At 34.7% G+C, this 144179-nt stretch overlaps 6 protein-coding genes across 7 annotated transcripts in view; 2 read left to right on the top strand and 4 right to left on the bottom strand.

The window, feature by feature from the left end:
• Nucleotides 1-31806: 31806 nt before the first annotated feature.
• Nucleotides 31807-48196, bottom strand: LOC117338262 (putative sodium-coupled neutral amino acid transporter 7). Its single transcript, XM_033899534.1, has 9 exons — nucleotides 47964-48196; nucleotides 43791-43912; nucleotides 42496-42694; nucleotides 41410-41551; nucleotides 39492-39584; nucleotides 38492-38549; nucleotides 37267-37526; nucleotides 34408-34607; nucleotides 31807-33024 (listed from the first exon to the last, which is right to left on the bottom strand). The coding sequence occupies exons 1-9, from the start codon at nucleotides 48070-48072 to the stop codon at nucleotides 32822-32824; spliced, it is 1386 nt and encodes a 461-aa protein (XP_033755425.1). The 5' UTR covers nucleotides 48073-48196; the 3' UTR covers nucleotides 31807-32821.
• A 698-nt stretch (nucleotides 48197-48894) lies between these two features.
• Nucleotides 48895-82428, top strand: LOC117338133 (E3 ubiquitin-protein ligase ZNRF2-like). The gene is made up of 4 exons (XM_033899346.1): nucleotides 48895-49369; nucleotides 70731-70826; nucleotides 74880-74985; nucleotides 76083-82428. Exons 1-4 carry the CDS (start codon nucleotides 49066-49068, stop codon nucleotides 76138-76140), a joined length of 564 nt encoding a protein of 187 aa, XP_033755237.1. The 5' UTR covers nucleotides 48895-49065; the 3' UTR covers nucleotides 76141-82428.
• Nucleotides 82429-82601: 173 nt separating this feature from the next.
• LOC117338132 (docking protein 5-like) lies at nucleotides 82602-96715 on the bottom strand. Its single transcript, XM_033899345.1, has 7 exons — nucleotides 96585-96715; nucleotides 92104-92268; nucleotides 90832-91048; nucleotides 90009-90086; nucleotides 89512-89707; nucleotides 88106-88218; nucleotides 82602-87331 (listed from the first exon to the last, which is right to left on the bottom strand). Exons 2-6 carry the CDS (start codon nucleotides 92197-92199, stop codon nucleotides 88113-88115), a joined length of 693 nt encoding a protein of 230 aa, XP_033755236.1. The 5' UTR covers nucleotides 92200-92268; nucleotides 96585-96715; the 3' UTR covers nucleotides 82602-87331; nucleotides 88106-88112.
• A 14742-nt stretch (nucleotides 96716-111457) lies between these two features.
• On the bottom strand, nucleotides 111458-121631 carry LOC117337961 (coiled-coil domain-containing protein 102A-like). 2 transcript variants are annotated; one of them, XM_033899119.1, is made up of 8 exons: nucleotides 120717-121631; nucleotides 120014-120122; nucleotides 118565-118681; nucleotides 116650-116859; nucleotides 115983-116153; nucleotides 115054-115157; nucleotides 114581-114628; nucleotides 111458-113048 (listed from the first exon to the last, which is right to left on the bottom strand). In XM_033899119.1, exons 1-8 carry the CDS (start codon nucleotides 121448-121450, stop codon nucleotides 112919-112921), a joined length of 1623 nt encoding a protein of 540 aa, XP_033755010.1. In that variant the 5' UTR covers nucleotides 121451-121631; the 3' UTR covers nucleotides 111458-112918. The 2 variants fall into 2 exon arrangements, with proteins under 2 accessions (XP_033755010.1, XP_033755011.1); XM_033899120.1 differs by lacking the exon at nucleotides 114581-114628 and having other exon boundaries at nucleotides 120717-121629.
• Nucleotides 121632-134879: 13248 nt separating this feature from the next.
• Nucleotides 134880-141217, top strand: LOC117337433 (adenine phosphoribosyltransferase-like). Its single transcript, XM_033898416.1, has 4 exons — nucleotides 134880-135000; nucleotides 136296-136533; nucleotides 138235-138313; nucleotides 138588-141217. The coding sequence occupies exons 1-4, from the start codon at nucleotides 134921-134923 to the stop codon at nucleotides 138725-138727; spliced, it is 537 nt and encodes a 178-aa protein (XP_033754307.1). The 5' UTR covers nucleotides 134880-134920; the 3' UTR covers nucleotides 138728-141217.
• A 730-nt stretch (nucleotides 141218-141947) lies between these two features.
• Nucleotides 141948-144179, bottom strand: part of LOC117337434 (NEDD8) — a 5013-nt gene continuing 2781 nt past the window's right edge. The window contains exon 5 of the mRNA XM_033898417.1: nucleotides 141948-143002. Coding sequence (XP_033754308.1) covers nucleotides 142918-143002 — 85 coding nt within the window. The 3' untranslated portion in view covers nucleotides 141948-142917. The remainder of the gene's footprint in view (nucleotides 143003-144179) is intronic.

The following is a 144179-nucleotide window of genomic DNA, read 5'->3' as shown; positions in this document are numbered from 1 at the left end:
AAATAGTGAAATACGAATCTATACAGTAAACACTACTCTATAAATATATGTTTACAGGTTTTCAAACACTGCATACTTCGATGGTCGTTTGTAAACAATGCTTCACGGAGAAAGCCAAATGGAGTCGAATAGGAGCCCACGTAGTCACGAATCTCTACGACATTACTTTAACAATATATAAATGGATTACAAGGTAGGTGTAAACAAAGACACTTGTGAAATATGACACTCGCTGTCCCTCCTTTCTTTGTATCTAAAAGGAGAATATTATTGCATTCTTTGTAAACAATATCGGGTTTTACAATGTAACATACCATTGAGTTATAAACATGTACTTGAACCAGACGTAACACAGCTACATAGCGTCAACTGACGATAACAGTGGTGGGGCCCAAAAGGGATAATTTTCTTCTGATGCACAGTGTTCAGCTTACGAGTGTTAATATACCTTGGGTATGTACTGTGGCAGGACGCACCAAAATGTAACGTCTTCGTTTTGGATTGATTTAGATACTTGCAAAACATGGCTGCGGGCACTTGAAATTTGTTTACTGTAAACGTGTTTTTTTTTCGCGGGTGGTTAATTTCGCGATTTCGATAGGTAAACTATACGCTTGGGGGTTATTTCCCGATCGACCCACCTTCGTTTCGAGTATACTCAAATTAATATCAAAATAATACACGTTGGGGAAATATTCGCGATCAAAAGGGAACCGCGTTATTAGCGTAAATTTCCCCCTTGCGCAAATTTCCACGTTTACAGTAGACAAAGGGATATGACCATAGTTGCATGTAGGACGTTAAACATTACAAAGCCAATCCGAAAATGAATGGAACCATAACAAAAAGCCATAGAAACTATTTAGTTCGAAAATATTTTATTGTTAAGCATCGTTCCTTTATTGTAATACAGTACATTATTGTTTTCACACCGCATACATAATTAATGGCAAAATCTTCACTTATGCAGCCACATATAGACCATTCTTTATCATAAAAAAATTCAAGAACGATATCCACGCAGAGCCCGAGTTGTGGAGTGTAGTACCATATCCAAACGCAGATATTTAAGAATTCTATTCTAGCCGAACTTGAGTATCTTTACAACAGTTTTCTTGTTCAATTTGGTCTTACATTATCATTATAATTTAGATTGTGACTTCTTGTTGATACCATAAATACAACGTAATATATTTCAATATAATCTATTTCTAAATGATATGCATATTTATTTAAGGTTTTTGTCAACTACCATTCCACCATCAAACAACAGGACAAAGCATCCTTGACAACTTTGGTATTATAACAGCGGTGATAGATAAACAGATATCTTTTAGATGCTTAGGGTCATAATATTGGACTAGTGGCATGATGGGGTGTAAGACCTTGACCTCCCGTCAGTGCCACGTGTTTCAAATGTGTTCAAATCTTCCCAACGACCCAAGAGGCCTAGGCTAATAGTATTAGGCCGATGGGATACTATGGTAGAGGGCTAAGATGTTCGTTCAAATGAGCAAAACTAGATTTGCTTTCATGGTAAAAGGATGTGATGTATAAAGCAAACAACCATATATCGGTATACATATCACAACTCAGGTAACCCATAATACCCATGGACCTATTGTTTTAGCGAATCGCTCATTGAATGGACCCTTTTTGTTAATCACTAAATAATGAAATAAAATCTACAAAAGTCTATATTTGCACACTCATGACTTTAAAGAACAATATCAAACCATCATATATCTAAAAATTGAAAACATAATCAATTAATTTGCAGTAAGTTGATACAATATAGAATTTGATTACAATATTCATGACCCTATTATATATATAGTTTATCAATCAAATTAAATGCTTATAAAATTCATATATATGAAACAATTGGTATCAAACCAAAAAAGAGGCGCAGAAATTTCTCTCAAGGGATTATAAACACTACGAAGACTTTGAATATGGATTTTAGAACGGACAAAATATCTATTTTAAGGTTTGAATCTGGTAGATCCTATACCTTTAAAACCTTTCAGGTTTTGTGCATATGATTGATAAAACTATTGTGCATAAAACGATGAATACAGTCATTTTACTTGATAACATCAGTAATAAAGTCTGATCTCCAAAAGGTTATAAGCAGGATAATTAGCTTAAGTGAGGAATGTTCCTCCATAGACAGGAATATCAAATTTATGATGTCACAAATTACATTCAAATGACGACACGTACACGAATGTCATATTATATGTGACTGGAAATTCTAAAAAACATTAATGTGTTGAATGCACTCCTTAGATAGAAGGCTGTGGTCCCAAAGTGATGATGGAAGATATGTTTTCCTTTCAGAACAATCGAATGACGTCATAGCAACAATGCAATTACGTCATACCACAATTTAATCACATTCCGTCCACAGTGTCCTGCCAAGATGTAGCGTATACATATTATTAGATACACAACAAGGAAGGCAAGAGGGTAAGAGAAAAATAGCCATTCATCCCTTTCAGAGTGAGACAGGTAGTTTCTTACCCTGGAGTGGGATACCAGCTACACGTGATCTTTACACGTTCTCAACATTTGTATGACGTCACGGCAACAATACAATGACGTCACACCGACAATTCAATCAGGCCACCTCAGTATTATGTTGCATTGATGTAACTTCAATATCAGATGCATAAGAGGATGAACAGGATTGCTAGCTTTGTGTTTGTCAACCTGAGAATATCCCATCACGATTTGAGCTGTCCCTGTTTCGTCCCAAAGAGGATGAACTGTTCCATTAATTTATAATTTATAAATGATGAGGTAAGGAAAATATACAATCTGATTAAATAAAATCGTGAAACACTAAATAAAAAATAAGTACACAATATAAACATCTCCTAAACGTCAATCTGGTTAATATATTTACCAACAAAGTTCTCATCCGCGATTTTGACATGTATAGTAGTCATTAATTGCTACTGCCGCCAGTGATTCAAGAAATCATTACACTCAATTTTCTGTTTTGTCCATCACGTTTGATTTGATGTAGTGGCCAAGTACTATTGCAAATAATATCATTAATTTATTTGAATAGCACTTATTGTAAAGAAAATCGTTGGCGTTTAGATTCTGCAAATCAAGCATACATTGTAAATACATGCAGTTGTTTCTTCACTAATTATCAAGTCGAGATCGCCGCAATAATGATGACTTCTGATTGGTTAAAATCGATTTTTTTTTTTATAAAATTTGGTATGTAGGTGTAGTATGGCACTTCAACACCATGGTGACATTTATTTCTGGAAAACACAAAATGGCATCTGATTGGTCGAAATCTTAATAATGTCCGATTTTGATGAAATTTTGTATGCAGGTACACTATGGGACACGTAACCTCGTAACCCCAGTTTCACATTTTAACAAAAATGGCGGACATTTTCTGGCCTCTGATTGGTCGAAATTTAGATATTGTTATATTTCTATAAAAAATGGTACATAAGGGTTTTAGGGGACTGCAACCGCACGGGTTTTGTTGCGATACGAACCACATTTGCATCTTCGGGATGGGGTGGGTGCGATCTATGAACTTTTGTTTCCCTTTGCAATTAGTTAGTCCTTGTTATTTTGACCTAACATTTTGTATTCGATTATGATGAGGTTCTAACATATGTTTCTGTTTTTAGATTATGATTTCCTTCTATATTTTTTCATTCCTTTTCAAAAGAAATAGTTCTCACTTTATTCTTTAAGCTTTATCGGGGCTACTGTACTGAATCATAATGTCCTTTTCAAGAAACCGATCATTCTGAATTACTTCACATTGCCATGTACGTACGATTCTAGCTTCTCATTGATTGCTTTGAGCAAATGTGCATTTTTTCGAATAATTTCTGACGTCGACGTTTTGTTCCCCTTGTTCAGGTTGTAAGCGGCATATGCAATGATTGCAGCGTCTATGAAAAGAGAAAGACCCCCTACAACGCTTCCGACAATTATGGAGGATACTTGGGCTGTGGCCCTAGCAATAATGATAGGAACAATATGAAAACTGCCCATTAATCTCCCGACAGCCGGCGACATACCCAGCCCGATACCAGAGGTATTTTCTCCAAGGTCGCCCACATCCCCTTCTACAAAGGACGCCATTTCGGATACAAGCTTTAAAAATGTATCGTTTGATTGAGCGGCGTCCTTCGATAAAGTATCCAAAAGTTCATGGATAACTATTAAAGCACGGAGTTGATATTTGGTGAGTGCGCCCTCGACTACCCTAGAACCTATCACACCAGCACTACCAACGACAGAAATAACCCCGCCGGCCACAGTCAGGCCCAATGTTGATCCCATAGTTACAGGTGCCAAGGCGATACCTAATATGAGCAGCACAGTACCAACGGTTGATGTGGAGCTACCTGCTATAGAGGCTATATTGATATTGCGTCGTCGACCTTCAAACAATGCGACGATAACGTCATACATCAGCAGTTGTGTAGATACCAGTTTCTTCATCTGTCTTAGGTTCTGTAGGTTTTTGCCCAGTGCGTTATCCAGCTCCCGGAATTTTTGTGTGATTTCAGCATCTGCAACTACCAAACAAAAGTCGATTATGCTCTACGCTTATCTTGAGACAATTGTATAAAAATTGTGAATCAATTTTTGGAACTTATTTTAATTACTCTTGAGTGTCCAGATGGAAGCACGCGACGGGCCTTAATGATGAAGGATACCTTAGTAAGAGAGAAAGCTCATGTGGTCGAACACGTGATATGCGTACTTTTTCCCGTTCGATCGAGAATCGTCTAGATGAAAGGGTCACGATACATTCTAAGCAGATGATGTTTAATGATAATAATAATTTTTTATTGATGATCTTTTTATAGAATTTATGGATACGCTGAATATGTGTTTATTGCAATTGAAACATAAGCATTTGGTAAAAAATATTTAGTGATTTAAATTTCTGCGCAATAAACTTACCTTCCCAATCAAGTTGGCGTTGTGAAGCAATCGATTTTGAAAGAATTTTCTCTGGCAATAGAGGAAATGAAACATATTCTTCTGGTACATTGGGCTCTTTTAACTGACAGTTGCATACCTTTCCTCCATTTGGTATGATTCGGAAGAAATTCCCGTATGGATCCTGGAGAAGCGTTACGTAATAACTGTCAGAATTCCCGTCTTGTCGGCATTTGCTTTGTATAGAAGGCATATTTCTTGGTGCGTTCTTTCTTCTGACCTGTGTAAATGAGCACCAACTACTCTTCCAGCCTTTCTCCTCAGTAGGTTCAACTTTCAACACGTAGATAGGCGTTTGAAATACTGTCGCTGCGGCAAGCAATGGTAAATGACCAAAGAGAAGGAGGAAAGGCACCAGGGTTTTGTCAACTTCCTGCTGCAAAGTCGTTGTACTGTGTTTCAAACGGGATTTCACATCGAGTAAGCTGACGTATATCCCAGCATTCTCTAGCATTTCTTTGGTAACTAGCTCTTCAATTTTTGCAGCTTGTTCTTCATTCCCAAATATCTCCATGCTGATACATGTGAACAAGGTATGTGTACCATGCCCTTCATCTACTTCACGAAATTTCATATCTGGTCGACGATATGCTTCACATATTTGCCAACCTCCCTCCGTCGGCAAGATTTTTTGTTTTTCATCGCTGAAGCAGTTATTGACACCATCGTCCAAAAAGAATTCCACGAGAGGATTATGTCTGTCTTCTTTCCGAATGAACCGTTTTTCATCTATTAATAAAAATTAAATTATTACTGTTTATCTATTTCCTACCAATATGATTTTTACATTTTGAAGGTACATTTGTCTTCACATTCATTAACCGGCATTTTTATAGTACATGTATATACGCCGCTTACGTTATCGTGTATATGGATCAAGTGAGGAGGTAAATTAAAGCGACTATGACTGTAATCATCACTGTTGGAAAACATTATGAGGCATTCTATCATTTAAAATATCACAAAACTAAAACTTTCTCTTAGTTACGAAAATCAAAAGTGTCTGCATTCCTGTTTTGTAGATCCATGAACCTAAATAATCGCAAAACAATAATATTTCAATTCCGTTTCAGGTCGCATCACTCTATAATTACAACGATTTATGTATGCATAATTTTAGCGGTATTGATGTTGCTGGGTCGTTAAGAATGTAAAAATGACATTAACAATAGCATCTAATTAAATTGCATAAGTACAGATCTTACCTGAATTGCTTTTATCAAACGTTGGTGGCCTCAATGCACAATTGCAGCCCTCTAAGGGAGTGATGATGTCGTATCTGTCAGCACAGTGGTCGTAGAAAAGGGTAATGTAATACCGGCATTTCTTCCTTTCTCCAGTCAAATATTTCTCGATGTCTGAACCTTCGTCGGGATTGTAGACCTCCCATGAACTAGACAATGAAGAATAAACGAAAATGCTTTTCTGGAGCCATTGTGCTATACACTCTAGGTAGTTTTTATCGGGAGCTTCTTCCCGTACCTCAAAGTCTTCAGAAACTTCATCGGTTCCGTATATCAGTTTGTGGAGACAATGTTGGAAGGTAGCACTTTCTCCGGATACTTTGTCCAATGTCCTTCCATCTATACCCGGGACGTCTGGTGAAGGCATATGCCTGTCTTGTGGGCGTTGTATCTTCGTCGTCGTTTGGCAGAAGGCGTCCAGGTGTCTGTGTCTACCATGTCTCCCTTCTCCAGGACAACATACCTGCTCCCTTGTCTTCACTACAAATAAAAGCGAATATTTGTATTCTTACTTAATTACGCCTAAATAGTATCTGATGATTGGCAAAAAAAGATAATTATCTTTGTTCTAGCTTTGTATGTGGTCTTCTCCTTTTTGCAGAATTCGTCCAAATGATTGTGATGTCCGGCGTGTCTCGTCGTTGTTGGACAACATATCGAGCCACTTTTGTTCACTGAAAATCCACGATAACGATGTAATCACTATACATATTACAAATATAGGTAGCAGTGTACAGTAGAAATGCCCAATTCTGAAAAATATGGCACATGTTTTAGATATGTAAACATTGCCAGGTAACCCTACATATAACCTCTAATAAAGTATATATATTTGTAATCTGTACAACATTTGCAACTTTAATACAGCTCTGAAGGATAAGTAAACCGATATTTTCTGTGATTTTTAGAGCTGTGAATACCATGGTAACAGCTTAAAAAATGCTCAAAAATTGCAAAATATTATGATATTTGACCCAAAATAACACCATTCTCTACACAATTTTTTTTTCTAAAACCTATCTAAAATTAAATATCTCTATTCCAAAGATAGAATTAATCTTGTTTTGACATATGTTGTAAATTGAGTTTTTCCGCTATCTAAACACACTTTCGGAAAATCCGGAAATTTAAAAGCCGGAACCAATTTATTAATTTTTGTTTTAACAAATGTGAAGCCTGTATGTACTACTTCATACAGAATATACCAATTATAGTGTACATTTATTTTTTCATTTTTATGCATATCATAATATATTTGCTTAACAAAAAAATTGCCCATGGCCAGGCTGTCCTACTGTAGTGTGCTACCATATATAATCAAATAATGCAAAAGATGTTATGTTCGCAATTTTGAGGTCTGATAGCTTTCCATGAGGGACAAAATGTAGTGTTAATATCCCTATGCAGAAACAGAAAACTAACAATCTTGGAAATGTTATAATCACGATTATTATAAAACTTAGTTGTGAGCAGTCACGTGTGTTACCTGCAGGAACAGTCGAGGTTAAGCAGCTGATGTCAAACAGTTTAAGTGTCCTTAATTTCATATCTACATGATGTACCTGATCGACATGGTTAATATACGTTTTGTATACATTTGCGCCCATGGGTGAATTTGAAGGACTTTGCAAGATCTCAGTTAACTCATCTGACACACTTTTCAATATAATCAGCCTTGCGTGAAAGCAGATTTTTCCAAAAGTTATCAAAAAGGTGAAGATGCGATTGTGCGCTCCATTGTTCTTTAGTGTAATTATGTTAAAAATATATTATTGTACATTGTTGTTCATTGTTGCAATATGTTCATTACGATGACGTCGCATAGCTTACAAGTGCATGGTGTCTTCACAATCAGAAAACGAAGTTGTAAGCATACAGTTTATGAATAATCGAATACGTTCTCCATCATATCTATATATTTTTTTTATTTTTGGACGAATGTATGACATCTCTTTCTAATTTCTAACTATATTGAAAAGAGGAGGTGTTTTTTCCACACTAAAGTCTCGTGCTGGTCACATGACTACTTGGGTAAGCTGGAACTAGTGGAAAGATTCTTATAGTGCCCTTAGGGCACCATAAAAGCGCATCTATCTATAAAAGGAGTAGAACTAACAAAATGTAGTATCATACACCTATTCAATTATAAATCTGTTTAGGTTTTTTTCAACAACGCGTGCAACATAAACCTTCATACGCGTGACACTCCAACGGGGCCAATAGAAGAGATGAGTACGAAAATGAACATAAAAATCTTATCCTTCAAATGATCAAAGAGATTTTATCAAACTTTGATCCGAAGTATGTCCAGATATAAAAGATATAAACATGGATAACATTCCGGATATCACCACAGCCGATATCAACAAAAAATGCTGCATTACAACAAGGCAAAACCAGAACATTTTGTTTAAAACGAAGCCCCTTAAGCATTACTGATGGAGCGAAAACGCTTACCAACAAACTTTGTAGCCAACGACATCAGTCTTTCTCTGCTGATACTATCGAGGTATTCAACTGGCGGTTCTCTCAGTAAACAGTTGCATTCTCTTTCTCTTGAAACAAGTAGTTTGTGGAATTTTTCCAAGGTAATATAAGATCGTTGACGTGTGTTTTCTGGCACGCAAAGAGGGAAGTAAGCGTCCCAGTAATCTTGACTAGGTCTTTGCACGAAAACCCGTGTTCTGAAAATGAACGCGGCTGCATAGAGTTCTGTCCTCCCAGCATCTACGGATTCTTTTTGTAAACTCGATATATATTCTTCGCGTTCCGTTTTCTTTTTGGTGACTTTTTGCTTTTCTGTTAAGGTTTGTTTTTCCTTATCAGCCTCTTCGTCCTTGCTTTCAAAGAAAACCTCAGCCAAAGTCTCCTCTCGCAAAAATTTTACTATGAGTTCGCGTACGTACCAATGGTAACCCTGTGTTCCATAAAATGCTTTACTCAACGAACAGAAGAGGAAATTCCTCTTACTCTTTTCCACGCTTTTGTCAACTTCCCAACTCCCCTCGCTAAGTTCTGTGTTTGTTTCTCTAGTAGCGTGAGGTCGATGACTAAATGATCTGCGGAACGTCATTCCGTGACACTGACTGTGTTTAGCAATATCTATAACAGCAGCATCTTCCATTTTTGTTAACTGTATGAACGCAGTTTTGTTTTCTTGACTGACTGATAGAATATATATGATATCGTCTGCACCGTGTGATGAAAAGGGTGGATTGAAGACTTCTTTTTGAACATCGTTGGGGTGCCAATAGATCATATGTATGGTTTTTTGAAGAAATTCGGCTGCTGCATATATGTCACGACGCGTGGGGATGGCCCTCGCAGCTTTGCTCGTGTTCAAGTCATTTTTCAAATTTTCTTTAAGATCGATGGCTTCAGTGATACTTGTATCACATTTTGGTTCAAATGCCAGGAAGAATAACAGATGGTCTTTGTCCGTTTGTACCTTCTCTATTTCACTTCTTGCAGCCTTCGGATGTCCGAAACTCTGCCATTTTTCAGAACTAACAATACGATAGAAGCTATCATCATCCCAAGCTTCTGGCTTATATTTAACTTTGTAGCCTCGTTCCACTAAGGAATTTAATGGTAAGTCCAGTTCCGTGGTAATTTGGTCCGGCATGACGTATACTGTATCTGGTGCATTCACACCAATGTTGTTAAAGCCTTCTGCGGTTATCAGTTATTTACTCGGTTTAAATAACATAGCCTGACCGACAAAAGGCTTAACAGTTGTCCTACATATTTATCAGCTATTACCAAGAATGCCTGAACCTTGTATAAATATGTACAGATGTATGATGATAAAGTACTTCTTCATCCATTGATTTGCAAATATCTAAAAAGGAGGATCATTTCTTTTGTTTTGTCCTTTCGCAGTATGGTACAATAGATAGTAAATTATTTTTATTGTTTTCATTGTAAAATGTGACAGAAAGATTTCATGAGATATACAGTGTAAGGTTTTTCTACCCCGTCCTATCTGTCTGAGAGTTTTACCTTTGCCTTGTTGTGAAGTCAAGTTATAATCAAAATGACGGCATATCCATGTGACTGATTAATCATTTTGAAAATCACAATAGTTCATAATTCTGTACAATTTTTATACAAAAGATTAATAAAAAAACAACATATAAATCGTATATATGCGACTTGTGTTATTCTTCCGTGTTAAGATAATAGTCTATGGGGTTTTGTAAACAATAAAATGACTCATTCAAATCATGTAGACGATCAATACGTCTCTTCAGCAATACCTTGCATTGATTTAACGTCAATGTAACATAAGTAGACAAACAGATTCAGAGATTATATCATTTATTACATTTTTACCAGTGAAATATAAAAAATTATTCATTCTATAAAAGTGATATTTTTCACTAGTGAAAAATATCACTTTTGCTGATTTGACCAATCAAATTAATGATTAGAAAATACGAAAATAATTGACCAATCAGAAAGCCTGACATATATGTCAGCACCTGGACAGGGGGAACTACTTTTCTTGTATGCAAACTTTCGCTGTAGGCCTAGTTAGCATACGGGGTAGGTTTTTCGTTGATAAAAAAATGTAATAAACAGAATAACAAGTGCTTCGCACTCGTGAAAAATATCAAAATATTAGCCCCACTCGTGAAATATATTTGGTATTACTGAAGACACTGTTAGATATCCTCTATTTATCCGTTCAAAACACTCCTCTTATTGGTTAGCTTACTATATTCCACTGCATGTCTTATCCCCAAATTAGTTAAAGATTGTGTAAACACCTCTAGGATTTAAGTGTGGGGATTTTCCATTCACAACTATTCACTGAACATTATGATTACGTCACGTCAGTCGAATATTCTATTATGTCACGCGACGACAGGAATGTTGTGTTTTAATGTAACGGCAATAAAACGCATAAGATTGTCAACATTTTAAGTTTTTTTTGGTAAATTTTTGAAATTGTCCACATTCTAATTAGGAATTCCCCTTTGGTTGAGATACATTTTACACTTACCCTGGGCACATTTATATCTTTATTTTATTATCCAAACATTTACTTGTGTGAAATTTCCATCTATCCGATAACTATGCTTGTTTCACAAGTGATATGACACATGATAAAATTCGTAACAATGTGTTATTGTTTTTGTTGACACACTACGGTGTTTAGCAACTTTCAAAGCCTCCGATTGGTCATTTCTGACCCCAAAAAATTGTTTAACCTCTGGTCTTTGACCAAGGACTACATTTACTACTCTGTGTCATTCGAAACATCAACCTGGACGCGTTTCGTGGATTTACCAGGGGTTAACTTTGGAATAACTGGGTGAGAGGGGTATCCTTATGGAAAGGTCGGTTAATCTGGGGTTTGAGTAGTAATAAATATAATTTAATGTAAAACAGAATACACGATGTGTCATATCGCATTGATCACGGCGAACCAAAACTGACACTTGTGTGTAAACACTATAAACAATGATAGCATACCTACCAAGTCCAGGAAGTTACCGATAATTGAATTGACAGTGATTAGTCTAATATTTAGCTCGTCTTCGCAGTGTCGTCTTTAAATATTTTCTCGGAGTCATTCAACAAGTGTCCTATTAATAAAGATGCAAACGCAGTGATAGTCATACTAATATTTCACATTGTAAAATTACATATCTTACGAATATACTATCATAAACATTAGTCGTTCCTCTAAAATAGATGAAAAACTTTCCTTCTTAACGAACTACAAATGTATATTTTGTCGCGAAGTGATTCGGCTCACAGGAGAGCTGATATAATGGGAGAATTTGATCTCGGTACTAAGGTGAAGACGTTATGGAATAAACATGTTCCCCAACGATTGACGGTTGTTAAATGTTAATAATGTTTATCTAACTCGAACTAGTTAATTTGTGAATCAACATATGTCCCTGATAACATTTACAATTTAAAAGAAGAGTTTGTTAATAATGGAGGCTGGCGAAATTGTTTTACTAGTCTGATTTTGAAAGAAGAGAGGGTGTATGCTAGCTAGGTATATGTATAGGATATGTGAAATGAAATATATAATGTATTAGATTGAAGTCACCTTTAGCTGTGCGGTAAATCCTATAATTCAACAATCGATTTCGGTTATGTAGTATTGTGAAACAGACTATAGATTTATTTTTCAACTAACAAATCGATCGAGATTCTTGATAGTGGTCTTGTGACAAGGAAAAACACCGGCCATGTGACATATTAAATATCTCAGTATCATACGGACGGTTCACCTATACAGACCTACAGATATTGGGTCAACTTCTGATACCATCGTCAGGTAAGATAATGGCAAACTAGGCCAAGGCTAATATGATATTGTATATTTTATGTGTGTATAATACCCTACCGATTGTGTGACGGCCTGTGTACTAAAATCAGGGCAGGATTACTGTACATACAGCATACTTTATACGGCATATATGGTAAGTAAAGAGCTTTACCGGAGAGGGAGAACCCGACAGTGATTCTATTTTTAACCTATCACGCCTAATAATCTATAACACCGGCTTTGTGTTATCATCTTCCGTGTACGGTATAGGTGTTAAAGTCGACAGCAAACGCTATGGTATCAAAGAGATAATTTCTATGACAACATATTATCTTAATATACTGTAGTACAGTACTTATACATTATGGTTACTGACCCGAATGGTCAGGCTGATCTATATTCATTGTACGCGTCATGCACGTGCTTCGTCCGTCGTCTTACGCCGTGGGTCGTCTCACGTGCGCCGTTCGTAAACTTTTCACACTTCTTTTCAAGTTCTACCAGTTGTTTTCAGCTCTAACTTTCCAGAAATGATCATGAAGGTCCTCAATAAGTGATGTTATTTTCCATGTCAGTCCGAAATCCATGGCGGCCATATCAACAAAAAACAAAGAAAAAACAACAACAAATATCGGCCTCTTAAAACATTGATATGACAGCCATGACAGCCATTTTGTTACATGATTGCGCAATCATTGTTTTCCTGAGCAACGCCTATTTCAAACTTCTTCTGACGTTCCACTTTAGTGTGATTCATCTCAAACGTGCTTATAATGTCTGTTATGATCCTGAGATGGTCCTGGCCAAGTATTGTTAATTTTCGTGTTGGTCAGAAATCCAAGATGGTCACTATAGCCAACGGTACCACTATCTTTGCTATTAAGTATATATAATGCAATAGTAGAATATGGGTCTTCAGAGTAAGTACTCCAACAATGTTAGAGGTTTTACACGGCGAGGTACTTTTGACAGGCAAAATCATATATCCGATAGAAAAAGAGCCGACCAGCGGCCTCTTATGTTATAATGTTCAGTGTCAATAGGCCGTTAAGAATGTAATAATAATAATAGTCATCAACAAAGTTTTCCCTATTCGCCATATTCCGTTTATTTTTTCTTAAATCATAATTACAAAAGTGTCTTCCATATTTACCTTCATATCTTAATTTCATTATTATTGCTTACGATTACAACGCATAGTGCTATATTATCTTTGTGCCAGGCGGAAATAGTTTCATATATAAACCACACTATCAACAGCATAGCGTAACATGGCTATGAAGACATTCGGCCTCCGTCAATATTTTGTCATAAAGTTTCATCTATTTCAAAATATCAGCCCATGATGTTCATTTTAGTGATCTGCACGCGGCTATGATGATACGCTCTAGCTGTGACAGTTCGGTGATGTAACACTTAAAATAACCTCCATTGTGTCCAACTATTGACACATTCATCATACGATCTCTAAAAATAAGTTTGTCTCCGTATCTATTTGTAGATGATGATTTGAGATGATAGCTTGGTAATGGCGAACTCTGATTCTGACGATGAGAGGCGGCCAATCAGGTACTCTGTAAGTATTTTTGTGTTGAACCTAGGTCTGTTTAAATAATAAAAATGAAATCTACAGCTGTACGAAGTCGAACCATAATCAGACAATCATAAACATCTGTATGTATGAGTATTATATATACATGTACGTAACGTTGTCAGATTTCATCAGCTTTGCTTTGTGTTTGGTCATACTCCAGGGTATAACTACAGGGGTATGTCTAGTCTTATAATAAAAAATAGCCAGAAATACCTATATATATTGACATATATAGGTATTTCTGGCTATTTTTTAATTTAAGACTAGACATGTCCCTGTGGTATAAGCATATCAAATACTTTGTCCGTCGCTAACATTTTCACACTTTAATCTTCTTTCCGAGTTTCAACGATGTGAATTAGTTAGAAATTCCGGGAATAATCCTAGATGGTCTTGGCCAAATGTCACAATGAATGTAGTTAATTTTGGTTCGGTTCAATACCTATCCTGAAAAATGTTGATTTTAGACATCTCCTGAAATGTTTTAATACACTTCTGCCTATCTATTTATGTTTGTGGAAACGTTTTAATTCCAGGTCTAACATTACAACGCTGATGAAATCAGGAATTCATATACTACAAAGTGGCCTGGCTCTATATATTCATATTACCTTAAACGCCAGATTGTTACATAATAGCAATGCCATTAATATAGATATATTCATTGTGTTCTTATAGTATGTGTACGTACTCAATTGTTGAACAACACGAAATTATGTCACCATTGTGTTAAATTATAATTATACAGTGATACTGTAACACATAATTCTTCCGGATGTGAGTTAAGAAATAATTAACGATGATTCGTGTATTATTGCAGGATATACAACGAGGACGAGGATATTTTGCAATTAAATTAATAACGAAGGCCGCAGGCCTGAGTTATTAATTAAAATTGCAAAATATCCGAGTCCGAGTTGTATATCCTGCAACAATACACGAGTCAAAGTTGAATATTTCTATTCAACCATGTACTGTTTAGTTCTGAGATCGACCTCTTTCTAATAGAAAAACAGCAAAGAAACCCGGGAAAACCTTGTAATTTATTTCTTGAGTATTGCATTATTTGTTGATGAAATATATAGGCAATACAGTACTACGATCAAGAGCATCTATCATATGGCATTGATTTTGAAAATTAAATAAAAGGATAAAAAAATTCGAACTCGCGTCGTGATAAAAATATATTGAAAGACTAACCCATTAGCCCACTCGGCTATAGTAGCCTTTTATGAAACGGGTGAATATTAGATATTTAAAATTGTAACAGCCGTGACTCACGAGCGTGTATTATTGGCACGAGCGTGGGTTATTGGAAAATAATACATGGTTTTTAACCAATCAAAACTGGCGTTACATAGCAAACATGGTAGAATAGGCGATATACATGTCTGAGTAGGCCTAGGGTTACCAGTATATTGTTTAACCTAGAATCACAACATTAATATAGGATGCTTTGCTTCTCAACCAGCATTCAAACTGCAGATGTTGAGACGACTGTGGTGCCATTTAATCAGAAATATGAGTATACATTTCTTTATGTATCTACGGGATTCACTAGACTTTGGTTAGCTAATACTTTGTTGGGAAGAAAGGAATTAATATGAGCCCTAAGCCTGTTTTCCCATCTCATGAAAATATTTGTACATGTATTGACTATTTTGAGTAATGAATAAATAATGTTTGTTTAAACTAAGTACCTTTAATTATGAATTGTCAAACGAAGATATTGAATATTTCAGACTCATAAATTTAAGATTTTTGTATGAAATGTTTAAAATTTATGAACCACTTAATTATCAATAATAATCCAATTCCATATATATTTACATTTATATGACCCTCGTCTGAATGTTTGTACTTTGAATATCTTGTTTATGAAATCTGCATTATTTGGAGAAAATAAAGAGAATAGTCATAATACTTATGGAAACGTCTAAGAAAGAAATCTGTTGGCGAGGAGAGGAAAGAATAAATAAAGATATGATGCCAGTCAGGTTATTTACATAGAGAGGGCATTGATAATGTTTGTGAAACTTGTGCCCAATCCTTTTGCTATTTATGGTAATAAAATCTGTTTAAACTAAGGTTATTTACAATGTCATTAACAGGAAACAATTCGGTGATATTTCAAGGTATTTCTTCCCCGTTTTGTCTGATGAATGTGGCAATGTACATACCGTAGTAGTCATCGAAACGTCACGTATAAACAGCAATTGGTTGTGTTACGAAAATCCTCACATACAATCATACTTTCCAACCTCAAGAAAATGTTTAGAAAATTGATTAATATATATCATGTCGTTACATCGCTAAAACTACAAAAAAAAACCGGCAACAGTACACTAAGTAACGCATCGCATGGCTCCACGCATGACCTGGTTTTACTCTAGAAATAAAGACACGCTAATTTGCTCCAAGCTTTATCTATACAATACTGTATTATAAATCCAATTAACTATCTAGATTTTATCTCTCGTTCCTTTTACTACGTCATAAGTGCGATATCGTATTTGAAATATCAGTTCTTTAAATGTGTTCAGTACAACTGACGGTTAATGCTTGTTGCCGGATATATACTAAAGCTATCATTCTCGGAGTTTACCATATCTGGATGATTTTTGCCCGCTTGTTGTCTGGAGAAATTCTCTGTGTTTACCATATTTGTTTTTTTCTGCCGCTTGTTGTCCGGAGAATTACTTCTCATGGTAAAGCTCTCATTCTCGGAGTTTACCATATCTGGATTTGTCTGGAGAAATACTTCTCATGGTAAAGCGATAATTCTCGGAGTTGTCACATCCGGACGTGATTTGAGAACATGTTAGACAGATATATAGCGATAGATGCTAAGGTAGGGACATATTTCCGAGTATATATGTGTAAGTGTATTTTGATAAAATATTGTTTAAATTAACCAAATATTTCTGTTATTACGTGAAGGTCATAAGATTACGTTCTTAATTTTTGTTTATCTTATACTACGTTTTTTTTTTCACAGACCCCCGCCTTAGCACCTAATGTGGCCTACCTTCGACAACCGCCAAGACACTACCGGATCGGCGCAATACTAGCCACCATCTTGTGCTTCTTTCCGACTGGTATATTGGGCATAATATCTTCTCGAAGGGTACATTTTTTATCCTCATTATCATTATCATTTAAAATGATATTTCTAAACAGCAATAACCATGCCAGTAGAAATATCATTTCTGGTTGTGAAATGGTTTGTTTATCTTCCTGCTGCTAATTGAAAATTAATATCTATTGTGTCCAATAATTCTCCAGAAATGTCAACATGTTTACACTGATTACATCAGAAGAGTATATTATTATACAAATATGAAATATCTGTCACACAGAAATTATCTCATTAAAGTTGTTGCAAAAATATTCCACAAATGGGTGACATTTTTTAGGGTTGTAAACTGAAAAATTGCAAGTTTATTACAGTTTAACAATCCACTATAATGATATGTTACTATCGCATACTACTATTTGTAAACACAATTAGAATTCATTTTAGCCGCAAGTAAAATAAATTCGAATTGTTAGTAATGGTATAAATATTAATGATAGCATGACTATTGAATTTAAAATGCAGTGTTCATTTGGTAACCGTTATCAACATTGTGCCCCCAGGTGACGAGGTCCGTGGCGATAGGCGACCATGTTGGAGCAATGGCGGCGTCCGACAGAACGCGCCTGCTCATACAAATCACTGTGATAATTGGCGGTCTTCTTTGGTTCGGTGGACTGCTTGGAATTATATATCTGTCGACTAAAAAGAGTTAACAAACGTCAACTTTTGCCTTGAATCTCTGGAAGGATAACATTCTCAAATGGTGTCAGTTGTTCCAGACAATATATACCCGGTGGTGACGTCACAAACCATTGACGTCAACATTTACCACGAATATCTGCAGGAATACATTCTCAAATGATATCGATTTTCTCCAGATCATCTGTATTCGGTAGTGACGTCACATATCATCCGTTCCCTCAATGACCCGAACACACCACTTCATGTTTTTCATTGATTTGCAGTTGTCATGATGGAATTTATTTTGCTAACATTATAAACATAAGATGTATCAGTCTGAAAAATGTGCTGAATCTTGGAGAGTGAGTCATAAGACAGAAGAAAGTGTTTATGATCTTGAAAAAAAATGTGAACCCTAGTGTATTGAATGTTTGTTGTATATGTGAATTGATGGCATGATTCCATATGTTTTGAAATTTAATATATAGTATGCTTGCTAAGTTAAGAAGAATTCCATATTATTTTTTTTATTTTATTTTAAAACTTTTGTCTTTAATATTTTTATGTCTTATCGCTTGAGTGGTTGCATATTTAATTTAAGCATGTGCTTATCTAAAATGAACATGCAGAAACAAATGCCATATTATTTCTATTCATAACTCTTCCTCCACATGTGCAAAATTCCTTGTGGATTCATTATTCATCTAAAAAAGGACGTTGTATCTCCTAACAAAATGCATGTCATTAACTCATTGCACAAAAGACACAAGAAACAAGCACCTTTCAACACAAATTAAGTGTTCAATACGTTAGAGCCAGAAATGAACTGAACTGCAATATATAGCTTACGCGAAACCGCCTTCAATATTACAAATCAAGCAATAACTGTATATATATTTCCTCCTGGTGTGTATCTGTTTCTATATCCCAATCTTTAATCAGAGGTCTCTTCCCAGACATTTTCTGAGCGAACTGTTTCAACGTCTTCGTTACTTCGTGCACCTTCGCTCTCTGCACCTCTTGGGTAGGTTATGGTAAATTCGAAGGTTCAGACACCGCCAACTTGTGGATTAATTAAAAAAAAACAGTTTGATACGTTTATGTGTGAATCAAATAATATACAATTGCTGTACTGTGGTATTGACTGACAATGAAAATGATAATTGTTTATTCTCATAAACAGGATAGTGCAGAGAATATGATCACTAAGTAATGGATAACAATGACACATGGTAAAATAGGACGGACATTAGTATTGTGAATTTATTATCTCATTTGTATCAATAATCAATTTAGTCAATGAAATAAGTTCATTTTGAGTAACGTAATTGAATAAGGTATGAAATTTAAATGTATTTGGCCTTGAGAGTGATTTTCTGTCCTCTGTATGTGTTAAAGGAATACATCCGCGTAGTGATCGGTCATGTTTGTGATTCTAACACAAATGAAATAGATAGTGGCTTTCGACTTTGATATACATAGTCCTGTGGTGCAGAGAGCGATCCATGAACCCGGACCCTAGGGTACCAAGAATGTTTTACAAATCGCCAAAATATACATTAATCTATACACCTTTCCATTCTTTCCATCATTCATCATTTGATGAAAACCTGTGAGTATTAAAACAGCTGTACAAATTCATATGTTAAAGTACGGTTGTTAAGTACGTGTACACGTTATATATTTTCTGCATGGCCGTCTTCTTGACGATTAAGTTTAGTTGAAAGGTATACATCCCATTGATGACCACGAGTTCCACTTCATAAGTTACAAATTGGCAGTTCCACCTATAAAGATAATTACGATTGGAGTATTTTCAAAAATATATTTCATCCAAAGAACCATAAATCTTTTTCTTTCTTGGAGTTCGTTTCCTTGTCAATGATTTAATCTTTTATTTTGATTCTTTACATTATGATTCTCATTGCAACATTGGTGTTGGATTAGCAAGGTGAAGGTACCGTGTTTCGATCTCTCTAATAATAATTTATTTATTTATTTATTTTTTATTTGTCAAATATAATCGTACGCAATTTTCATATAGCTATAATTATGTAAAGCTCAATGTGATATATGCTTTACATCATACACTTTTGTAGAAATATATATTTCTTTGTATTTCAACAAATTAATATTTCAAGATATCAGAAATGTTAATATAGCTCATTCGATGACATCTTTTACCCCAATATGGCGGTCTGACCAATATAAGGCGATCGGCTAGCCACGGCTAATCCCGGTACCCTGTATCAATCCATCAGTTTGGAATATGCCGAGATGAGACAAGTTAGTTTGATGTAATTACGGAGTCAGCCGAATTGCAATAACATCACGTCAAACTTAATTTACAAGGCGCGACAGATGTGTGTATTATTAAAGCTTTGAACTGTTTTGTATGGTATTTATGATCTATTTGAATGTCAGAGCTTTGCGAGGAAGCAAATCTTATTTTGTTTGCTTGCAATGCTCTGGCATTCAAATAGATTATAAATACTATACAAAACAGTTCAACGCTTAATTTTACATTCCTTTTACTTTATTTTTCATTTTTTGAATGCTATAATTCATATTTAAAATTCATAATTCCCGCCTTACCGACAGTCAGCAGATTTTTGTCAGTCGTTGGAACAGCCGGAACATGGTCGCATGCTTTTTGGCAAACAAAATAGTACATAGAAAATTTAAAAAAATCCTCAATTTTGTTAATCATTTTATTATCAACGTAATGCGCAAATGACATATTTTTTATAACAAATAATGTATACAAAATAGTTAGTCGTTAAACTTAATTATAAGCAATACTTATTGGATATTGTAGTTCCGGTTTGTGTTGTATTAATATGCTAAGTGTAGCGCATGGTGGATCGAATTTAAACGTCCATCAATGCCAGAGCTCTCAAACAGACTATATAGTGACTATGCCAGACAAATGTAAATATAAAGATATGATTTGTTTATGTTAATTGTCCAAACGGGTGCTTTTGATACAAACGATTGCCACTTTTTTCAATCGCAAAATCTCAGTCAATAACTAGATCTGTCTTTTCCGGAATTGACTGAAATGTTGTGGTTGAATTTTATTTTCAATACGTAGCATAAATGTGTGACTGGCAAACGCTTTTTAATTTTGATAAGCTGCTGTTGTTGAGGTTGAACTTGAAAAAGCTTTTGAATGTCTTTCTCCAATTATCGGACGGGTTTTTTTTTCTTACGCAAGCTTGTTTGACAATCAGTAAAAATAAAACTTCATTTTGATAGTTTTGAAATATTGTCAGATCTAGAATCAGATAATAAAGAGCGAGTGGAAACGAATAGTTGTGTTGTTTTAGTTATTAAAACACTGTAATAGAATTGTGATATGGCAATATTTTTTTGTAAACACCCAACCAATTACTGGTTGTATGATATTCATTTTAAAAATTAAAAAAAAAATTATATTTGTAAAAAAAAAACAAAAAAAAAACAACAAACAAACAAACAAAACAAAATAAACAAAAAACAAAATATGAACGCCGACGATCAAACAAAATCGTGAAATCCCGATGAAACCAGGCCGTCTAACACATCTAACGTTATGCCCGGGTTTCGTACACGGAAAGAGAATAGAAAATATTATAGAATATATATATATATAGCGGTATAGGCTGCGGATATTTCTGGCTAGGCGATTGGGTGCCGTAGATCGTGAGTTCGAGACCCGGTCAGGGCACGAGTCAAAAAGTTGTCTTCCTTCGTCATTTGTGTTTCTAAGCTATATATATATATAAGTGTCTGAATAAGCTCAGGATATCGACAATCTAGACATACGTAGACGTTTCATATGGCCATTATCAATCTGCAACTCTTGACAAATTATGTTATCTTTTGGGAGTCCGTATTTGACACTCGCAACTTTTGAAGCTTTGTCCTTTTATGTTTTTATCAGCATTCGACATTTATAACGTAAACATTGATATTGGAAACCGGCCAATGAATATCAAATTTGTTGAGAAAGCAAGAAGTTTGCTTCATAGAAATGGAAAATGTACAAGAAACAATGAAGTCGTCCAGCTTATATGTTTATCCAAAAAGGAAAATTGAAAGACATCAATACATGCTATATCCGAAGGGAAAATTAAAGGACAGAATCACTTCATCAGTTCCTGGTATAGTCAAAGTGAAAGATGAAGAAGGGCAGCACTTCATCTAGTACATGGTATATCCAAAGGGAGAATTGAAGGACGGCAACACTTCATCTAGTACATGGCATATCCAAAGGGAGAATTGAAGGACGGCAACACTTCATCTAGTACATGGCATATCCAAAGGGAGAATTGAAGGACGGCTACACTTCATCATTGCATGGTATATCCAAAGGGAGAATTGAAGGACGGCAACACTTCATCATTACATGGTATATCCAAAGGGAGAATTGAAGGACGGCAACACTTCATCATTACATGGTATATCCAAAGGGAAAGATGAAGGACGGCAACACTTCAACAGTACTTGGTATATCCAAAGGGAGAATTGAAGGACGGCTACACTTCAACAGTACATGGTATATCCAAAGGGAGAATTGAAGGACGGCAACACTTCAACAGTACATGGTATATCCAAAGGGAGAATTGAAGGACGGCTACACTTCAACAGTACATGGTATATCCAAAGGGTGAATTGAAGGACGGCTACACTTCAACAGTACATGGTATATCCAAAGGGAGAATTGAAGGACGGCTACACTTCAACAGTACATGGTATATCCAAAGGGAGAATTGAAGGACGGCTACACTTCAACAGTACATGGTATATCCAAAGGGAGAATTGAAGGACAGCTACACTTCAACAGTACATGGTATATCCAAAGGGAAAGATAAAGGACAGCTACACTTCAACAGTACATGGTATATCCAAAGGGAGAATTGAAGGACGGCTACACTTCAACAGTACATGGTATATCCAAAGGGAGAATTGAAGGACGGCTACACTTCAACAGTACATGGTATATCCAAAGGGAAAGATGAAGGACAGCTACACTTCAACAGTACATGGTATATCCAAAGGGAGAATTGAAGGACGGCTACACTTCAACAGCACATGGTATATCCAAAGGGAGAATTACAGGACAGCTACATTTCAACAGTACATGGTATACTAAGTATCCAAAGGGAGAATTGAAGAAAGGCAACACTTCATCAGCTCATGGTTTAGTTCATGGTATATCTAATGGAAGAATTGATGGCGGCTTCAGTTCGTGGTATATTAAGACTTTGCAAGGTTTTTAATTAATTGTTCGATAGAATAAATTTCGCATTAAAACCAGACTTGTTCCCATATGTATACCTGCTATCTGTAGGAAGATTTTTGTCGCCAAACTCAGATATGTTGTCAACCGTAAATCGATTCACCTCGCGATTAAGTCTTGTTCTTATATATATGATTCAAACAGCCATGTCTGGTGGTTTTTCCGTTTTATTCCTTGTTATTCTTTCCGTCCTATCAATTAACGAAATTCTGGACATACATGTAACTTGATGAGAAGTGTATGTCACTTCGATTTTCCCTTTGGCTTTTTTCTTCCGCTTTATACATGGCAATGCTTATGTCGGAATGCATGGAGGAACGGCCTGTTGATTGAAAGAAGTTGATAATATAACGTAAATATAAAACGAAAATACGCAGGAACTCATCTTTGATATACTATGTATACTTATATCTGACCTTTCAACAATTGCACTAAGAGCAAAGAACTCACTTTTTAGACCGTTATTAGAAAGTTATTGATGATGAAGCTTGTTGATCTATTTCTAGATAATATTCAATGTCTTCTGCTGATTCAAGGTAGTCATGCGAAGTAACCGGAACTTACCTATGCCAATACCCAAGTCATGAGAAGTAACCGAAACTTACCTATGCCAATACCCAAGTCATGAGAAGTAACCGAAACTTACCTATGCCAATACCCAAGTCATGAGAAGTAACCGGAACTTACCTATGACAATACCCAAGTCATAGAAGTAACCGGAACCTTACCTATGCCAATACCCAACAAGTCTGTCAATTTTTTTTGGGCTTTTTGCAAATCAAGGACGATGGCGTTTTGTGATACGGGTACATGACTTGAGCTTACTTTAATGTGAATAGTTATTTTACCGGCGATTACAGTTAACTTCAAATTGAAATAATATCTTGCCTGTAGCAAGCAGTTTCTTTGACTTAATTTTTATGTTATCAGTCCATAACGAAAGAAATAACGTCGTCTCTTGTAACGGCACTTTTGATTGGCTGATACAGTAGTAAAGAGTTCACCAATAAAAGTGATTTATTCATTCCAATATACATTATAAGAAACAAGGAGACGTAGTCGTGAATATCCTCCGGACCCAAAAGATACAGAACTACTCATACTTGTTTGAATTTGGTTGTTTGGATGAAGTGCGATTTAAAGGTTTTTTACGATTTGTTTCCATGGTGACAAGAAAATTACGTAAGACAAATACACGGCACTCGTTCCTTATTAAAGGCACCACTAGAGCAATGTGTGTGCCAGGTTTTATGAAGTAATGACGGTTTTCTGTTTTTGAATATGTTTTTATAGCACAAACTGAAAGTGAGACGATGTGACGTCACAACTCGTAGGTGATTGCATATAAACGCCTCCATAAACACTTAATTCGATTTTTAGCTCACCTGGTCCACAGGGCTGGAGATCTTATGCCAAGGATGGCGTCGTCCTTTTCTGTAAAATAATTCTTTAAATCGCTAGCTACTAGTCCTTTCCAACTGGGTGGGATTTGGTGAAATTTTGTCTTGAGCATTTCTACTTGACAAAGGAGATCTAATAATGTATGAACGGATTGTGTGGCTCCGATCAGTCCGGAGAGGTGGGGCCCAAAAGGTTAAATTGAGATAAATCATTTAAACCTCAATAACACAGAAATTCCTTTCCTATTTAAGCTTTTAAATTTTCTAATTCTGAAATGTTTCTATAAACATAGCGTGAAAATACACAAGATAATGAAAAATAGCTTTATTTCTGTCATATGTAATTTCTTTAATCTCATGTATAACATGTTAACAATGACTTGGAACAATGATACATGTATATATTAATGAATATGAAACACACAGCACAGATATTACAGACCATTAATATCAGGCATTCCATACATTCCAAGGATAAGTTTGGTCTCAGGAGTTTAGCGTCTATCGTGCAAATACTTTAATACAGGAACAACTTGTTATTTCTTTGAAATATTGAAGAAAATAAATATAGATGTAACATTGTAACATGTATGTAAAATGAATTCATTAAAAGAAAACAAAATGTCTGGCTTTACATATAATATTTTGAATATCATAAAATTAAGATTTTTAGATTAAAATACCTTTTCGTTCCTTTGCAGTGTATCGTAGAGTATCGTAGAGGAATGGAAATAACAAGTCTAATTTTAATTAGATTGAGGTAAGGATACATTACACGTGGAATTTCAACAAGAGATCATTGACAGTTAAATAATTCAATGGTTGTGAACACAATGTTATTATACGGGTGGTCAGGTGGCACAGTGGTAACAAACACACTTGCCTTTCACCTAGGCGACAAAGGTTTGATATGAAAAGGTATGGGGGTCACTTCCCCAACCATGTGAGTTTTCCCCGGGTACTCAAGTTTCCTCCCACGTCGGACCCCTCACACACTTCAATCTAGGTGAACTGGAGTGATTAATATACGTTGATATAACTTGTTTCACAATTGTTGTAAAATAAACAAAGTTAAAATTTCCAACCTGGTATTTGTGACTTGGGTCATCTTTTGCATAGTTGTAGTAAAATATCTTCCAACAGTTTACGGAAATATATCAAAATAACACAAACATCAACAATATCAATACAAACAATGGATTTTTTTTTAAATGAAGACGAATGATTGTTTATCTTATGTCTGATTTTGTCAAACAAGCGTTTGTCAACAAATCGAGTTTTCCTGAGAGAAAAAAATGAATGAAAAGTTGATCAGCATGGGAAACCCTAGTTCCCTCCCTTGATCCAAAAATTTACAATTAACAAAGGGCCATAACTCTCTATATAGTGGAGTATGGGACCCAAGATTTTATATGGGAATCTCTGTTGTAACAAAAGGTAAATTCCATGCAAAATCTGGCAAAAATGTGACACAGACTGACAACATCAATTTAACACAAAGATGGAACATAACAGGCCTGTCAGTCTGATAGCACCAGGGGAGGACCATTAACCACATTTTCTTGAATCATATACACAGGGAATTGGCACACCAACCAGTCTTATACAAGTAATAATATAAGATAATACATATCTATGGACTTCGAGTGTGAATTTGTGTCAAGTCCCTGTGATATGTACATATGACATAAGCAATTGTTATATCTGTGTATTCCTTATAATGATTTCCCCTAATAAAATCTGTCAATTTTAACAAATTTTTTGGAAACAATGCACTGTAACAAATAATGATTTCCCCCTAATAAAATCTGTCAATTTTAACAAATTTTTTGAAACAATGCACTGTAACAAACAATGAACTATCAACAACAGATACTTGGCACAAACTCCCAAGCAATGGTCCATACATACATATCATAATAATATTACATATTATAATTATCTATCCTATGTTGTCCATATATCAATGGAGCATTAATGGTTGAGACTTTTTAGCCGAGTCCCTGCGATTTTAACAAATACTTCTCAGCTAGACCGAGTAAAACCCAGTCTGAACACCAAAAACAAGATCTCAAACAAATTCAATTCACAAATAATTATACATTTTGTATATATAATTTTGAACTATTGTAAATTGCATTTTCTGCAAAAGTACGAAAATCATTAAAACAGGCTGATATGGTACAAGACCCTTTGTCAAGATATTTGTCACATATAACAATGGTCACAAACATACAAATCATTGAGGAAGGATTTACATAATATTTGGCACCATTTTAACTGAATTCACAGAATCCATCTCACAAAAACAATCTTAAACACCAGTAGTGAGGTCTTGTGACAAACTGTGGTTACCGACCAATAAGTTTGGTGATAAGGCCATCCATGTCTATTGCATTTATGTGAAAATGTTAACAAATAAGTATGTCAGTGCCAGGAAGTAAGTTGGCCCATTATGACGAGTTCATGCTCTGAATTCCTAGATTTTTTACAGGATAAATAAAGTCAAAGTTCGATATAATCCAACAACTTCTTAATAAAATATAGTGCCTTTTTCAATTGGAAGGAAATTCATCTGAGTTTTTAAAAATGCAGCTCAAATTTTGAATCGAAAGGAAGGTTATATCATGAGGAATTTCAAAGGGTGAAATAAATAAACAAATGTAAATTTGAAGTATGGTAAACATGAATTGCATAATAACATTATTTAAGGATTAACATCAATTATTTTTTCTGTTATACAGTCATAACAGAAAAAACTGGAGTGTAGTCTAAAGGTTTATGAAGAGAGTACACTCCAGTTTTTTACGTTATGACTGTATAACAGAAAAAATAATTATTGTTAATTCTTATAATTTAATTTCGTCTTATACACACCAAGATATATCACTTTCTTTGGCGAACTCTTTTCTGTGATAAATCATTACGCAACGTCATCAGCCAATCAAAAATGACGTTACATTTCGCAACGTCAAAAATTTTGTTATGGAGGTATAACAAAATTATTTCAGCCAATGAAAATGCGTGTTTCATACAAAATTATATTATAAAATGATAAACAAGTGCCCAACATCCCACCCTCCAGAGTAGAACCCCTTATGTGCCTCAATCCAGGTCAACAAGAAGTTGTAATAACATGTTACACAATTGTTGTAATAAAAATATAAGTTTTTATTTTCAAACCTGGTATTTGTGGATTGGGTTATCTTTTGCATAGACGACATTTTATGGAAATATATCTAAATAACACACAAATCAACAATATCAATACAAACAATGCTTTTTGGTTGTTGTAAAGAATGAAGACAAAAGTTTGTTTATCTAATGTCTGTTATGGTCAAACACGCATTTGTCAACAATTCATTTTTTCCTTTAAACATCTAATTGGTACATGCATGTTCTGTGAAAATGTCATACTTAATAATATTGCACTAACATTTTGAAATTTAACAATATTTTACTGCAATGTTTCTTAATGATTGCAGATAAAATAAACATAAACAGCAATTCAAAGGATATTTAATAACATAACATTTATGTATGGTGCTTTGTAATATGTTTTGGAAATATAACATGTATAAATACAATTTGATGTCAATTGGCATATTATGTTTGTTTTTTGGGTTTATTGCCCCGTGAACAGCTAGAGTCATCTTGAGGTGAAGTCTCCTTGTAGTAGTTGGTGACTACCTCACTGAATAACATACGGGATGCCCACTGCATGCCATCCAGAGCAATTAGAGCTAAGTGTCTTGCCCATGGACACAACCATGATAGTACAACCGACCCGTTTCTCAGCTTCCTGAGAAACACAACCCAACACCAGTAGCTATTGTCATACAGTACAATTAAAATTATCTGAAACACAACCTGTCACATGGAAATCCATGTGTTAGTGTTATGTTGTCATACATCATGTTCATGGAGGACATCAGGAAAACCAATCAATACCGATGGTCATACAAAGACAGCCTCCCCTGTGTGCAAAATGTATGTGTGTAGTGTATGTGTGTATTTTGAGAGGTGAGAGTATGTTGTGTGTGTTTTGAGAGGTGAGAGTATGTTGTGTGTAGTGAATGTGTGTATTTTGAGAGGTGAGAGTATGTTGTGTGTAGTGTATGTGTGTGTCTTGGGAGGTGAGAGTATGTTCGTGTCTTCTTGTGATAGCGTGGAACTAATGCCGATTATAGTGCTATCTCACTGAAGCATACTGCCGAAGACACCCAGCAGGACACCCCACCCGGTCACATTATACTGACAACAGGCGACTAGTCATAGGAAAATTAATGCAGTCCATGAAAATGGCTAGATATACACAAACACAGTGTATACCAACAAGAGATTTATGTATAATAATCACTTCCTGTATGGTTAGACTTAACATAATGCTTAGGAATATTAAATAATCTCATCTTGTATTTCAAATAAAAACATCTCACAACTGCTGTGTATATGTGTATCAAAACACCATAATGAATGCCTTCTCAATGTCCATATTTTTCTTAACATAACAACGTGCTTAAAATCTGTCATTTATACTTTTTTCAATAAGATTATATTAGGTAAATTTTAAAATCAATTCAGCAATAAATTATGTTCATATCTTCAAATATATAGAAAATATATAATGAGGCTACAAATTTTGCTGATCTTTACTTTTCAATGCTACATGCTAGTAGAAAATTGTCTCCTCTTTCAGCTCATAATATTGGCATCATTTTTTATTGTTTCATTTTCAAAATACCATAATGTTCATGATCTCAATGTGACATCATTGCTTCTTTGTCCCTGCCAAAATGGTGTTTAATACGTTTAGCTTGCCAAAAACACACTGATTTCTAAGAAAGTGAAAAACCGAAAGCATTGAGCTGAAAGAGGAGTCATTTGGCTAAAAGTTATTAAAATTCAAGGAATTTTCATATATGTATGAAACATGAACAAAGAAAAATCATGTAAGTGCTGACATATTTTTGTCGATTGGTTCTAATAAAAAATGGAATGTAAATGATTTTAAAATTGAAATTTAGTTAAAACACATTTTAGCATTGTGCAAAATTTCAAAATTAAACATTAAAATAACAAATACCAATCAAACATTTTTTGAATTAAGGTTAAACTTTAAATCATTTGTCTCTAAAAAACACAATTCAATAGCTTTAATAATAAAATTATTAAAAGAAAGATGATAACAGCCAATTTATAGTAAAATCAAAATGGTGAACATTTAAAAAAAAAATTAACTGAAATAAAACCGCAACTTTGCAATAACTGGCCTACCAAATTATCATTTTTTAAATGGAGACAAAATATTCTAACACAAATATTCGTTAAAATTTCTTAACATAAAACATACAATATTACATGCCATTTACATACACACTGTCAGAGACATTTTAAAACATATCTGAAGATTACTTCAGAAATTATGAACACAATAATAATAATAATAATACATCACTTTTCTGAAACATTAAAAACAGGAAATACAAAAACAATTATATCACAGTCTTGTCTGAAATGTTTTTGATAAAAAAAGGAGAAATTGATGGGCTGTACTTGTAAATGGTACTGTTGATCTCAACACCATTTTGCTATCAAAGAAAGAATTTCATACAACTACAATTTTGTGCAGGCTGCAGTATAAATTTTGGCATACATTCACTATGTATTCACAGGCACTCACCTCGTCTGTCAATGAACCTAATATACCCTCACCTCATCTGTCAATACACCTTATATACTCTGGCCTTGTCTGTCAATACACCTTATATACTCTGGCCTTGTCTGTCAATACACCTAATATACTCTCACCTTGTCTGTCATACACCTAATATACTCTCCCCTTGTCTGTCAATACACCTAATATACTCTCATTTCGTCTGTCAATACACCTAATATACTCTCACCTTGTCTGCCAATACACCTAATATACTCTCTCCTCGTCTGTCAATACACCTAAGATACCCTCACCTCGTCTGTCATACACCTAATATACTCTCCCCTTGTCTGTCAATACACCTAAGATACCCTCACCTTGTCTGCCAATACACCTAATATACTCTCTCCTCGTCTGTCAATACACCTAATATACTCTCACCTCGTCTGTCAATACACCTAATATACTCTCACCTCGTCTGTCAATACACCTAATATACCCTCACCTTGTCTGTCAATACACCTAATATACTCTCTCCTCGTCTGTCAATACACCTAATATACCCTCTCCTCGTCTGTCAATACACATAATATACTCTCACCTCGTCTGTCAATACACCTAATATACTCTCACCTCGTCTGTCAATACACCTAATATACTCTCACCTTGTCTGTCAATACACCTAATATACTCTCACCTCGTCTGTCAATACACCTAATATACTCTCTCCTCGTCTGTCAATACACCTAAGATAACCTCACCAAGTCTGTCAATACACCTAATATACTCTCACCTCGTCTGTCAATACACCTAATATACTCTCTCCTCGTCTGTCAATACACCTAATATACTGTCACCTCGTCTGTCAATACCCTAATATACTCTCTCCTCGTCTGTCAATACACCTAAGATACCCTCACCTCGTCTGTCATACACCTAATATACTCTCCCCTTGTCTGTCAATACACCTAAGATACCCTCACCTTGTCTGCCAATACACCTAATATACTCTCTCCTCGTCTGTCAATACACATAATATACCCTCACCTCGTCTGTCAATACACCTAATATACTGTCACCTTGTCTGCCAATACACCTAATATACTCTCACCTCGTCTGTCAATACCCTAATATACCCTCACCTTGTCTGTCAATACACCTTATATACCCTCACCTGGTCTGTCAATACACCTAATATACTCTCACCTCGTCTGTCAATACACCTAATATACTCTGGCCTTGTCTGCCAATACACCTTATATACTGTCACCTCGTCTGTCAATACACCTAATATACTCTCACCTCGTCTGTCAATACACCTAATATACCCTCACCTCGTCTGTCAATACACCTAATATACTCTCCCCTTGTCTGTCAATACACCTTATATACTCTGGCCTTGTCTGTCAATACACCTAATATACTCTCACCTTGTCTGTCATACACCTAATATACTGTCACCTTGTCTGTCAATACACCTAATATACTCTCACCTCGTCTGTCAATACACCTTATATACTCTCACCTGGTCTGTCAATACACCTAACATACTCTCACCTCGTCTGTCAATACACATAATATACTCTCACCTCGTCTGTCAATACACCTAATATACTCTCTCCTCGTCTGTCAATACACCTAATATACTGTCACCTCGTCTGTCAATACACCTAATATACTCTCTCCTCGTCTGTCATACACCTAATATACTCTCTCCTCGTCTGTCAATACACCTAATATACTGTCACCTCGTCTGTCAATACACCTAAGATACCCTCACCTTGTCTGTCAATACACCTAATAAGCTCTCGCCGCGTCTGTCAATACACATAATATACTCTCATCTCGTCTGTCAATACACCTAATAAACTTTTGCCTTCACTGTCAATACATCTAATATACTCTCATCTCGTCTGTCAATACACCTAATATACTTTTGCCTTCACTGTCAATACATCTAATATGCTCTGGTATATAAGGTATATTGACAGAAGAGGCGAGTGCCTGTGTATGCACTGTCCTTTATACATTTAATTTATTTCATTTATACAATAAGATGTTACCTCAAAACAAATTGACCCACAAAGTAAATTTGTATTCTGGGTTTAAAATCATGGAATAATGTATACTTCCATCTGAACTGAGTATTGCCTATGTCTTGATTGCTCTATATCATTATGTATATATATCAAAACAAAGCTGTACATACATGTACATGAACATACGTCGGCGATAACAATGATTTCAAAGACAAATATTCAATTTGTCAACAGCTAAAATTTGGATTCCAGTAGGTGACTACATCAAGATCATTTTGAGCCAAAACTCAAAATGTCACAAAATGGACTGCAAGCAAACATGAGCGTAATTCATGAGTTATTCATAGAGTTTCTAGGATGATTTTTTGAAAAAAAAATAATGAGAAATTTTCATGTGATCTAGTTTAATACGCCATTTTTATATTCACTTTTGCTTGCAGAGTGAAAGTGAACAAAAATCCTGAAGCACCCAAGATGTCCAAAATAAAAGTCTTTAAACATCAAATTTCTTACAATAACTACATAATAATATCATACAACAATAAACCTTATACAGCTGTTGTATTGCATGTATATTTAGACTTGTCGGCTTTCACACCGCCCGAGTCACTAAGTATAGACTGTGTTAAAGTCAAACCAAATATAAACGCTCCAATGACTATGAAGATTATGGCAAACAACATCATGGCTTTTAGTTTCCTATCCCACACACCGTCTGCCTTCATCTCTACCGCTTTTACCATACACATACCTGTAAAATACAATCATATTTCTTTAATTAATTGTGTTTTTATAAATTAATAAATTTATCCAAAAACATGTTTGGCTTATTACAATGTAGTTCCCCATGAAAATAAAATATCATATCACAGGCTTCACAGCAGAGCCCTGACAAACATTTTTCTTTTCTTTGATAAAAGTTAGAGGTCAAATTTTAGGTCATAAGGGACATAACATACAGCCTTATCTAGGTCATTTTGTTTCTTTTTTGTTTAATGTCCTATTAACAGCCAGAGTCAGTTAAGGACGTTCCAGGTTTTGGAGGTGGAGGAAAGCCGGAGTACCCGGAGAAAAACCACTGGCCTCCGGTCAGTACCTGGCAACTGCCCCACATAGGTTTTGAACTCTTTTCACCCACACCCCAGAGGTGGAGGGCTAGTGATAAAGTGCCAGGACACTTAAACCACATAGCCACAGCAACCCCGTCATCTAGGTCAACCCATACACAAGATTTCAGATTCTTTATCAACCTTATGTCTCAAGACACTGGGAGAATAGGCTTTACATTGATACATTTAAATAAATAAAAGTGTATATCATAATACAGTGTAGCACAATAAAATTTGAGCCTGTTATGGCTGTTCTACAACCTCAGAAAGTAAGCGAGGGGTTTGGCCTTTCAGTAATCCAAACATGAGGCCCATGGGCCTCAGTGGTCACCTGAGTTGAATAAGTAAAACAGAGTGACCTACTTTTGGACACAGCACTTCACTAAGGTGAACCAACAGAACCCACGCCCAGAATATGAAGTAAGTTCCACTGACAAGTTGTATAGGTTTGGTTTGGACTTATTTTGTTTAGTATTCTATAAACAACTTTGCTCATTATGGCTTCTCCTGTGTGTAAGCTGCATGCTGAGTGGTGTGTTTCTTTGGAACTTGCAGTATTTTTGTGCTTGATTCCTTCTGATATCTCGGAAATGATGCTGTCTTTAAAGTGTTATCTATCTGAAGAGTTCTAAACTTTCAATAGTCATATGCTATATTACCGTTTGTTTATTTGTTTTTGTTTAACGTCCTATTAACAGCCAGGGTCATTTAATGAATAGCCAGGTTTTTGAGGTGGAGGAAAGCCGGAGTACCCGGAGAAAAACCACCGGCATACAGTCAGTACCTGGCAACTGCGCCACGTAGGTTTTGAACTCGCAACCCAGAGGTGAAGGGCTAGTGATAAAATGTTGAGACACCTTAACCACTTGGCCACTGCGGCTCCTCTATATTACCTAATCTAGTGAACAGTTGCAATTTAGTGAACTGTTATTTTAAAGCATGGTATGGCATAGTTTCTTCAATAAAACTTCAATTTCCTCTGAGCTGCAAAAAATAATGCATTACTGTATTTCGTGAGTTCTTACCTGGAAAAACAAAGATGAATATTGCCGCAAAAGCACCAAGAATCTGAATGACTACTCCAATGTTAGGAATGAAAATAGCCATCGCTAGTGTGGCCAAGAACCATATCAGTGTGACAATGATCCGCCTTGGTCGCTCCGTCTCCTCCACTCTCTCAGAAGACATGCGGCGAATATCCACCCATAAACAGTCTAACGCTGCCCTGAATGGCGTAGATAGGAAAATAAACAATATCAAATTTAAAACTTTAATTTAAAACTTTAATGCAGTAATTTTGTTAAAAATTACACATAGTGTCTTGGTGGGTTAACTTGCTTCAAAGAATAATTTATTTCAAATCTATTTATATCAATATTATTCAATCAATTAATTATTCAATAACATATCATTACTTTTTTACCTTTTTTAAATATTATATAACATTAAATGTTTGTGCATACATTTTCATGGTTTGGAGCTTTCAAATTATTTTGTGTGTAAAATTAACATCATAATTAACACATGCAACAATATTAATTATATTTATATTTGTGGGTCCACGGCAACCACGAAACCAATGAAAACATATATATATACAAAACGAACATATACAAAACGAACGTTCCATTTTATACATACAGTAATATTTATTTAGGATGTTTTTAAATTGGTTTAACAGAACTGAAAGCAAAAGGCTAACTAATACGCCCACCTCCTTCCCTATAATTATGTACCAACAATTACATTAGCCAGATTACTCCATATCATAACAACAAAGAATTAAGGTGATACCAAAAGACTTAAGGAGATACCAAAAGACTTTAGGTGATACCAAAAATACTTAAGGAGATACCACGAAGACTTAAGGTGATACCAAAAAGACTTAAGGAGATACCAAAAAGACTTAAGGTGATAACACAAAGACTTAAGGAGATACCACAAAGACTTAAGGTGATACCACAAAGACTTAAGGAGATACCAAAAGACTTAAGGAGATACCACAAAGACTTAAGGTGATACCAAAAAGACTTTAGGAGATACCAAAAAGACTTAAGGTGATACCAAAAAGACTTAAGGTGATACCAAAAGACTTAAGGAGATACCAAAAAGACTTAAGGAGATACCAAAAAGACTTAAGGAGATACCAAAAAGACTTAAGGAGATACCAAAAAGATTTAAGGTGATACCAAAAAACCTTAGGAGATACCAAAAAGACTTAAGGTGATACCAAAAAGACTTTAGGAGATACCACAAAGACTTAAGGTGATACCAAAAAGACTTTAGGAGATACCACAAAGACTTTAGGTGATACCAAAAAACCTTAGGAGATACCAAAAAGACTTAAGGTGATACCAAAAAACCTTAGGAGATACCAAAAAGACTTAAGGTGATACCAAAAAGACTTTAGGAGATACCACAAAGACTTTAGGTGATACCAAAAGACTTAAGGAGATACCACAAAGACTTTAGGTGATACCAAAAAACCTTAGGAGATACCAAAAAACCTTAGGAGATACCAAAAAGACTTAAGGTGATACCACAAAGACTTTAGGTGATACCAAAAGACTTAAGGAGATACCAAAAAGACTTAAGGTGATACCAAAAAGACTTAAGGTGATACCAAAAAGACTTTAGGTGATACCAAAAAGACTTTAGGTGATACCAAAAAGACTTAAGGTGATACCAAAAAGACTTAAGGTGATACCAAAAGACTTAAGGTGATACCAAAAAGACTTTAGGAGATACCAAAAAGACTTAAGGTGATACCAAAAAGACTGAAGGATATACCAAAAAGACTTAAGGAGATACCACAAAGACTTAAGGTGATACCAAAAAGACTTAAGGTGATACCAAAAAGACTTAAGGTGATACCAAAAAGACTTTAGGAGATACCACAAAGACTTAAGGTGATACCAAAAAGACTTTAGGAGATACCACAAAGACTTTAGGTGATACCAAAAGACTTAAGGAGATACCACAAAGACTTTAGGTGATACCAAAAAACCTTAGGAGATACCAAAAAACCTTAGGAGATACCAAAAAGACTTAAGGTGATACCACAAAGACTTTAGGTGATACCAAAAGACTTAAGGAGATACCAAAAAGACTTAAGGTGATACCAAAAAGACTTTAGGTGATACCAAAAAGACTTTAGGTGATACCAAAAAGACTTAAGGTGATACCAAAAGACTTAAGGTGATACCAAAAAGACTTAAGGAGATACCAAAAAGACTTTAGGTGATACCAAAAAGACTGAAGGAGATACCAAAAAGACTTTAGGTGATACCAAAAAGACTTAAGGTGATACCAAAAGACTTAAGGTGATACCAAAAAGACTTAAGGAGATACCAAAAAGACTTAAGGTGATACCAAAAAGACTGAAGGAGATACCAAAAAGACTTAAGGAGATACCAAAAAGACTTAAGGATATACCAAAAAGACTGAAGGAGATACCAAAAAGACTTAAGGAGATACCAAAAAGACTTAAGGAGATACCAAAAAGATTTAAGGTGATACCAAAAAGACTTAAGGTGATACCAAAAAGACTTAAGGAGATACCAAAAAGATTTAAGGTGATACCAAAAAGACTTTAGGTGATACCAAAAAGACTTTAGGTGATACCAAAAAGACTTAAGGTGATACCACAAAGATTTAAGGTGATACCAAAAGACTTAAGGAGATACCAAAAAGATTTAAGGTGATACCAAAAAGACTTTAGGTGATACCAAAAAGACTTTAGGTGATACCAAAAAGACTTAAGGAGATACCAAAAAGACTTAAGGTGATACCACAAAGACTTAAGGTGATACCAAAAAGACTTAAGGTGATACCAAAAAGACTTAAGGAGATACCACAAAGACTTAAGGAGATACCAAGCTCACCTGCCACAAAAAAGCAGTATAGGATAGGTGGTGTATGTTTTCACAGCGATAAGGATTACAGCAACAAGCACCGACGGATCTGGATCGTAGGATAGTAATATATCTGTGGTGATGCCGTCCCCAAAGGTCAGGTATCCGAAGGCCGCCACGACAGTGTAGGTGAGGACACACAAAGCTATAGCACAACTGATTGTCTTACCAAACTCCTTCATACCTCTCTGCTTCATACAGGAATATATAGGTATCACGCTTACATGACACTGGAATGTAAACAAAGTACTGAGCATCAATTCAGGAACTACATCTTGTACTTCATTCAACACTTCAACACTTCAACACTTCAATATCGTATTTAATTTCTGTTTGAAACAAGCATTTCTAGCGGCGAATTTAAAAAAAAAAAAAATTCATCACATAATATAAAAAAGAAGTTGCTGCTTGTAACATTGCTTTTGATTGGCTAGAAAAGTTGCTTAATAATTTCAGATGAATTGAGAGGCCCTGAGGGCCTGCATCATTTACCTGGATATTCCAGTAATCATGGCAAAATACTCAAATACCGGTAGGTTAAATCATCTTCCTACTTTTTCAGTTGTCTCTCCCAACAATGGTTTGGTTTGTTTTGTTTTTTTTGGGGGGGGGGGGCTTATTTGATGATAAGTACTTAACAGTACTAATATTTTACACTAGGGGAGGGGGCTTATATTGGGATCAATACATGTACAGTAATTAACTTTTACACTGGGGGGGGGGGGGGGGGCTAATTTGAGGATAAATACAGTAACTGTTGTAGTTAAATTTTACACAACTATTTAAAAGGTCAAGGTCATATATATGAGGAAACTTTATACCACTCTTCCCTGTACCTGCTGGCCATATATGTGCTCTCTGGGCCTTTTGGATCTTGAGAAGAAGATTATTTGACATCTTTGACCCCTGTGAGCCTAAAAATAGGTCAAGGTCTTTTTTATGAGGAAACTTCAAAGTACTCATTAATTTCCCATGCACTTCCTGGTCAAATATCAGTTCTCAGCTGCTTATAGTTTTCTAAAGTTAAAAGTAGACGGAAGGATAAAGGACGACAGATGCACACTCATGCACCATAACATAAGCTCACTGGCACCTCGTGCCATGTGAACAAAAAATGGAATAGCATTTGCTGATTAATCTATTCCATGTTATGATGGGATATTTTCACACACAAGAAAATCAAATTGTGGATTACCTGGTACGCAAAACAAATTGTTGGTACAACTAAGAACAAGTCCATCCACTGTTTTGGTCTGTCAACAGAGACAATAAAAAAATCATACATGTACATGTGTATCTATTCAAATTACCTGTAAAATAACTGATCAGTGCTAACCCTGATAAAATGTCAATTATTTTTATCATCGCTATTACCACAGGCGTATGCTTCTTGTTATTATTTATAGAAAAAAAATATTAGACCCTACTCCTGCAAGATCTGCAGTGCATTGACTGTGGAACGGAAGTAGACCTGATTGGTCGACAAATATAGTTAGTATTGTTTATAGAGCTGTCGACCAATCAGGTCTGCTTCTGTCCTATGGTCGATGCATCGTAGATCTTCAAGTGTAACACCTTGTTGATATAGTATGATAAGGGGCTAATGGTTTTTTTCTATAAATACTAACCAGAAGCATACGCCTGTGCTATAACTGTCAATATATGCTGCAAAATTTCAATACTTTAAAATTCATTGATATGTTTCCTTGGATTTATATAATTGCCAGTATATCATACACCCTCATCCACTGAAAGGCCTAAAAGCTGTAGTAGCAGACACTAATTCCACTTTTATCAAATTAAATTATACACCAAACTTCCTCATGTCTTTAAAACAAGATTTAATTATGGCTGAAGGAAATACAAGTAAACTGAAAATTTCATCAAGATATCTTCAACAGTTAAGAAAATATAACAACAATGAAATCCACACTTATTTGACCTTTGCACTTGAGGTCAAGGTTGCAATGATTCAATGACAGAGAACTGCATTCTGTCAGTGGATGAAAAAGGTATACAGTAAACTTTAACTTTGAAAATCAAAAAACTGGCAATGTAATAACAAAACCTAGATTTATGATAATCATTGACTATGAATTATACATTATATGATGTGTAAATATAACATTTTAGAAAAAACATGATATTAACCAGATGTTACATTAAGAGAAATTGTTTGTATCATTTATACTTACTCTGTGGTGATATGTTCAGGAGCTTTTGTAAGCATGGCGTATTTGACAGTTACCAACACAACAACATACAGAATTCCCACAACACCAAGGGCACTGGAAATTCAAAAGTAGGGTGAACTTTTTAAAAGCCTTCCAATTACATTACCTAGACTTCAAGGTCTGCTCAAATTCAAAACTTGGGTTAATGGAAAATTAGTTAAGATTATCTAAAAAAACATACTTAAAGAGAAGAAGTCATAGTTTAAGGTTTGGTTTATTTGGCTTAATTTTTTTTGTTTAACGTCCTATTAACAGCCATGGTCATTTAAGGACGTGCCAGGTTTTGGAGGTGAAGGAAAGCCGGAGTACCCAGAGAAACACCACCGACCTACTGTCAGTACCAGGTAACTGCCCCACGTAGGTTTCGAACTCGCAACCCAGTGGTGGAGGGCTGAGTGATAAAGTGTTGGGAGACCTTAACCACCCAGCCACCGCAGCCTCTTTGTTTGAGGTTGATACAATGTCATGTATACTTGATACAGCTAGCTACAACACTAGGTCAGGACCATCTCAGGATCATTTTGCGCATGTTAGAGCTCAGTCCCACTAGTGGAACTTGAGAAGCAAGAAAAGTTTGAAATGCGAAAAGTTTACGTATTGCACATGATGATGGACCAAACACGAAGACTACAGGTCATCCTGACCCTTCAGGCCAGATGACCTAAAATGGCACAGTTTGATGCAGACGCATGTAAACTTCTTTTTAGTCCTTGAATTGTTTAAAGAAAAAAACAAGAGATCCCAGATGTATATTGGCGCCCACCATTGAATGATCCATATTAGTCAAATGAAAGACTGATCTTTTCTCTTCTTTTATCTTCTTTCACTCTTTTTTCAAAACATTTAATAATTTTATACTGATGGTCATGTTGTTTTCTGATTGGTCCCCAAATGCAATATGCACAACTAGGTACCAAGGGAAGCTTACCTATGAAATTTGATAAAGATCCCTTCAGTACTTTCTCAGAAATAGTGATAACAAACTTCAATTATCAAAATCAAAGATGGCTGCCTGTCGGCCATCTTGTTTACTGATCAGTCCCAAAATAAATATGCATAACTAGGGACCAAGGGAAATTTCCATATGAAATTTGAGAAAGATCCCTTTAGTAAGATCCCTTCGGTACTTTCTGAGATATAGCGATAACAAGAATTGTATACGGAGGGAGGGACGGATTGACCACAGACCACAGGCGCAGGACGATTTGAATAGCCCACCATCTGATGACGGTAGGCTAATATTAACTTATAAGTAGTTTGCTAATGTAGCCTTTTCCTAAATCAATGATATTTGCATTAAATGTACATAATTTTACTGACTGCATTATATTATAAATGTTTGAAATCATAGAATACTAACTAATATCTTACTTACAATACCCTAAAAACTTGAAAATCAGATGTGGCTTAATTTCTTTAACAGTATAAGCAAATTAAATACAAGCTTATTTTTAGGAAGGCTTATTTTCAAATGATGCCAACATTTGCTCTAAATTCTACGGCCCATGAGGATTCAATTGCCAATGAGATGTCATCCACATAATTTTGAGCAATGGAATAGAAATAAATGTGAAGGAATGTTAATTAACAGCACATATTGTTTTTCTCAAATCAGACTTTCTGAATACTACTAGATACTATAAAAATCTGTACTTTATATATATTCTAGAAATGCTTTATAATTTTCATGTCACTTTTGCTTGTTAGGAACTACAGGCTTATTTTCAGAATAGGCTTATTTTTTCAGCCGGGTGGTTTTCGCATTTTCAGGGTTTCTACCGATCAATATATACTTATGGCTCATATGTTTACAGCACCTGCTGATAGGATCCACGAGTATCGACCAACTTTCGTGACGTTGAATATCCCCTATACATACCTAGGATATTTTAGGAAGTCAATCCTTCGAGGAAAGCAGAGAGGAAGGATGAGAATCGCCGAGGATATACAGATGGTAGAAATCCTGTCCATATACCAGGGGTGTTCATCGCAGTAAATGTGCCTCACCGTAACCAGGAACACTACAGAAACACCAATATTTATTAACATAATTATGATATTTAGATATTTTTACAAGCAATGCCTGAGGATTATATTGTGAGAATCTAATGATCTGCACCTTGTAACTTCCCATGTTAATTTTTTTTTGCGAATTTTGTCAAATTAAACATCAAAATTACATTTTAACATTCAACGGTGCCATGTTATTACCTCTTTTTCATGAATCTTATCATTAAATTGACATATTAAGTAATAATAAAAAAACACAAAATCACAATTATTTACATTTCAAGGCTTAAATCCTGTAAAAGCTTGGATTGAAAATGATGGTCCAGTGATTATATCAATACAAAAATTTAATGTAAAGCAAAACAAACAAAATGCTATTTATTTCTTGCTTCATAATTGTTCCGTTTTGTTCACACGTTCTGTATATTTAACAACCAAGGCCTCCATGTTTAACTTAGATTGTTTGAAGCGGTAGAATTAATGATGTAGCAAATTAAGTATTTTGTGTCAAAGTATTATAAACTTGGTGTGAATAAGTGATTGGACTGTATAAATGGAATATATATATGATACCTAAACTTTTTCTGTACACACCTTTGTCATTATGTAAGAGCTATAAATACTGTTATTATTGTATATTTCTTTTTCCGCCCCAAGATAATTCAACGGGGAACTTGATCATTGCGTGGCATCAAAGAAAGTTTGGTTGCTATAAGCCGGTTGGCATTAGAGGAGAAGATATCTAAATTATTTATACACCAGTCTATGACAAAAGTTACATGCACACAATTATCCTTAAGAGGTAACGCCAGGTATTTGGAGATTGATGAGCTTTACTGCAATAGTTCCAGAGAGGAAGTCTTTAAATGAATATATGAAAGGACAGACAAATCAAGAGAAATCCCTCTTGAATTAAAATCTCTTTAACGTAACCATGGCGACAATTCAACTTTACCTTCTTCCCATTGGTCGCCTATAATGATGAGGAATGTAATACAGGTTCCAAAACAATACGTCATTATGGTGAAGGCGCAGAAACGCTGGGCGTTTTTACCACACACCGACAGTACAACGTCCTGATAGTTACACGTCATGTTGATGTCGGAACAGTAGGCCAAGATCATCAGAGCTACTACCACAAACACCAAAAATACCTGTAACATTCAAAGTGTCAAAGTTATGGAAATGCAAAAATGAGTGAATATTTGTTCCGTGAAAACCTGTGTAATAGGAAGGAGTAATTAAAGATACACTGTTCGTGTTTTGGCTCAAATCAATGACCTCTCGCTATAAATGGACATCCTTCCACTAATAATATCAGGCTAAAGGGAAATTTCTGCTAGCCTGAGCTACATGTACATGTATTAGACACATAAGATACTCTCTACTTTTTACATAAGTACTGTCAATTAAAGTTCCGAACATTACAACATTGTTACTGTGTATCTATTTTTCAAGTATTTAGTTGCAATATACACACAAGGTATAAATACATATATTTCAAAAATCATATATATTTTTTTAATTTTGTAAAATCATATCACCATTTGTATTTGAATCCATATTTTCTGGTTGATGGGTAATTAAAGTAGATATTTTTACAGCAGGTCATGATCAGAGTGAGACTATTTGGAAATTAATTTGAATTGGAAATCAGAAAAGTTGCAGAACAATTATCTAATTAAATCTGATATATTCTATCTGCTTTATTGATGCGATACAAAATAAATTAATGTATGAATGTGTTTAAAAATACACTATGATTTTTAAATTTCAATCTCAGACTTAATTCACAAGAATAATTGTATTGACCAATTTCGGCATTGTCGACAATGTGGCCCCGCCTGGTTTTGGCCATGGTTAAATATGGACCTGTTTCAATTTTTCACAGTAACATGGCTGAACCATGATCACAACCATGGTCTTGCCAGGTTTTTGACCATGATTAAAAGGATGCTTCATGTATGACCATGGCTGACCATGGTCTTGTCAGGTTTTGACCATGGTTAAAATGATGCTTCATGTATGACCATGGTCAAAACCATGGTCTTGTCAGGTTTTGACCATGGTTAAAATGATGCTTCATATATGACCATGGTCAAAACCATGGTTGATGGTGGTCAACCATGGTCCCATCCACAGTATTTGATGGTCAACCATAATAGTTCATGGTTGACCATCAAATACCATAGGGATCATGGTCAACCATAGTCATTGTTTTGTCTGGGTACTGCATGGGATCAGACTCACCGCCTGTATGATCACCGCCACCATTACGCCTCCTGCTTTGTGATAGGCATCGGGGAAATTGAGCAAACCAGCGCCCAGGGCTGCATTTACCACCAGAAACACCGAGGCATACCATGTTGATCCTACAAAAGAAATGAACAAAATGAGACTAGGCCCATCACTAGAGACTGAATTCACATTTCAACAGACTGGCAAATATCTTTACCTAGCCTTATCTACCTACTTTTTTAAGTTGTTATATGTCATACAACTTCCTCAATTATTACTAGGTCAATTTCTTCGTGTCAACACTGGTTGGAAAGATTAAACATATGTATCTCTTTAACTATGATATAATATAAATACAGTATAATTCCCAATTTTGGTTGAATTTTGGCCATGGAAGGTTCAATAGAACTATAAAATTTCATTGAAATTAGTTCAGGGGCTTCTGAGAAGAAGTTGAAAATGTAAATTGTTTACAGATGACACACAAAGACCGGCAAAAGACGATTAGAATATATAGGTCAGTTAAGACTTTGTCTCAGGTCAACATGACCTAGAGATCATAAAGTACTTGCATTATAACAGATAGTTCACTAATTTTTTATCAAAACACTGAGACAAATATATCATTAAAAAAAATGTTTCTTATACAAAAATTGATCTGACTATATATATATATATTTACTAACAGGTACGTACAGCATGTCAGGAAAGATCGGAGGGTTTGATTCACAGCCTATACAGTCAAACCTGTCTATAAAGGACACCCGAGGGACAGATAAAAGGTGTCCTTTATAGGCGGGTGTCCTTTATACAGAGGTTAATTATATAGTAAATTGGAAGGAGTGGGTCTGACGAGTCTGTCCTTTATAGACAGGTGTCCTTTATACAGAGGTTAATTATATAGTAAATTGGAAGGAGTGGGTCTGACGAGTCTGTCTTTTATAGACAAGTGTCCTTTATATAGAGGTGTCCCTTATAACAGGTTTGAGTATATATATATAGCTGGTGTACTTGAAGCTTCTTGAAGCATATAATGTCATATAATGAGACCCATTTTAAAGTAATGTGTATCATCTTTCTTGCATTGACATGTTCAAAATTATATATATATACTTGAAATTGTATATCTATTTATTAGGAATCACAGGGATTTATCTTTGTCAAGCCACATGTGTTCCGTACACGTATGTTCTCACTTGAGCAATTGAAGTTGCTGTATTTAAGTGTGATATGATATAGTATGGCTCATAATCAATTAACATCAACCAAACTTGTTTAAATCAAACTAAGGGTTCTGATATATTGTGTACTTATATCTATCTATAAACACGTCTACTTAATCACAAATCCCATCCTATAACCCATTATATATATGATTACCATAAGGTTAAATTATATAAATCATGTATACAATGCATCATTATCTAGGTCAAAGGGCATAGTATGGTCCAAGTTGGACTATCAGATTGTCAGCATGTTATACAGTTATCTCATCCATTAGAAAGCTGAAAGGTTGTTAAATAGCGGACATTAAATTAAACCTGTTAATATAAATACTACACAAAGGTAGTTCTGAACAGGGAGGATTTGAATGTGTCGACTGGCAGCTGCAGCATTTAGCAAAAATTAGTGATTTTCTTAACTTTATCATACAAGGGCCTGTCACTGCCTTTTTCATTGGGAAAATATTGCTGTGGTTTCTAGGCAGGCCATCATGATCATCAGGGCACAATTTATCAGTGTGACTGTTACATTTTGAAGCTGAATAACAACAGAGGTCATGTGACTATAAACAATGGACAACTTGATGACGTCATAACGTTACAAAAGAAGTAGTAATGAAGGCATCATGATGATGATTGGTCTAAATTAAATAAAGATTAAAGAATTTGGTAGATAAAGAATATGATGTATTGTTATTTTTGGATAAATAAAGCTCTATACTTACACATGGAACATGGTTGATTTTTGAATCTCCAATCAACAGTCAATATTTTATTGAAACTTGGATATATATATATCATATCCAAGTTTCAATAAAATATTGACTGTTGTTTGGAGATATAAAAATCAACCATGTATATATATATATATACATATATGGGGCAAAGAAGTAATTCAAACAGTGTAAACAATAAGGTTTGTTAAATTTTCGAGGCAATCCGCCCCTTTATCAAAACACAAAAAATCACAAATACAATCACATAATATATATAAGAAGTACTGGAAATACAATAAAATACAATAAGAATAATGTTTTAGTAACTGAGGAAACCACAATGAACCCTTCGGCAAACGTGGGCCGAAGGCGGATACTAGCGTGACTGCATCATGTTCAAACACTAGAACGCTATGCGACCAACGGCAGAGATATTTTGAATTCCCCCGCACGTGAAAGTATTCCGAAGAGTACATATATATACTTACCAGGGAACTTAGAACATGATCATGAATAGATGCAAAACTACAGTTCCAGCAGAACACCTGTATATATTCTTTAAATTTGTAGCCAGATCTAGAGCTGCATCTGGCCTTAAAAGATAACATCAGACAAAGGCATGCATTTTGTCTGACAAATAGACGTCTTTTATTTTGCATCTGTACGTCTAAATGTTAAATTTCTAGTGTTTGAGCCTGAGGGAACTCATAATCAGACTTTATAAGAAAGCTGTTCAGCAACCCAAACTGTAGGCCAAAAGGTTCTGACAATCTCAACCCTTCCACTCAGATCAGTTATAAAATTTTCCGTAAATAGACGATTGAGAGTCGGAAAAAATTATTTGAATTAAATTTACCAATACCCTAATTCCAATGCAATAGTTAAAATTTCTCTCACTCCAAAACCCTTATAAGATTTCGACAGGAAAACATGAAATATGAACCACTGGGTACAACAGAGCAGTCATATCGCACTTCACATCCACGAACGGTCAACCCTTTACTGATGAGGTTCGCACATCCTCACCATATATACACGCTGATATCTGTTCATCTTGTTGTCATGACAGCTAGTGCTGCCTCATGACTACGTAGCTGCTAGCTGTTGTAGCAGAAAAGCATTTAACACTTTTTGAGTTTAAAGTAATCAAAATTTTGTCAAATGATTTCCGCTACAACAGTGTATAGCTATATTACCTCATGATTAGACCCATTTGGTCACCATCATGTCTCAAGGAATGTTGTGCTTCCCCTGTCTGGTGGTGCCCTACAGGATGCCAGGCCTGGCCTCTAACACCAAATGTAACGTTCACCTGCAGGGGTACAAAGCTTAAGGAGCATGGTCACCCATCCATGAACTGACAGTCTGAGGTGGACCAGACATACTTAGCTCATTCACCCCTAAAGACACATTTAACTTCTTCCAATTCTTAGGTAGGTACAGTTCATTAGGAGAGTTCAGGGGTAAATGAGTTAATAGCATGATATTTATTTTTCCAGCTCAGGTTCCTTAAGTGTTATTATTATAGTTGTATATTCCACTTGAGGATGTGGTCACAGTTTCTTTGTAGTTGTTCTTCCTTTATATTTACTTCCTGTTCATTCCAGCTAGTAGTCATCCAGTCCGTTTTTTGAAGCTGTTAAGGTGTTTGCAGTTACTGTGTTTTCAGGCAAATTCTTCCATACTGCTGTTGTTCTTAATTTCCATAATTATATTCTTGTGTATCCAGGTAATATTGTCTGACATTATAAAGTAATTGTAATTGTCAAAATACCTAGCACTGTTTGGACAAGAGAAAAATTGGTTAAAAAAGTCTTAGAATAATCAGAGACCTATATTTAGTATACAAGTCTCTGGAATAATGTTGTGTAAATTAAACAATCAATGATATCGTAAACATGTTGGTGGCTTTATGGAACCATATTGCCTGTTCACAACTTTTAGTTGTAATTTTGAACTATCATTATATCAGCCTTTGTACAATGTGCAATCAATGAAAATTATTATCAAATATATATACTTCAACCACTTTAATAGCCACAAGGACATATCTACTAGCAGGTATAAAGTCTTTTATCATAAAAATAAGTCAGAAATATCTATATGTCTCTGATGTAACGGTGCTAAGATGTATCAGTATGCTGTCACCCAATATTCAAATTGATGGCGGATACATAAACATGTATATCTAGGTACCGCAATTGCTCCCCCACAATTTGTCTTTGTAGCACAGAACCCACACATACCCCCAGGTGCCCTCGTTGTGCCTGTCTGTTCTCCAGATAGCAGCCCGACATCCTCCCCTTCATATTCACCGCTTCTTACATAATCCGGATTCTGAACTGATTTCATCATTTTGGTATATGTTAATCACGTGACCAAGTGGATGATCACTTTTTATGATGAAAATATGCAAGGCAACTATTTCTTTGCAGTCAGCTGTGCGTCAAGTTGTCAACAGAACCCGACATTTTTAGATCACGTGACATACAGACATCCCAACCAGTCGATAAAATTGGATGCTCAATCTCAGTTAGTTATGTTGCGCATAGGAACGATAACTCTGACCAGATAGGCCCAAAGTGTCATAAACTGTGTTAGTAAGATATACAAGTCTCTGGTGTAATACACAAGAAAACGAACTTGGTATACTCATCTCGCGAATAGAATATTCAATATCCACGAAATTTCAGAGTTAGATCTAACTTATTAGTTTCTAGACATATCGAATTAAAACTTTTATCACAACCAACAATATGTGGTACAGGCCATCGGTCTCTATATCCATAAGTCGTATTCCTTGTAAAATTGATGTAAAATTGACATAAAAAAATATGTCATTCTATCAAAAAAAAGATCAAAGATCCCAGTGAGTACTGTACTGTAGCAGTTACAGTCAGAGACGTCTTTGGTGAGAGTCTCTACTGGAATAATATATAAATTATATGCGCTGTTATGTTATTTATGTAAAGTTTTTGGCAAAAATTAGTTATTCAAACCTTCCAAAGCTATTTAAAAGCATTTTGATATCATTCTTAAAATAAATTCGTAGGAAAGATTAGACAAGACAGTGTCGTATTTTTGCCATTTTTTTCAGCAACGAAAAGGTTTTCATTGTTTATTGCTTAGTTTGGCCTGTTAATGTTATTGTGTTAATCACATGATGAATACGTCACGATTTGTGTTGGTGCCATGACGCAAAACAAGGAAGACTAACATGGCGGAGGGCAATGTTCACAATGGCTAAACCTTCATTCAAAGGTGGTTTCTTGATAAATACATGGAGAACCGTATACGATCATTATGGAGACCTAAGGATAAACTCATAAAGTATCCTTAGTAGTGACAATGGGCGGAAAACAGAGCACGAGTGCGCCCCGCGTGCGGACATTCTCGGGAAGTGCACCAGGCACAAGTGGTACAGGTGCAGAAATGACATTAGGTGCAACCTCTTCTGCAAGTGCACGTTTGAGGGCCCGGAGTCTGGGGAGTTTCGGGCCGGGTCCAGGGACAATGACAATACCCAATTCTAACGGAAACACGCGGGGAGCTGGCTCTCCCGACTCCGATTCTAGCTCACCAGAGGAAGGTCCTACGTTTGCGGGACGAACTGTCCCCCATTCATTACCCCTTCATTTATTTGCACTTCACGGTAAGTCGTTAATGAAAATACAAACAATGTAAACATCCACATGATCACGGTATAGAATGATTTGGTGTGGTGTTATTACACAATCGCTTGTTTCCATACAGACGTACCGATACAACACACAGGTGTTTCCTGTCACGTGCTATGTTTGTGTACATATACTTGGCCTTACACTGGTATACTTTTTCACCTGATCCGTGATCATCTGGGCATGATGGAACGCTATATAGTATACATATTTAATACTCCAGTCTTGGGATGTTCAATGTGTCTGTTTTTCTACAATGTGTGTTTCACAGGTTCAGCTAGCAATCTACGGGTACAGGATAAATATTTAACATGCAACCGGCCCCTAGTTTCAATGTGTATTCGGTATTGAAGTGCTGCTTTTTCATTTGATATACAGAAAGTAACATACTCTACTAAGGCAAACATTATTTTTTCTGCTAACTTTTCATGTGAAAGCTAATCTAACGGTACTTAACTACTTATCTATAGATACACAAACTTAAAAAAAAAACAATGAAAACTTGTGGTTTTAATACATTCACCTAGGCCTAGATACAACATAACAACTTACTATATGATAACTATATAGAGGTAGAACAATACATCATTATTCTATAAGTGTGGCACAGTGGTAATACAGCACACTTACCTTAAACTAGGCAGCTGGTAGGGATTCAATTCCTGAAAAGGTAAAAAGGTATTGGTCATCAGGACATCCAGTAGACCCCTGAGAGTATGTTTTTGACTCTCCAGAATCATATCTGACTCCTGGGTATGAAGGAGCATGTCTATTTGACTTAATGTTTTGACTCTTCATATTTCTGAGAAAAGGTGATTTGACTTCTGAAATTGCTAAAAGTCAATGTCAACTGGATACCTTGGGACAGATGGTCCAACATCATGATGGGTTTAATTTTCTCTGGGTACTCCTGTTTTCTCCAAAAGTAAAACCCCCTATGGCATGCAAGAGTGACAAAGTTATATTGTAACCTTTTTTTTGCAATTGTGTTAAAACAATGAAGCAACAGAAAAGCTAAAAACAAACTGTTACATCAAATTGTGGAGTAATTACTCCACAATTTGATGTAACAGATTCATGTTTATGGTGACTGGTCATGATCAGTGAAATGTTTTAAACATATTGATCTGCATGGCTATTTTCTAAAAAGGGGAAGATTCTGTCTGCAAATTAGTTCAGAATAACATTAGCATTTAAAGCATTTCTTAGTTTTCTAATTTACTAAAACCCATTAACTTTCTAAGACTCAGTTGGGTGAGAAGGGACATTTTATCAAGGGTCCCTGCTTGAGGTGTGTGTTGGTCTGTATAATTGTAGTAAGGAGATGGCTTCATAAGTTGCTATAACTTGTGACTGATCCTTTTCACCGATTTTGGTTAATAAATATGTTTAAAGTCGAGGTGTGTTTTACCGGTAATACTGTCAGGATGAAAAGGGACATAATCCTGATAATTAAGGATGACACAAGATTAGATGGCTTGATTATCACAGGAAAATCAGAAGTTCAATTAATCTTAAATGTTACAATGGTTCTGCTGCTGTCATTAGTTTTGATTGCTTGAAGGGTCTTTTTTTTCTTTTTTTTCTTTTGAGGATTTGAAGCGTAATTAATATATATAGGCAATTGTAACCAGTAGACAACTATATTATGAAACTAGATCCGCAGTACTTGAAAAATTAAGTTTTCATGAGTTTGAGATCGTCAGATCTGTATAATTCCTATAAGAAAACATAGGTTTAGTCAATACTGTTGGCAAGTGAATATGTCATGTAATATTAATTAGCTTCAACGTTAACAGACCAGGACAAAATGGTCTACTGAACAATACTTTCATCATGACATACAGTTATTCCTCATATAAAGTTAAAGGGGGATCTGAGGCGAGCTTTGAATGACCTCAGTGGAGTATTAATTGTTAATTAATTCAACTGAAAATGCATGGATAATGCATAGAAAGACTATTAATTTCTATGCTTGATTGAACCAGTTGGATTAATTGAGGCTGGGTCTGACCTATTTTTTATGCTTGATTGATCACATGTTAATGTTACATTCTGAATGCTAGTGGATTTGATCTAACTTTTAGGCTTGAATGATTGACCGTTTGTGAATGCATTTTAACCTTATGCTCCAGACAACTTGGATCTGACCTACATTTCATGCTTGATTGAACATGTGTAAACATTACACACCAAACACTAGATCTGACCTACTTTTTATGCATGATTGACACAGTATAGTCAATAATTGGCTTGCATAACATTAAGTCATAGGGTCTTTGATATATTTATATGCTGCCCAGTTTTCAGGACAAAAACTCGAGAAGCCAAAGCACTGACCTATAATGTATATAAACATGCATTTAAATTTAGAGGTGACCATGAGTGTGATTTATACTATAATATGCTTTACAAATAATATTGATCAGTGCTTATCGTAAACCAATGGATTGACATTTCACTTGATTTATAAATAGGATTGTTCAGAAACAGTTAATTATAGCTGCTAAAATCATCAATTAACTAACAATGCAACAGTAAAAGATAGAAATGTTTGCATATGCTTACTGTGAATGAAAGATGCAGAGCATTCTGTATTCTAGAAATCATGTTTTCTCCTATACTCGTGAGTCACATGTACACGAGTACACGAGAATGCTACAAAAGTATACATTATATCCTCTATATATATAGGTTGTCTTTTTCTGCGTGGTTTTAGTGTTAGTGTCAAATATATTTAGATGGAAAATCTGATAAGCGTAACGACACAGAGGTCCAGCTTTGTTAACAACGAAAATGTCAAATATGGTTTGGTCCTCTATCGCCTGGTATGACCACATCCTCATGTTGCTGACATTTTGCATTGCCTCAATTGCAAGCTTATCAGGTGCACAAATGCGCGCAGCTATTGGGTCAGTTTGAGTTCACATGAATGTCAAGTTTTTAAAGCCTCTATGTTTTTTGTTTACAGATATAAAACCTTATCAAGTTAAACTTCATAATCCCCTATGGGTTTGTCTTCATATATAAAATTTCGGTCAAATATAATATGCTCAGTAATAAACAGTGAAGCAACCGTGTACCCTGCGAATGTCGATTTAAATGCCCCGAAGTTAAATAGAAAAGCATTGCAGTTTGTTTATCAAATGCAATGGAGTTTAAATTTCAATTTCATTGTGTTTTTCACATTTTAACCTATCTTAATATTTGTCTAAAAGACTCGCAGTTTTCAGTAAGTCGTAGCATTGATGTTATTGTGTCCTTTTCTTGACCTTCACCGAAGCAACCTGTACGTCTGATCGACTTTGTGCTTTAGTTGTGTGGCTTTTATCCCCACTCTGCCATTCTTCAAAACAAATTAGTTTGCATGTGTGTATGATATATTTCCTGCAACTCATTTACATTTAGAGAGTGGAGCAACGCATTAGAGATTCCCCTTAATCAGTGGGTTGTTTCTCGATTTTGATTGGAATTATGAAGAACTGCGGTATTGATTCTCTCATTATATCATCATTATAGGGTATATTTTCTGTCACTCATTATATTTTTGTAATTTTGCCATAATTTTGTTTATGTTACAAGAACATAAATTATTTTCCAAATGAAGATTACTGGGTTGAAAATAATTTGCTCTAACTTTCAATGTTCCTTTTCACTGAACAATATATAGCCCATAGTAAGGGGTTGATACAATGTTTTCTGACCATTTTGGGAAATTTGCTACCTGCCATGAATTTTCATCTGTGCAAAAAACAAAATGGGTAAAATTACGGAAAAAGTAGAGAACATACGTACAGATAATGCCAGATTAATACACTCATGTACTTTCCTTAAAAAAAGATTTGGAAAAATAAAAAACCAAAGCTGGAGCCAAATGTACAGACAGATAGGGAAAGATAAATGTCATGTATTTAGTATATGACATAAATCTATATTTATAATAATAATAATAATAATAATGGAGGATCATTTGGCCTGGACATTTATAAACTTGGGAGAGAGTTGATGATTATAAGAAACAATTCATCATAGCTACCAAGTATATTGCTTATGCATATAGTACAAATCCGATTTCTTAGATCATTTTCTGTGCATTGTCGTTAGGACTTGATAAATAGGCAAGACAACTGACGAACAAGATAATTGAGTTCATTACGATACATGTATATGTATGTAGCTCAATTAATACTGACTCCCCTATTACCCTGAATGGACTGATCCATTGATTAGTGGATCGCCTTGTCCGATCCATTGATTGGTGGACGTCCTGGTCCAGTACAAGGTTAACGACTTCCTCGTATCTCTGGGTGGGCAGGGTGATCCTATTGTTTCGATGAGTGATTGAATTAATATCGTGATCAATATACGACTTAGATTACACTGATGGATCGGCACTTATCTCGGAAACTATTTCTTTGTGGAGATAATTGAAGAGTGATAATATTTTCAAATGCTGATAATAACCTTCTGATCAATATCAAGCAATTGTGAATGAGCGGTTTGTTTTTTTGTTAAAAAATATATCGTTATCAATTTTGAACCTTTGGTGAGGTTAATATATGGTGTTATACGTATACGTTCTGACCTGGCCCTTAATCAGTATTTGTCTAAATACACGCATGCATGCATCACATTCGACTAAATCGAAGGTGCATTAGTGGGCGTCCATGCGTCCTATTTTGTCTGTCATCTATTAATTAATCTTCTGGAGAACTATAAGCAACTGAAAACTGATATTTGACCAGGTGGTACATGGAGAAGTTACATTAAAATTTTTATATGAATGACCTTGACCTTTTTTTCGAGGTAACAGGGGTCAAATATGTCAAAAACTTCATGAATTTGGCACATCAGCTGACCAAGAATGCATCATCAAAATCCTTATAGTCGTAATAAATATGCCTTTGATTCCTGTTGTAAAATTGTCGGTCAGAAAAAGCCATAATCATTTGACTTCTCTGTACAGAGAATAAGCATCACCAGTATTTCATTTTTTTGTAATTGATTTTTTTCGAACCCACTGAAAGTTAAAGTACTTTAATTCCCTTCTGTTGATGTGTAAACTTGTATGCAGGGAATTACAGGTCATCAGCTAGCGTAAAAATGCATGCAATGGTTTAAACCAGTTGATTGAATAATGTATAGTGTCTGAAATTGTATAGAATTATATGTAATTTAACAATGTGTATTAAGATGAACTTTTACCAGAAAAGCCTTTTTTATTTGTCTTTTATGGTGAAACAGGAATCCATTTGTTTAAATCTGTTTCCCTGCTGGCATTTGGGTAAAGACAGTCCATGATCTGTCTTCGTGAAGTTTCGCGTGTGTGACATTCAACATTGCATGTCTCCATTGATTTCTCTCTCAGTGAAAAATTGTATAATGTATCTTTGGGTACATATTAAGATATACAAGATCATCTTTAATAACATCAAAAAAGCTCACAGTGTTCTGTAGAAAGCAAGATGAATAAACTGACAATGTTATTGTAAAAGTAATCTATATAGTGGAGTGACTTGGAGTAGCTATAGAACCTTAAACTGTTAGCAGTATATGCTGTAAAAATGAGAATGAAGCCTGATCTAGCTATCATTTAATATAGCTTCCTTACCATGTGTGAATTTTTTCTGCTTCACATGTACATATATCAGGTAAATTAGATGCAAAACTCCGGTTTTCTAGCTCTGCTTGTTTTCATATGGTGAAAAGCTTAAGGCCATTCATATATACTGATGCATGATGATTTGACTTCAGCTTGACGGTTTTGATTAGTACACAATTAAATCGTAATGTTCTTCTAGTCATAGGTGTACTATATATATGTTATGTACCAATTGTAATTACTACACGCGTATGTCCAAAGACAAAGCTTACGACAACACATGTACTGGTGTTGATTTGTGAAAAGGTCAGTTGGCTTGCATTAATTGGCACCTGTCAATTTTCGCCCTCGGGTAATATAAGGTCAGTTTATGGATGTAATGTTAGGTTTTAACCATAAACTGGACGCAAAATCAATTCAATATTTAGAATTCAGAGGGATTGATATTGGAAAGATTTTTAATTGATATAAAGAATTAATTCCATACATCGCCATTTCGATCGGTATCAACAGGTGATCACTGGTTTTGAAAAGTTGCTCTGAACTGATTTGTGTTATGCATTACGTTAATTAATTAATATAATGTATTCAAATTACAATTATGGTTTAATTAATTAATTAATATAATGTATGAAAATTACACTTATGGTTTAATTGTGTTCCGTGAGAACTGTATTCATACGCGTGGGAACGACCTACTTCTTTTTACTACAACTCGTAAAAATGGCGACTAGTGCTTGTAAACTTTGAAAAAAAATCAACTGAACGACAAATTGGTCTATTAACATAACATATTGTACAATCAAAGATAAAATCCAAGATGTAAACATCCTAAGTTTTTTAATTATATTTATACTATAAGATGTTAAATTAGGCCTGGCAAACATCTATTTTATGACCCCTAGTAACATATTTCAACTCCCAATAGAAAATTGCGGTTGCGTTGTCCGATGAGACATATCTAGTCTAGATTCTTTTCAAATAAACAAATAATAACATTATTTAATAAAATCCTCATGAAAAACGGCAATGTAGTTTGTTACAACTTGCCTTCAACGGTTACTCAGAATAACATGCTGACACTGTCGTCGACAAACACGTGTAATGTCAAAACAAACAACACTGCCAACAAATCGGCATCCAAAGTCGCTTTTCACGGCAGTCTGAACACGATGTTCAGTGGGAACATTTCACATCTCCATAAACTCCCGCGAGGACGAGGATAAACACAAAGCAGTGAAAAGGCGCCGTACAATGGTTCTGTACGACAGCGACAGCGAATAGACATTTGTACAACGAAGCCTCCATTATCGCGCCAAGTGACGTCACGGCTTCGTCACATCAAAAACAGTCGCTCATGAACTTTCAAACTAAAATATTTTCCTCATTGTTTCAAACACCAAGGACAATTTATCTATTATAGATTAAATGAAAAAATGCTGAAATTTTGTTTTGAGACGTGTATTTAATAAAATGAATCCTTTTCAAGAGTCAGTTGTGTTAGAACTATTTCTTCTCTCGTCGGTATAATTGACCTACTTCGAAGGTTCGGGTGATTTGGTTGATATGTGACGATTCAAGGCAAAAGAGAAAATCAGTTTTTGATGGGGAACGATGAAAGAAAACGTCATATGATAAAAAGAATCTGTCATTCGTTTCCCTTCATGTTAGATTTATGATACTCGTTTAGAATTTTTTATTTTTGCTCGCCAGAGGCTCGCAAAAATAAAAAAAATTCAAAACTCGTATCATAAATCTAATATGAAGGGAAACTCATGACAGATCCTCTATTTGTGTCTATGGGATATATGTATATTATAGCATGAGTAGACATTTTTGGGGCCTTTATTGTATATGAATTTTGTAACTGCATGGGTACTGTACTTATCCGTAACTATAGTAATAGGTGAAAATCTGAGGTGCGTGGTTTGGCTCTCCCTACCAGTGTCGGTTTGTGTTTCTCGGGAAGCTGAGAAACAGGCTGCATGGTCTGTGTGCTGTCATGTTTGTGTCCTTGGAAAAGACTCTTTACCCTTATTTAACCGGATTGCATGCAATAGACCTTCCGTATGTTGTTCAGTGAGGTAGTCACCAACTACTACAAGGAGACCCTGCCTCAAAATGACTCTGGCTTTTCACTGGCCGATTAACTTGTCAAAACAAATAATAATAATCTGTAAATAAATATAAGCCTGTGTCTATAAATAAGCCCTTCTTGATTTAGGCAGAATATTCAAACGTAAAATACTAGATTTGATTAAGCTAAATCTGGTTGAGTAATAAACCCTCCTCAACTTCAATCATATGCTACTCTTTAGCACTCTCAAGGAGAGGGGGCTTAATTTGAGGACAAATGTGGTATATAAGTTAACGCAAATGTCAAATGATACGAATATATCTATATATAGCGTTAAAACTAGGTCAACACAGGTTGATAGTGTAGATTAGTGACAGATTGAAACACAATGACTAATATATTATATTCAACCTATGGTAATAAGCACACCTGCTCTATAGGTGCATGCACACCATATTTACTCGATCGGGAAGAGAGGATGGGTGTCCCTATTGAAACATATAATATAAAGTTTCTTAACTCACTGATCTGCTAATATCAGCTTCAGTCTTTTAACCAAAGACTGATGGATTGTTTTCACTACATAGATATATGTAAATGAAAAATATAAATTTTTCCACCCAGAGTTCACATGGAAACCCATACATGGTTTAATTAGGCAAAATCCTCAATTGTGTGTTTGCAAACGCACAAAGTGCTTATTAGGACAAATAAGTTATAGATAAAAATGGAAGGCCTGGGTTTATAATAAATTATGTACATTGCCATTGTCATGGTATGAAATAAAAAATGTTTTTACACATTTATTGTTTTGTCACACACCTTGTTATTGGAAATGTATGGTAGACAACCAGTAAATTCCGGGTCAGTTTTATGTCATTGGTGATATATATATATATCAGTACATAGAAACATGGTTATATATAAGTCTGATAAGTCAGATATTTTACATGGTACCATTGACTTCGACTTATCTGAATTTTACTGAACTTTGAGGGTAACTGGTACAAACTGTGGTACATTATATTAAGGAAATAGCTTGTGTGTCTATAGCCATTTTAAAGCTTTCATTCAAAAACCATCAAATCAAATGGCGCCAGGTCACTGTAACAAAAAATAGAAATGCATGGTTACAGCTATACTGTAGCTATGTGGGGAAGTTTGTTTATTAAACAATTAAAGTATTTCTTATCTTATATTATGATTTTTCTGTATAACAGGGAAGGACTTCCATGCTGTTTATTAGATTTTATTTCATGATTTGAGGCAGTTCTAATGTATTGACCTTGATTTCTTGAAAACCTGATACAGTTTTTACTTGGTTTCTTGTTAAAATTACAATCATCGTTTCCCTAAAGTTTGTGTAGTCATTGACATTATGCTTGTCCACATAGATTTCCTTTTCTTGTTAAAAAGCTTAAATTAAATTTGTGAAAATTGAGATAAATTACTCTACACCATAGGATTGGTGTACAGACCAGCACCCACAATGGTCTATCATTGACTAATCAGCTGACAGATTCCATTTTTATGTGGCATGATTCACTTAATATCATTTATTTTCTGGAAATAACACCCTTACATTTTCCTGTATTGATTTTTTAAGTTATAACATAAACCTCAATTCAGATACATGTAAAATGCTTCGGGAAAGTTTTGGTTCGGTTATATATAGTGACATACCAAGCCTGTAATTTCCTGCTGAATGTATTAGTTATTGTGAACGTTCCACTGGCGTCTTTTCACAACTTCATTACATTTCGATTCTTTCCTATACTACATGAAACGTTCCCATCTCAGAAATTTATTATATGAAAATTCCCCATCTCCTAAAATGTATTATATGAAACTTCCTCGTCTCCAAAATGTATGATCATTTTCCCCATCTCCAAAATGTATGATCATTTTCCCCTATTAAAAAAAAAATGTATTATCAACTTCCCCATCTCCAAAATGTATGATATGAACCTTCAACATCTACAAAACATACTATTGCCGTAATATATCTCCCTGCTTTACATATTATAACCATTTTGCTTTTATTTATCACAAAATTCAGAATTAAATGAGTTATGAAAACAATGTATGAATTTTTGACCTAAATATTGGTACTTTATCCCTCAGCTTTGCCTATATCCACGTTTTACCTAAAACATCCTTAAAGATAGGACGTAATCCCTGCATGTTACAGCATCTCCACAAAATACATGTTCTATGTAGATATTCTACCACAAAATAAATGTAAACATCTAACTGCTTTACTTCCTCAAAATATGTACATCTCTGCCCTCTCTAAACTACACGCCTTGCTCTTATTTTTAAGACGCGCTACCTCTCCAAAATACGTGTACATATTCTCCACTTTGCTTCATGTAGCCATGCACCAAGGTTGTTGATCAACTTTAAACAAGAAAAATGTGTTTTATGAGCAGATGATGGGCTCACTTTAAATTATGAGAAGAGGAAGAACCACATCTACTTCACTGAATCGCTGGACTTGCATTGATAGGTGTGAACGGCCTAGACTGGGTGACTAAATATAACTCACCAGCTAGGAAGGAGATGTGCTGCTTAAAATAATCCATTTGGTGCTGCTAAAAGAGGGACTATTGTATATTTAGACTCCAAGAGCTATAGTAGTGCATATATTCACCAAATCACTGACTAATGGGTACAATTTTGTATCTTTACCTCATCACTGAAAACACTAATTAACACTAATTAATCATTATTGATTAATGAATTATTTATGATAATTTTAGAGATCTAAATAGGATTTAATGCAAAATTTACTCTTTTATATTTAGCTCATCATCTGCCTAAAAGTGCAAGTAATTATATAAGCTTATGCCAATTGTCAGGTGTCCATCCAGAGTTAATTACTTTTCTTTTCAACTTCTTTTCATTAACCATGATCCATTGATCATGAGAGACCTGATAATTTGCACCCATAGTGATTGCATGGGTGAAGGGCTATCAAGTTTGTTCAAATGAATGACCTTAACCTACATTCAAGGTCACAGGGGATCTTTTAACAACTTCGCAGTCAAAGAGACTGTGGGCATGTGGCATGCTGGAGTGAGTGGTTACCAAGTGTGTTCAAATGAATTACCTTGACCTTCATTCACATTCATAACTTGCCTGACATTTATACCTGAGAAGGATCATTTTGCATTAAAGATAGAATTAATTGAAAATATCTCCTTTTCTTACCTGTATGATCACCTATGCACTTCAATACAAATGCATCCTGTAACACACTGAGTGTGTGACAGTTCAGATTTTTAACATGTTTTTAATGGATTTGACCATTTAAATAAGCACTTGATCAAAATCTAATCATGTAAACAAAAAATAACAAAGACAAATTCATGAAATTCTGCCATCCTTTGAGGATTTAGTTTAGTGACAAAAATTTAACACACCAAATATAGAATGAAATTAAAACAACAAACAACTTTAAGAAATGACCTAGATCAACTTCAAAATTGCATTAGAAACAGATGAGCAATACAGGCCAAATTGGTCATCTTGTAACAAATCTTTAATGTGAATTTCTTCCCTGTGAATTATACCGTATACCAGGTCAGTACGTATACGTATACCGGGGTACAAATTTAGGGGCTGTGAATTATAGGTCAGTACCAGGGTTAAATTTAATTTAGTATTAATTAACTTACTGTGAACCTTTAATTTCTTGCTACATACATCTTCAGATTATGTGCCTGATCAGCATGTATGAAATATATAAATTGAAGATAATATCCGAGTTCGTACTGATATCCATTCTGTAGCGTTAGACCATTTCGTAGAACCGTGAGAAATGTCATACACATCACAAACAAATTCTCACGTCATGGCCAAATCTATTTTCACTTTTCCTGCCTGTTTATTTGTAATCAAATTACCCTTTTAAAACCAATACAGCCTTAAAGCTGAAACACTATCTCCAATTATATCTTTAGATATGATTTACAATACAAATACTTGTCTGGTTATAATATGCTTTATTGTGAGTACCTTACGCCTTGTAATTATACTACAGTGTCAGCAGGAACTAGTCCCATTGTTTTCTGAGTGGTGTGACATACAGACCCAGTTACAGGACGGAAGTATATATACTTCCGTCTATAAATGTTAAACATAAGTACTTGTTTTAAGGGGGCCGTGATAGCTCAGTCAGATGGAGTACACTGGCCACCTAATCTCAGGTGAAGATTCACAAACCTCTGGTTATTCGTGTTTCCCCGAAAACTGGAATGAGCTGGTCTGTGCTGTTGTGGTTGTGTTCTGGAGCAAGTCATTACCCAAATTGTTCAGGATGCGATGGGTCTCTTGTATGTCGATCATTGAGGTAGTCACCAACTACTACAAGAAGACCCCGCCTCAAAATGACCCTGGCTGCACAGGGCAATACACCAATTGCAACCAAACACAAACAAAAAATAGTGCTTGTTTTATTGTCTATGTCAACTTAATGACGGCAGTCCTATTGGTACCCAATTCAAGTTTTATTCAATCCCTCAACTAGTGCACTGAAAATGTTCAGTTATTCTGTTCCAAGAAAACCCCACAGTACACACTTGTAGCTGAATGTCATTTTTGGATGAAAGCGCTTCCTGTTTATATATTTGTGGCAAGTTTCCGAGAATCATATCAACCATACCCGGTAGCTATAAGGTCCTGTTGTTGTCGCATTTCCGTTGCCATAGTTTGTTAATCCTGTAGCTTTTACATAGATGGATTGGAGACTTATCTCACTAATCCCTATAGCTGTGAAAATATAATCATTATTAATACTGAATGTTTTAAAAAGAAACGAGTGTGATGCATGAATTACGTTAAAATTTGCACAAATCTGCAATTAAAAACAAACTTCTACATTCAGGGACCGGAGCTCCTGGCTTTTAATATGAAAATTTTTATTTTCAATTTTAAACCCTAAGAAACCTGTCATGATGTGTCGGGAGGAAAAGCTGTGGTTTATAGGTACAATGTTCTCTTTAATGTTCTGGCCTAATTAAAAGCTTTCCACGAAAAGGTTCAATCTAGTGCAATGCTATAATATTCATGCTAGCTATGTCATAAACGATGCCAGCTAATATATAGCTTGACAGTTTTCATTGAGGATTTCATAGTCTGACATTTGAAATGATTTTGCAATGTAAAGTAGAGAAAAGAATCACAAACTCCTTAAATTCTTGCTCATCCGATGTCTTCAGCGTATTGTGTTTTCACCCCACAACCTTATATTTATGTACTTATGATTTTTCGTGAGACGTCACAGAAAAGTGTTTCCATATATATCTTTCATGATATATCTTGAGAAGTCGCAGTAAACATGCCTTCATTATTTTATGCCATCTCTAGATGTTGAGAAACATGTTCGTGTTACTCGTCGGTTAAGCATACCATTCCTTTGTACCACCTTAACTTATAAGACGTTATGAAACAGGCATGTTCCTGTAACTCGCTGTCATATGTAGGAATTGACGAACAAAATATGTATTTAACAAATTAGAGAGTAAGCATTAGAAATATGAGGACAGGACATTTTATGCATTTTAAGTGTATTTATTTGTTGAAAATAATTGAATTCTCGGAAATCGGCTGGTTTATGTCGGGCTGTTTACACTGACAACAAAATGGCGGACCGGGATTTTACTTTCGTTTTCTGGGGCATTGTTGACGTGATAAACATGATAAAACTTTTATAAACAATTAAATATCAACAAATCAGTAATGTTTATTGTCAAAATAAAACAGGAATTGTGCACACAACAAAAAATTGATGTTACAAATGAGTGATAACTTACACACGAGTGACACGGTGAGCAGATTAAAAGTTGTGCTTCCTGTCTGTTGAACGATTTCATCTAATCTCCACCAAGATATCCAGTAAACAAGTCTCTACTCATTCCGTAGGATATATTGCAGCATATATATGGTGAGATACCATTATAATATTAGTGCCACACATTTTATCAATGCGGCAGTGACAGTCATGTGCTCGAAGAAGCGGCCTGCTCAAAAAACCTACCTGCAGTCTGACTTCCTGTAGCAATGCGAAATTTGAATGAGTACGGAAATAGTTCAATACATAGGACATGCATTAGTTCCTCGCAAAAACACTTAAAATATTATAGAAGAAATGCTTAGAACGAGCTGGTAGAAAAAATAGTCAATATTTCCTGAACTATGATTATGACAGTATACGTAGAAACAGAAAAATTAATGTAATGTATTTTTAAATTTATTTGTTCAAGCTTTTTTCCTAAAAAAGTACTTTTTTCCCAAATTATTTATCACATGCAATATATTGTAGAACCAATGGCTTAAAATCACTCTAAATTCAGGTCCATTGATCTGACGGTCATCACAACATTATTCAATTTATTGCTATCGATGACTTCTACTTAAATAACCCTCGCTGCATGCTGACATCTTAAAGAGTGAAACAGGGTCTAATTGTCTCTACAAAATCATCCCCAGTTATCCTTGGACAAGCTGTTACTGCCCTCAGTATAGTCATACATCTAGATGCTGATGGAGATTTCTTTACTCATCATTAAGTCTCGAGTAATGGGAGGGTGACCGACTTTTAAAGCAGCATCTAGTTTGATGGACATGCCAGAAATTTGTATGGCAGCCTGTATATCAGTGCTGTAAATATCATTTTGTCTATAGAAGATGAGCTCACTGGCCAAAGTGTTTGAATTATTTTCTGATAGATGTCCTAAGGGCTTTAGCTAACCTCATAAACTACGTGTATTTGTGTGTAAAGTCTCCCAATATGATTCTCCCTCCTCCCTGGTTCCCTACATGGAAACCACTTTTCAATGATATTTTTCGAGGTCAACACACACCGATTAATGAAAAAATTCTGTCTCCTTTAAGTTTTTGAGATATACATGTTTCGTATATGGTTGGAAATGAAATTGCCCAATTGTATTCAAATTATAGGGTCGCTGTCAGTGTTTTTCAGCAATCCTGCCGGGTAAACTAGACATTATCTGTCAGTTAAAGATTCACAAAACACACATGCTTTAGAACCAAAAGGACTGCTTAGGTATAGTTACCTTCAACAGTCGAATCCCGTCTTGTTCAGGTAATAGACGGCAGTGTGACTTATATTGATGCAGCTTTTAGACTCTGTGAATGTTGTGGTAACGGTTTTCTTATTATGGTATATGATTCTAGTGAACGTTGTTTCAGATAAATCGATGATTCCAAAGATATTGAGATTTATATGTATATATAAATGTAAAAGTTTTAAAATTGAATTAAAATTCATGATTTCAGTGTCTGAAGTTTCCTTATAATACTTCAGTAAATGAAGACACTTATATATATATATATACCGTTACTGAGTTATAGCAAGTCCAGTAAATATAAATTTAAAAGAAGTCTGAAAATTTAAAACACTAAACATTTAGAATCACATGTATGAATACATGATTGTGAGATACATTCAACCCTACATAGCAATATATCATGACTCATAGGTAAATTTAGTGTATATATACTTGTAGTCAGTTATATATATAGAAACACTGTCCATATATATATATATATATAGGATTTTACTCATGGCATGAGAAAGGAAATCTATATCATTCTCAAGCTTGATGAGTCATCAAATACAGAAAATTTTAGGTAATGATGATTGAGCCCAAACATCTTTGAGTTATGTCCTGTTTGTGTATAATGCAATTCCGTAAAAAAATAATTAGAATATTTGGCCCAATTACTGCAAATGGTAAATTAAAAGCATTGATTACTATAGCTAACAAAGAATAACAGTCTGTAACTTTTAGCTCAATTGTGCATTTTTCAAAATTGGATCAAATAGGAATTAAATGTCCATTTATAATTAATGTATTTAAGCTCTCCTGGCCTTCAGGTGCAGCATCCATCATTTTTGTCAGTCCATCCATTTTTTGTTTTTCTTCAATATTTCTGTGAAACAGCTACTAACTAGTCGACGTCCCGAACAACTGAAGGTATTTCGATGAAATTTGATCTGGAGCATTATTGGGCAAAGAAGACTAAATGTTATAGAAATGAGGAGTGTTGCTGACCCCTGAAGCCAAAGAGAGGTCCAAGCCCGATATGGGAACTATATATTATAGTGCGCTAGCATAAAATTTGGAAATCCTTCTTTTTCTTTAAGAATGACAATTTTTGGTCCACGTTTAGTTTGAACCTTTGTTGCAATCAGCGGCTGAAAAAGTACAGGAATATTTATAATGTAACTGAAATGAGAGTATTTTGCCATGATAACTGATAAAGGTCCAGGTGAATACTAGCCCTCTGGGCCTCTTACACATTGTACTTTACCAGTACTTTATTATTGTCGAGTTATTACTGTGGGATTTTGAAGTATGGCTGCTATTAAAGTCAGAACATCTATGTTAATATCAGGAATAATCTTCTTTAGGTCATAACTTAATTAGGGATTGTAAGTATCTTTTTAATTTATTAATGAAATAAACAGGATTTGTTTATGAAATAAATAAGATTTGCTTTGAGAGTTTTGGGAACACTGGCATTACATTTATAAGTTATAGCTTCAATTTGTTGATATGGATAATGAACATTTAAGATCGATGTAGTAAAGGTGTTACAGTAATAATGAATTTCTGTTAGATTTTTGTTAGAGATTTGGAGAAGCAGCACAGTTTCAAATAAAGCTTAATTATGGGCATGAACAAAAAAATTGGTATATATATGTTATCATTTATTTTCGGAGTGTAAATTAAGAAAATAAAATAATCAATGGAGAGTTCTTTGAATTACTCTGAAGTTGTGCTCTCTATTTTTGCTCCAAGTTCTATGACAGCTGATATCACGATTAAAAAGTGGAGTATTCATAGAAATATTGTGTGATAATTAACTGTACAAGTACAGTGCATTCCGCTTAATCGGGTTGCCTATTTGCGGGGACTTTTTACCCGATTAACCGACTTACCCGATAAGCCGAAATGCACGTCGTCATCTTGGATTTGGTCCGTAATGGTAGTCAGACTTGGGTCGATTTTGGATGAAAATATTTGCGTTATTATTGTTAATAAACGGTGTTTTTGTTTGTGCTTTTACTGATGTCAAATTGTCAGATTACTATTACTAATTGTATAAAAATGTGTGTATTAAAATAACAAAACCTTAATGATTTTCTTATTCGCGGCACAGTACAATCGTAGCACCTCAAATCGGGGGGTCATACATCCCTGTTTCATCCGTGTGTTCCTAATTTGACATACGATCTAAGGACTCGCCGACAATTACATCTAAAATCATTTATGTTTATCATAGAGACATTCTTATGTTCGCTTTGAAGTTTAAAATATTCCATATTATTTCCAATTACCAAAGCACAGAGATCGGAGAAACCGAGTTTATTTAGGTCGTTTCCTGTGGTATAAATTTATACGAACTTGACACTGGCAGTCACTGATAAAACAACACGAAATCCAATGTAATGTTTTTATTAACCAGTTCTAATCCTAACCTGAATAGGAATTATGAGCTAACGTCGGGCGTCTGTCATTTTACTGCTCGCTACTGATTTTTAACTCACCTGTGTATCGGTGTCGTCACATTTCCCCGTGGCGAACCCCTCACTTTGGATTCGCCACATACAGTAAGCGGTGATATCAATCGATCTGTAGCAATATCAGACCCAGGTAAAAACCTATTGTTTTGGTTTTTGCTTCGAAGATTTTACATCCCAGACGTAAAAGTTTAATTGTCTAGTCGCTTAATTATGCTTTTAAAACCCCATTACGTTTTGCCTGCTGCTGACTCTAAAAATAACATTTAATTTTACCCACAATTCTTAGTCGACTTCCTGTTGGGGAAAAACCACACGAGGCAGAATCAACACCGTTTAAGGTAATATTTAACTGTTTTTTGACATTTGAACCATCAAAATTACACTATTTGTTGATAAATGTCTAAAACTTAAAGAAATACGCGATGACTTTCGTGAAAATCGGAGCATTTCTATTTTTTGTCCCGATTGTTCTATTCGAATAACCGAAAAATACGACTTTTCCAACCCAATTAAACGAATTTTTTTAACATGATTTAAGAGAAAATGGTTTTGGTTTTTAAAATTTTACCCAATTAAACGAAATACCCGATTAAGCGTTACCCGATTAAGTGGAATGCACTGTATTGGGTAGCAGCATGATCATTTCATCTTTCAGTTGAGAATTAAAATTCTTATTTATCTACTATTACATCAAGAACACGAGAATATACCGAGGTTCAAATGAAAGAATAAAACCAACAAATTACCAACAAAAAACAACAACAAAAAACGTGGAAGTGAAGCCTTGAAAAAGAACAGAGAATAAACCCATGTGTTCCAGAAGGTTAACCATCTTCTGTGTCATCGTCATTGTCACCCTGCAATACTATAAAGTTAAGATACAAGATATATCACAGAACCAATATACACTCCTACTGAAAATAGTCTGACATGTCAGGGCTACAAATTAAAAAAAGCCAGGAATTCCCAGGTGATGATTTCCCTGTTCACTGTAAATACCAGGGCTACTACGGTCTTTCAATAACCTGTGCTCTTATATGCCATTGAAGATATGCAATAACATATTTTTTTCAGTTAAAAAAATTTCAAACTTTGATTTTATTTAAATTTTATTTAGTTTTTAACTTCAAATGAATGATTGAGGGGATAGAGTCACTAGTAATAACATGGTATGGAGCCAATCATGTAGATTTATAGGATTAGAGATTCCAGTTGAATATTTAACAATTCATTTTAAATTATTTATTCCAAATTTCTTCAGATAAAGCTACTGAGGTCATCTCTGGCCCTGCAGTTTTAAAGGAAGTATATGTAGTGTGATCATTAGCCGATTATTATTGTGGGTCAAATTTTTTTTATTCAAAATGAAAATTAAATTTCAACAAATTAAAATGTCTAGATCTGACAATTAAAGGGTATCAAATTTTTACTTGTTGTACAGGTATTCGCACAGTTATTATTTATGGTGTACCATAATTCACTATCTAATCACTGACATGGAAAAATGGTCAAATTATAAGCTTCAAGCAATTTTGAAGCAAGATGGGACATACAGAAATGGTTACTGGGTTTCAGTAGTTAAAAATTTGTGATTGCTTAAAAGATTATTTAAAAAAGAACAATGAAAATGTAAGGCTATAAAAGCTATTAATTAACGAGTGAATTGCATAATACAATCTTGGATTGTCTTGCAAGCAATCATGAACCAAGCCCACTGGGCAGAAGGCTAATTCATTCCTTACTGCAACGTTACCGTCAGACTATGCAAACGTCTACCTGTCGGTTTTTGTCACAATCTTCACATGAATAAGGTAAAATTGAAAGGTTGTTCAAGTACAGTTTCATGCGGGGAACGGAAAGTCTGTGAAGATTGAGTGACATTTGGCAGTATTCAGTAAAGGTTGATGAGGAAATAGTATCAGGAGGCTAAAGTTGGAAAGTCTTCTTCAGAACTATTATATCAAGGATGTAAAATGTAAACTTAATTTATTTTACAAGAGTTGCGAAACGAGTTATATTAACTTGTATAAACCATTCTTGTTGGCCCGGGTTGAAGCGCACGAGGGGTCTTAGGAAACCGGAGTACCCGGGGAAAACCCACGTGGTCAGGCAGGTGACCCCATACCTGCTAAATTCATGTCCGATCAGGAGATTTTAAATATCAAAGATCATTTTAATGAAGCAAGTAGCATTATAGTTCATTGTCAAAATTGCTGCTCATCATAGTCTCAGAACTACATTAATATTGCATGTTGTCAATAATAAACAATTTCTTTTATTAAGTTTTAATTCAAATTAACTTAGGTTCTACACACAGGACAGCTAAAGATGTAAGAAATGTAAATATCAATTAATTTATCTACTTTGATATATCTATATGATATGTATTCAGTCAGAATAGACTCGAAATGATGTTTACAGTATTACAGTTTACTGATTAGATATTAATTTCAAAATTTGATAAAAAGAAATAAAAAATTCTCAAAGCCAAAATTATTGGCATTTATAGTTGTAAGTGTAAAGATGAGTCAAATGCAAGCTTTATCATAATCAGATGAGTCAAATGCAAGCTTTATCATAATCAGATGAGTCAAATGCAAGCTTTATCATAATCAGAAGAATTTAATTACACTTAAAATGTATATATCCTTGTAAACTTAAGCAGGAAAACCAATAAAAAAATTGTATTACAGTAACTTGAATATATTTGAACAATTTTGTGTTAAAATCCTAGCAAATGCAGATGGCATTAAAAATATAACATTGTATGCAGTGATTTTGTACACAATTAGCTGTACAAACAATTATCCAGCAAAAAGTCTGTAGAGTTCCAAGCTTTGATTTGTCTATGTATACAGATGCAGCAAATTTATTTATAAAAGCCATGCTTGTTTCATGTACCAAATGTTAATTTGAATACTATCGGAAAACCCTTTGTGAGTCAGCACATGATAGAGTGCAAAATCAATATAGAGTTCAAAAGGGCAATTGGGTGAAATCCCTCCAGCCTCTGGTATCATTAGACTAAATTTAAACCTCAAAATCTGGTGTTTCATTTGGGCTATCATGCTTTACCTCACAAAGCTATTTGAAGGCTTGTATTTTCATTAACAATGGGTAGGAATTTCTATATAGGAACATTATTTATAGCGAGCACTATATATAATGGTAGTGGAACCAGTGTAGTATTGGATGTACGCACTTCTAGTGCTGAAAGGTTGTAAACAAATATATATATACTTTACATATACAATACTGACTTTGTCTTTCGGTCGGCAGCGGTGATGTTAGAATTTGCAACAAAACATCTTATTAATGAATTCCTGTGTTACATTGTAGCTTTTATTGTACAAGATTGAATCAGCTGCCTGATTCGAGGGGAATTACACTCCGTAAGAAAAAGTAGAGAAGGTCGATCAAAGTAAAGTGTTATCTTGGTGGAAGTCTTGCTTACTTAAATGTGTTATCTCCCTCTAATTACCACCAGGGGTTGTTAGCTAGGTGTTTCAAGAATACTCGGTAAAGTACAAAATGTTTTATCTTTGAAAAAAAAAAAAGACCTTTATGAACCTATGAAGGGCCTGTGTACTGGTAACTAACATTGCATGAGGTAAAATTTAACAGGTTTTGTGTATGTTTATAATAAAGTTAAGTGTTCATGTGAAATGATGTGATGGTAATTGTATATAAAAGTTCATAATAAAATAAAAAGTCAAACACAGATCTGCTGTGTCCCCAAAGTACTTTTGCAGCTACATTGTGCCGCTCTTCAGGGGAATGTCTATCCAATTTCAGAGGAACGTCTTTTTTCTGTATTCCCCTGAAGAGGCTGGCATGATGTAGCCGCGAAAGTACTTGGTAGACAAAAGATCTGTGTTTGAATTTTTATTTTGTATATTATATATACCGTATACTAGGTGTATATTGATTGAATTTGATTCTCAGTTTCAGAGTTTTATAAAAAAAAAAAAAAAAAATAGTACATGTATTGTGATCACCAGGTACATCCAATACATATGTAGAATAAAAACCTGATGTCACATCTCTTTTCTCTGAAATTGTTTTTTATAAAGCTAAATTATGAATTTTGTTTACTTTCAGGAATCAAATGCCCTGTATGTTCCAAGTTCATACCACCTGATGACATAGAATGTCACCTTGTCCTCTGCCTCACCAAGCCTCGCATTAGTTACAATGGTCAGTATATAATATAACCAATTCATATCTCTGAAATCCAAGGGTTCCATGCTTGCTATCTTCTCTTCTGTAGCCTAATTGGAAGCCGCGGTGGCCGAGTGGTTAAGGTGTCCCGACACTTTACCACTAGCCCTCGACCTCTGGGTTGCGAGTTCGAAACCTACGTGGGGCAGTTGCCAGGTACTGACCGTAGCTTATAGGCTGGTGGTTTTTCTCCGGGTACTCCGGCTTTCCTCCACCTCCAAAGCCTGGCCATCCTTAAATGACCCTGGCTGTTAATAGGACGTTAAACAAAAAACAAACAAAACCTAATAGGAATGTGAAAATGAAATGCTCAGGATCACAGTGAGATTAGTTAACATTTCATTGGTTCATTTTCATTGGTTCAATGCACAAAATATATACCTGACCAATCAGAAGACATTATTTTGAGATATATATGTTTCTTTTAAGAAAAATAGAGGAGTTGCATCTTATCACAGCCAGCATGTTTATTTCTTTATACTGAGATATGAATTTTCTTCTATCTTGTATCGGAAAGATCACACAAGATCACAAGTATTCAAGATGAGGTAGCTGGTAGTTCTTTATGAATTTAAAGGTAGTATAATGAAACTGTTAACATCTCTATGACAATATATAAAGGGTGCCGATTTAGAGAAGACATATTGAGATTATTATTTATTGGAAGCATATATCAAAGATGTTTTAATGGTAAATGAAAGTGATAAATGCCTTAATACGTTGTACATTGCATGTATTAAGCTAATATCATCTTAAATACTAAAATTATCTATAATGTTAGTTACAGCAGTACAAACAATTTGTTTTGAGTAAAATTCTACTGTCATGATTAATTTTCTGTTATGATAAAATTCATGGCTTCTTAAATCACAATCAGTAAAATGGTAAAATGATGATGCACTGTCAATTAAGATATGCAATTAGGGTTTATAATACCGTACTTTGGTTCCCAGAGATTATCTCGGAATCCAGGAGGCCAAACTATCTGAAACTTCATATTTTGTTAAAATGTGATGTGCAATTATGGTTTAGAAATTAAATTTGCTAAGGTAAAGATCTGCTGATACTTAATAGTAGAACTGGGAATATGCTCAAAACGAGAGGCCCAACGGGTCTGCATCTCTCAAACCGACTTTGGACCAAATCCGATCCATTATTCTTCAAGAAGGATTTTAGGTCATCTGTCCCTCGTTTTGCGTCATAATGTATAGATATATGTTGTAATATTTAGACCATGTAAGTGCTAAATTTAAGGTTATTCATTATCTGTAATGTAATACTGGAGTGAAGCTCAGGGTTATAGACAGATGCATTTCAGGACCCTCACTGATGTGTCGCTCATAATCAAATTTGTCAGATTTAAGATACATGATTGTAGTTATATAAATCCAAACAGTTAGAAACGATGTTATATGAGCAGACACAACAAAATAGGTCAGCTGAACAAAGCCTGTTCAGAGTGAGAAAAAAAATTGAAGGAAAAAAATCAAATTAATTCAGATTAAACATCACACCATTAGCAACATCAATTCATTCATATAAATGATTGATTTTGAATTTTTGATTGAAGCCATCCTGTTACTGCTATGTACCAGTGCTATATCAATGAATCGTTCTTCCACTTTAAATCCAGCCCTACATGTTTGTATATGTATATATAGAATACTAGATCAATATGTCAGCACGTTGTTTACTGTAGGCACATGTACACCTAGAGTTGTTGTTTGTACCTCTCTATAGCCTGACCCACACTGTGATTGAACTATAAAATATTTATGTAGTGTATACTTCAACAAGTCTAACTGGACAGATTACTTCTGTAGTCTGTAAAGTGAGATTGACTGTGTGCACTTCCGGAATCACATTGGAATCAATATCCATTGGATGCTTATATTACCAGGTAGCATTTACCTAAACATGTCTTTGGCTTTGGCAAGATATTTCAGTTTTCTGAAATTTGATTATTTTTAAGAGATTTGCAAAAGAAATTGTTGAAGAGTAAATTTTTTTACTTATGAAAATCATTATCATACGATATGAAAACACATGAAGTTCAGAAATTATTTTGGAAAACAGTAATTTCCAATTAACCTGAATTTTATGGGCAGTGAAATGAAACTGAAATCTACAGTGTCAATGATGGCTATTTAAATGAGCTTTTTACGCCATCTGAGACAAGGTGCCACTTGCGTCCTATTGTGATTGCATTTCGTATTGCGTCGTCCAGCGTCTGACGTAAACAATTTACATTTTCAACTTATTCTCAATAACCAAGTGACCCAGGGTCATGATATTGGGCCAGTATCATGCTTGGACGAAGGGCTGCAGTATGCTCAAACAATGACCTTGACCTACTTTCAGGGTCACAGGGTTCAAATTTATTTAAAGATTTAATTTACTTCATCTCAATAACCAAGAGGCTCAAGCTAGGTCTTGATATTTTGCTTGTAGCTTGCATTGTAGGGTAGAAGGGATACCAAAGTTGTTCAAATGAATGACCTTGACCTATTTTTGAGTTCATGTGGGTGGAATTTTCTCAATAACCAAGAGGCACAGGGGTATGAATTGGGCCAGTAGTATTCTGTGATGCAGGGCTACAAAGTTTGTTAGTCAATGGCTTTGACCTACTTTCTAGGTCACAGAGGTCAAATATGTTTTTTTTTTTAAACAACTTCTAAACCAAGAGGCCCAGGGTAAGATGTTTTGGGCCAGTATCATGCTGGGATAATTGGTGAAAAATCATTAACTTTGTTAGAAAGCATTTTGTGTACATTATGAAAATAGGAATTCAAATACTTGTTCCTTCAATTTGATTCTTTTATGGCTGTTTGACATATAACATGCAGTAGCCAACATGAAAGCACTGACTTCTAATTCTGTCTGTGATGATATTGTATCATGTCATTTATAAATTAGTTTATGATAAAAAAAGTGTTGTCATTCAAAGTGAAATGAATATGATGGCCTAGACCTGCAACAGTAGGCAGTAAAGGTAACATGCTACCTGTGCACAAGTAGGTCACGATTTACCTGTCTGACAGTGGGTACAGTGGCTGTGAACACCTGCTGATCATGACTGGGCTGTCTACAGGATGTGAGTGGGTGTGGGCTGCCTGGGAGCCAATATTAGACATAAATATACAGTCATTAACAGTTCTCAAATTAGTCACATATAATCAGGTGTGATCCTAGTTGATAGTTTTCTCTATGATCTTGTGTTGACATGGTAGCCCCGTACAGTATAATACAAGTCGGGTCCTATTGCTAAGCTAGTGATAATTGTAACACACATGAATCTCAGCAATATATTAGACAGTCTGTTATCTGTATGGTTATACATCCTACATATCATATTGTAAATTACCATGACTTTGTCATTTTATCAAGGTGCAAGACATTTCGACAGATTTGTTTATGTGGAGCTCGTATGACCACACAAAGTCATTGATTTGGGAATTCCATCAAAGTGGCTGACCTTTGACATGATCTGGGATGGCCACAGTGGTCACCATTAGACCTTTAAAGTCTGGTTACATAAAGGTCATATTTATATAATTTTTTTACAGATGTTAGCCTTTAGTACATCATATATTCTGACATCAATATATAAAAATTCAGTCATTTTATACTTTTGATTGAAAAAACAGATGTTATTTGACTTCAAAAATAGTACATCATGTATATATTTTAGCTGATCTGAAATAAGATTTCAGAGGAAACACTTTTTAACTTTGAAACTTGTTAGGTTTATAATCATTGTTATTGTGTTTAATGACTTGATATATACCAACTAGCCACTCTTAAGGTGATGCAAATATTATTTTAATGCAAGATGGTATATATACCCCGGTACAACGCTGTGGCATTCGAGGGATGTATATTATTCGACCCTGTGGTACTCTTGCTTCAGATCAGAAGTTGAAAATGAGGTAATCTCAGAGTTCATTAAGTTACATTGTTAAGTATTTATGTCAGTAAAATTTTAGCTTTAAGAATATAAGTGTTTAACTGTATATATTTATTTTTCAGAGGATGTGTTGACGGATGATAAGGGCGAATGTGTGATATGTCTGGACGACCTGGAGAAGGGGGACACCATCGCTCGACTACCATGTCTATGTATATACCATAAAGGGTTGGTACCACCATTATCATATTAGATGGGTCGGGGGGGGGGTTAAGGCCTGGGTGGAAAATATTGCTTGTATTACCGGCTGCATGCAGATGTATCACCATTTAGATGTATCACCATTATAGACGTGTCAGGTGACTGATGGAGATTATCTGTTTTCAAATCACAACACCTGTCAATCGCAATCACTTGTATCAGAATATAATATGACAAAAATCCATATTATTATTGAAATCTCTGTTCAGTCTACCACTTGCACATAATCCGGGGTGGACAAAATATCTGTAACTCAATTCTTTTGGTGGTAAAATAGTACTTCGTAAGGTCTTGTGCATGGGCACCATTGCAAATAGAGTTATTATATATGGATTCATATATATGGGCACCGTTGCAATCAGAGTTATATAGGTCTCCTTCTTGAACATCATATCATCTAGAAAATAGTTGAACTCTAAATCCAAGTACCTCTTGGAATGGAAGTGTCATATACTTAAATCCTCTAGTAACAGAGTTTGGAATTGACCTACATTCAAGGTCATACAATTCAAATAGGCTAAAATCTTTTAAATCACTTTTTCTCAATAATCAAGAGGCCCTTGAACTGAGAGACCTGATAATTTTAGGCCCTCTAGCATGTTTGGGTGAAGGGCTACAATGTTTATTCAAATGAATGACCTTGAATTACATTCAAGGTAGCAGGAGTCATATCTGCTAAAATATTAAAGCAACTTTATTCTCAATAACCAAAAGGCCGAAAGACCTGATATTGGGCTTGGGTAAAGGGATGATAAGTGTATTCAAATGAATTACCTTGACCTTGATCCAAGGTCACAGAGGTCAAATAGACAAAAATCTTTAAACAACGATTTCTTAATTACCAAGATACACTGAAACATGATATTGGACCAGAACTATGAATAAATCTATCCTACTCTATTTGAATAAATGTGTAATCAGATTAGCTTCTGCTTAAATTACTTTAGCTAGATCACTTTCAAAGTTGCATAAAAAACAGCTGAGCGATACAGCCCCATTGGGCCTTTTGTTATTTTTTTCCATGTATAATTTCTGTAATTTCCACACGTTTTTGTTTTTCACAGATGCATCGATAAGTGGTTTGAGAAGAACAGATCTTGTCCAGAACACCCAGCAGAGTAACACAGGGGGGGCATAGTTCATATATCATACTTTCATCATATGGTTATTTTATTGGGCTTTCAATGGACATATATATATAGATACACATAAGTTATGTTTTTGTATGATTTTTAGCTCACCTGTTCCAGAGGTGAGCTTGTGTCATGGCACTTCGTCCGTCTTCTATTGTCTTTCAACTTTTCATGTAAATCCCTACTAGTCAAAAACTGCTGAGCGGATTTGGACTAAAGGTCAGAAGCATTGTTGGGTGAAGGGGAAGCAATTTTATATAAACAGTGGGTCTCAATCCCTGGTCTGGTCTGGAGCATTGTTGAGCAAAGGATATTTAACTGTTGCATATATGGAGGGTATGGCTTCCCTGGGGCTGGCAGGGCCGGGCCCAGTAGGGAAAATGTAGCTGAAAATGCAACAAGCCATCATCTTCTTTTAGAATGACAAAATTTGGTCATTTGGTTTGAAAAATTGTTGAGAGAGGAATTTCAAAATGTAAAATTTTGTAATCTAATTTGAATTTAGTCATGATTACTGAAATATCAAGGTGAGTGATACAGGCCCTCGTGGCCTCTTGGTTTTTTTTGTGTCTGAACTGATGCACAAACTTGCTGTGCAGTTACTGTAAGGTAGAAAAATGTTTTTGACTTGAGAAAAAAATGTTGACCATGTCCATTTGGTGTATAGCATCTCCACTGTGTATTGTATGGTAATATAATAAACTGAATGCTTTATTGTTGTGGTGAGCTCATCCAATTTGACTATCTTCTCAGGATCAATCACAAGCATTTTTATTGTCTTTTAAAAAAAAGAAATTCATGATATTGGGATCTTACTCTATCCAGCTGTGCCCAGAAAGATTAAGGGGAGATAACTCTGTGACACTTGTGATTTTAAAGTGAAGTGGAAGATGAAGGAAAATAGATACATTGGTACCAAAGAGAGGATCCTTGGATATTCAAACTAGGTTGATAAAAGACCTGCTCAAACATTCTGTATTTTATTTATTCATTCATGCAGATCATGTGGCAGAATTCCTTATAAGCTCGGCACTGTGTGTTCTAATACATCAAAGATACCTGTGGCCATACAAGGTACAAAATTAGGAAAAACATTTCCTTCGCAAAATTTAAATGGCTGTGACCTTTACTCTGCTTCCAGTAGTTTGTAGTTTGTCCATTCACATAGACAATGTCTGGACAAGATTTGAATGTTTTACAGTTGAAAGAAAATTCAGAAAAATTCTTTTAGAAATTATTTTAAGTCAGCATTCTCTGTAGAGAATAGAAGTTGTGCTACGTAACATATATTGGCTTGTCTAGTCATTTAAGTATTTGGTCGCCATCATGATGTGCCCAAGTAATGAACTTGAATTAAAGGGAGATAACTCCAGATTTGCATGACTAAGATCTGGTCCGATACTTGTAAACAATGATGTGAAGATTTGTAATGGTGTTGATTTTAGTGGGTTTTTTTTTTTTTTTTTTTTAATTTGGATTCATTTTGATGTGTAATATGTACATTTCTGATTGTTTAATTTTTATGGAAAAAAATCTGCATGAAATCTAATAATCTAACATATTTTTTAAAACAACTTATATTATTCAGATGAATGTTTTGTTATATGACTGAAAAACATTTTCTTAATTTGACAAAATTTTATTTCCTTGTTCATCTATATAAGGTTGTTGAAAGTGATTTGAAGATTTCAAAAATAGACTAATATGTCATCCGTAAATCATTTCAAAATTTGTTGGTTTTTAGAAATCATAATTTTCACATGCACATATTATCATCATTCTTATCATACAAAACTGACTTAATATTCCATATCTTAAGTACTTCTGAAAAAGTTAAATACATACCCAACAGTGAAAATGATTTGTCTCAAAGAATTTATTTCTAGTGTCACATCATATTAGTCATAAGATTGACAGTTTACTTTTAATGTTGTACCAAATAGGTATATATTGTTGTTTAATTGATTTGATCTGGATCCAGTTTGACAAATTCTTTTTATAAGGTTTTATTTTTCCCACAGGTTTTTTCAATAAAGTTCATCCAGCCAAAGAAATTGAATGTAAAAAAAAACTAGAAAAAATACTAATTCAGGGTGTGAGTTTTATTTCAAAGAGTAGATTTATTTACTGACTGGCTTAAGCTTCATGCAACATAACATTTGATGCAGTATAATATGAGGCATGTTGTGTTTAGATCCATGAGTTGAGAGAATTTATCTACACCCAGGGATATTGAGGATTTTCCAAACTGTTGGCAACAAAAATGATAGTATATTACTGTGTAATAGTTCCTAATCAAATCTATATCAGTTTTATGACATACAATGTATGAAATGCTCGAGTTACTTTTTGGTTAAGATACTGGTTTCTGACTTCGCATTTCCTTATTGCCTCATCTGTAACATCCATTTGGACAAGGAAATATATTAGTATGATCTGAATTGAGTTTGAGTCAAACAAACACATTTAAGGGCACAGGAACTTGTCACAAATCTCTGTGGTTAAAAGTAACGATTTTTTAAAGAGTAAAATAACCATCTTCAACCTAATAAGTGCACTGTTACAAAACCATGTGATGGGGAAAGTTTCCATTTGATATTAAGAGAGTATTTGGTTAAAAGACTTTCAAAGATTTTATTGGCAGATTAATGTAGTACGGAACTTTTCATGTTTTATGCACCATCCACCAGGTGAGCTTATTAGGTCGAATACGGTATTTGAACATATAGCTCTGTTAGGAAATTAAAAGAATATTCTTGTCAGTTTGGTATGTTCATAAATCATTGTATGTTCATTCTGTATAATATTTTACAATTTGGTGTGTTGTATTAAAGGATCATACCAAAACACTGTTGCATATCATATTAGCTCGAGGTACACGAATAATATGCAGATATTTCATAGCACTATCGAAGGTGCCAAAGTCATCGTCAGAGATATGTTGTTTGAATCATGAAACAACATTTAGTGCAATGTTTAACGACAAACTGTAAATGTACTGTGCAATTATATCGGCAGTAAAGTCAGAATTACTGATAGTGTTGCATTGTTTGTAATTTCATATGGCCCATTGTTTATTCCTTGTGCTGTGAAATGTATCAGTGAGTCTTTGCACTAAATTTTCTACATGCGAAATGGACTTTTTGGTTACAATCAACATTATTCACATCATTTCTGAAAAATGTCATGAAAAATACCACGAAATCATCATAAATGAGTACATTGTAACTTAGCGAGAAAGTTGTATCTGTTGCATCAAGATTCTCCAGAGAAAACTTGTGTACATTGAAATTCTGTGAGAAATGTACTGACTAATTCTGATAACAGTATCTTCAAACTCATGTTTAATATAGATTCGATACATTGTACAGATCATTTGAGAGAGAAATAAAAATGTTTCGACAGAGAAAATAGTGCCTGTGAAAATCATAATGTTAACCTAAGAACTGATGTGGTGCTTTCTAGGAAGTTTCATGTGATTTATAGAGAGCTTGCAAAATTCTCCCAAAAACAACCGTAATTGATACTTTTAATTGATATCTCTATAAATCTACTAGCAACATTCAATTTTATTATCAGATCATGATCATTAGATGAAGATATCAAGCCTCTTGTTATTACACCTTGTGCCAATCATAAGGAATCAATTTAAAGTGCTTTTTACCACAAATTCACAGAAGTCTTTTGTTTTCTTTAGCTGTTCACTTCTAACACATCGGAGATTCTGTTTATCATCTGCTCTGAGCAAAAAAGTGTATGATTACATGTTTTGTGAGTATTTTCATTAGATATATTCCAAGTTTTCTAAAATCTTGTCTATTCTGTGGAATCGTTTATCGATTGACGATTTTTAAGCCAGATTGACAGACATCTTTGTATGTCTATGTAACAGAATCTAAAACTATTTCGAGTTAACTTCGGACAGTTAGCTTATACGAAAACAGTGCTAATCTTAAGACATGATACCTTTATATATACTATTTTTAGTCTCACCAGAGCCCCACTCGATTTGCACTCTTCTCCTTCTAGAGTATATCTTCCGGTCACTCGATTTTTAGCTCTTCTGCTTCTGGAAGATCTTAAAGCTTCTAGCTCTTCCATCTCGAAGCTGGAAGATTTATCTTCGAAGATGGCGGCGACCAATAATTGTTTTAAGTGTGCGAGTGATGAGTTTCACTAGAGAAGGATATATGACACATACATGCATGTGTTTGTGTCATAGTATTTGAGAAAACTTAAAAACTTGTTTATTTTGGGTTATATTCTCCCGGTTTACTCGATTTACATATAACGGAATGCGATCTTCTTAGAAGGCTTCTCTTCTGAGAAGAGTGTAAATCAAGTTGGGGCTCAGCAACCTGTTACCTGAAGAACGAGAGGTCAGCTGACTAAGCAAAAACCATTCAACACAAATTTTGCGTGATGACTTCTATATTCATCAGTATTTGATACAAAGTTAAAATTTGAAAAATAAAATCCCTCTCTATCAAAAGAGATATACAATCCTCAAGTTTCTCGGTATACATCATGTTTCAATACTGTAAACCACTCACTTACCGTCAATATGGTAGTTTTTACCTTCAATAATGTAACTTTAGCATCGGTGTGATAGTTGAAATTTAAAATTTAGCAAATCTGCTGCAGACTTCAGCTACACAGAAAGTTTCAAAGAAATCTTATTAATGTGTTTTGGTATGTCGGGTGACTTTAAATTCAGCATCAGTAGCTTATAAAATCAATCGCATCCGACAATGTATAAATCGATCACCATATTGTTTTAATGTTACAGACTTAGAGAGGTAGCAAGTCTATATTAAGTAACCTTTTCATGTCATATCGTTTCTTATCATAACTTCATAATGTATATTTTTGCAAAAATAAAAGTTAAGACTATGATCAGGTACAGCTATGATTTGTGTTTGTTTTAATATATGTACAATCAAAACTATAACATGTGCTGTGTACAATATTTACTGTTAGATAATATATCTTTTTAATTTATATAAGGAGTGACGTTTTGTTCTGTCAGGTAGATTTTGCTTTGTAGAATTTCATGTGAATACTGGTTGCCATTATTAAAACAATGATAACATTTTTCTGAAGACGGTTGAAAACAAAATTACTTTTATTATCTCGATTGCATTACCATTGTGGTAGTGACGTAACACACTTTTATTATTTGTGAAGTATTTCTCTATTTTTCTTCTTGCTTTTGATATTAGCATTCCAGAATTTAGTAGCCCTATATTGGGAACAAACTTTGAAGACTTGCATAGCTTTACAATATCAGGCGTTACTTTTTCATAGGAAAGGGGAAAAATAGATGATTTTATCAGTTTTCATATGAAAATATATTAACAAGTGGATTGTCTCCATTCTTGGTAATATGAAAATCTGTTGTGTACATGTGTATTTATTTTAATGGTATGTCAGAAGTGTTAAGATTATTTTAAAGATGAAACTGTCTAAACTAACTTTAGGACCATGTACAACTTTGTCGAAACTGTATTCCTGGTATCGTAGAGATGTTCACATAATGATTCCAATATTTCTCATTTGTGACATACAGTTTCATAACATCATGTTTTATATACATATTCTTCCTCTAGAAAGAACTGCATGTATCGTGAAAATGTGTGTGTCGCAATTCTACCTATTATGAATCACTACTTTTTCGTAATGTACTCCTGTATATTTTAGCGAAAAGAGTTATTTTATAATGTGAATTTAAATACATCACAAATATTTATTCCAGCACGTACAATAAGTGGCTTATATATCCTGTAAATGTTCCTTTTTCACGATTTGAAATCCCCGTCGATAGGTTTGAAATAAAATCGTGAAATAAATTCACAATACTGTTATCTGTTTTTATCCATAAAGTGGGCAAAAAATGTTCTTTGTTATACTGTGTCTTGTGATAGGGAACTTCAGTCTTGGCTTTACCAATGTGATATTCACTAAATATATTACCAGATATTTGCTTATGATTTAAAAAAAAAATCATGTTTATGAGCATAATAACTATGCTTTTACTAAATTGCTCTGAAGCTTGTATACAAATTGCTTATAAATTGTTTGTAGTTGCTTTTTTTCTAAAGAAAAACGAGGTGTCTGTATCGTCTGTTGTAGCCCTACAGCACACGCTTCTTAAAGTACTAGTCTAGGTATATTAAGCTGTACCGACATGTATAGTTTTCAGATGTAAAAACAAGCAATAGACGAAACTGTACAATGTAAAAATATTGCGTAATAAAATTGTGAAGAGTAAAATTGATCATGTTGTTTGCTTTTCTTTTTATCATTATTTTGTAAACAATTTTATCATATTTGTTTGAAATTGACAACTTGAAACTTATCTCAAATGTTTTGCACTGTCCACATGGCGATAAACCAGTAAATTAATTATTTTCTTCATACAGTTGTATAAAAAGAGACATCAACAACAAATAACAAAAAAGGAATTTATTTAAAATAATCTGTCATGGAAATGTTAGAAGTAATTACTGCCCTCTTACCTTGACTGGTAGAACAATTTTCAAAACAAAAACGGTGCAAGGTGTTCAAAGACAGTGCCATTTTAAAATCATTAAAAAAATATGTGTCGAGTGTAAATTCTCAGGTGTACCAGTATATAGATCAACACAATAGATTGGAAATTGTTTAAAAATTCCAAACATTTTAGTAAAAATTACAATATAAAGGAGAAAATATAAAATTAGTATTTTATATATGAAATGTTTCATATCAATTGAGTATGCTAGAAACCAGATATTACTTTGATCATTATGTTGGTGTTTTCTAATCTTGTGAATATATGCCAGAACACAGGGACATGGCATGAATTCCTACTCCATGGTCCATATACACAATCTATAACATAAATATGGACTGTGGGCTGGGATTTTGTGCCAAATCCCTCTGATATTTACTTTGCTCTTCTTACACATCAATATTTACGAATTTGCTTTGATTTAATGGGACAGTATTGAATCAATGTAAAAGGGAACTAGAGATTTGTTTTAGTGAACGATTACATACTGACATGTCTCCCCTTATTAGCCAATAGGTATATCTTTTGTAAATAATAAATCTGAATGTTTTTCTTTAGTTTTGATACAGTAGTTCTGGTATAGACAAGTTGTAGATATTACATATATAAATAGATTTAGAAACAAGAAATTGCTAAAAATTTCGCACCTCTTTGACTTCTAGGTAGGGGGCAGCATTGGTTAAGGTGTCCCGACACTTTAACACTAGCCCTCCACCTCTGGGTTGCGAGTTCGAAACCTACGTGGGGCAGTTGCCAGGTACTGACCGTAGGCCGGTGGTTTTTCTCCGGGTACTCCGGCTTTCCTCCACCTCCAAAACCTGGCACGTCCTTAAATGACCCTGGCTGTTAATAGGACGTTAAACAAAAACAAACCAAACCAAGACTTCTAGGTCAAGGTCACATGACATAACTTCATCAAAATATCTTTAACAATTTAGAAGTTATTGCCCTGACAAGAAATTTCACTAGTAGGGGAGACAAAGTTGACTCTTCACAAATAAGAAGGTACGGTAAACCTCTGGTTAGTTCGAACACACGTTTTTTTCAAAAAAAACAATATTTTTTTTAGCTACTAATAGTTCTAACTCTATTTGTTTATAACTGACACTATTTCAGATAGTTTGAACATGTCAATATTACGTAGATTGTAATAAACTCACCATCGGAGACTACCACTAATAAAATTTCAGATAGATATGTACTTGAGACCCAACTGTTAGTGAAGAATGATTTCATTTCAAGTATGATAAATTATTGGGCTAATTTTCTACAGTATCAAGCTGTTCTTGAATTTTGCCATATTATTTATACCAAACACTTCACAAATTAGTTTAGCTCACCGGTGACATAGTGAGAGTATATGTACATGTATGTAAACTTAAACTAGCAATATTATTAATATAAGCAACCAGGCACCTAAATATCTTAATATTCACATATTTGTTGAATTATATAATCCCAGTCATGGATTGAGGTGCATTAAAAAGAATTAGATGTATATCAAAATTTTTACAAAATTTTGTATAAAAGAATTTTCATTAAATGAACACAATCATTACTAGCTCATGTTTACATCCTTTCAGCAAATGAAGATCCAAATATGAATTATAATATATGCCAGGTATGGGCATGTCAACCTTCATTCTGAATATATATGTACATGTATATACAAATGTAGATGCATAAAAACAAATTTTATGTACTGGTAAATCAATATTCATACAATTAATTTTGTGTCATATGGTATGTTCAAGTAATATAAAAAGATATATATATTAATTGCATCCAAATCTCATAGACAAGTAAACAAAATAACATGGTCTAATTACTAAGTCCTGTGTAAAATACATGTATTGCAAATGAACAAGGACATTTTCCAGCAAACATTCCAAAAATGTCTGACATATTTACCTGGATAAGCACTTAATGGTAAATTTTCATATGGATATAGAAATGTAATTTAAACATTAAAAATTATGTATAGCATCTTCTACAATATTTATTAGCATGCTCGTATATGAAAATATAAATACTGCTCTCAATGCTAATTTCAAAATTATAAATGTTGAAATAAGACATGATTGAGAAAAGCTGTGTAAACATGCAGCTTTGGTAATAACTCGTTGATAATCATTTTAAAAGAACGCATACAAAGAAAAGTCAACCAATTGGTTTTGAGTACATTTTGTATGATTTTTTTAAAAATTAAAAACTTGTAAGAAGTACTTCAGTATACTGTTTGTTCAGATCCTCTATGTAACCTAAATATATATACTCGGATCATTCACACAATATTTTAGTAATTAGATTGTCGGGAACGATTACGGTAATTTCCTGTGCATAGCCCTCAGATTATACAATTAAAAACATTAAAAACAAGAATTCCACAAACGTGGATGTGTCGCCTGTACAGAAAGTTGGGTGATTACAAGTTATTGCATGGAAACAGATTTTCTATTTTTAGTAAGTGACCTTGATCTTTGACCTTTAATATATACCAGAAAAGCAATCCCAGGCAAGCACTTGTCACTGGTATGAAAGATATGCATGAAATTTGAGTTCACCGGTAATCGGCCCAAGGGAACTCAAGTTTTTAGTAAGTGACCTTGACCTTTGACCTTTGGACCTGAAAAGCAGTCCCAATCAAAAACTTGTGATAAGGAAGAGCTGCATGAAGTTTGGAGTTTGATCAGACCAAGAGAACATAAGTTAATGCATGTGTGGACGCTGCCACCGCGGACATACTGATACCAATATATTGCCTGCATTTTGCATGCGACACAAAAATGGCTCTTGCAGCTATCTGATGAAGCTGGCTATCTGACAAAATGTTCCTTAAAAATCATAAAAACTGCAGGCTATATAATTATTTTCAAATCCAATGCCATTTATTGCTGACAGCATCCAACATAATCTTTGCAGTACGCCTTACAGTATGTCTTTTCCTTTTAAGAGAACTTAAATTACTCCACTTAAATGTCTATTTAATAGTCTTGGTTAAGGTATTACATCTCATAAATGTAAAAATGGTGTAGTACCCTGTATCAGGTCCCAACAATGAAATACAAATCTACATAAACCTTTTTACAGACATACAATTTAGTACAAACTTGCAGGTATCCTAGAACTATATTTGGATGTACTCCAAATTCATTACAGATTTGTTAAACAATCATTTTGGCGAATGAATACAATCCAAAAGAGTGCATCGGCATTATGCAAAATAATACAGTATGCTTACAAAGGATAAGCACGTATAATTCAATACATTGACATAATCTCAACAGTAAATATAAACAAACATGAAAGCGAATATGTGTTTGTATAAACATAAAATACTGATACAAATATTTGTTGTTTAAAAATAGAATTACGTATCTTTAAGACTGTGTATACTTGCTAGAACAGAGAGAAGTTTTTATCACTGTTTTAAAATTGTTTGTATACAAAGGATTCCCTTTCAAAAAATAACTGGGATTTTATCAGTGAAAACACAGTTAAGTCACTGTTAAAATACAGTTACTTTTCATTTCACAGTTATTTTTCTGACACTTTTCACAGCTCTTCAAACCAGTTTTATCTGTACAGTTAAAACTCAGTTATTTGAAAACCACATTTTCACAGCTGAAAATTCGCATTCAGAATATGGTTTTTGAATAACTGGAAATTTCGCTGCTTCAAAATGACAGTTATTTTCAAGTTTTATTCTGAAACAGTTCTTTGTAAATAACTGTTCTTGAATGATAGGCCCGACCTCTTCAAACAAGACACTTTGAAACAGGTTAATCATCATTGCCATCGGAAGGGCATAATATTACTCCTTTGTAATAAAAGCATTTTCTTTTAAGGTAGGTGAGAAAAACTGGTAGCGAACTGAATACATTATATATTCATAATATAGAGATAAAACCCCATGGATATCTATTTAGCTTCTTGAATCTATGGATGAAGGTTTCAGAACTCCAATCCTTTTTTTTTTTTAAATATAACAGCTGACATACGCTGTATACATGTACATGTATGGGATATCAAAGATTTAGACAATACTTCTTCAGTATTGATACTGGAAACTGTCACCCATGTAAATCCAGTCAATACTTATTTATGAAGTTGTCACACTATCTATGAGTCAGTGCTTTTACATCGAATTTATATTTCTGTATAGAATTTTCCCAAAAATTCACAATAGGTGAGTTAATTGCCACAAGAACAATGAGAATGCACCTGCTTCTGACCAAATCATCAGGTTCTCGCTCCATGAACTGCAGTGACTGTTGGTATACATATGAAGTGGCTGGATATGAGGACCATACCGCTGGTATGAAGTGGCTGGATACGAGGGCCATACTGCTGTTATGAAGTGGCTGGATATGAGGACCATACCGCTGTTATGAAGTGGCTGGATATGAGGGCCATACCGCTGGTATGAAGTGGCTGGATATGAGGACCATACTGTTGTTATGAAGTGGCTGGATATGAGGGCCATACCGCTGGTATGAAGAGACTGTATTAAAGAGGTGGTTCAATGATCATGCTGTAAGCTTCAAATCGGTGCATACCTGTATGCCATTCAGCAGTTTTGTATTGACAATGTTCTATGGCACTTTCATTAAATAACAAACCCAACCTGTAAAATAAAAGCATTAGACAGGGATAAATAAGGGAGGTAACTCAGAAAGTATATGATACAATATGCAGCAGTCACAAAGTTAGTGTTTCCCTATCAATCGATCATAACAGGATTTCAAAAAAAAAAAAAAAAAATTGAGGATAAACAATCAATATATTTATCAATTGCAAATATTTCCATTTGCTTAATTGGCACTGTCACTTAACCTTTCCATGCAAAAGGGAAAGTTATCAGACCAATTAATAATTCTCTCGTAATTCCCATTGGTGTAGTGATATGAAGAACAATGGTTGTGACATCACTAAATGACCGTGGTTTGTCACATAGGTATACTTTTGATGTCACGTACGGTAAATTTCTGCTAATTTAACAAAGTAGGATGTTTATCAAGGTAACTTGCAACAATTTATGTAGTTATGGTGTATAGAAGGTGAATATCCTCACAGTGGAATATATTGTTTATAATGTTGCGAATAAATCAATGAGTTTGTGTTTATTTACACGAACTACATTTTTTTTCCAAAATGGACGCCTGTAAGTCATGACATCAGAAGAACACTGAGGTCATTGTCAAATTTGATTTAAAAATTTACAATTGAAATGGAAATTTAAGTATGAAACTGCATTCTTTGAAAAGGTCCTGTAATTCTCAGGATTACGGGGAAAATAATCTTAACCAGCTGGCGCGCATTGAAATCCTGTGAGAATTATTGGACCAAAACTTTCCAACAAACAGCAGTTTAACGCTTAAAAGATTTAACAGATACTTACAAGAACATCATGTCTTTTCCCCGTATGATATGGCTTGTTTATGTAGAAATTCGTTAATCGCATGACCTTCTGTTGACGTAAACAAGTAGATGCCCTCCCCTGTGTCGCATCGGCTGCACAAGAAAACGGATACATGTTATTCGATCATCACATTCTAATAACATAAAACTTCTGTAAGCTAGGTTATGTTTTAATCTTATCTTAAATGACCAATACAATGGAGAGGTTTGTTCGCTTGGTTTATTGCCCCTTGAACAGCCAGGGTCATTTTGAGGCAGGGTCTCCTTGTAGTAGTTGGTGACTACCTCATTGAACAACATACGGGAATCCCTGCCTCATGCCATCCAGAGAAATTAGGGTAAAGTGTCCTGCCTAAGACACAACCACAACAGCACAGACTGGCATGTGTCTAATAGCTGCCTGAGAAACACAATCCAAATGGGTAGGAAGCATAAAACCATACACCTCGGATCTTCATATGAGATTACGTGGCCAGCACTCTAACCGACTAAGCTATCGCAGCCCCTTAGCTAGCTAAGTACAGTAGAGAGGAAAGATAATGAATTAGACTGCATCAAATGAGATTTGCAAAATATTTAAATTTTTCCGTCAATTTATTTATTGTTTTCTCTTTGGTGATTAAAGAATGCCTCCATGAGGAATTTTGTGAAAATCCTTTAGGAGTTCTCAGAGAATGATTTCTGTGAAAATCCCTGTAACTCAATCAGATGATGAAATTTATTCTCAAACAAGCTCCCATCCCTAGCATAAAAGTTCGGCAATAAATACAGTGATATAACTACCTTGGTTTGTATAATTTGAACAACTGCAGCATCAAAGACATCTGACTTTGTTCATGCTTGATCGAATATCATTTATTTGTACTTTATAATCAATCTTTGTTTAACCAGAGGCATTTGCTTCTGGCTAGTATTTACAAGTATACGTATAATGCATTACATCTTTGACTGCATCATGTAGATAAAAATATAGGGTATTTTAGATAGATCTGTGCATTAAGTTCAATCTAATCAATGGCATATATATTACACTATGTATCTTGATCTGCTCTCATGTTCTGTGAAGCATGCTCCACTACTGAACATTAAGTAAAATGTAAAGAGAGATTCCGATTCATGAAAATATACTCATGCTCAAGTACATACATGTATTTTGTGCTCAGACTCAAATACTTTTGATGATTAAAATCCGACATCTAATTAATTAATATTTGTTTTAGATAGTTTGAAGGAATTTCAGAAAAGATATGTCAGGTATTTCTTTTGCTATAGATCTTCTATATTTTATAATTTAAACAAGTTTAAAGGGAGTTGGGTTGAGCACAGATTTTATGCTTGGGGATGAGAATGGTTTCATGAATATGGCCCTGATTTATGTAAGTTTACCTGCCAGCCTCAATAAAGAGCCTCTTGTTTTTCTTGTCGTAACCATATCTACGTATGTGGTTTATCGGCCACACAACTATCTTAGAGGTCTTCCTCTCGTCCTCAAACAAGGTCACATTTGTCGTTGAGATGTCCATGATACACTCGCCTTGGAAGTTGAGTGATGAACTTGGCATCAGGAAGGTCCGGAATATTCCTGTTGGTATTTAAAAATCAAACCCCGAATATTTCATATGATCTAGTAATTGTACACAATTTTAAACTGCTTTTTGCAAAATACTGATATTTATCATGTAAAAAAAAGTCCAATAAAACAACTTTCAAAAATAAAGATTGAGATATGTATATTACAGGCTTATTGCTAAAGACCATGACAGGTTCAGCAGTTGTTAGCATTTTACTGAACTGCAAAAAGACAATTTGTAAGACAGACATCACATCTATATTTTTATTTTAAAATGTAAATGACATATATATACACAAGATTACCAATTTACCTGTCGGCATTGAATCTCTTCGGCGAACAGATGCATGCAGGCTTTGTAAGAGATGCAGCCATTCCTTGGCTTCTTCATCTTCATGAAAAAGTAAAAACTAGTGTCATTGTTTGACCATTCACTTCAACGTTCTGAATACCTAGTATAGTGACCTTGACCTTTGAACCTGAACACACACCTTTGAACCTGAACACACAAACTCCCTTAAAAGGTATTCTATTTGGCTTGAACTTTGTTAAAAGTTTGATCAATTACACAATCCCTAGAGAAATGAACTGGCTATATATTATAGAGATGACATTGAATAGAAATTAATGACCTTGACCTTGAAACAAACTCAATCTGAAGAATATCCTCAAAGTGTATGTGTAAATTTTGATTATCAAAAGCATGTTTTAAATTAGAAAATCATTTTCAAAAATTAATTATATATATTATATATTTTCTCCTTTATATTGTAATTCTTTTAAGCATTGATGTCATTTTGTTTTAGTTTCATCGGGGTATGAAACAAATTTTGTTTGCAAACTGTATAAAAAAAAATTGACATCAACGCTTATAATTAATTTTGGAAAATGATTTTCTAATTTAAAACATTTTTATGTACAATTTTACTGGTTTTAAATGGGATTCTTTTTCTCAAATCAATACGCAACGTCAATTGTAGTATTGTGACGTCACATTTTTCGCGCCATTCTCGGAATTTCTTTCATAGAAGAATGAAAAGAATTTTTTGACCAATCACATTTGAGTAATTTTCCATGAAAACAAGGAAAAATTAATTATAATATTATAAATGATATATATATATATATATATGTACCTGTTTCACACATGAACTGTTTAGAGGTGTGATCCCTCATCTGTAACACTATACCAAAAGCTCCGTCTCCCATTCGTACGATGTTGTTGATTTCGCTGAGGTTGGTGACAGACAGGGGCTCCTCGTTGCTGGCCTTCCACGCACTGTCATACTTGATGAGACGTGTGGGACCTTTACTAGAGGCCTTGAATAAGGCCAGCCACCGCCTCTTCTTGGACTGAAAATATTAAAAGTATTTAAATAATATAGTGTACTTTAATACCATAATTTACAAAAATATATATTTTATCACTTTTTCAATTGACCATGCATTTATTAGAATAAATACTTTTAAATTTTAATCACTGCAATAATTCACATCATGAAAGATTTCATCTTTTTGCAAAGTGTCAATACTTTTCCTGCAGGTACATATGTAGGGCATAAGAATTGTACCTGCTGCCCTCATTGCATGATCATTAGAAGCTACTAAATTAGGGATCTTATCTTTTTCCCTTATCTTTTTGAACAACTTTTTTCTTCCTAACTGCCTCACATTTAGTACCTCACTTTTGGCCTTATGTTGAAAGTTTGCCCCTGTGAGGAAGGCTTTGGGTCCTGTCCCCTTTTAAAAAGTAGGTAAAAGGTCACAGTCAATATCAGCAGGTCCGCAAATGTAGTACCAATAGAAAATCCTATGTGACAAGGAACAAGCATGTCCTATGCTAATTAATAAGGTGTGACCAAGGTCATTTTTTTCTTAAAGAAGGTCAAAGGCCCGGTCAAGGTCCACAAATATATTACCTATAAAAAGTTCTTGTGACAAGAAATACACATGTCCATTAAAAATTAAAGCCCTATATGTCTTGTATGGTTAATACATGTATAGATTTAAAAGTAGGTCAAAGGTCACAGTCAAGGTCAGTAGCTCAACAAATGTAGTATCAATGGAAAGGTCTTGTCACAAGGAACAAACATACAACTGTATTTATAAAATCTTTAACTCTAGCTAGTCTACAAACGATATCGACGCTGGGGATATATATAAAGCTCCCATTGACTTTGCCCGAGCTAGCTAATATTTATGATTGTATATCTAGGCTCTTCCTGTCAGATTTTTTGGGAATGGGATGAATTAAGTTCACCCATTGTCAGTTAATAAATGTGATTTGGTGGCCATGGGGTGTCCTGCTGGGTGTCTTCAGCGGTATGATTCGGTGAGGTAGCACTAAAGTCAGCATTAGAAACATGAAAAAGGTAATACTGAATGTCTGGTATGAATGATTAACTTACCCCAAACAATTTTGTGTTCTTCATTTCAACATAACCTTGTTTGATTACAGCAGTGGATTTCACTCCTTCACTGGAAGTTTCATTTGAGTCTGCCATAACTGTATGTAGCTTCTTGACTATTGGCTATATAGCTAATATGTATACCCAGTTATGGATGATCTGGACCTGCAAAAACAAGACAAATTTTTCGTCATTTTGAATATTCCCCAAACTCCTCATGATCAGAATAACAGAACTATGTAATTAGTATCATAACTGAACATTGTATGTATGTTAAGTCTACAATTTTTAATGAAATCGGTCAAAGTATTAAAGAGATCTAGAAGACTAGCCGTACCATAATAAAACAAGGGCAATAACTCTTTTTAAAAAAGGAGTGTTGAAACCAAAATGTTGCATATCATGATTAAAATGGCGACTAATATTACAAGAAATAAGTCAAAACTTCTCAGGGAAAATCTCCAGATGACATTAAATTACTGAAATAAACAAAGGGCAACAATTTATAATCTCAAAACTTGTCAAACAAAACCCTCGCTGAAAAACTTGATCATCAGAAAACACAATTGTCGCACATATCATGATTGTAAATCCCACCAAGTTCCAAAAAGCTGAGGTCACTAGAAAAAAAGAAGACCTCCTGACAAACAGTTTAAACTCGAGTGGACAGAAAATTTTGTCAAAGCCATATATATACGACAATCCCATCAAAAGCTGAGCTAGCTTAGATATATGGGCCCTATAAAAAGCCAAAGTAATGTATATGGAGCAACCATCATGTATGCCATTAAATGCCTGCATCAGTGAGTGAGTGTTATGGAGAGGTTCCTTCAAATATAATTGAAATACATGAAGATTTTCATCATAAGCTTTAATTCTGTTACAGAATCGTTATTTTTCTTTTATATTGAACAGTATTCAAAACTAAATATGACACAATAGATATATCAGGTACATTACATTTTCACTCTTAACTACCTCACTTAGAAATGTTCTTTATCCTGCAACTGACGTCCGCATTGTCGGAATACACCCATGGCCACCACAATATAGTTTTGCTATTGATTATTGGTAGTGATGCAAAACATGTACAGCTGTATTCTTAATATGTGCGTTAATTAGACTGCCCTACTTCCAAGTGAAACAACTTTTAAAAGGTGAAAATATTTGGAATACTGTTCACACAAATGCTTAATTTTATGACTGTTGCAGGATAAATAGAATACAGTCAAACCTTTCTATAAAGGGCACCAAAGGGACAGGTCAAAAGTGTCCTTTATAGACATGTGTCCTTTATAGAAAGGTGTCCTTTATACAGAGGTTAATTATATAGTAAATTTGAAGGCGTGGGTCTGATGAGCCTGTCCTTTATAGACACGTGTCCTTTATATAGAGGTGTCCTTTATAGACAGGGGTCCTTTATACAGAGGTGTCCTTTATAGACAGGGGTCCTTTATACAGAGGTTAATTACATAGTAAATTTGAAGCAGTGGGTCTGATGAGCCTGTCCTTTATAGAAAAGTGTCCTTTATACAGAGGTGTCCTTTATAGACAGGGGTCCTTTATATAGAGGTGTCCTTTATAGACAGGGGTCCTTTATTCACAGGTTAGCTATATAGTTAATTGGAAGGAGTGGGTCTGATGAGCCTGTCCTTTAATATATACAAGTGTCTTTTATATAGAGGTGTCCCTTACAACAGGTTTAACTGTACATGTATCAGTGTCTTAAAATATATAAGCTGTATTTTAGGCTCGGGACAGAAAGACAAAGAGGCTCACCTGAAGGCTTGCCACTCTTGTCTTTCTTTACCCTCCCCAAAATACAGTATATATTTTGAGATACTATATAGCTAATATATCAACCATGTTTTCTTCATATATACCTGGTATTTTTCATCAGGTCTGGAACATTCAACAATAAATCCAATCATAGGTATAAGTATTACTTCACAGAGACTGAGTTCAGGCCGGATTTTTAATTTGTAGTTTTTTAAGGTAAAATAAAAGAAAACATATTCCTTACAAAACAGCTAGGACACAGGACATATATATAAATAAACGAAGGTGGCCATGGGGTCTTCCTAGCTAATGTATTTAGTACAAAGTCTTCCTGACAAAAACATGTCAGCTCCATATATATATGTATATATATGAACACTAAATTGTCACAAGACATTAGTTTAGATGATCCCCGGGGCATCATACTGATACACCAGGCCTTAAATCTTAAAAAGAAAAAATCATGACCACATAAAGTATCTTTATATTATAAGTAAATGACATCTAAAGGGGTTCTAAATCTCGGATCCTCGTACTTTTTATGTATATCATTTCTTTTCCCACATTAAGAGTCACATACCGAATGAACGGTGACACTAACCAAAAGTAATTAATCATGGATGATCAGGATAAAAAAAAATCAGACTGAAGATTAACTTAGATAAAGCATGGTAACAACATATTTATGGATTTTTTTTGTATACCTAATATAAGTTTACATATAGAAATGCAACAGGTGTTTTTCATAGCTGTTATCTGCATAAAGATATACATTGCTGTCATTTACCTTGATCGATTGTCACGGAAGGATCAAATTTATATAAAACAACTGCTCATTGGGTCAATATATATCATGTTCTGCAAATATTTTATTACCTGAATGATGACAGAATACATATCAAATGTCTTGTAATGTATCTGATCAACATGATTTTAATACATGTACGTAGTATCCTTAAATTGATTAACATGTACAGCTGAATTAATGAATTACAAGCTAGACAAACATCAGATGTCACTGTGCTTTTAAAAGTCTGCTCAAAATTGCCTGCCTTCTTAAAGTTTACAATGAATTATTCATTTCAGGTACAAGTATCAGAAAGGTAATGCCTAAATGGTTTCCCAGTTCTCCTGAATGGTCAGGAGACACAGCAATGGTATACAAAATGTATAAGTGCCTTTCACCTAGGCAGCTGGGGTCCGATTCCCGGATCAAACATGAAAAGATATGGGGTTTAACCTGCCTGGCCACATGGCCATTGGGTTTTCTGACTTTTCTCTGGGTACTTTGGTTTCCTTCCATAGTAAGACCCCTCATAGTTGATCAGACCACAGGATGTCGGATTAGAATGGTTTATCTGACCAATATGTTGTGTACCCTAGGGTATAAGACTAGACAATATAATCTGTCAAATATGTTGTAGGCCACAGGGTGTCAGATTAGACAGGTTAGTCTTACCAATATGTTGTTGTCCTACAGGGTGTCAGATTACACAGGTTTATCTGACCAATATGTTGTTGTCCCACAGGGTGTCAGATTACACAGGTTTATCTGACCAATATGTTGTTGTCCTACAGGGTGTCAGATTAGACAGGTTAATCTGACCAATATGTTGTTGTCCTACAGGGTGTCAGATTACACAGGTTTATCTGACCAATATGTTGTTGTCCTACAGGGTGTCAGATTACACAGGTTTATCTGACCAATATGTTATTGTCCCACAGGTTGTCAGATAAGACAGGTTAATCTGATCTAATCACCATGTCTGATGTCAGGGCCAGAGGAAACTCGGGCTATTTGAAAATATGGTTATCTAATAGACATGTCAACAGAAAAAAAAATTCCAGAATGTTCTCATTTAATCAACCAGTTTCCAAAACGAGACAATTAAAAGTCCCATCCTAAATTAATGAAACGCTCTGTCAAACGATAGCTAAATCACAAAGTGGGGACACTCGAACTCCCAGGGGACCTGCCACAAATTGCCAACCCACAGGCCATAATTATAGGACATATATATGGATGTGGGTTCCTATATATGGACATTTCAACTTCTACATAAATGTTTACTATTGATCATCTTTTTAAAGGCCTCCAAAACTATACAGTTTAAAATAAATTTCTCTGAAATTGGCATTGAATCTTTAATTATTTTGAAGTTAGCCAAAACCTTAGATCCTATTCAGTTTCAGACACTCCTGAAAGATTTGTCAACTTCTTACATTGTATGTGCGGATTTAAGTGAACAATTATCATATTTCACCACTCTATAATCATTCAGGATTACAATTTATAACAAACTGGGACCAAGATAAGCTAAAACCACGTTAAAACTGAAGAAAAATAGAGGGAATCTAACATTGCTCAGACGATATGTACATATTATATCGACTAAAAAAAAATAACAAAAATTGAACTGAACAGGGTATCTGGTTGCCCTCGACTCCTTCATTATAAGCGGGACGTATTAGCTTAACTATGACAGTATATACACTGCAGTGACAATAAGTGGCCATGGGACGTCTGTAAGTTAAAGTTAACCGGTTTTCTTTTTACCTGTACGTGTATGTATTATAAAGCTCCAGGTCATCGGCATACTACCAAAATACGGTGCACCTCCAGGCTTTCCTAGACTTGGGTTAACCGATAGATCTAACTCCGTCAATAAATTCATCCAAATTGTAGATAATCTAACACTTACCTGTGATGTATCCTGAGCTAGGTTATGGTCGCTATCCTCCGGAAAACCTCACCATGTTTGTTGAGGGTTCTGTAACACTTGTAAAGAACTGCTGTGTCAAAATACAGGTATAGCGACTATACTATAGTCCGTTTCAGTATTTGATGTTCGCCGTGTATTGATGTGTCATGGTTTTAGTACCTCAGGGACCGGATAAGTGCATCATGTAAAATTAACTATGTTGGAATTATCATACTTTGCTAATGTGATTTTAATGTATTTATCGTTTTATTATATTATCTAAAATAACAATAAAAAAACCAGAAAAAGACAAATCTCCGTTGAAGCACATAGAGGCATGTCTAGTCATATAAAATTATATTTCAGAAAACAAAATCGCCAGAAATACCTATCATAAAGACTATTTTTCGGCATAGCCGTATAATTTTCTTTTGACCCCGGATATGGTACGACAGGTGGCGTTACTGGTCAAGATGAAGTATGTGATTGGTCAATGTAGCGGTAAATGCAAAATGCAGAAATACAGTTAAAAACGAAACAAAGTTAAGATTGAATGCAAGCTGATAAGTAGATTATATTTTTAAATGACAAATAATCAAATTATATTCCGGATTTTTATATATACAATGCAGTCTTAGGATTCAAACTGATATAATTTTGTTGTCCGTGCTGAAGCGCATTAGTTCGTTAATTTATTTCACTATCAGTTTTACATTATAACCACATGCATTAAAACTATGCCGTTTATCTTTTTTAAAGATATTTCTTGTTTACATATAAGACTCGACATGCATCTGTCATTGAGGTGTTTAAAGCAGACGGAGGACCACGACTGAAACCGATTTCTTACTTCATATCATTCTTTAAAAATCGAATCCTACTCTAGCGAACGACATATACTTGATACCTAACTTATTATATATATAATCATCTTCAATACTTGTGTACGATTTATTCCAGAAAATAGTTGGCCCTGTGTTGACATACGGATTGATGCGAGATGTGGGTTTTCATTCAGCTATGACTGTTGAAACTACAGTACATTTCAAATTTTGTGAGCGTTTATTGGGAGTTAAATATTCTACCCATTGAACGTTTTCAAAAGCATTTGCTATTAAACTTGATCAAGAAATGTAAACGTATTCAGTTTTTACTCGATTCAATAATGAAAATAATCGGATAAGTGGCACGTACTTTTTGTGAAAACTTGCCAAAAAATATTTGATGCAAAAATTTAATAATCCTTGTGTTTATAGAAAAGCAATTTAACAGTTCTGACAATTTTACGTGTATCAACTATATAATATAGAATGTGCCGGGAAAAGAAAGAGAAAGGGTGCAGGGGTTTAGAAAGGGGTGATGCTAGGGGCATTTCTTCATTTCAGGAACAAACGATAGAGCCATTAGGACTGCACGTGCTTTGGAAAGTAGTACGTATACAAACAATACTGCAGATCCAATTCTAAATTGATATCGTAGAGCATAGATAAAGGGTAATTAGCTTTTAAAAAACTCTTAGATTGACAGATAAAGTTTTTAATTAAATCAGAAATAGTTCTATTGTACTGTATACTGGCATGTCTGGACTATCGTAAGTATAAGGTATTGTCATTATAATTAGGAGGAAGCTCATAAAACATTGAATTCTTAGCTAATGGTAGTTAGGACTATGGAGGAGGAAATGCTCGGTAGTTTCAGCAGATTGATAAACACATAGGACTATAAACTAAGTTACGCGAGTACACGTGACTATTAAGGAGCTGCAGTTCATCTTAGTCATGCATGATAGATCTGACCGTGTCTGCTTCTGCAGTAATAGTAGTGCGAGATTAAACACTCATTTATTTCTCATCCAACTTAACGGTTCAGAGATAAAACATGAACATAATACAGGAGAACAGACTTTGCCATTCATACATTTGATAAACTTACATAAATGTCTACCTTTCTTAAACTTGAACAGTTCATAACAGTAGAATATTTCAAAATATTAACTCTTTAGGAACAATAAGAGTATCGGCGTTTAGGATTTTTTAAAGGTTAGTATTGTATTTTATGTTATCTAGCAGTGCGCTCTAAAAATCAACTGAAGAGGGTAGGAAAGAGTCTTTATAGAGATTAGTTCGACAGCTTTACTTGACAAAAATTGTTAGCTTTTCTGGTATTCTGGGAATGGGTGATGAAAATGGCACGGAAGAGAAAAAACAATGTTTGCTAACAACTACACTCACGTGTCAACATTTGTCATTTGTACAACAATTTACTTGTTTGTTTTTTGTTTGTTTTTGTTTAATGTCCTATTAACAGCCAGTGTCATTTAAGGACGTGCCAGGTTTTGGAGGTGGAGGAAAGCCGGAGTACCCGGAGAAAAACCACCGGCCTACAGTACCTGGCAACTGCCCCACGTAGGTTTCGAACTCGTAACCCAGAGGTGGAGGGCTAGTGATAAAGTGTCGGGACACCTTAACCACTCGGCCACCGCGGACCCTTTACAACAATTTACACACTTGAGAAATCGATATTTTTTGACGAGCAGAATTTTGGTGGTAGGAACGTAAGAAATTAATGACGTTACAATACTATCTTGAAACGCTTATCTCACAATTCAATCTCTTGATCTTCAGTAAAGTTATTGCCATCTGCTTTTAAAACACCAAGCAACAGATTATGCTGAGGAAATCTTCTTTCTGACAGATTTCGTGGTTTTTATGTCTCTCCTGAAGACAACTTCACTACTCCCACCTACACACCTATCTTTCATTGTCATTGATTGTGAGAACGGCTATTGTACAACGGTACTGTATAGGTGTTTCTATAAATAGAGTAGCTAGTAAAACAGGTATTTCAAATCATGGACATATATAGAAGCTATATATATATATACTTGTATAGAAGAAAAGGTAACGTCAAAAGAATAATGAGATTGGGGTATGTGGAATATATATATTATATATATATTGATGAAAGTTTTGTTAAGTTACTCTCCCTCATGTAATATTTTGTACACTTAATTACCGTCACATCCTAATTCCAAAGGTGCTTTAATCTCTCCCCAAAACGTCTGAAAATTTGCTGTTAACACTAGCCTCTAGGGAAAGTCCAAATACACTTTCTGTACACTAGACTGTAACAAATTCTTAAGTCCCTGTGTTCTTGAATAGTATCAAAATCACTATTAAACACATTTAGCTACACTTGGGTTGCCAACTATTATGTAAAGAAAAGTACCTTATATCTCGTCTGTAAAATTTAAGGTGTAACTTTTCATCTTAAATCAACAATATTATTTCAGTAATCAACAAATACCTCAGGCCCAAGTCATAATCCTTGAGAAACACCTGCGAAAAATCTGTGAGGTTTGAAACCTTCCCGCCTAAAACTACTTGGTTTCTATTTTTCAACTAATTTTCGAACAATTTAGAATAATTTTACCCTATAGATCGACCTGCCAATTTTATTTTGTATATCAACCCCTGGTGCAAAACTCTGTTGAAAGCTTTACTTATAACACAGAATACTTCATAAATTTCTTTACCAGAATCTAATGCTTTCTCAAAATCATTTGCTATACAGTAATTGATACAGACTTAGTGTTCAGTAAAAAACATGTTTTCTCTAAGAAAATTGTATACATATTTGATAATACAAATGTTCCATTTAAGCTTACCGTCAATATCAACCTTTTTGAAAAAAAGGCATTACCTTTGCTATTTTCCAACTGTCTGGATAAATACCATCATACATTTATAAACTTATTAAAAGTAAAAGTTTCCTTTTTTTTTTTAAAGTTTACCATGTATTGAGTCTGAGGACCAGTTGCCTTTGATGTGTCTACAGGTGCACGTGCCCGACTCATTTTATAAAATAATAACATCTCATTTATATGTACTCTTACATGTTATTATTTCATAAAACGAGTCAGGCACCTGTGATATGTCTAGAATATTTAAAGCATCTTTGACATCTTGTGTTGTTATACAGAGTGACTTGATGTGGCACACGAAATGCATTGTTTGAAGGAAGTGTAGCTTGTGAATCATTTATAGTGTGGACTGTTCGAAGAAATAGTTTTTAAAATTTTCAGCTTTAAACTTATCATCATTGATTAATAGAATCTTTCACCCCCTTGGGGGTGAGACAGGGGAATCTCAACCCGAGGGGAAGATTCTTAAGTTGCCAAACACGAGGCTTGCCGAGTGTTTGGCAGCTTAATTATCTTACCCCGAGGGTTGGGATGCCCCCATCTCCATGGGGGAGAATGATTATTTTTCTCTTACCCTGTTTACCCTCTTATGTATCTAATATTGACATTACATCAATGCAAGGAAATGTTGACTGGATGTGATTGATGTCGACGTGACGTCATTGTACTGTCGCTATGACGTCATGGTATTGTTGACGTGACGAAATACAATCGTTGAGAACATGCAAAGAGCACGTGTAGCTTGTCTTTTCCCTAGGGTGAGATAAGAAAATCTCACCCCGGTAAAACTGCGGATATCCCTGTCCAGGGTGAGAGAATATCAAGTCTTTATGAACACTGAAGAAGGGATAGAAGATTTCTTTGAATAATTAGTAAATTTCTAAGATATCGTCCACCATTCCTGTGAAAATCTTATTTTGTAGTCCGATTTGCTCGTCTAACATGGATATGATGGTTGGTCATTGCTGTCATGAGTAAATATTGTTTTGAGATAACATCCTTGAATTCACAACATATATATAGATTATGTCTTAATGAAATATATTGATTTCATTACAGGTCCTACATCGCCGCCAAAGATTAATTATGATCGATGAAAACAAGAATAAGTTGTTTAACATTTACATGATATTTATCACTCTCCCAGATTTTGACAGATAATTTTTTTTCGGCATAGCCATATAATTTTCTTTTGGCCCCGGATATGACGCGACAGGTGGCATTACTGGTCAAGATGAAGTATGTTTATCTTTTTTAAAGATATTTCTTGTTTATCAATAAAATTTGAAGTGCATAATTGTGCATCCTTCTCCACCTCTGTAATAACATGTAATTTGTATGTTATTTTTAGTCTTAAAAGCAAGAATATTTGATGCGCAGTATAAATTTTTCGCATGTTGGTGTCAATAAGATATATTTCTATACCATGGTTTATAGTGACGAGAAATACAAATAAGAAGTACGAGAATTATTTTCCATATTTTAATAATTTTACATTTGCTTGTTGTCAGATCCAGGCTGAAGTGTTGTAATGTAAACAACTAAAACCCTGGTCAACAACTCACAGTGTCACTTAAATAATGAAGTGTAAATACACAGGTGCTTGTCATAATTTGCGATGGATAACTACATACACTTTACATAACCTGATACAATGTAAATAGCAAAGAAAACAAAAATGTAACCAGTCCCTGTGTTTAACTTATCTAAATGAAGATTCAATTCTTAAGTCAAATAAAAGATCTCAATTATAATAGAATGGAACCATACACGGAGATTTAATTCCATATTTTGCATGTTGTGAATAAAATTTCCCACAATGATATAAGCACTAATACCAACATCTGTAGGTATACCATTATGCATGTTCACACAGTGAAAATATAACATGACTTTTTCTAGTTATAACATGACATTGTCATCACTGCAGTAAATGGTATGGCTGTAACATGTCATCACTACAGCACATTATTATGACTCTATCTTGACATCATGGTTGTAACATGACATCGTCACTGCAGCATATGATACGACTAACTTGTCATTGTCATTGAATCATATGCTATGACTATAACATGACATCATGGTTGTAATATGACATCATGGTTGTAATATGACATCATGGTTGTAATATGACATCATGGTTGTAATATGACATTATGGTTGTAATATGACATCATGACTGTAATATGACATCATGACTGTAATATGACATCATGACTGTAATATGACATCAAGGTTGTAATATGACATCATGACTGTAATGACATCATGGTTGTAATATGACATTATGGTTGTAATATGACATCATGGTTGTAATATGACATCATGGTTGTAATATGACATCATGATTGTAATACGACATCATGGTTGTAATATGACATCATGACTGTAATATGACATCATGACTGTAATATGACATCATGACTGTAATATGACATCAAGGTTGTAATATGACATCATGACTGTAATGACATCATGGTTGTAATATGACATCATGGTTGTGATATGACATCATGGTTGTAATATGACATCATGGTTGTAATATGACATCATGATTGTAATATTACATCATGGTTGTAATATGACATCATGACTGTAATATGACATCATGACTGTAATATGACATCAAGGTTGTAATATGACATCATGACTAATATGACATCATGACTGTAATACGACATCATGACTGTAATATGACATCATGACTATAATATGACATCATGACTGTAATATGACATCATGGTTGTAATATGACATCATGACTATAACATGACATCATGACTGTAATATGACATCAAGGTTGTAATATGACATCATGACTGTAATATATCATGACTGTATGACATCATGACTGTAATATGACATCAAGGTTGTAATATGACATCATGACTGTAATATGACATCGTGACTGTATTATGACATCATGACTGTAATATGACATCATGACTGTAATACGACATCATGACTGTAATATGACATCGTGGTTGTAATATGACATCATGATTGTAATATTACATCATGGATGTCACATGACATCATGATTGTAACATGACATCATGATTGTAACATGACATGACTGTAACATGACATCATGATTGTAATATGACATCATGGTTGTAATATGACATCATCATTGTAATATGACATAATGACTGTAATATGACATCATGGTTGTAATATGACATGGTTGTCACATGACATCAAGGTTGTGATATGACATGATTGTAATACGACATCATGATTGTAATACGACATCATGACTGTACATGACTGTAATATGACATCGTGGTTGTAATATGACATCATGATTGTAATATTACATCATGGTTGTCACATGACATCATGACTGTAACATGACATCATGATTGTAATATGACATCATGATTGTAATATGACATCATCATTGTAATATGACATAATGACTGTAATATGACATCATGGTTGTAATATGACATGGTTGTCACATGACATCAAGGTTGTGATATGACATCATGATTGTAACATGACAGCATGATTGTAATATGACATGACTGTAACATGACATCATGATTGTAATATGACATCATCATTGTAATATGACATAATGACTGTAATATGACATCATGATTGTAATATTACATCATGGTTGTCACATGACATCATGACTGTAACATGACATCATGATTGTAATATGACATCATGATTGTAATACGACATCATGATTGTAATACGACATCATGACTGTAATACGACATCATGACTGTAATATGACATCGTGGTTGTAATATGACATCATGATTGTAATATGACATCATGATTGTAACATGACAGCATGATTGTAATATGACATGACTGTAACATGACATCATGATTGTAATATGACATCATCATTGTAATATGACATAATGACTGTAATATGACATCATGGTTGTAATATGACATGGTTGTCACATGACATCAAGGTTGTGATATGACATGATTGTAATACGACATCATAAATGTAATACGACATCATGATTGTAATATGACATCATGGTTGTAATATGACATCATGATTGTAATATGACATCATCATTGTAATATGACATCATGGTTGTAACGACATCGTGGTTGTAATATGTCATCATGATTGTAATATGACATCGTGGTTGTAATATGTCATCATGATTGTAATATGACATCATGATTATAATATGACATCATCATTGTAATATGTCATCATGGTTGTAATATGACATGGTTGTAATATGACATCATGATAGTAATATGACATGGTTGTAATATGACATCATGATAGTAATATGACATCGTGGTTGTAATATGACATCATGATAGTAATATGACATCATGGTTGTATTATGACATCATCATTGTAATATGACATCATCATTGTAATATGACATCATGATAGTAATATGACATCATGGTTGTAATATGACATCATGGTTGTCACATGACATCATGATTGTAATATGACATCATGATTGTAAAATGACATCATGATTGTAATATGACATCATGATAGTAATATGACATCATGGTTGTAACATGACATCATGATTGTAATATGACATCATGATTGTAATATGTCATCATGATTGTAATATGACATCATGATTGTAACATGACATTGTGGTTGTAATACGACATCATGGTTGTAATATGACATCATGACTGTAATATGACATCATGACTGTAATATGACATCATGATTGTAACATGACATCGTGGTTGTAATATGTCATCATGATTGTAATATGACATCATGACTGTAATATGACATCATGACTGTAATATGACATCATGATTGTAATATGACATCATGGCTGTAAAATGACATCATGATTGTAATATGACATCATAAGGTTGTAATATGACATCATGGCTGTAAAATGACATCATGATTGTAATATGACATCATGACTGTAATATGACATCATGACTGTAATATGACATCATGGTTGTCACATGACATCATGGTTGTAATATGACATCATGATAGTAATATGACATCATGGTTGTAATATGTCATCATGGTTGTAATATTACATGATTGTAATACATCATGGTTGTAATATGACATCATGATTGTAATATGACATCATGATTGTAATATGACATGATTGTAATACGACATCATGGTTGTAATACGACATCATGATTGTAATATGACATCATGGTTGTAATATGACATGATTGTAATACGACATCATGGTTGTAATATGACATGATTGTAATATGACATCATGATTGTAAGATGACATCATCATTGTAATACGACATCCTGGTTGTAATATGACATCATGTATGTAACATGATATAACCTAGTTGTAGCACAACATAAAATGACCCTGACAAGACACAAACGCAGTGTTAAAAGATAAATGTATTAAACACATGAATTCCATTACATACACCATGGAAATTGTCATAAAATATACATCACTAAATACAAGAAAATATGCCAGACATTTCATTAATTCTACATTGATCTCACAAACAGAAAATGTATAGAACGCAAAACAACCATCATCATATAAAAAACTAAATATCTGGCCTCTTACAAACAAAATCAGATATTGCTATTCCCTGGGTTAAACAAAAAAATAAAAATGACAGCTGTGATATGCCTAAATCAGTCTAATTATACAACCTTGATGACAAGGGACAAAACAGCTCTTTGTACGAGATTCCTTCCGATACAGAATTATTCTAATGCTATCTTACACAACAATAATGGACGTCACATTACTCCTGGTGGTCCTCATTCACAAGCTCTATCAATAAAGGATTTCAAAATTAATATGCATATGAGACATAATAAAATGCAATCTGCATGACCTGAGTAACATTAACTTTCATGCCATAAATTATATATTTTCATATAATTTCTTAGAATACAAGTACACTGTAGTATTTTTTACCACTGCTATGTGATATAACTACAGAATTATCTATGATCAACTTCAGTTTAAGGTAAGGGAGACAACTGCATCAGTAACCTGATACCATAATAGGGAGTTCCATTTTAGCCCTTTTTTCTGGAGTATTGTTTTTCCTTTGTCCTTGATGAACCAATAAAAAAAGAATCCATTGCTCAAGAATTATTTCCTCTGTAAAGATAAACATCTTTATTTCGAAGAATCATTTTTAAGTGTATTTCCATAAGTACATACATAATGTGTAACAGTCTCGGATTGAATTCCTGTATCTAATACTGCAAATATATAAAATATTGTCTTACAGCTGCTATCCTCCAGAATGCATCATGACAGGTGAGGTTATACTAAATATATTTATGTATTTATTTCTCCATTGACAATTACATGCCAAAAGTTGGTGTCAACTTACTGAGAGATATACCTTGTGAAATCTGATTGCTTTTTGGTGCATTTAAACTTGATCAATATCTTTCAAGAATAAAACTGCAACAGAAAAATTATCTAAGACTAATGTACCAAATTAATTTTTTTATTTAATAAAAAAAATGAACAGCTTTGTTCCTTTTACGACTTATCACAGGAAAGCTTAATATTTTAAGTACACAAAAGTGCAGCACTAGGTTTTAACAAACAACATCTACAATCATTGAAACATTCTCCTTTATATACCGACCGGCAGATTTACATGCTTTGCTCTACAGAACTTTAAAGAAGTAAAGTTTTAATCAGTCATACTGTCTTTTTATAATAATAATAAAAAAAAAATATATCACTCTCGGACAACATAATTAGTATACAAGACTTAATGTCTAGCTTTCCAATAAAAACACACTTCTCAAATTGTAATATCGTGCAATTAATGAAGGCATCTATAATTGTTTTACTCTATTACAAACAGGATGGCAAGACATCATGGAAACGGAGGTTAGATAAGAAGTCACAATATGAACAGTTTCACTGACAAAAGTATGATATATAGAGGTTACACAACGAGTGGTTGTTGGATATGGAATTTATTTCACACGAGTAAGTTATTTTTTAAAAGTTACAAAAGACACGAGCTTTAGCGAGTGTTTTTTGCAACTTTTAAAAAATAACTTACGAGTGTGAAATAAATTCCATATCCAACAATTTCGAGTCGTTTGACCTGTTTCTACCACAATAATATCGGCTTGAATCAAAGGGAAACGTGGCCAAGTATAATTTCGTGTATGCAAATAAAGTGTACCGGTGACGTCCGGGACCCGGTGATGTGACGTCATTAGATTATTGATGACGTCAATAACAATTGCAGCTTGGGTCAAAGTTCACCGTGTTAGCCAATCAAAATGCGTACAGAGTTTATACCACGTGTGGTATAAACAGATTGTTAATCAACAGCTGTAATGATTAACTGATGGTCTGAGAGTTGAATAACACAGGGTATTGTGGTAGAAACATCTTTTTTCAACGGTAAACTTGATTTAAATTTTCAATGATTTCTATTCGAGTGATCAAACTACTCTTAAGTTCCTAATAAAATATATATCTGGCAATGTCACAAAATGTTTAATGCTAGTGCAAACACATGATTGGCTAATTGGGTGGCAGATTTGATTCTACACTTGTCTTTCATCAAGAGCTGGGTTGTAAATCCCAAATTTGATGCCATACTGGTTCATCTGTTGACTATGAGGATTTTCTCACAATAAGACGCGTACGGCCCCTACATATTTTCATCCAGATAAACACGAGTTATGTACATTCTGGTAATCTACAACTATATTAATAAATAGAAGTCGCAATGATATTAGTTGACTAAAAATGTGTTAAAAATAGTCTATCATGTTTACCCCCAGGAAGGGGCCACGGTGGCCGAGTGGTTGAAGGTGTCCAGACACTTTAACACTATATAGCTAGCCCTCCACCTCTGGGTTGCGAGTTCGAAACCTACGTGGGGCAGTTGCCAGGTACTGACCGTAGGCCAGTGGTTTTTCTCCAGGGTACTTCTGGCTTTCCTCTACCTCCAAAACCTGGCACGTCATTAAATGACCCTGGCTGTTAGTAGGATGTTAAACAAAATAAACCAAACCAAACTCCCAGTAATGGTAAATTAAGCCCTCTAAGACTACTAGGTGTAAGCGTACACATTTAGACACACTAAGGTTTTAGGGTCAAAATTGAAGGTTAACACACAACAGTAATAACACGTTTTGCACTAATAATTTGAACTTCTTATACCGCTATATCACAGTAATACATTCATCTCAAAGTGGTTTACAAATTAATTATTTGTGGTTATTGGGCCATTAGCAACCAGCCAATCGCTTTCTCAAATCCCATGGGGAACTTACAGCCACAACTGCCATTCAGTGCTTTTTCTCAACTCCCTTGGGAACATACAGCCGGAGCTGCCACTCAGTACTTTCCTTAACATCCTGGGGAACTTACAGCCGGAGCTGCCATTCAGTACTTTTCTCAATATCCTGGGGAACATACAGCTGGAGCTGCCATTCAGTACTTTTCTCAACGTCCTGGGGGAACATACAGCCGGAGCTGCCATTCAGTACTTTTCTCAACCTCCTTGGGAACATACAGCCGGAGCTGCCATTCAGTACTCTTCTCAACTCCCTTGGGAACATACAGCCGGAGCTGCCATTCAGTACCTTTCTCAACGTCCTGGGGAACATACAGCCAGAGCTGCCATTCAGTACTTTTCTCAACGTCCTGGGGAACATACAGCCAGAGCTGCCATTCAGTACTTTTCTCAACGTCCTGGGGAACATACAGCCGGAGCTGCCATTCAGTACTTTTCTCAACGTCCTGGGGAACATACAGCCGGAGCTGCCATTCAGTAAGCACAGCTGACACACAACATTTCTTGTATTTCTCTATCATGTACTCATTAAGAGCCCAGCTGACTGGAACAAAACCAAGTAAAGTCTCTTGTTCAAGGATACAACACAGCTACCTAAGGGGCTCAATCTGGAGACCCTTCAGTCATGTATCCCAGAATCCTACTATTAGACCACAGTGCCTCCTTTTGCAAAAAAATTAAAATCTGTATAAAAACACTAAAATTAGTGACTTATGATTTAAAAGGGTAGGGTAATTCTTCACAGGCCAATATAAGGTTATTGCTAAAATATGGACTTTTGCAGTATAAACCTATACATGATCAGGACATTCTAATTAAGAGAGTTTTGTAAGGCAGCCACCTTCAGATAAATCAGTCTAATATGACTTCCTATAAGATCCAACAAACTGCTTGGATTGGACATGGTTTCAAAAATGCAGATTTTCTTTGGTTTGTATTACAGATGCAGTCAAAACTACCCTGATTTTCTTCAGTTATTATTGTAAGAAATAGGATCACTGCTGTATTTCAAATATGGCAGGATGTCAGATTAAGATTACTAAGGGATCAAATTATTTATCATATTTAATTGGTTAATAAGTTCGATTTCTACTAAGATGCCAATCAGATTTTATCTTGTTTATAAACTGCCAAGAAAACAGTTGGGTCAAATCTTGTACAAGATTTTGATATTTTGAAGATTATAACAGCAGTCCTGTACAAAATGTATCTAAAGTTGCCTATATTTCATTACACTGTATGTGTTTGGCAGGTTCAGAGAAATAGAATCTTGAAACATTGAGAATGTGTCAAGGTCGAGTTCTGAAATCAGTTCTTTGACTGAAATGTTAGTGTTCAAGATCCTGCACTAAATGTTAGTGTTCAAGATCCTGCACTAAATGTTAGTGTTCAAGATCCTGCACTAAATGCTAGTGTTCAAGATCCTGCACTATAAATATGTTAGTGTTCAAGATCCAAGATCCTGCACTAAATGTTAGTATTCAAGATCCTGCACTAAATGTTAGTATTCAAGATCCTGCACTAAATGTTAGTGTTCAAGATCCTGCACTAAAAATGCTGAAATAAAATTAGCATGTACATTTCATGTATATACTGATGATTTTTTTTTTCTATATATCTCTGATTGGAATTCTCCTTTGTTTATGATAATATTGTCTAACTAGTATGTGTTACCATTACCCTTTAAGTAAGAAAATAAATATTGTAAATATGATAAATAATTTGATTATTTGAATATACAAATACATATACATTGTTTCTTGTATTTTATGACATAATTATATAGTTCATAACATACTAAATCTTCAATGTGTTACTATTTTATACAGATTTTCAAAACAAGTATCAATCTAGAGTTTTCATCTAAGCCTGGGTCTACAGCTGTCAAGTAAATTTTGAAATGGGACTTCCTTGAAGTTTGTAAATCCAAGCCAATGTATAGGCATATCATATCAACATGACATACAAAAATGTATTTAACTAACATACATGTATTCTATAAAATATATTCAGCAATATACTCTATCTGATTTAGATTTAAGAGAACTATGATCTAAGAATGAGGCAAGAATGTATTGGTTAATTTGAATTATCAAAAACGTGAAAAAATTCTCTTCCAATATTATTGAAATAAACCACATGCATGTACTTACTCTAATATAATAAAAGATGTATATTTGTGAGAAGAGTTTGATACAACTCTGCATACAGTCAACCTCGTTAACTGGAACTCAATTAGATCACGAAAACACTTCAAGATATTCTGATTATTCGAGTAAACCGAGTACAATTTATAGAATTTTAACTGTCGGGACTGAATTTTGTGCTCGAGTTAAGCTGAATCAGAGCTATAAGAGTTTGAGATAATAAAGTTGAGCCTTTTGTAAATATGTTAAGTGTACGGCGGTTACATATGTACATTGTATATCAATTCAGATGACATGAATGATTGTCAAAAATGAGTATTGACAAAATGATATCACTTGTGTAATGAAAACAGTGTGTGACAACATGAGTTTTGTATTCTAAAAGGATGCAGATGAATTCTACACTTCTGAACACGGAATGTGTGTATTTGATGATACATTAATTCTAAATTTGATTGATACTAATGAGGTTATGCAACACTACGTGTACATGTATGTGTAGAAGGGATTCCACAGAACTATGAGTGCATGATGTCATCAATTCATGTGGTTTTGTATCTGTTACACATAGCAACAACTTGTACCGCAGGTTCCAGTATGCATGTACAGCAGTTTATCATATTATTGTTGCTACAGTTTAATTTTCCTGAGTGAAATATTTTCAACTATTGCACAGATTTTATTCTCAGCTCTCATGATCAGAGTTAATATGAATACCATTATTTATTGACAGCAAAGTTGCATTTGATTTACACGATTGTAGTTTTCTGCCATGTGCTATAAGCTCCAGTATACTGTCAACATCATCATATCATATCTTACATGTTTTCTGCCTCAAATCTTCCCAAGCAATGAATATTGTAGTGAAAATCAGGGAGTTATCTCCCTTGGTTGGAACTCATTTCGCACGTGAGTTAGTATATAATCCTGCGGGTGTCAGAGAGCGGTCTCTTTGATCCTGAACCCTGCAATGTGTACGTGCAGCCACTTAACGTGAGTACTTGTCACCAATTTCCAAATTCCTTTTGGAATTTAAAACCTTTTTAACACATGGTTATTATATGATGTAATGTACAATGTTCATCTTTAATTAAAATCATTTTGAATACATTTTATGTTTGAATTTGTTTCAACAAACCTAAATATTAAAGTAAATGATTATAAATCTAATGCTGTAACATTTATAAACTAATCAAAACATAGAATAAAATTAAACTAAACCAGATTAAAATCTTTGTCTTAATTCATATTATATAACTTTGAGAAATGCTATTTCTGACTTCTCTGAAATAATCTTCCAGAAAATAGACCTATATATAACAATATTATTATAGTTAAAACGTTACCATATCATTATTAACTGTCAGATCCAGAGAAAACTATCTTATCTGTAACCTGGTTATTCCATCGTTGGTAACCAAGTGATCTGTCTTTCACATAACTTCGATTGATTCCATGGGGGCACTGGCACAAAAGTTTGGTATGCATGAATTATTCATGAACCAAATCCAGTAATTTGATTGGTTCTGTAGGAAATGGCTCAGAAAATCTGACCAATCAGAAATGTCGTTTTATATGATCTTTGGTTTGTTTGGGAAGATATTAGTTTCATTAATAAGAAGCATTTTGATCATTGATAATAATATGAATATTCATGCAACCCTGAAGGTTTTCAAACCAGTGCTACCACAGGTCAAACAAGTAAGGGTAACACGTCATGTACTTCAATTAAAGTATGATTACGTAAATCAGAAATATTCATGAAATATCCAAAAAGCAAATTTAGCCACAGCCAGTCCTGCTTTGCTTACCTGATATTTCAGCACAAAATGTAAAAAAAAAAAAATTGCAATAACATGCAACACAACATACGGAAAATATCTGTACACAATACAAATAATTAAAATTTGGCAAAGGAGTGGTATTGCAAGAAATAAAGTTGATATGAATGAGCCATATCACAGGGGAAAAATTCCCAACCCCACAGTCCATACACATACAATGTACAGTGTGTGGTATAGAATTTTGCCAAGTCCCTGTGAACCAAATATGGCTTAATTCAGCCTGTAGATATGCAACTGTCATTTTGAGGAAGTACATAGCTAGTGACAATTTTTAAAGTGATTTAAATCACATTTGAAAACTTTTGATAAATATTGCAGGTACATTCAATGAGGATCATCCAGGTGTGTTTGCTGACACTGCTAAGGCTCATCACCAAGGTCATCATCGGGGTCAAGGTCACTGTCATAAGGGTCGTCCTGATCATTGGGGTCAAATGAGCGTAGGCTGGCTGCCCGCTGTGACAACGCCGACTGACTGGACCGTTTAAGTCTATAATAGATACCAACATAATTACAACATACAAGAATCTATATTTTATGTCGAATATATGTCGGAGTTAACATAAGCTATAAGAGGCTTGTATTTCAACAAAACATTACAACAGGATCACACAGTGTTGGATGGCCATACATAAAATGTCAGACTTATGATTGTAAAATTGATTATATTTAAATATGATTATTTTATCTAATTAGTTAGAGGTTAATAACTTACTCAAATGCTAAAACACAAAGTTTCACAACATGTACTGTAGCACTTCAACAGGTTATTTTGGAAAGTAAAATGCCTTCAAAAACTTCATTACGACACACTTTCAATGCAAGACTTCAATCACTAAACACCTAAATCATACAAAAAGAAGCTTTTTTTTTAATGGCAAAATGGCAGCATAATTTTTTTTAGTGAATGCTCTCCTCAACTTTTGAAGGACTATAAAACTACACAAAAACAAACACATCCAGGTTGTGTTATATGTACGTCCATCTAGACCTTTTATAGGCCCATTTCATTTTGGTTAGTCCCAGGCATGCTAATGGGGGAAAATTGGGAAAATGTTTGGACTGATTTCATCAATCTTCAACTGTAGGACATCAGAATGTCAACTATTCAATGTCACAACATGATAATACGATAAATGTTGATATTATCATGTTAAAATCCCAATTTCATGCCTGATGGATGGATGGACAACACCATACCATAACACTCCTGACAAATTCTGACTGGTGTATAAAAAGGATAAAAGAAGAGGCCCAGAGGGCCTGCATTGCTCACCTGGACAATGCAAAACACTGTCATATAATTATAGGTTACATAACAATTTTTTTTGTGCTGCCTCTCCCAACAATGGTCGAACCAAACATGGGCCATCTCCTGTCATTTTCAAAGAAGAACTTTATCAATACGGTTTTTTGCTACTTCCCCTATTGGGCCCTCCACCTCCAGCCCCAGGGAAGCCATACACTCTGTTTATACAACATTGGATACATTTTGCCCAATATTATGCTCCAGACCAAATTTCATCAAAATCCATTAAGTTGTTAAGGATAAGTAGCGATTCAAAGAATTTACCTCAATTAAGATTATTAAGCTCTGCCCCTCTGGCCCAAGGACAACCACACCTATTGTTTATACAACATTGAATCTCCCTTGTCCAATCATGCTCCGGACCAAATTTAATCAAAATAAATTGAGTCATTCAGGACTAGTAGCGATGATGGACAACGGATATTTGATGACGAACAATGGACAAAGGACGCTGCGCCACAACATGGAACCAGGTGAGCTAGAAATGACTGTCGTTAGGAAGAACAAGAAGGTTATCCATTGAAATCCATGCCTGTGTATTAGAGAGACGTCAGTAATACCAACATGTTGAGTTAGTGTTATTAATATTGTCTTCCAAAGTCTAGCAACAAAATTAACAACATCAAACTTCTATAATAGAAGTGAAAAGGTTAATACACCTTGTACCAAAACACACAAACATGTCATCCAGAGAGTTCTGCTACTGATATTACCTGAGCACTGACTGATCTATACTCATATTTTGTGTTGTATGTTTCAACCTGCAGAATCCCACAGAAACAAATTCTCGATAACTTGCCTTTTATATTGAATTTTTTTAAAATTTATATTGAACAAAAACCAAGACTTGATGATATACATAACTCAATGTTAATCTTCTGAACTTAAAACTATGAAGTTTTAATACTCCAAAATAACATAAACACTATGTCAATAGAATAAATCTAGGAGGCTACTTTGATTTTTGGAAACTGTTTATCTGAGCACATCAACTTTGAAAGATCAAAATCGGCAAAAGATTTCTTAAGCTAAACAGATTGAAGCAAATATCTGATTTTCACATTTACCAAACTTCAATTGTTTTAAATGCCAATGAATTCTGCAAATACATTAATTTCAATAAAGTTGAAAACATTTTGTATCGCACTATTTTGTGTCACTGACAGTGTAGGATATCTGGACTAACCTGCTCTGTGTGTGATCCAATTGGACCTGTAGATTCTCCATTTCCTCCTGAAGTTCATCGTTAGTCCTCTGTAGTTTGCGGACCATGTTTGCCTGGGTGTCAACCTATACAAATACATGTATTACCCTTATAAAAACTACCTAAATATACTGTTAGGACATTGTATATCAGTGAGTGATCTCATACAAATTTAGGTAGGAAAAGCACTACTTATAATAAGTAGTAACTGTTGTTGTCAAATTTTAATATCATAATGTACTTAGGGCTGTTCCAGGAAAATATCTATGGGACGGGGGAAGGCACGTTAATGAATTATTATTATGATTATTTTGTTGGGTGTATTAGATGTGTTTGTACCATTTTTTACATTAAAATTGCTTCTATATACCAGGGTACCGTTCACAGAAAAGTGGATATGTGGGAGGGTCATCAAAATTTTTAATTGCATCTACCTGGGTCCCCTAATTTCAAAGTGTCTTCCCCAATCCCATATATGATTTCCTGGAATAGCACTAATTTATAATCTGAGGTAATTTACAACTATATCGGTTTCCTTACAACATCCCCTACATGAGACAAAAAGTGTCGGGAATTTTTTTTCACACATTTTCCCCCTCACATTGGATGTAGAATAAGGGAGATCTCACTCATAGGGAGTTTCATAGGCTGATATGTATGCTACTAGGACCGTCAACAATTGTCTCTACAAAAATACTAATAAGCCTAATATAGGACAAACAGTTCAAAACAGAGGGCTACTTCCTCATTCCAACAAAGCTGGTTATAGTCATAGCAGAAGTTTGAATAATTGAAAATCCTATTTCTAGTCTGACCGATATGGGGGTATCATTGTTTGAAATGAATTTTCTTTTTCAATATACATATAAACCTCTACATAAGAATTAGAAAGACCTGAATTTGTCAGATACCTCATCTTCTGCATTAGCAAGATCCTTCTTCAGTTCTTCAATCCTGCCTCGAAGTTTCTTGACTTCAATCTCGTACTGCTCCCCACGTCTCTTTGTGTGGTCTAATTCTGTAAGTTTCTCCTGCAGTGTTTTCTTCAACTTACCGTGGATGTGACGAAGATCATTCAACTCCTGAGGTGAAATTATCACACCATTCATATATACAGTCACATACAGGTAAAAGCATGACACAGTTAGAATAAGTTTATAAAGGAAGGAAAGTATAAGGAAAGCATAGGAGATTTAAGAAAAATTTTCTTATCTTTTTGTATGGAAAAAGTTAAGTTGAGAAATTTTCTTGAATTGAAAAATTATCTTAAACTTAGAAATGTTTGCAATTCGGGGCCATGTATTTCAGGGCATCTACCAGACCCTTCAGAATACAGTTTTGACTCCCAAAATGAGAACTGACTCTTTGTTAGAAGTGACATGTCTACTTGATAATGTTTAATTTTGACCCTTCAGATTTCTGAAAAAATAATGATTTGACTTCTAAAATTGCTGAAAATCAAGAATTTATTGGATGCCCTGCATGAATCTTCCATGTTCTATATCACTAGAGGAATTGAGTAAGGCTCAGAAGACCTTGTGATGTTGTAAAATGTAAATATAGCACTGTATGCCTAACCTTATTTTTCTCTGACAGATCATTCTGAAGTGTCCTCATGTCCGAGTCAACAACAACCGACGTCTGCTGAGTCTTTCTCTGTAACTGCTCCTCCAGGTCTTCAATCTGGATCCGAATCTTTTTGTTTTCTCGTTCTAGACCATATTTTTCTGTCTCCAATCTCTCTCGCTTACCCCACTCATCAGCATTTTCTCTTTGAAGTCTTTCCAACTAGAAAATAAGTTTCCACATGGTTTTAGATTTCAAGAATTATTTTCAACTTGTATTAAAGTTGAATTTCGGCATTACCAGTAAAAAGTTTTGTTAGTTACGTATATCAGTTTACAGCAGAGATTTAGAATATAAATAGTATTGGTGTCACTATTACATTATATAGGTACAACAAACATTGTGAGAGTTTATTTCAATACATTCAAATTTGTTTACCCATTGGCAATTACTTATGACCAATAATTGAGGTTGATTCATTTGCAAGGCAAAACATTTCCCCCAATTTTCATCAGGTACAATCGCCCATAGTCCGAGTTTCCTCTGGCCAGAGGAAACACAGGCAACAGTAACAAATGTTTATACAAAATTGATTCCCTTTCACCCAAGGATGCTTCAGACCAAATTTGGACAAACACCTTGGGTGATATATGCTTCAGACCAAATTCGGACCAAAACCTTTCATTCCTAAAGAAGAAGGATTTCAAAGATTTGCCAGATTTCCCCAAGATTTCCTCAGATCCCTGGGGGCCGAGATGCACTGTTCATACAAAAATAAGTTCCCCTTCATCTAAAGATGCTCCAGACCAAATATGGATCAAATCTTTTCACTCCTTTGGAAGAAGGATTTCAACCAAACAATTTGGTGCACATTTCCCCACTCTTCAGGCCCTTGGGAGCCACTACAGCCAGGCCCACAGTTTATACAAAATTAGTTCCTCTCCACCCAAGGATGCTTAATTCAGACCAAATATTGACCAAATTCTTTCATTCCTTCAGAAGAAGAAGATTTTTAAAGAATGTGCCAGAGTCACCTTTTATGCAAATTTTTTCCGCTTTTATGCTTCTAACCAAAATTGGTTGAAATCCATCTACTTGTTCATAACTACAGCTATTTCCACTTACAAAGGGATGGGGGTGGGGGTACATAGGGTGGAGGGAGAAAGTCATCATTTTTGCAAAATTAGGTCCCCTTCTCCCAAGGATGCTTTAGGCTTCTAACCAAATTTTATCAAAATCCATTCACTCGTTCATGGCTAGTAGCAGTTTAAATGACTTGCCGCTATTTCCCCTATTGGATCTGTTCCTCCGGCCTCAGGGGTGCCAGAGTCACCGCTTATGTAAAATCTGTTCGCCTTCCTCCAAAGATGATTCTGACCAAATTTGGTGATCCATTCACTCATAATAACTATCTAAAGGGCTAATTAAGTCTTCTAATTTCCCTATTGGGCTCTGCCCTTCCTGACAAACAAGGGCCCTATTGAAGAGGTCAGACTCCAGAGTCACCCTTTATGCAAATTTTTCCCCTTTTGGTTTCCCCAGATAAAAGTTGATAGACGGATGTTGTGCTATCGCATAAGCTCAATATATATAGTCCTTTTGGAACAGGTGAGCAAAAAATGACCATGTTTTACAATTTAACATCTACGTTCCTAATAACACATTTAGTACATTTGCCCCTGTGTTAGTTTACCAGGTATAAGCCCAGGAATAGGCAAAATTCGGGGGTGGGCGTATCCCCGGATAAAACACTATGCAAGAAGGGGAAAAAATCAGCCGCCATCTTGGATTATAATACGAAAGAGAATAGCCCGATCTACATCAATGATCTATGACTGAGATATTATATGATCAATGATTTTTGTTGTGTTTGACAGATCAATCACACCTCAGCTTGAAATCATTAAGATCATGGCTAAGTACATACCTCTCTTCTTAACTCTCCGAGACGTTTGTCCATGGCCGACCTGTTACTTGACTCCTCGTCCATCTCCATGGTAATTCTACTAATCTCTTCCTTATGGTCATCTTTGATTTTATTCAGCTGTTAATAGAATTAAAATAAATAAAGTAAATATTTGCTGAAATTACATGCCTCAGAGTTCTAGCAACAAAATTTCGAATTCCTGAACTAAGGAACCTGCTACGTATACATGTATATCATTATTGTAGGAGATAAAGTCCTATAAGATCATTCTAAAAAATATTAAAGATATATAAACAAAATGTCAACTCAAACTGGATACTTTTGAAGGGGTTCTGGCTAATTATCTAGCTCCACAAATTTTTTTTAGTTTTCAATCAAAAATTATTGTTGGACGACAGAAGCTACTCCATGGCATAATTATGTAAGCTCATCGGCCCTTTGGACGAGGTGAGCTATTAATGGATTACAGGACTCAAAATCTCTTTTTTGCACACCCTATGGTCTACAATGTACCTATTTTAAATTTGGTTCATGTGCAGGTACTTATGCATTCCGATAAACAGAAGAAAACACAACTGTGCATTGTTTGTCTGGTTTAATTTATCGCCCTGTGAACAGCCAGGATCATTTTGAGGCGAGGTCCCTTTGCAGTAGTTGCTGACTACCCCATCCCCACTGAACAACATACAGGAAGTTGGTCGCATGTCATCCAGAGCAATAAGGGTAAAGTGTCTTGCCCAAGGACACAAGGACACAACTACGACAGCACAGACTGGCAAGTCTCTCAGCCTTCAAAGACACAAACCGACACCAGTCAACCACATACCTCAGACCTTCACCTGAGGTTGTGTTGCCAGCCCTCTAACCTAATGAACTATGGCGGCCCCCTGTACATCGATGTTGATGCTAACAGAGATCCTGATGTTGACAGAAAAGGTATACCATAGTTTCCCTTCTACTTCAAGATAATAACACATATACACAAGATTACAGGACAGTGTAGAAATATAGTATGTAAGCTGTTAGGGCAGAAATGTTCCCGCTGTATGCTCCAGGAAGTTGAGAAAGACATCGACTGGTTGCTAATTAATATAAAGGCCCAACGGATAATAATTTGTAAACCGCTTTGAGATGGCTATATGTTGTTGCGATATAGCAGAAGAAAAAACTCCAAATTATCACTATTACCTGTATGTAATTAAACAATATTTAATATCCTGACTAGAAAAACATGTAAAGAAATGCACGTCCATTCCTAAGTCTTAGTACAGGACCAACAGTAAACATAGTGACTTTTCATGCTTTAGACAACAATTTGGCAAGGCATTAACAATTATTTCCTTTAAAAAGCAGATTTCATCCAAAAGACAAAACCTGGACACACAATGCCATGATTTTAATTATGACCTAATTTAAATATTTGAATTTCAGTAGATGACCACAACAAACCTGTACTAATAAGTCCTGTTTGGAATGCTTCAGATCTTCATACTTTGATTTCATCGAGTTCAGATCTAATTGAAGTTTTTCAATGGATTTCATCAACATTGTTTTTTCACTGGAAAGAAAATAAGAAAATATATTAAATATATGTTTATTGCAATTGGGGCAAAGTAAATTCATAACAAAAGTGCAGGCTGTCCTAGAACCAAAGTGTCATATATATACCAAACATCATTCTGACTGACAGGCTGATAGCTATCTATCAAACATAGGGAGTATCATATAGTCTTAAAAAAAATCAACAATTTTATTTAATCAAGGGGCCATAACTCGATTAAATCAAGTCACACAAAAATGGCAATCAAAATTGGCTGGGCCTTAAGGCATTTAACCTTGTAACCAATTGCAAGTTCGAAGAAAATCTGTTAATATTTATTGCAGTTATTGCACAGAAACGAAGTATGACAGACAGACGGACAAACCAATATTAATATCCTCCGTTTTCATACTTTAGCTTCAAAGGCTTGCAGAAAAAAGGGAAGAATAATTTCTTGAATCTTGAGAATCACCGTATATTTTCATTTATCAAACTCAAAAGACAACAGTTTAATTTTGACTTTGAAATGTAGATTTCAAACGTTATCTAGAAAGTTCTATATAATACCTCAATACAAGTATGGATGACTTTTATGTTCGATATGATACTCACTCTCTTTCACCAAGCAACGTCTTTTGTGCTTCATCCAGCTTCAGTTCATATAGGGCCTTTTTCTCTTCAGCTAGACTTCCGTCTGACTCATTTGAAAGTTCGTCAAACATTTTTGGTCTTGATTGTGACTTTTGTTGTTCAACATTGATATTCAAATTGTTCACTTCAGTTTTTGTTTTAGTTCTGGTCGGAGATAAAGCTTGTAAATCTTTAGCTTCCTCGCTGGAATTGTCTGCTAGCTGTGCAGATCTATCACTAACAGGAGATAACTCTGGCCTGGGATTCTCTAAAACAGTAGAATCAACATCCATTCCAAGTTGTTTTTTCAGTTTGATAGTTTCTGCACAAAATTCTTGTCTTTCTCGTTTTAACTGTGTACATTCTTTAACTAATGCTTCTAATTTTGCACGTAATTGTCTGTTTTCTTCACGAGCCTTATTTCTTTCATTACGAACTTTGCTCCATTTTTCCCTCCAATTGGCAGTACAATCTGACCACCAACGCATTGTCTTTTCCATCTGTGTTGCTCGAGCTCTAGCTTCTTCAAGTTCCCTCATACGGAATTCATCCCGGTCGTCCCATTCATCCATGCTAGACATTTGAGATACAGGAGTTATGTTGCCCTCTCTCATCGGTGGTGGTGATATGGGAAGTGGTGGCCCCGCAGGTGGTGCTGTGGCGCGGAGATAAGAAACATCTCCTTTCGTGCTCCCTGGTTTCACCTTTTGGCTCATGGTGACTCAAATGGCCGACAAAACTGTTATTATACTTTTTATTTCTATAATATTGCTTACAATGGAATGTACTTTTTACATCAATGTTCTGCAATATTTAACCATAACAATTGAAAATTAATTTGGAGTACAGTATTTGCAACAGAAACATGATGATTTTTTGAATTTTTTTTCTACACTAAAACCTTCACTTCAAAACATATTTATGTCTCATTGTTTCAATTCCACATTCACAGAATATTTCACATCTGAAAAAAAAAATCAAAGCATTAGAATATTTCACATCTGAAAAAAAAATCAAAGCATTATAAGTCATGCAGTTATATAAATTATTCCTCAACTATAAATTAGTGATACAACTGAAGTAAATAGCAGTATATTGTATAGGCTTTAAATTTTTCAGATTTCCAGGTCTCATTTTGTTAAGTTTCATAAAAATTAAATGAGTAAATAATACATAAAGAACAATTCATGATCACATACTAACTTTGTTAACCAACCTCTGCCTAATTCTGCTGTGCAATGAAAGAATGTAATCAAAGGCTAATAAAAGAAGATGTGATTTGTTAAGCATGATATATACATGTATATATGATGTCCAATATGCTAGTAATTACATCTACCAATACTTGACACTTCCCAGTCCAATATACATGCAGTTATTTTTTAGGAAAGCTGCCATTTAATTCTTGCAGAGAGCAATTTTGGTTTGTTTTTGTTTAACGTCCTATTAACAGTTAGGGTCATTTAAGGACATGCCAGGTTTTGGAGGTAGAGGAAAGCCGGAGTACCAGGAGAAAAAACACCGGCCTACAGTCAGTACCTGGCAACTGCCCCATGTAGGTTTCGAACTCTCAACCCAGAGGTGGAGGGCTAGTGATAAAGTGTCGGGATACCTTAACCACTCTGCCACCACGGCCCCCAGAGAGCAAAGTTACACACCTTTAGGTATTTATATTTTATCATTTTTAAATTCAGAAATTAGATGAAAAAGGAGTTTTCCATCTTTCATCTTCAGCTAGCTATGCTACAGTGGTTGGTGGTAACCTGCTTTTTTATAATTAGCCACCCATGCAGGTTTTCTCCTTCTCCTGTTATATGTACTGTTTCATAATTGTGGGCAAATCTTATTTTAATACTATTTGAATAGTTGGTTTGGTTTGTTTTTGTTTAACGTCCTATCAACAGCCAGGGTCATTTAAGGACGTGCCAGATTTTGGAGGTGGAGGAAAGCCGGAGTACCCGGAGAAAAACCACCGGCCTATGGTCAGTACCTGGCAACTGCCCCACGTAGGTTTCGAACTCGCAACCCAGTGGTGGAGGGCTAGTGTTAAAGTGTCGGTACACCTTAACCACTCGGCCACCGCGGCCCCTATTTGAATAGTGTTTATATATATAACCTGAGGAAAATGCAATGACCAGACCAGGACTCGAACCCAAGACCTCCAACCTCTTGATGGATGTTCTAACCATTTGAACTACGTATATACCTGGCAACTGGCATGCGGCCCAGTCCATATTCTGAAAATTTCTGATGTTTTATATTATCAGCCTTTTAAAAATCTAATAATGGCCATCTAACATCAGAAATCCTGCCTTAGTGAAAAGAGGGTAAAGCACACGTACACCTGCGTATGTTTTCAACTATTCAATACCATTGTACATGTGTGGATAGAAATTCAATGACACATATATGGAAACATTGATAATTTTTTAAACATACCTGGCATACATGTTAAGATACACTGACAGGTCAAAAGTCTTTCTGTACATTCTAGTTCTGCTATATAACTTACCATTTAAACATTTTTTAAAAGAATTTTCTTGGATTTGTTAATGTGCTAAGCATGCATGATTTTAGCAAAAATTTGTATGCTAAAAAAGTTTTTATTCAAATTTCATTTGAAAATATATTATTATTTTCCAACGTCATTTATTTGAGAAATTCAAATTTATTTATAATTATATCATCAATAAGAACTTTTGTAACGTAATTTGGTAAGTTAATGAATGATGACATTGCCACTGGAAATTTGGTTTTTAATTTAATTTCAAGTGTACCTACATATGAGGTATCATGCATGATACATGGTAGTTATAAATAATGGCTGTGAAATAATTACTTGAAAAACTCGGGAGTTAAATCATAAAATGAGTTTATTGACCTGTTCATGTATGTTGACATGTATGCTTTTTTCTGTCCGACAGGTATGTCAAAAAATTATTGATGTTTCAATTTATATATATTCAATACGTGTTTCTATACACATGACCTTATTGAATATAGTTGAAAACATTTACGAAATGCTGCACTGAGGGTGGGTCGGCTTCCTCCCCTTCCCCTCTTCTCACCATGGCAGGAGTTCCGATGGTAGTCGACCCATATCAGATTTTTTCCAAAGGACGATAAAACATCAGAAATGTTCGGATTATCCAGTCCATTTCCGTTACATTTACTGGTACAGAGATTTGAATATCGAATTATTTAGCAAGGCTATGGCATCGTAACAATGTGATATTTATAACAGCCATGTGTGTAGGGCCTACATAATTACTATATAGAGTATATAAGCTTTGGGATGATAATGAACCGCGATGCAACTTGATACGATATATTCAGTGCTTGTTTTCATCTATTCAATGCTTATTTTAAGATTTTCCCGAAAGAGAATCAGCTGAATGGATTCATTTTGAAATAAGTTCTAGATTTATTCTTTGGGTCAGTAAATTGAAACTATATAATTGTAGTCAAGTCGCATGTATTATAAAAACGAACAGAACAGTGACAATGAAAGCTTACCATTTTTTCGAGTAGGGTCTGTCAGCCTACATCCCCGCCTGTACAGGTCTCTGTCTGTACCGGAAGGACCCAACTGTACCGGGGTGCATTCGATACAACATGTACTGTGACGTCTATACAGGCTTTTGTTACACATTAAGTGTTATTTAAAGACGAATGGCAATATCACAACTGTTCCTCTCAACATTACATCATTATTATTATTATCATAAATACAGGTACTGATCTTGACCGGTACGGTCCGGGATGTAAATTAAAGTTGTATTATATCATAAATACAGGTACTTATGTTGACCGGTACGGTCGGGGATGTATATTAAAGATGTATATTATCATTAATACAGGTACTAATGCTGACCGATACAGTCAGGGATGTAAATTAAAGTTGTATTATATCATAAATACAGGTACTGATGTTGACCGGTACAGTCAGGGATGTAAATTAAAGCTGTATATTATCATAAATACAGGTGCCAATGTTGACCGATACAGTCAGGGATGTAAATACAAGCTGTAATATATCTTTAATACATGTACTAATGCTGACCGGTACAGTCAGGGATGTAAATTAAAGTTGTATTATATCATTAATACAGGTACTAATATTGACTGGTACAGTCAGGGATGTAAATTAAAGTTGTAGTATATCATAAATACAGGTACTAATGTTGACCGGTACAGTCAGGGATGTAAATACAAGCTGTAATATATCTTTAATACATGTACTAATGCTGACCGGTACAGTCAGGGATGTAAATTAAAGTTGTATTATATCATTAATACAGGTACTAATATTGACCGGTACAGTCAGGGATGTAAATTAAAGTTGTATTATATCATAAATACAGGTACTGGTGTTGACCGGTACAGTCAGGGATGTAAATTCAAGCTGTAATATATCTTTGATACAGGTACTAATGCTGACCGATACAGTCAGGGATGTAAATTAAAGTTGTATTATATCATTAATACAGGTACTAATATTGACTGGTACAGTCAGGGATGTAAATTAAAGTTGTAGTATATCATAAATACAGGTACTAATATTGACCGGTACAGTCAGGGATGTAAATTCAAGCTGTAATATATCTTTGATACAGGTACTAATGCTGACCGATACAGTCAGGGATTTAAATTAAAGTTGTATTATATCATAAATACAGGTACTGGTGTTGACCGGTACAGTCAGGGATGTAAATTAAAGCTGTATATTATCATAAATACAGGTACCAATGTTGACCGATACAGTCAGGGATGTAAATACAAGCCGTAATATATCTTTAATACATGTACTAATGCTGACCGGTACAGTCAGGGATGTAAATTAAAGTTGTATTATATCATTAATACAGGTACTAATATTGACCGGTACAGTCAGGGATGTAAATACAAGCTGTAATATATCTTTAATACATGTACTAATGCTGACCGGTACAGTCAGGGATGTAAATTAAAGTTGTATTATATCATTAATACAGGTACTAATATTGACCGGTACAGTCAGGGATGTAAATTCAAGCTGTTATATATCTTTGATACAGGTACTAATGCTGACCGATACAGTCAGGGATGTAAATTAAAGTTGTATTATATCATAAATACAGGTACTGGTGTTGACTGGTACAGTCAGGGATGTAAATTAAAGTTGTATTATATCATTAATACAGGTACTAATATTGACCGGTACAGTCAGGGATGTAAATTAAAGTTGTATTATATCATAAATACAGGTACTAATATTGACCGGTACAGTCAGGGATGTAAATTCAAGCTGTAATATATCTTTGATACAGGTACTAATGCTGACCGATACAGTCAGGGATGTAAATTAAAGTTGTATTATATCATAAATACAGGTACTGGTGTTGACCGGTACAGTCAGGGATGTAAATTAAAGCTGTATATTATCATAAATACAGGTACCAATGTTGACCGATACAGTCAGGGATGTAAATACAAGCTGTAATATATCTTTAATACATGTACTAAGGAACAACCAACCAATTGAAAAAAATATTTTTGAAACAGCCCCTGTGTATAGAACGTTGAGCCAAGGATAAAATGTCTGGCAGCCACTGATTGGCCAGTATGTTATGAAGTGAGAAAATAGATATGTAGCCTGATAGGTAACTATCAATAAGAAATGTTGATATAAATTTCTTAAGTCCGATTGGTTTTTTTCCCAAAAGTTCACGTAATAATAGTAAACAGGTAAACATTTAAGATTTTTGAGAATTTTTACTGCGAAATTCACCTATTTTCAAAATGGCTACCCTGGAGAAAATTTGAGCTGAAGGACCCAACTTTTTTTTTTGATTAGGTGTTATATCAGACCCTAAACTTTTGTTATAAACCATATTGTCATATTGAATTCAAGAATTTGAATGATATACTCCAAAACGTTAACACTAAAGTATATGGGAAAACAATTGGTTGGTTGGTCTCTATAAAGAAAAGTTTGAGAAACAACGAGGATCGCTGAGAATCGGGCGACGATCTATGGGATTATAGTGCGTATATTAAATGTGCATAAAACATTTTTTAATGATTTCATTGTTTTCACTTACGATATTATGAACACGAAACATCCAATATGTTCTATCACGGACATATATTTGAAGTTTGTATTCAAATAATCTTTTAACATTAATATATCAATTTCAAGAAACAAACTAATATATCAATAGTATTACAACAAGTATGATAATTCAAATGTAACACCGCTGACAACGTATTCACTACTGGTCACAAAAATGCATCAAATGTATCTCAGTGCCGTACGGTAAAGAAATATATGTTATCAATAGCAGCAAATGGAATAACTGAATAAATAAATATCAGCGTCAAAAAATAATCGCATATACATTTGTATTACAGAATTTCGGGTAAAATGTGGAGACTCTGCGCAACGGAATTTCATCTGAATGCAATCAATTATCTATTCGCATCTTAAATTTAAAAGATATAAAGATAAAGTTTAGCGTTAAGTACAGGTGTTCAAGATATTTAAAGTGTTGCATAAAAACATGAAACAGTCTCTTCTTGTTTTCTAATCATTCATATTTACCTGTATTGGGAGATAAAACATCTTTAAAAAAAATTATGACCTTTTGTAACTGTAAGCCGATGGCTGACTTATATACCCCGCTCCCCCTCCATGCTATTTGCAAAGTACAGTTTTGTAGTATTTTGAATACTTACAAATTCATATTTCATTTTGGATAAATATGAAATCGGCCAAACGACTGAGGGGTATAGCTCTTTATAATGACCTATTACCATAGTAACCATAATTCTACACACGACCCTTTATATTTGTGTGAAGTTTCATTGGAATCGGATCACCAGTTAAGAAGCTGTCCGGGGACAAGGAAAACCTGTTGAAAATGACCGGCCACCTTGCCAACCGAAATTTTGTAATTTTAACAGCTGCATGCAAATCTACATTCGATCCTTTATATGCGTGTGAGGTTTCATTGGAATCGGCCCATCGGTTTAGAATGAGTTGTCCGGACACGATTATGGGACGACAGACAGACCGACAGGCCGATTCCAGTATACCCCCGGGGTACAATAAACTCAATCTTCTGAGACTGTTTTGTGTTAGACTTGGAGGTAAGCGTTGACGTGCGCCTAGCTAAGATGTTTACGATGAAACTGATTAGTAACATGCACGATACTTTCATCATACCTTCACATGAAAAATGACACACGCAAATAGGCTTGAAATAAGTTGTGCCCCCCTTAATCCGGAGAGGTGATGACTTAATCTTATCGGACATATACTAAAGGTTAGCAAGCCAGGTATCCTGACAGGTAAAACAATCTCCCTGCACTGGCTAATAAGACAGTTTAGAATTGAAAGATAACTTAATTAAATTTCCACTCGAATTTCGGGTCATTAGTTTACTCTTAGCACTTAACATATCGAACAACTAATATTTACTAACGACCAGAAAAGACACACACACACGCACATTCGATGATGCGATAAATATGCAGATAATCTTTTCAGCAACTTTACAATTTTATATATACATCTATACATGAATGCAGAGATAATTTTCTAGGGTAACTTGTGTCCAGTCCTTTTGCATTTATCTGGAAATAAAACTTGTTTTAACTAAAGAGTGTTATCTTGACGGCAGGACAGCCATAGTGTCAATGACTATAATTAATTGTTTGATAAATGAGTATTATCGCCTTGAGTCGACCAGCTGTTTCCACAAACTGATCCCGCGTTTGTATACATTTGCTTCGGGAATAGAATTGTGAACATTAATCTATGATAGACAGTAATGGTCAAGGGATTCGGGAACAAATTTACTGTGCCCTGAGGATTAGATCTACGTTTTGAAGTGTGGTACACCACTATGTGAAGATGTGATTACAGTTTGATAGCTGCATTCTTTGTGATTTGTGTGTTATTGCCATTGAAGTTATTTTTCACATTCTTATACTTCGCATAACAAATGATTTTAATTGACATGCAAAAATATTTCATAAAGTGTCATCTGGATATTCGGCGGGGGATTTTGAATATCACATTCTACTTTGAGAAAATACTAGCTTTACTTGCACATGTAGTTGGTGCATTATGGACGTTAGCTATAAAGCATGAAAAAGAAATGATTTGGTCCAGAGGAAATGTTTCCCTCATACAAAAAGAGATCTATATGCTTTATCAGTATATCAGTATTACTAATACAGAAACAAAGTACATTTTTTCTCGAGTGCGAAGCAAGAGTCATACGAGTGAAACAGATATTACCATTATTTTGCTTGCACTTTTAAAGGAGAAACAATACGACACCTTTTTGAATTGGCCACTTCACGTAGTAATTTACCATTGTATGATGTTAGCTGGTAATAATCGCTAACACAAATTGTAATATATCAAATATTACAGAGAACCCAATATGGACACGCAAAAGATTTTGATGGGAAACCAACTACTTCAACCTTCACTTCGTTCGGGTCCTGACACTAAAATCGGCGAATCTTAAAAGTTATATCATTACAGGGTTTTTCGGCATTGTCGTTTGAGATTGATCATCAATACATACGTATTAAGATCAAATTGTCAACAGTATTTGTTACACAATTATTTATTAACTAATATGGGATACATATTCGTAAACTTAAAAGTCTTTCACAATTAACAGGACGAATGTTACGTCCAAAAATTACCCAATAAATCAACAGTAAATTGACGTGACATCAATCTTAAATATCTAATGGTTGTATATGCCAAATTAGAGGGGTCTAGGATGCATACTTGTGGACACAATATCTTTTTAAATACTTACCTGCATAACTTTAAGGTGTGTAGACGCTGACGCGGAAAAGAGCATTACCCCATTAGTAAGTAGTGACCAATTATCTAAAAACGGACCCTGCTTATATCATTATAACTCTTTACTTAAGGAATGGACTTTGTTCGCTACTTACCATTTCTACCTTCTATGCGTGTTTTTCAATGCACTTCCAAATGTGCACGTAATTTTGATGCTGCTCTGGGTTTATATTTTGAAACTGGACATAGAGGGCAGTGGATGGATAAATAATCTCCGCTACAGCAGTCATTACATCTGGACAATTTTGACTGCAGAGTTCTTAAGGAATCGAATACGTATTGATTCATGCTTTCCCACAGACTTTTGTCAGCAACTGAAATAAACACGTTCTGTAGTTAGTATGTTTGTATTATCAATCATAGGATTAACAGAAAACCATTGAATATTAATAGTATGTATGTAAGATACTGCCATTTTTACTTGCGTATACAGTGATGTATTTTTTCTATCTTTAACCACTTTATGTAAAATATTATGTATGACTACGTATACCAATTCAAACTTTCGACACTGATATCCACTCAATGTACCCGTTTAAAGATGAAACTTATTTTCTCCGATATAACTACAAATCGCAGCCGATAGGTGTACAGGTTTTCCATATAGTGCTGAGATTTCCCCGCAATTCTACAATATGGTACATTAAAAGGCGAACGGCTAGCGCATGGCAACATATTGAGGTAACCAAACTTTTAGATACTTTGTGAAACTTGCACCACGGGAAACTGACAAAAAGTTGCACTCTCCTCAGAAACAAGACAGATGCAAATATTGATTTACATCCCTGGCCGTACCGGTCAACATTAGTACCTGTGTTAAAGATATATTACAGCTTTAATTTACATCCCTGACTGTACCGGTCAACATTAGTACCTGTATTAATGATAATATACAACTTTAATTTACATCCCTGACCGTACCGGTCAACATCATTACATGTATTAATGATATAATAAAGCTTTAATTTACATCCCTGACTGTACCGGTCACCATAAGTACCTGTATTTCTGATATAATAAAGCTTTAATTTACATCCCTGACTGTACCGGTCACCATTAGTACCTGTATTCATGATATAATAAAGCTTTAATTTTCATCCCCGACCGTACCGGTCACCATTAGTACCTGTATTGATGATATACTACAACTTTAATTTACATCCCTGACTGTACCGGTCAACATGAGTACCTGTATTCATGATGTGATACAACTTTGATTTACATCCCTGACCGTACCGGTCAACATCAGTACCTGTATTTATGATATACTACAACTTTAATTTGCATCCCTGACCGTACCGGTCAACATCAGTACCTGTATTAATGATATAATACAACTTTAATTTACATCCCTGACTGTACCGGTCAGCATTAGTACCTGTATTCATGATATAATACAACTTTGATTTACATCCCTGACCGTACCGGTCAACATTAGTACTTGTATTTATGATATAATAAAACTTTAATTTACATCCCTGACTGTACCGGTCACCATTAGTACCTGTATTCATGATATAATAAAGCTTTGATTTACATGCCCGACCGTACCGGTCACCATTAGTACCTGTATTGATGATATACTACAACTTTAATTTACATCCCTGACTGTACCGGTCAACATGAGTACCTGTATTCATGATATGATACAGCTTAAATTAACATCCTTGACTGTACGGGTCAACATAAGTACCTGTATTAAAGATATATTACAGCTTGAATTTACATCCCTGACTGTACCGGTCAATATTAGTACCTGTATTAAAGATATATTACAGCTTTAATTTACATCCCTGACCGTACATGTCAACATAAGTACCCGTATTCATGATAAAATACAACTTTAATCTACATCCCTGACTGTACCGGTCAACATCAGTACCTGTATTAATGATAAAATACAACTTTAATCTACATCCCTGACTGTACCGGTCAACATCAGTACCTGTATCAATGATAATATACAACTTTAATTTACATCCCTGACTGTACCGGTCAACATCAGTACCTGTATTAATGATAATATACAACTTTAATTTACATCCCTGACTGTACCGGTCAACATCAGTACCTGTATTAATGATAATATACATCTTTAATTTACATCCCTGACCGTACCGGTCGACATACGTAACTGTATTTATGATATAATAAAACTTTAATCTACATCCCTGACTGTACCGGTCAAAATCAGTACCTGTATCAATGATAATATACAACTTTAATTTACATCCCTGACTGTACCGGTCAACATCAGTACCTGTATTAATGATAATATACAACTTTAATTTACATCCCTGACTGTACCGGTCAACATCAGTACCTGTATTAATGATATAATACAACTTTAATTTGCATCCCTGACTGTGTCGGTCAGCATTAGTACCTGCATTAATGATAATATACAACTTTAATTTACATCCCTGACTGTACCGGTCAACTTTAGTACCTGTATTTATGATAATATACAACTTTAATATACATCCCTGACTGTACCGGTCAACATAAGTACCTGTATTAATGATAATATACAACTTTAATTTACATCCCTGACCGTACCGGCCGAAATAAGTAGCCGTATTCATGATATAATACAACTTTAATTTACATCCCTGACCGTACCGGTCAGCATTAGAAACTTTATTAAAGATATATTACAGCTTTAATTTACATCCCTGACCGTACATGTCAACATAAGTACTTGTATTAATGATATGATACAGCTTAAATTAACATCCCTGACTGTACCGGTCAACATAAGTACCTGTATTAAAGATATATTACAGCTTGTATTTACATCCCTGACTGTATCGGTCAACATTGGTACCTGTATTTATGATAATATACAACTTTGATTTACATCCCTGACTGTACCGGTCAATATTAGTACCTGTATTAATGATATAATACAACTCTAATTTACATCCCTGACTGTACCGGTCAACATAAGTACCTGTATTAAAGATATATTACAGCTTGAATTTACATCCCTGACTGTACCGGTCAATATTAGTACCTGTTTTTATGATATACTACAACTTTAATTTACATCCCTGACTGTACCGGTCAATATTAGTACCTGTTTTGATGATATACTACAACTTTAATTTACATCCCTGACAGTACCGGTCAATATTAGTACCTGTATTCATGATATAATACAACTTTGATTAACATCCCTGACCGTACCGGTCAGCATTAGTACCTGTATTAAAGATATATTACAGCTTGTATTTACATCCCTGACCGTACCGGTCAACATTGGTACCTGTATTTATGATATACTACAACTCTGATTTACATCCCTGACTGTACCGGTCAACATAAGTACTTGTATTAATGATAATATACATCTTTAATTTACATCCCTGACCGTACCGGTCGACATACGTAACTTTATTTATGATATAATAAAACTTTAATTTACATCCCTCACTGTACCGGTCAACATAAGTACCTGTATTAAAGATATATTACAGCTTGTATTTACATCCCTGACTGTATCGGTCAACATTGGTACCTGTATTTATGATAATATACAACTTTGATTTACATCCCTGACTGTACCGGTCAATATTAGTACCTGTATTAATGATATAATACAACTCTAATTTACATCCCTGACTGTACCGGTCAACATAAGTACCTGTATTAAAGATATATTACAGCTTGAATTTACATCCCTGACTGTACCGGTCAATATTAGTACCTGTTTTTATGATATACTACAACTTTAATTTACATCCCTGACTGTACCGGTCAATATTAGTACCTGTTTTGATGATATACTACAACTTTAATTTACATCCCTGACAGTACCGGTCAATATTAGTACCTGTATTCATGATATAATACAACTTTGATTAACATCCCTGACCGTACCGGTCAGCATTAGTACCTGTATTAAAGATATATTACAGTTTGTATTTACATCCCTGACCGTACCGGTCAACATTGGTACCTGTATTTATGATATACTACAACTCTGATTTACATCCCTGACTGTACCGGTCAACATAAGTACTTGTATTAATGATAATATACATCTTTAATTTACATCCCTGACCGTACCGGTCGACATACGTAACTTTATTTATGATATAATAAAACTTTAATTTACATCCCTCACTGTACCGGTCAACATCAGTACCTGTATTAAAGATATATTACAGCTTTTATTTACATCCCTGACTGTACCGGTCAACACTAGTACCTGTATTAATGATAATATATAACTTTAATTTACATCCCTGACTGTACCGGTCAATATTAGTACCTGTATTTATGATATACTACAACTTTGATTTACATCCCTGACTGTACCGGTCAACATTAGTACCTGTATTTATGAAATACTATAACTTTGATTGACATCCCTGACCATACTTGTCAACATAAGTACCTGTTATAATAATATCATACAGCTTAAATTTACATCCCTGACCGTACCGGTCAACATTAGTACATGTACGTGTATTAAAGATATATCTTACAGCTTTAATTTACATCCCCGACCGTACCGGTCAATCTTAGTACCTGTATTTATGATATACTACAACTTTAATTTACATCCCTGACTGTAAAGGTCAACATCAGTACTTGTATTGTTGATATAATATAACTTTTATTTACATCCCTGACCGTACCGGTTATGTTTTTCGTAGTGGACATTATACAACGATCGATATCATAACAGGTATGTTATCATTCATTATTTGTACAATTATAGTGCTTGATTACACAAGTCAATCATGATTAGATATTGTCAATGGTTATTTTGAAACTTCCATAACCATTTCTTTATTGAAATCTTGATATTCAAAGTGTTCTTGATGATAGACAGTTTGAACCCTACAGTATCTTTACAAGCATTACAACAGCAACGAACGCGCCGCAGTACAGTTGGGGACTTCCTGTACAGACAGAGACCTGTACAGACGCGGATGTATGCTGACAGGTCCTGATGATTTTTTCCTCTTGTTATCTCTGTCATTTCGATGCATCAATACAGCTATGAAGAGTCCCTTTCCATAAAACGCTAAAGCGACTCAGAGTCATAATCAAGATTATTGAGGCCCTCAAGGGATTAACCAAATTATATTAAAATGTATTAATTTTTCTTTGATTAACTTCAAGCAATTTTGTTGAAAGTGTTTTTCATATTTTATCTTATGAAAGATACACTTTGGTTGTTGTTGATTTATTGATAATTTACACGCGCACCGGTATTCTATTATTAAATGATTATCCCCATTTCACCCCCTGAATTGAGATAAGAGAGCAGAAGGAGGACTGCTTGCAGATCTCTTTAAACATGACAGAAGAGAAAATTAAACGAATAAATGATGCTGTTTCCGTACATCCAGATTTTCCTAAGCCAGGAATAGACTTTAAGTAAGTATTCTTTTGTAGACAATGCAATGCAGCGCACAAAATAGTGAAAATACAATTCGCTCAATTTCTCCACGGTGTGTAACCTGTGATAAGGGCTTTCCGTCAGCTCGAACACATGGTACGGCAGAACGATTTACCACAAAACATCTCAAAACACCCACATATCACATGAAAACATCATTTACATATCAAATACAGCTTTTGATAACTTCTTTGTTGACTTATAATCGCGATCGGCGAGTAGGGTTTTTGACAGCGAGGGAGATAACTCTAACAAGAAAAGTCATACAAAAAAACCAGCACGATGATTTTCCCAATAATGGTTTTTGATAATTATATAGAAGTGTTGTCAATTCATGATTGAATCCATTACTATCGCTTGAATTTGATGTGTTTTCTCTAGAATATGAGTTAATATTGCTGGTCGTTGTGATTGTGAAGACATACTGAGACATCAACAAAACAATAAATGAAGATAGATATTGTTTTATTTATTTCAGAAATCTTACTTATTTTCAACTTTTTACTATAATTTTTAATTTAACAACACAATTACAAATATTTTCTTACAGTATGTATCAGTTCCGATTTTTAATCCTTATTGGTTTTAATTTTGAAGGTATCTATAATTACAGGAGAATATTCATGGTTTGATATTTTACATTTTCAACTTTCAGTGAATGTTATTATTTCTTTGAAGGTATTTAGACATACATATGGTAATTTGCAGCTAATCATTCTAATGATGTTTTCAGGTAATGTGTGGGTGTTATGAGATGTTTTTGGGTAGTTTTTTGGTGTTTTTGGGTAAATCGTTTGACCCCATTGGTATTACCCGGGTACTAGCCTCGTCTGTCAATACACTGTATATTGAGTCTGTCAATACACTCTGTATATTGAGTCTGTCAATACACTCTGGAGTGTATATTGAGTCTGTCAATACACTCTGTATATTGAGTCTGTCAATACACTCTGTATATTGAGTCTGTCAATACACTCTGTATATTGAGTGTATTGACAGACAAGGCTAATAATTATGCTAGCTAGGCCTATATAACACTGCTAGATGCTTCCATGTCAAATGTTTAATAAGATTTTTTTTTAAAAGATAATGCAGGGTTATTTAACGACATTCATATATCACCTTGAAAAATTTATTGTGGCAATTCATGGGATAACTACAGTAACTTTAATGTTTATGAATTAGTATCTTACTGTATAGTAATATTATACATTGTATGAAAAGGTTTTATTTAGATGGTAAATTTCCTTTTTTGTGTTTTGTTTTAAAACAGAAATATCTTCCCAGTTTTACGTAATCCATCGCTGTTTAAAGACCTAATAGATGTGATGGTGGAGAGTGTTTCTAAAAATGCTGAAGGTGTCAAAAAGATAGTCGGACTCGACGCCCGTGGATTTCTGTTTGGACCAATGATTGCTCAGGCCCTTGGTATAGGATTTGTTCCAGTACGCAAAGCTGGAAAACTACCAGGGGCAACTCACAGCATAACATACAAACTGGAATATGGCCAGGTAAAATACAAATAATGATAATTATTCATATAATAACAAAACCTTAGGTCATAAATGGGTCAAAGGTCAGGGTCAAACTTTGTATCTTTTAACTAGTTCACATTTTGTTAAACAACATTTATTGAAGCTGACAGGAATTCAAATCAATTAACCAGAGGTTTTGCAGAAAAAGGTATTAAATTACATACTTTCACATGAAATGGTGAATTGCTTAAGTCAGGGATATATATCTATATGAGCCAACCATTCCCTTTGTTTTTTGGGTCATCTGGCCCGGAGGGTCAAAAAACCTTTAGTCATAATTTGTGCGCCGTTACTAACATAAACTGTTCACATTTTAAATTTCTTCTCAAGTTCCACCAATGGGACTGATCTCTAACGTGCCTGGAATGATCCTGAGATGGTCCTGATCAAGTGTTATTTTTCATGTCAGTCCAAAGAATTGTACCTGCTGCCCCCATTGCATGATCGTAAGAGGCGACTAAATTTGGGATCTTATCTTTTCTCTTCTTTCTGAACAACTTTCTTCTTCCTAATGTCTCCCTTGAAAATGCCTCACTTTTGGCCTTTACTTGAGTGCTTGCCGCTGTGAGGAAGGCTTTGGGTTCTGTCCCCTAGCTGGGACATACCAGAGTCTTTAAAAATGGTAGTTGCTTCTCCTGCTTAGCGCTCAGCATATTTGGAGTGGGACTACTGGTTCGCCCGTTGTCAGTATAATGTGACTGGGTGGGATGTGCTGCTTGGTGTCTTCGGCAGTATGCTTCAGTGAGGTAGCACTATAAATCGGCAAAAGTTCCGGCCTATCACAAGGAGACTTAACATGAACATACCGCAGCCTCCCTAAACACACATACGCATTCACTACATGCATGCATGTCGCACGCACAGGAGGCCGTCCTTAAATGACCTTAGCTGTTAATAGGATGTTAAACAAAATAAACCAACCAAACCAAACCAAAATCCAAGATGGCTGCCAAAGTCACAATCTTGAAAAACACATTTTAGACTTCTTCTCCAGTTCGGCATATGCCATTGAGCTGTAAATTGGTGAGGATGTTAGAGAAAGGAAGCCAACAAAGTGTTGTTATTTTTTCAGCACAGATAAAACATCTAACATGATTGTGCAATCATGGTTTTCCTGAACAACACCTGTTTCCAACTTCTCGAGTTCCACCAGTTGGATTCAGCTCTAACTTTCCTGAAATGAGATGAGATTTGTTATTTTTCGGTCTGTCCAAAATACATCCCTCATCTGGAAAAACATATTTTAAACTACTTCTCAAGTTCTGCCAGTGCCATCAAGCTGGGAATTGGTTGGGATATTAAGGAATGGAATGTGGCCTTATGAAAACTTTGACATGGCAGCTACGATGTTTATTTTGCAACATGCATGATGGCACAATCATGGTTTTTGCACAATCATGATTTTCCTGAATACCACCTAACTTTAGATCCTTCTCAAGTTCCAACATTGGGATTCAGTTCTAACTAACTTTACTGAAATGATTCAGAGATGCTCTTGACTGTTTGTTATTTTCTGGTCACTCAGTATTCCAGGATGGCACCATGGCCAACATGCAGTATTGCACAAATCCAGTTGTTGCCTACATGGTCTACAACCACAATGTATACTACAATAGTAAAAGGGTCTGTTATATATTGTTGTAAGTCAGATGACCATTGAGTATTGTTGTTTTACAGGATACCTTTGAAGTTGAACAAGATTCTGTGAAACAAGGAGAGAAGGTTGTGATAGTTGATGACCTTTTAGCAACTGGAGGTAATTGATACAAATTTGTAAACCTTATGTGTACCAACAACAACCCCCCCCCCCCCCCCTTCTTTCCCTTTCTATTCTATATCAAGCTCATATAGCATTGAGATGTCCACCTTTTAAATTGTCATCTTTCTTTTTACGAATACTTCTTGTCCAAAAAAGACTCAAATATATTGGATATTGTACAAAACTGTTTAAAATTGTACATTTTTTGCATCTTACTTTTCCTTTCAGTTGCATAATATAATATGATCGTGACTAACTAAATTTTCTGCAGGCACGATGAAGGCGGCATACGACTTGGTGAACAAGGCAGGAGGCGAGGTTCTTCAGTGTCTTGTTGTCATGGAGCTGGTGGATTTGCGTGGACGCGACAAAGTACCAAATACAACTGTGACATCGCTCATTAAATACTAAAAGGTCAACTACGTAGAAATAAAAAAGTCCCAAAAACCATGCAATGAAACAGGTGATTGTGTCCACACTTAGGTACGATTACCCAACAAAATGGTTACTTTAGACAGGCATCGGAATACTCAGTGTTTTATATTACAGCAATATTGTGAGGATAATATGGCATTATATCCAAGGCTTTTAGTGATATTTTAATTATTGGTCTCATTATTATACATTTTACTTTGAATAAGAAAAAGTTTTTTTTCAGATGACAGCTAGAATTTCAAGGTCATTTATACAGAATTTATTTGAAATTATATTCCTTTTGATTGGCAAAAACATGGAGTTTTTGTAATTGAATACTTGTAGTCAGTGTTTTTGCTTTTTCTTTGCAAATTTTGGAAATTGTCACATGGCAGAAATGAATGTTATATGCAGAAAAATTGTAAAATGGAGGAAACAGGGCTGGGTTTTATATCGTCACTTAAGAAAATACTGGATTTAATGAATTTGGTGATTTTGATTACTTTATCAGGAAAATAATCATCATACAATCTGAAATCGGGCCTACAGATGTATATTCAGTCTCAAATATATATGTAGAGTGGAACTGGACTTGGCTGAACGCTGGTGGTCTGCAGGTAGCTTAGGTGTCTGTCCCGAGGTCCCCGGTTCGAGTCCCGGTCTGGTTGTTGCATTTTTCCTGTCCTGTTACTTTTGGCGCCCAACGAAATATCCACAGTTGTCTGGTGTCTTCAGGGTCGAAGATTTTGTTGAAGGAGGGGGGAATGTAGCGGAACTGGACTGGGCTGAACGCCAGTGGTCATGTAGCTCAAATGGCTAGAGCATCCATCTAGGGTTCCGAGGTTCAAGTTCCAGTTTGGTGTATTTATATAGTTGACAGGAAAAACACTGAGTCTTTCGATTGTTTTTAATTTGTTAAGTTATATTCCTATCAAAAATAATGTAATATTATGTACCTGCTTCGTTTCACAATTAGAAATCCTTCATTTTGTCCCTTCTTTTTAAGGTAAGACTAGGGTCTTTTTAGTATGATATTTATCTACTTGTATTAGGTAAAATACCTGGTAATCTTGTGACATTTTTTGTTCCCAACAAGGAACCTGGGTGGGACTAAAGTTTTGCATTGTGTTTGTGTCCTTCTATCCACTATCTTGTCTAGGCTCCATCTTTAATACCATACTTGTAACTTAGATTTTCATACTTGGGTTATGGGTTCACGTAGGTGAGGAATATGTCATGTATCAAAACTAGGTCACTCTGACCTACATTTTGACCTTTGACCTACATCTAAGACAAATTTTGCCTGGGCTCTATCTGACCTATGCTACTTGTCAATGGAATTTTGCACTTAGGTTATGGGTTCACTTAATGAATTGTGAATTTAGAATGCCTGCATTTTTGGCATATAAATTCACATCTGGTGGGGGGACTGTAATTCACAGATTGTCTCTTTATATCTTAATGGTATTTCATTTGCACTGTTTTTGCCTTATATGATGTGGGCCCAAATACCAATTAGTGCTCATTTCATTCATATAACTTTAACTGCAATGAGATTTTGTTTCCTGGTGATTGTGACATCATTTACATGCATGATATTGAACTTTGTGTTATTTATTGATTCTGCTAAGGGATGCATGGCCTTGATGTAAACAGGGAGTGAATTTTAATCTTTAACTTCTGAAGTGTGGACAATATTAGGTGCCACAGTTACATGCTTGCATTGATCATTTTATACTCATATAAGTGTTATGACCTAGCTTGGAAATGGCCCTATCATTCATTATGTTAAAGCTGTAACACTTGTCTATAAAGGCCATAAAAATGAGTAGAGACTACTGTTTATGTTTGCTTTTGTAGCGATTTTTTTTTTTTTTTTTTTTTTTTTAAACTGAACCTTCATTAAGAGACCATCTGTGTTAAAAGGCCACTTAATCATAGTCTTTCCCAGAGAAGCCAATTAGAAATTTTATTCTTGAATCAATAATACATGTACGAATACTTATACATTTATATTTTCTTTTGCTGGTTTCTTACAGCTTTTTGTTATTATGATAATTAAATAATGTCTTTTTATTATTCTATTAATAGTTTCATAAATCTTTTTTCAACATGAATTCCCGATTGTATTCCATCAGTATTATTCGAATTCACACTCCATTTGAGGTATTTATCATGTCACGCCATTTATTACGCAAAAACGAAATCCAATAAGTAGTCCATTGATATACCCATGTATTTCTTTATTTTTATAAAATTTATCATTTGTCTGATGTCATTGTTTTGTTTATATAATGGTTCTATATTTAGATTTGGCCATTTAAGGTTGAGTGGAACTTAAGTTAATGAGTCGCTATAGAAAGTTATATCAGCGGATGAAAAATATGTATCCATTAATTTTTCATCCCAAGTGTTTTATCCAAGGTATATTTTTATATTCACTGTACACGTTAAAGGTGTTTATTGATAATAAACAGGAATAATTAATCTTTGTTTTGTTCTGATGTTGACAACATAGTTAAATATGTGGAGGATCAACAACCCGAAAAGTAAGAACCATCGAGTTACATAAAGGACATCCAATAAAATAACAAGGGGGTCAAATCAGCCACATTTATAATAAGTATGACTGCCCTCCACCAATGATGCTTCAGACCAAATTTGGTTATAATCCGTTAAGGCATTCAGGAGGAGTAGTGTTTCAAGCAAAATTTCAGGTAAGTTCCCCTTTTGGAGCACTGCCTCCTCTGTCCCTGGGGTTGGACCAGCCTCATATAATTGCACATACTTATATCAGCTGAGTGATATAACCATACCAAATTTGGTTAAAGTTGAAGTTGAAACTCTGCTGGGCCGTCGGCACCACCATCAGAAAAGTAAGCCCATTTAGCCTGGTTTTGTGACTTTCTCACAGGCATGACAAAAATGATGGTCAGGAAATCATAACCATTAGTCATGACTTTGAAACCGAGATGAAAATGGACTAAGGGCAAAAAGGCTGAAAATTAGATTACTCAATCTTTTCAATGGGAAAAATTACAAGTTTATATTACACTGATATTCTCAAAAAGGCTGAAATCGGCCAATCGGCTGAACATTTTCATCTCTGTTGAAAGACCACCAAATATCAGAGAGATCAATCATATTTGTACTGTGGTTTCTCCTTTGTTAAACATTAAGGATTTTTGATAGTAAAGAAATGACAGCAAATCAATGACTGGATATAATGACATATTTATTATCTATAGTCATATATCAATAATCACAAACACCATGTGGATTTTACAGCACAATAATATTATATGCATTTATATCTCGCACCAAATATCTCTCCTGATGACAGTGATGTATATAGTATCAACCACACACTATCACCAAGAAAAAAAATACTGACGGATTTCTGTGGGCAGAACAATTTGGCCACATTTTTAGTCAATTAGCACATTTCAATGAAGTCATGTGATTACACAAAAATTCTTCTGACAATGACCATGTTCACATTCAGCTAATCAAGCTGTGACAAATTAGCCGAAACAATATTTAAAGCTTATTTTTGATATTCTGAGATGCCAGTGAATTTTTGTAATCCAATGATTTCAATGAACGTACCAATATGGATTAAGGTTTGCTATTTTTCAGATTTCAGAGTTTAAATTTCTGTCAACTTTTTTTCCAATATCTTCCATTAATCTTTAACTTGTTAAATAAAGTACTAGCATTCAAATACAACAATTTTGTTAATTCAATCTACATTATTTAAATTGCTAAAAAAATAAAAAGGATAAGCAGAATTAGTTTTGTTATCTGGATAATTAACATCTAATTTACATCCACACTAACTATCTCACGTAGTTGCACATCGTTAGACAAGAAAATGAAAATATACAAGCCCATCCACAAGTTTTTTTTTCTGCTACATCTCCCATAGGACTTTACCAGTAAACTACAAAAATCTTCACATCAAGTCAATTTTGATTCATCCCCCCCAACCCCCGGTAGCGTAGCTGTTTCCAAAGCACATGTTCCCACGGAAGAAGTTCCGAACCTCTAGATGGCACAATAGCACATCAATTGGTAGTTACTGCAATCACGCATTCCGGAATCTTCTATGCTGACTTATAGGAGATGGAGAAGCTGGTAGAGAATAAATGGTAAAGTTTGTTTAAATGTTTCAATAGAATATTGCGTCATTCGCCACCTCTTAAAGCGAGAACTAAATGTAGCACTGAACCTCCGGTCACCTTGTAGTCTGCGGCTGTCTTCTCATCATTCCTAAAAAGAAAAAGCAAAATGACTTCAACAGAAACTCCTTAGATTTTTGCTGATGTAATAGTTTCATAACATAATAGAAACTTAGTTTGGTTTGTTTGGTTTGTTTGGTTTGTTTTTGTTTAACGTCCTATTAACAGCCAGGTCATTTAAGAACATGCCAGGTTTTGGAGGTGGAGGAAAGCCGGAGTACCAGGAGAAAAACCACCGGCCTACAGTCAGTACCTGGCAACTGCTCCATGTAGGTTTCAAACTCGCAACCCAGAGGTGGAGGGCTAGTGATAAAGTGTCGGGACACCTTAACCACTCGGCCACCGCGCCCCCTATAAACTTAGAGTTGAAAGTATGATGGCAGTAATTTCAATTTGTAGATTTTAAGTCTGGATATATAAAATTAAAAGTAATTTGGAAGGATCACTGTATAGTATTTATCCTTAAATAAGCCCCCTCCCCTATTGTAAAAGTTTAGTACAATATTCATCCTTAAATAAGCCCCCTCCCCTATTGTAAAAGTTTAGTATATGTACAATATTTATCCTTAAATAAGCCCCCTCCCCTATTGTAAAAGTTTAGTACCTCCCCTATTGTAAAAGTTTAGTACAATATTCATCTTTAAATAAGCCCCCTCCCCTATTGTAAAAGTTTAGTAAAATAGTTATCCTTAAATAAGCCCCTTCCCCGAGTGTAAAAATTTAGTACTGTATTTATCCTTAAATAAGCCCCCTTCCCAAGTGTAAAAGTTTTGTATTGAAGTTTGAAGTGGAATTTTAACATTATTTTGTGGACCACTTTTAGCTTTAATACTATTCAAAATTGATGATTCTGCTATATAATCTAGAAGGGGGCTTATTGTAAGCAGAAGCCTTTTTGTAGATAAATATACCACGGTCCTGGTGACTTTTCTTGACTGATCTATTTAACATTTGAGGGATTTGTGATATCAGAGTAGAAAGGGATTTTTAATTTTTCTTGACTCATCTGCTTGTTGTGAAGAGTTGATGAGCTTGGTGTGAATCTATCTACCCAGTAACTTGTGAAGGGAATTCAAGTTTGGACATAAATAATATCCAATTTGGGATCAAGTTTTAACCATCTGTTAGTCAAAAAAAGAAAAGAAAAAAGCACGTGAATTTCTTGAGATTAATGAGGTGCTACATTGAATATTACTTTAAACTAAATT

This window comes from Pecten maximus, chromosome 11, assembly GCF_902652985.1.
Source record: "Pecten maximus chromosome 11, xPecMax1.1, whole genome shotgun sequence".
NCBI classification, from domain to species: Eukaryota; Metazoa; Mollusca; class Bivalvia; order Pectinida; family Pectinidae; genus Pecten; species Pecten maximus.
The sequence above is the reverse complement of the archived record's forward strand: the minus strand, read 5'-3'. Positions and strand labels throughout refer to the sequence as shown.

Excerpts from the sequence above, each read along its gene's own strand:
- LOC117338262 (XM_033899534.1), bottom strand. The coding sequence starts at position 48,072 with ATGATGAAATCAGTTCAGAATCCGGATTATGTAAGAAGCGGTGAATAT. Across the intron at positions 41,552-42,495 it reads AGGCGACCAATGGGAAGAAG|TGTTCCTGGTTACGGTGAGG; the intron begins GTAAAGTTGAAT and ends GTGTTTCTGTAG. Across the intron at positions 34,608-37,266 it reads ATACTGCTTTTTTGTGGCAG|GGCAGCGTTAGACTGTTTAT; the intron begins GTGAGCTTGGTA and ends TACGCCATTCAG.
- LOC117338133 (XM_033899346.1), top strand. The coding sequence starts at position 49,066 with ATGGGCGGAAAACAGAGCACGAGTGCGCCCCGCGTGCGGACATTCTCG. Across the intron at positions 49,370-70,730 it reads TCATTTATTTGCACTTCACG|GAATCAAATGCCCTGTATGT; the intron begins GTAAGTCGTTAA and ends GTTTACTTTCAG. Across the intron at positions 74,986-76,082 it reads CTATGTATATACCATAAAGG|ATGCATCGATAAGTGGTTTG; the intron begins GTTGGTACCACC and ends TGTTTTTCACAG.
- LOC117338132 (XM_033899345.1), bottom strand. The coding sequence starts at position 92,199 with ATGGCAGACTCAAATGAAACTTCCAGTGAAGGAGTGAAATCCACTGCT. Across the intron at positions 90,087-90,831 it reads ACAGTTCATGTGTGAAACAG|ATGAAGAAGCCAAGGAATGG; the intron begins GTACATATATAT and ends TTTTTCATGAAG. Across the intron at positions 88,219-89,511 it reads CTCTTTATTGAGGCTGGCAG|CCGATGCGACACAGGGGAGG; the intron begins GTAAACTTACAT and ends TTTCTTGTGCAG.
- LOC117337961 (XM_033899119.1), bottom strand. The coding sequence starts at position 121,450 with ATGAGCCAAAAGGTGAAACCAGGGAGCACGAAAGGAGATGTTTCTTAT. Across the intron at positions 118,682-120,013 it reads AACAGGACTTATTAGTACAG|CTGAATAAAATCAAAGATGA; the intron begins GTTTGTTGTGGT and ends TTCTATTAACAG. Across the intron at positions 114,629-115,053 it reads TTGGATCACACACAGAGCAG|GTTGAAACATACAACACAAA; the intron begins GTTAGTCCAGAT and ends GGGATTCTGCAG.
- LOC117337433 (XM_033898416.1), top strand. The coding sequence starts at position 134,921 with ATGACAGAAGAGAAAATTAAACGAATAAATGATGCTGTTTCCGTACAT. Across the intron at positions 136,534-138,234 it reads ACAAACTGGAATATGGCCAG|GATACCTTTGAAGTTGAACA; the intron begins GTAAAATACAAA and ends GTTGTTTTACAG. Across the intron at positions 138,314-138,587 it reads TGACCTTTTAGCAACTGGAG|GCACGATGAAGGCGGCATAC; the intron begins GTAATTGATACA and ends AATTTTCTGCAG.